The following is a 144,179-nucleotide window of genomic DNA, read 5'->3' as shown; positions in this document are numbered from 1 at the left end:
AAGCAATTTTGCCTATAAGGCATAATGGCCTTTATATAAAGCTATTCCTGAATTTTGTTTAGAGTGTTTTGTTTAGAAGTATCCAAACAATAACACTCATCTATCTCGTTATTAATTACTTTGCCAAATAGATAGATCTAAGGTTTGGTTCCTTTCTCTTCCCTTGTGATTTGTTGGAATTTTGCATTGATATAAATAAATAGCATTGCCTATAAGAACGATTGCCCTTCTTTCCCCTGAGAATTTTGAAGAGCCAGACTTTTCAACCATGTAGACCAATGGTAGTTCTATCATGTGTCATAGGATAGTTTGCAATTTCTCAAATGTAAGAGGAGAACAAATTGCTTGGCGTGGGGGGCTCCTCTTTACACATAAGCAGCCAGTTCTATCTTCACATTAAAGTGGAAGAGGTGCTAAGTCCTCATGTAACACGATGAGGCAAAGTGGATCACCTTTCTTCTTCACAGGCACAAGTAGCCCAGTGACCCAGAAAGGGATATGGCAGGCATCCCCAGTAGCAGAGCTCTGCATCCCAGCAACTATGTTATGAGCATAGGTGCAGAAAAAAGCCTGTTAGTGCTGCCTGGGCTAAAACCCAGAGGCTTTAACATTTCATGCTGCTACTTGAACTCAACCTTCCCTCTCTGGTCCAGAAACTTTCTAATTAATGCCTGGTCCTTCATGGCTCGTAACATTCTCTGGACAGTTCACATACCATGTAACCAGTATGCTGGCATCTTTTGTGGACTCTATGCTGAAACCTTTTTCCCTGACCCTTCTACTTTCAGATTTATTTCTGCTTTCCTGGCACCTGACCTAACTCATAACTTTTTTCTTGTCTTTGGCATCCCTTTTCCATCATAATTTATGCACACTCTGTTACTTATGTGCCTCTGACTGCTTAGGAAAACATTTCACCTTGCCCTGTTTGGCATCTAGCTCCTCTCAGGCTTCTGCAGGCAATACCTTGCAGCATACCCCGACCCCTTAAATGGGATCTAGACAAGTAAATAGGATAATTCAAGAGGAATATCCAGGAAATCATACAGTTAGTCACCTTCAGCATTGTGAGAAATGACACTGTCAACTTGTCACTGCTTGTGTCAGTGTTATATGTATTCTGTCCTCAAAAGTTAAATCTCATTTCAATTAATTGTAATAAACTGTCAACATTCTTTTGCAACACTAGATTTGTGTTGTGTTGAAACAAGACTGGGCTGTTTAAAATCTAAATTGCTTTTATAGAGTCAAATATTCAATACTTTAAAATTTTACTTGTAGGTTGATGTAATTATTTTATACATATACCACATAATAATTATAGTGATATCAGACAGTTGATTTTTTTAGCTGCCTTTCTTTTGCATGAGAACAGGGAGAAATTCCAGCATTTCAGTCAGAGATTTGGGCAGAACCTCCCATTGTGTAATCCCTTCTGTTATAGTAACCACAGGAGCCAAATATATCATCTCTTCATGCTTGTGGAAACTTTCATCCAGACATGTGATCAAGACTCTATTCAACTGAAATTATTCTTGAGAAATATAGGGACATCAAACAATCATTCATGGTGACGTAGTGGAGGGTTTATCATCAAAGAGGGAGGCCATTCTCCTCATGCTCTATCATCCTCTAAACTCATTTCTCCAGACTTGTAGAGAGAACCAAGTCTCGGGTGCTTTGGGGAAGATTATAAGGTCATACACAAAAGGAAAAGTCCAATGCAACAAAATATTTGCATGACTAGGAGGCATCTCAGATATCTCCTGTGTTGCATCGATATACCTCTTCATCCCTTTGTATAGCAGCAACTATGCTACCTTGGATAGACAGATTCAACTCTCCTAAGCATCACTATACCCAGGGACTCATTAGTCTATAGGGTGTTTTTAGGCAAATTAGGAAAAGATGCCCCTTTTTTCAAGATACTTTACTGATATCTGTCAGAAAATTATTATACTAATTTTATTAGAATAAGACATTTTACTGTCTTAAGCCAAATAAGGCATAACATATATGAAAATACAAGATTCCAGAATGTAAACAGCATACTTTATATAAGACTTGACTGTATTCCCTTCTTAGCCTGTTTTTCAATAGCACAAGGAATCAAATAGCTAGGTGGAGGTTGTTTCTTCTAATTCAATGGAACCATGTTTTTTTACATCTGGAGGAGGAAATCATTGAGTACCAAGAATTCTAAATCAGCAAAGTCTAAGAAAGGAAGGAACAAAGGATCATTAGTTTAATAGTAAGAGGCACCACTCTCTGTTTCACCCATTGGTTCTTGGACCCATATAGTATTGCTATATGCTATGGTTTGAGTATTTGTGTCCCTCCAAAATTCATATGTTGAAACCTAACCGCAAAGTAATGATATTAAGACATGGGGCCTTTGGGAGGTGATTAGATCATGAAAGTTCTGTCCTTATGAATGGGATTAGTACCCTTATAAAAGAGGTTAAAGACAGCTGCCTCGATCCCTTTTCTGCCATGTAAGAATACAGAAAGAAGGCACCATCTATGAAGCACAGTAAGCCCTTGCCAGACACTGAATCTGTTGGCACTTTAATCATGGACTTCCCAGTCTCCAGAACTGTGAGAAATAAATTTCTGTTGTTTTTAAATTACCCAGTGTGAAGTATTTTGTTATAGCAGCCCAAACTGACTAAGACATAATAGAAGAAAGAGAACCAAATATTTGTCTATGGTTCAGAGCACCTATTGCATCTACAGAATAGCACTCCAGATTGGTAAGATATTGTTTTCTAAACTACATAATTGAATGTTCAATAGGCTTTCTGCCATTCTATAAAGGTAAACTGCTTTCAAGTGATAGGGCATATAAAAACTATGATTCCATGAAGATCAGTGTATTGCCATATTTCACTGAAAGGGAAATGGATCAAAAGTAATATTTTGAAAGAGAGGTTGTTAATGAATAAAGTGTTCATTAAATTCATAGATGGTGGTACAGACGAATGGCAATCAGTTAAATTCAAGTCCACAGTAAATGTCTATTCCAATGATGATAAAAACTGTCCCTCCATGAAGAAATGTAATCAGCCTGATACCAAGTGCCTTTCTGGTTCCCTGGAATTGAGTACCACCTCAGAGACTTATCCTATTGGACACTCAGCAGTGGCAATAGCCAGGCCAGCCTTGATGAGGGCAAGTCCATATAGTTGAGCCCATGTATAGGTTAGGTTTTCTCAGGGTAACCACGTTTTTCAATGAGCTTATCAAGAAAGCAGAATAGTATCTCAGAGAATATCCATTTTTAATGCAAATCTCTGTAATTTAGCCTGTACCAGGACCCAATAGCAACCAAAAACTGTTTCTCAAAGGGGGAATTATTGTTTGGCAAAGTGGATGTGCTTATGCTCAAACACCCCAGGGGCATCTGCTGTGATGTTTTAATTGGAATTTCCACAGGGTTTAGAGAGCATTCCAATCAGTTACAAAAGCTTCGAGTCCTGTGTATTCAGAAGGTCACAAAAGCCAAGTAAAGCTGCCTGCAGTGAAGCTTGGACTACCTAGCCTTTTCTAGTCCCAGGTCCCAGCCCAACCTTGCAGCCATTTACGTCACCCTGTAAATTAACCAAAGAAGCACACCCATATTATCAGTTGCTTTCCAAATCCAATGAAACCTATAAAGCGTTATGTTTCCTTCTTCAATGGTATCAGGTGTGAGATGCAGTAACTTATTCTTCATATTGGAAAGGCTATTGCTACATGCTTCAGGCAGGTGAGAGCCCATGTAAATCACTGCAACATTTTATTTCTGGGTTTTATGAGCATGATACAATAACATAGTTTACTAGCATGATGCCCTATGATATGGTGCGACAATCAAGTACTCTGTGGACCTAATTGTAGCACAGAGCTCAAGAACTATAATCCCGAGAAAAGAAAAGTATACTATGGTTTCCCAAAAGTAAAAATAAACTCCTTTTGAGATTCTCTATTTTTTGAAATAGCATTTGTCAGATCAATAGATGCAAATGAAAAATTGTGTTAATTTGCTCCAGTAAAGAAACTATATCTAGATTGACCACTATGACTCAAGAAGCAGATTAAGTTCATGATAATCAACTGGGCAAGGGTTTTTGTGAAACATTTTCTGAGTCCCAGGTGAATTCTGCATAAGCTAAACAAGCTACTCCCTGCACCTTTTAAGTCTTCCAAGGTGGCATTTAGCTTTGCATCTCCTCCCCACCGCTCCCAACCTTCTCCCCAGAATATGGCTTTTGATTTACTCTTCTGATAGGGAGGGGGAATTCTAAGAATTTTCCTTGGTCTTTCCTACCAAAATGGCTAGCATGGCCATATACTTTCTCTTTAAAACCAGGATATTTTTCATAGTAAAAGGGAATACTAACTAATAATTATGCCAGAAAACAGATGCAAACTGCTAATTTGGGGTCAGAAATGCAGTGCGGGGATTTGGTCATCAGCTTAGATTATCTATACTGATACTAAACATTTAGGAATCAGGAATATAATCATTACATAGATTCAGAAGCCCACTGGGCCTCCATTGGTCACAACTCTATTCATTACCTGATCTCTTTAAGCCTGCATTCCAACCAGTGGACCACATTGATAATCTACCCCCCCTCTCCTGGAATTAGCGTTCGCTCAGAGCCAGTGTCCAATAATCCCTGAAAGGCCTGGGTGTTTCTCTTTCCTCAGCACACGGTTACTCTAGTAAACAACTACAATTTCCTTTGTGGATGTTTAGAAAGAAAACCATAGTACATACTTGTTATTACAGGGTCCTTGCTTAAGTGTATCCAGCCTCCTCTCAATACTCTGGAGATGTCTATATGTCAACTCAGGTTTGAGAATTAGATGTAGAACTGTGACTGTTGTGATAGCTCAAGGCAGGCTCTCCAAACTTCAAGACTGTGTCTGTTATATTAATGAAAGAGGTCCTCTAGGAACTCTAATTACAGGCCAGGAGACAATCAAGGTTGGTGGATTCAGGCACCTGGACTCAGATTTCCCTTGTTTGACAACAGTCCTCAGGTAAGGCCATTACAGGTTCTTCAAGAAATGCAGGAACAGCCTTATCCAAAAAGGGAGAAGAAGTTACCCTTTGAGTCATTCAATTCTTTCCCAAAAAATCACCATTCTAGTTCTTTTTTCTTTCTTCCTCTTTTTTTTTTTTTTTTTTTTTGAAGACAGAATCTTGCTCTGTTGCTTAGGCTGGAGTGCAGTGGTACAATCTCGACTCACTGCAACCTCCGCCTCCCGGGTTCAAGCGATTTTCCTGCCTCAGCCGCCTAAGTAGCTGGGACTACAGGCACCTGCCACCATGCCTGGCTAATTTTTTGTATTTTTAGTAGAGATGAGGTTTCACCATGTTGGCCAGGATGGTTTTGAACTCCTGACCTCAAGTGATCCGTACACCTCGGCCTCCCAAAGTGCTAGGATTACAGGTGTGAGCCACCACGCCCAGCCTATTCTAATTCTTACAGATCTGCTGTTTCTCAATAGCTGCTCTAATTTTTACACAAGAGACCTGGAGAAGCTATGGGTTTAATTGACATTATTCAACAGCCCACTGATCAAATTTTGAGTTTTATTTTTGGCCATTTTATCCTAGCAATTTGAAGACATAAAATATTTTCTGTGTTTATCTGCTTTCTTTTTTTTTTTAAGCACTGCCACAGAAGTCTGTTGCCATTCACCAAGTTCACCAACTTCAAGCTGTCTGACACCAACTGAAGCAGGTACTACATCCAATTTTCATTGATCTCCTCACCCTAGGATTTATCATCCACAACAAAAATAATGAGCATAAAATATCCAGGATAAACTGGATACAATCACTCTATTCATGTGTTTTATAGGGTCTATGGCATTGGCCATGAGATTGCCCAAAGAAATCTTATCTTTAATGGGTATTCATTCTGGTTGAACAGAGGTGATAATTCAATTAAATGTGAATGACTAGGCTGCCAAAGCAGCATACCTTAATACTAGCTTAATTTTATTGTATTTAAGCCTAAGCATACCAGACAACCAATCCCAGATTCCTTGCATTTTGATCAGGGTCTGTTCCTAGAAGTTTCCTATACTCAGTCAACAATTTCCAATCAGTTATAATTCTTATTGTCAAATGATACCTGACAAAAAGTATTGGACCACCTGGATCTCGCTATTTCCTGCATAGGATGGCATATGCTGCAGTGTCTGGAAAATCCAATGTGGGGCTATCTAGTTCAGTGGTGTCTGATACCAACAGCAGATCTACCAGGAAGACTGCACAACTCTCTTTAGTTATATTTTTGACATCTATTTACTATCATGTGTTCTAATGGGAAGTAGCCTATTCAAAAAAAATTACCCTAAACATTTGCTTTCTACATTGATGAGCACATGCCTATCATTTAAATGGGTGTTCTTTTCAAGGCAATGTATTTGTGTAATTTGCAGAGTTAATTGTGTCGTTTAGAGCTAAGCCTTTCTTTTAAAACTCAGAATAAATGAGCTATTCCAGTATATATGGAAAGAGAATACAGTACAGTGCCAATGAAATGGCAAACATGGCAAAAGCAATCATTTTTATGCTTTGGAGACGTGAACCAAAACCAATCCTCTAACTCTGGGACACAATTTTGTCTCATCAGTAAGAGAAGTGTTAGATTGGGTGAACTATAAGGTTATTTCTATTGTTTCTATGAAATGCCAGCATGGGAAAATACCTGAATAATGACATATTATTTAATGTTAGAAAAGGATAGTATTATAGCTAACTAAAATGTATACATGTACAAAGCTTAAGTGTTTGTTTTTGTTTTTCCTACTAGCAAGGGAAATGGGACAGAGGGGAAAAAAGCTATTGGGTTCATTCCATTCTTTGGCAAAAGGAAATTAGTGTAGTAACAGCTCAGGAAATCATTCTGTACCATTCTGGAAGATTCTGCAAAGAAGGGCTTAAACAAATATGCTGGGATACAGGGAGACTGTCTGTGTGGACACTGCAGATTTCAGTTTGGTTGTGGTGCCGTTGGCTCTCTCCTTTTATACGCGGACTATATCATTTACATGTCAAGTTCAATTTCAGGCCTCTCTTATTATGGAAGTCTACCATATGCAACAAGGTACAACTTTTCCTGTGATTATAGGGAGTTTTGTTTTGTGAAAATAAACATGACTCATATCCTGAATATTGCACTCCAAAAAATTAATAATCTTTTTATATTACAATTTTTTGTTTGTTTGTTTTTGCGACCGAGTCAGGGGGATGGGAAGAGCCTGTTGCTCAGGCTGGAGTGCAATGGCATGATCTCAGCTCACTGCAACCTCTGCCTCCCGGGTTCAAGCAATTCTCGTGCCTCAGCCTCCAGAATAGCTGGGATTACAGGCACGTGCCACCATGCCCAGCTAATTTTTTGTATTTTTGGTAGAGACGGGGTTTCACCATGTTGCCCAGGCTGGTCTCGAACTCCTGAACTCAGGCAATCTGCCTGCCTTGGCCTCCCAAAGTGTTAGGATTACAGATGTGAGCCGTAGCACCTGGCCTAATATCACTATTTTGAAAAGTCCTTTGAAAAATATTTAAATGACCATCTTCATACTTTTAATGTAGAATAATTGTGGCTTTACTTTGGACTTAACACTTCTCGGATAGTAAATGTTTCCCAGAAAATATGTTTTCAAGTAGATGCTGAAGGAAAGAAATATTTAAAAGCCAATGTCTTATAACCACTGTTGTGATTTAGAGGCAGACACAGTTCATCTACCATGTTTGCTTTTGTATGTATGTGACTCTTTGATTTGATTAATGACATTTTTACAAAGCATAGACTTGTTACTTTACGGACTTGCTCAAAGTAACTGAAATTACACTTATCAGATATGACACAATAATTGATGTTTCTTTATTGGGAATCTAGTTTTCACAGTTGAAATTTGGGCTTTGATCTTTTCCTGTGAATTACTCAACATAGTCCTCAATATGTTCAATTTTGTAAGAAATCATTGTGCTCCACTTCTGGAATGAATTTCCCCAGGGTTTCTGTAATGGTCTGTTTTAATGCATGATAGTTTTAAAATTTTCCAATTTGATCAATTCTTTTTAAATTTGAATGAGATTCTGCTTTTCCTCATGTACTCAGATAATGCTATTGACTCACAGTCAGTAGGGCATGCACTTTGAGTAGGTTTTGCAGTAATGGTGATGTGAATCCATCCAGATCCAGACTCTCTTGGCCACTTCTCCATGTGACTACAGATGCTCTTAGCTAGGATATCCATGTAGTCTTTAGCTGTGGAGCATAGTGAAACCAGGAATTTCACATAGGGCCTAATCTCAGCCTGGGTCACCATGGTACTACCTTCTGACTAGCTGAATTAACTACCAGCAGACAGTTACTTTCATTCCTGGAGTATATACAGGCTTTCAATGTCTTGTTTCTTCTTGCCATTTTCTTAGGTTTGAATTATTTCATTTGCTAGTATTTCCTAGCTTAGGCTGAGTTTCAAGCCAAGAACATTACTGCAAGAGTAGCAAGAAGAGAAAATCAATACCATATTGATTGCCAGTAAAAATGGCTATGAATAACTTCAGTTACCTTTGTAGTTTAAGGCTCATTGTTTTATCTTCACCATTTGTGGCTCTTTGAGTTTTTATAATGAAAATGTTGAGATTGAGTCAAAGACCTGGAAAAAATTTCATATCTATACAAGTTTGTAAATTCCTAAATGATGTGCTTTAAGAAAAAAGAAACAAACCTTTGGACATGGAGCTAAAAAGAATTATTTTCTGTTTAGTTTTTAATAAGAAAATGATCATTTTCTTGGTCACATTTCTAATAAAGTGGTTATGTTTAGCTTGATCTAATGTAGGTAAATATCTTTACCTGTCCACGATCTTTTCACTCAATTTCAGTACATCAAAAAATACATTGTTTGTATGACAATGTATTTGTTTTAGATCTGACATTTCTTTCCAACATTGAATATAAAGACAATATTTAACCAACCTATTAACACAGAAATGTTTTAAATTGTAGAGAAATCACAGAGAATTAGGTCACGCTGTAAGTATTTTGGAGCTTAGGAAAATGTTTTCATTAGCTGTCAGAATGTAGGGTGGGAGGAGGTTAGGATGGAAGAATCTGCCTGACTTGGCAGAGTTCTGGAAAAATATGATTCTGCAGATAGAGGGCAGCTCTTTGGGGCTCCCCAAATTGCGGACTTGGGGACATTGATTCTGACTCTACCTTTGGGAAGGCTGATTCTCAAAAGAACCAGAATCTTGCTATCATTTTTAACATTGATACTTTGGTTCTTATCAACAGAAATCACCTTAGCTAATTTAAAGAAAACAAATAATACGTTGGAGGGATATGGATAGTTCCAAAATCCAGGAAATAATGAAGACCCAGACTTCAGCAAGGACAGGAACTAGACAGCTTGGCAACTAGGTGTTCATTGAAGTCCAGAATTAGGAATAAAATAGCATCAATTATTTTCCATGCCATCCTTCCTTCCTCTGAGATTAACATTCTGGGAGGAAGAGAATTGATCTAGCTAGGGTCCCAGGCCTAAGGTGGGCAAGAATCTTTGACAACTGCTATGCCTTTATGGTAAACGAGGAGGATTCTCAAAAGCAAACTAGGAAATTATCTGTTACCAGAAAAAGGGCAGGAAAAAAAAAAAAAAAAAAACAACCCAACAGTTATCTCCTATAGGAAGTATTTTTTTACCCTAACATTTCAGGATTTGTGTAGTCATTGTCCCAATATCTTCTTCTCACCATAATCTTATAGTGCTCTTACAACCCTTTTCATTATAGACTTGCCCCTTAATTTTTTTTTAATGCTAGTCCAGCTTTGAGAGGACTGTGCATTGAGATGCTCTTGCTTTGGTGAGGCTATGCATTATGGTTTAGTTCTAGCATAGTTTCTGTATTGTTCTTGAGATTCAATTTCCTTGTTTCTGAGACTCCAGTTCTAGTGACCAGGGCCTTGTCTTATTTCCTGGATCTGAAGTTTGGAGTGAAACTCTGCTTTGCTTCTTGCTAGTCCCTCATCCCTACCAGAGGCTTGGGTGCTTTTCTGAACTTCCAATCTGTGATAGGTGTCCTGTTCTCCGCTGTTAAACAACCCTAGGGCTCTCTGCCTGACCTCTCCTGGATTTCCCAGCACTGTGATTCTATGAAAATACTTTAAACACTCCTGGTGGGATCTGGCCAATGCCAACTAATTGTCTGCCAAATTCTCGCTCTCTCTGTTTTAAATTCAGACACACCTGTTTATGCAGTCCTGGCTTATCCAATATCCCCATTTAATTTTATTTTAAAAATTGTTTTAGTAAATATTGAATAGATATAAAATCCCAATAACACATTTAATGTTTTAAGAAATATCAAATAATAATCTCCAGTGTACCCATCACCACCCAGTTTAAGAAACAGGATGCAATGTCATTCTTATTAAAGTGACTCTGCCTGACTGGTTAGCATGGACCCATTCCACCTTTAAAGTCAGGAAAACTATGTTACAATCTCAGCTCTAATACTACCTATGTGATCTTGAATAGGTCACTTTGCCTCTCTGAACTTCAATTTAAACCTTGTCACTTTAAGTTGGATAACATTATAGTTAGCACTTTATAGTTATAAATGTATCCTTCATCTAATGGCTCTCAGTGAATGTGTCCTGCACCCTCGTCCTCCTCTTACATCTGCTGTTCATGGCCATCTCCAACTTGTTCACTCTGGCACAAGACAGGATGCTCTATACTAGCTGAAACAGGGATCCTTTTAAATTGAATACAAGATTGGCCTTAGAGTCGAGCCCGGCAGGAACCCAGTGGTCCTGACTATGGGGAAGAAGGATACACAGAGAGCCACCAGTATGTGAGGATTCATCATCCACACCTCTAAGTTACAAGGTTACATAGAGAACTAAAGGTACAGAGCAGGACATTATTTATTCCTATCCTGACCTCTTAAACACTGGTTCCATTTAATCATTCCTCCTATCTCAACACCAGCCTATTAAGTCATCTTTGTTGGTCAGCCTTTCCTGGAGTACATGTTTCAATTATAGAATGTATTTGGCTAGATGTTTATTATTTGTTTAAATATCTCCCTTCACACTAGACAGAGCTCCATAAATGGAGGGCTCCTTCTTGCTCTTCCTATCTTGTTACCTCCCTATACTCAGTTCTGTGACTGGCACCTAGCAGGTGCTCCATAAATGTTTGCTTCATGAAAGGTGCAGAGGCAGAGTTCAGCCTGCCCAGCATTTCTTAACAAAATTTGATCTGAAAATGGCCTTTAAGTATTATAGGCACAAAGAAACTAGCTCTAAGATTGCTGCTTTGATACTTGAAAAGAACCAATAATGAAACTTGTACACATAATTCATGGAAAGATACAATAGCGTCAAACTGTCTTTTTGTATAAATTTTGAAACCCCTCCCCTATATTCCAAACTTCTGTTTAATAAGATATTCTATTGTTTTCTACTCCCCAGTTCTGACTCTGTTTCAGCCTGGCCTAGTCTGTTCTTGAGTGGGCAGAGAGAATACTTCATATTCAGCTAGAAACAGTAAGCAGGAGCTCTTAATGGGGACACTGCATCTGCCAATCCCCCCACAGCCGCCCCACACTCCCCACCTCCAGTGTGCTGTCACATTATGAATGTGGGGAATGCTCTATAAATGTTGGCAGACAGAATCAAACCCATAAGTTAGTTCATTTCAGCTTAAATGGATATGTCCAAATGAATTGCCACCCACATCTGAAATTCCCTGATTTGTATAGTACCGTTTTTTTTTTCTTAAAAGAAATCGCATTCTGCCAGCAATAAAAATTACTCAAAATTTCAACAATTGTGATACTGTCTTGTAAAGATCACAAAGAGTCTTTTAAAATCCAACTTAGAAATAAGTCTATAAATATGTACACTGCAATGTTGCTTTCAATTAGAAAAAAAAACAGAATTTAACATATCAGATTTTAAAGAGGACATAATAAGTATTTTAGCAGTTATTGTGTGGGGGTTGATTCTGTAGTGGCTGTACAGCTCAGAATATTGAAAGAGCAGTATTTTTGCGCGTGGGCGGTGGGCGGGAAGGAGTGTCTCACATGCAGGCAGCTAAGTAGCAAACATGTTTATAATTGCAACACAGCAGAAAACATTGGTAAAGCTTATGAGCATAAAACAATTACACACAGACTTTGTGTCAGCCTGCATACCTTAAAGCAAGGGTCAGTAACCTAGAGCCCACAGTCTAATTCTGGCTCACTTAAGAGTCCTAAACAACCCACAGTCCAGCTCTTTTCAGTCCAAACACGTTGGCAGTTTAAGGTATTGTAACTTTCCTTTTTTCATATGTCCTTGAGATCTAACCAATACTGTACCACTCAATTCCATCACAGTTTCCTGAATTTAGAATTCAAGTAGGGTTGGCTTTACATGATGACGAAGTAGCCAATTGACATTTTGATGAATAAATCTCAAATTTCATTGTTCTTAAAAAGATGAATTTTTAGACTCTTCAACATACTCTGCTTTTAGCTTTTCTTCTATTATTAGTTCTTGAGTGTTTAAAGAGGCCTTAAGACAATAAAACCTAGGTGTTTGTGGGGAGTGAGGGGATACAATCACATTCAAAAGCAATTTGAATTCTGGAAGTCATTTTAAGTGAGAATATTATTAAGTACAGTAGATAAAAGAACAATCTTAAAACAAAACAGCTATCACATAAGAAACATCAATCAAAAAACCTTGAAATATAAAAAGTAGCTTGAAAATGTATGGGAATGGGAAAAGAGAAGCATTAGCTAATGGAAATACTCTAGGAAAGACAACACTCTTGTAAAAAGACAATTTGGCAAGCCAAGGTACTCTTTTTATGGAAAAACTGGATGGGAGCAATCACTTTCAGAGTTTGATTTCAGAGGTTTGGGGAAGGTTTGTCTGCAACAAAATTTTCACCCACCTGTCACTGTCTCCTTCCCTTGAAATTCCTACAGGAGATATTCTTAGATATTCTTAGGGGCAAGGAGTGCCATGATCTAAGCTGCAGATATCCCTGGAGTGGTAGTGCATTATGTTATCATTAACGATGAATTGTTTAATCAAACACCTAAAGGATAGGAGTTCATTGAGAATTAAAAGGAGGAGATCATCTTGGATCATGGACCACTGTCCTGGGAGTATGAGAGCACTGGGCTAGGGTAGAAAAGATGGGAAGAATTCCAGTGGGTTAGGGAAAGTGGAAGTAAGGATAGTGGGAACAATGGTTATGGGGAAGGGGTGGGAAAGAGAAGATATTCTATTTAAATCACACTTTTTCCTTAGGATAGGAGTTTTAGTTTTAGTTTTCTGAAGTGAGAACAAGGATGATGTTTTATACTATCTGGTAGTTTCTCCAAACACTTGATACAATTTAAAGTGGAGAGAACACAAGCTTTAGAGTCAGGATCTAGATTTAAACCACTCTCAATCGTTAAACTCTTTGAGCCCAGCTGGAGCTAAGAATATGTGGACATATGCTGATTGCCTACACAGCACTCAGCTCTCTTGTCTTTTTTTCTAAGAGAATCCCAGAGTTCCCAGCTAGTGGCAGTTTGGGAAGGATTAAACCCAACCGAAGTCTAAGAGTTGGCTTTGATGGGTTCAAGCAAATCATTTCATTCCATTCGCCTGTAATCCAATCTCAATTAATGCTTAGAGAGACATTTCACAAGGGATCTGGGGTACATGCTGAATCTTCTAAGACATCTACTTTAAGAGGCACTCTCTATCCCTGGGTAGGATGAGATGTGCTGATGTGAGGCCTGAAATGACTGTAGCCATTTTGCTGCCATGAAGGAAGCCAGCTGGAATTGAATTAGACACATGAATGAGGGCAAAGCTGAGAGAACAGAAGAGAAATTCAGCCACAGCAGTGTTGAAATTGTATCTCAAGCCTCACATATTACTGGACTTATTAGTTATATGAGCCAATAAATTCCCTTTATTATTTGAGCTAGGTTTTTATTTAGGTTTTCTGTTGTTTGCAACCAAAACATTGCTAATCAATGCATTGAATCTCATTGGGCTTTTGTGAGGCTTATGGCCTATGGTGTTTGGCATATAAATATTAGGTGGAATTAACATTTATCTATTGGTTATTTTTAAAAAATTAATTTAACAACTGTCTAGGGAACCCTCATTGTGCCACTTTGTATAAACTATGGTGCTAAGTTCTAGGACTATGAAGATATGTAAGAGTGGATCCCTGCTCTTAAGGTGTTCACGAACTATGGACTAGCTTGTTTCTAATGATTTATTGGATATCATTGGAAAAGTTTAAGCAGAAGAGACTGGGTTCTTTTAACCAGAATGGAAAGTTAGGTTACCTAGAACTTTAAAAGTTAATTCTTGAATATATAAATATTGACTATAATGTTAGGTTACTTGAATATATTACTATGACTACAGTTAATAAGGCAGTCTAACCATTTCTTTAGAACCAACAAATAGTATGCAGTCAGTGTTAGATAGGTTTTCACTGTGCTTTTTACTTTTTCACCAAATTCCAACAACTGTTAGAGTTTCTCCTAATATCATTCAAAATTATAAACATTCTTCTATAATTAAAAAAATGCCTAGTAAGTATAGCACAATTTCTAATATGTCTTATTTAAGTAATTTTAATATAGCTCAAAAAAATCTGCAGATCTTTCATAACATGGAAGCTTTTTTCCAAGACTTTTAGTTGAACTTCTGTTGCTGCTAGTATTTTCTGAGTGGAAGAGTGCTATTTCTGGAGTTGAAATACAGTTGCTATTATAAGCTTTTTTTTTTTTTAAGGAGAGTAATACTCATCAGTAAATATTACTTCAAATGCAGTTGGCTTTTGTAATAGTTTAGATTTGCTCCTTAATAGTTTTGGGAACAATTCCTGGTATATTGTTATGATTCTATCTAAAGTTAGAAAGTTTAATATGCATATTTCTTACACTAGCATCACACTGAATTGGGTATTATTTTATAAGAATTATTTGCATAATATAAGTAGGCACAGTTGATTAAAGTAATTTCCCTCTACTATGGCATTCTTTGCAAAATATGAGCACAGAAGTAGGTGGCTCATCCTCAAAAGTTCCCTATTATTTCAATGCAATCTATCTCTGCCAAAGGATATACTGCTCTCTTTTAGAACCTCAAATGGACTGGGCATAATGACTCACACCTGTAATCCCAGCACTTTGGGAAGCCGAGGTGGGCGGATCACCTGATGTCAGGAGTTCAAGACCAGCCTGGCCAACATGGTGAAACCCCGTCTTTACTAAAACTACAAAAATTAGTCGGGCATGGTGGCATGCACCTGTAATCCCAGCTACTTGTGAGGCTGAGGCAGGAGGATCGTTTGAAGCAGGGAGGTGGAGGTTGCAGTGAGCTGAGACCACGTCATTGCACTTCAGCCTGGGCAACAAGAGCAAAATTCCATCTCAAAAAAAAAAAAAAACCTCAAATGATAAATATTGGCCTATTAAATGTAATTTCGATAAGCAGTTTCAAGAAATAGCATCTTTTTGACTTTTACAGGTAAAATTGATCAATGAGGTTATAAAACTGGAACAGTTTCTATTCAAGATAGAAAAATATATCCCTGTAATACTTCTTAAGGAACTAATATATCTTTTCTACAACTGATGATTAAAAAGGAAAGAGGGAAGATAAGGTAAAATAAGGAACAAACACATGTTACTGCTTATCTCCACCCTGATGTTTCATTTACTGTATGGCTGATGAATGATAAAATGTTTTGTGTTTGCTCAATAGTTTGAGCTAACTTCTCAAATAGTACAACTGCTCCCAAGTTTTACAAATTTTCCACAATCCACATATTAAAATACTGGATAAAAAACTTTGCTTTACATTAAAAACATGAAGCAGAGAGGTAAATATCAAGAAAATACAAGCTAGCCAGTGTCTATTACAAAGAAAAATATGTTGTTCCCGGTTTCATGTTGTTGGCTTGCTTTTTTCTCTTTGTGATTTGTGCCATACTAGATTGAATCACTTCCAATGATGTATGGCTGTATCTCTTCCCCTTGTTCATGTTCATATTAAGGCCTTGTTCATTTATGGAGAATTCAAGCAACTCGAGACCTTTTGGAACTGAGTGAGTACTTGGGCATCTATGATTGAAAGTAAAGGTCATTTCCAATTTGGAAAAGATGGTTTGGACCTGTTTTTTCTGCTTCTCTCCACTAAGCACAACTATAAGCCCTGGAAACAGTACAAAAAAATAACCAAAGGAGAACTCTAAAATGTAGTCAGCAGAAGACAAGGTGGTGTGGGACCCCAAGACTGTAGAAATAGCACAGTGACAGGGTATCTTATATACCGCTACCCAACAGTGAAAGGCCACCCAGACCTAGTTTGAAAGCCGACCTAGCAATAGGAGGCAACCTAGACAGGCTCAAACATTTCTCTGGACCACACTGGAGTCCCAGTGACAACATCAGGTGAGTCTGACAACACCAGCAAAGGGGATGGGTTGGAAAACTAAATGGAAATAAGCGACTGGAGGAGACACTCTCCTCTCCTGAGCCAGAGTCTCCCCTTTCCATTGAGAGATACCAAAGCAGACAGGGAGAACTAGCAGGAGAGACCCAGCAGCTGGATCTAGGAATCTTCTTTGTCTCCACAAGCCTGAGACTCTCCTCCCCAACCCAGAGACATCAGAGCAGCAGATGGAGGTGGGAATAGGGAGGAACCAGTAGTGGCATCTCTTCTTAAGAAGAATTAATGCTAATTTTACACAGTCTCTTCCTGAACATAGAAGCGACACGCACACTTTCAAACTTATTTTATAAGGCCAGTATTTCCCTAATAGCAAAACCAAGCAAAGGCAGCACCATAAAGCCAACAAAACCCAAAAAACAAAAAACTACAGATCAATATCTCTCATGAATACAGATACAAATATCCTCAACAAAATAGTAGTAAACTAGCTGGGTGTGGTGGCACATGCCTATAGTCCCAGCTACTTGAGAAGCTAAGGCAGGAAAATCCTTTGAGCCCAGGAGTTTGAGGTCAGCCTGAGCAATACAGCAAGATTCCCATCTCTTAAAAAAATAAAAAAATAAAAAAATAAGTAAATATATATATATAATATATAAATATATATTAGCAAGCCATAATGTATTAAAAATAATACACCATGACCAAGTGGGATTTTTTTTCCAGGTATGTAAAACTGGTTAAATATTTTAAAATCACATGATGTTCTCTATAATATCAATAAGCTAAAGAAGAAGAAAAACCACAGGGTCATATCAACTGATGCAGAAAAAGAGGCCAGGCGTGGTAGCTCACACCTGTAATTCCAGCACTTTGGGAGGCCAAGACGGGTAGATCACGAGGTCAAGAGATTGAGTCCATCCTGGCTAACATGGTGAAACCACGTCTCTACTAAAAGTACAAAAATTAGCTGGGCATGGTGGCGCACGCCTGTAGTCCCAGCTACTCATGAGGCTAAGGCAGGAGAATTGCTTGAATCGAGGAGGTGGTGGTTGCAGTGATCTGAGATCACACCACTGCACTCCAGCCTGGCATCAGAGCGAGACTCTGTCTCAAAATAAAATAAAATAAAACAAAATAAAATAAAGTAAAATAAAATAAGAAAAAAAGAGAAAAAGTATTTGACAAAATCCAACACCTGTTTATGATAAAACTCTTAGCAAATTAGTAATACAAGTGAATTACTACAACTTGATAATGACCATCTATAAAAAAAATCCTAAAATTAACATATACTTAACAGGAACAAGGCAAAGATGTCCACTCCCACAACTCTTAACATAGTACTGGAAGTTCTAATGACGGGAATAAGGTAAGAAAAATGAATAAAAGGCATACCATTTGTAAAGAAAAAATAAAGTTATCTCTACGGGCCAATTACATAATTGTCTATACATAAAATACCATGACATCTCCAAAGGGAAAACAAAAACACAAACCTCCCACAAACATCTAGAACTTGTACAGGAACTCAGGAAGATTACAGGGTACAAGATCAACACACAAATATCAATCATCTTATGTGTACCAACAATACACATGCTGAAACCAAATTGTAAAACATAATACCAGTTTACAGTTGCTCCAAAGAAAATTAAATGCTTAGATATACACTAAAGAAAACATGTACATAATCTGTTTGATGAAAATTAGAAAATGCTCATGAAGAATGTCAAGAAAGAAATAAATAAATGGAGACACAACCATATTTATAGATTGGGAGACTCCACTGAGTAAGGATGCCAATTCTCTCCAAATTTATCTATAGTTTTAATGAAATCTCTACCACAGCAAGAATTTGTGAAGACATAGACAAGTTTACTTTAGAATTTATATGGAAAGGCACAGGCTTTAGAATAGCTTTAAAAAAAATGACAAAAAATAGTAAAGTGGGAAAAGCTGCTCTACCTGATATCAAGATCTACTATGTAGGTACAATAATCAAAAATGTGACATTGGCATAGGGATAAACACATAGGTCAATGTATTAGAATAGATAACCCAGAAACACACACACACAGATATGCTCAACTAATTTTGACAAAGGGGCAATACCTATTCAAAGGAGGAATGATAGACTTTTCAACAAAGGGTGCTGGAGAATACCTGAAGAAAAATTAACTTTAAATGGATCATAGACTTAAATATAAGATGTAAAACTATGAAACTTTTGTTAATAGAAAAAAAGCATAGGAGGAATCTAGAGCCAGACAAAGGGTGGTTGGACTTGACACCAAAGCACAATCCATATAAGGAAAAATCGATAAATTGGATTTCATAAAAATAAATACCTTTTGCTCCAATAAAGACCTTGTTAAGAAAATGAGAAGACAAGGTAGAGACTGGGAGAAGATATTTGCAAACCACATATCTGACGAATGACTGGTATCAAGAATATATAAAGAACTCTCAAAACTCAATAGTAAAAAACTAAATAATTCAATTAGGATTATATAATTGGCAGTGGATATATGAATCTGCACAGGTAATACAATTGTATAGTGCTTACACACATGCATACACAAAAATGAGGTAAATTATAACTGGGGAAATCTGAATAAAATGGGCAGATTTTATTAATGTCAATATCCTGGTTATGATATACAATAATTTAGCAAAATGTTATCATTTGGGTAAACTGGGAATAGTGTACAAGGAATCTATAACTCTGTATTATTTCTTACAGTTGCATGTGAATCCAGAGTTATCTCAATCAAAGTTTCAACAGAGGCTGGGCGCGTGGCTCACGCCTGTAATTCAAGCACTTTGGGGGAGGCCAAGGGGGGCAGATCATGAGGTCAGGAGATTGAGACATTCTGGCTAACACGGTGAAACCCTATATCTATTAAAAATACAAAAATGCCAGGTGTGGTGGCATGCACGTATAGTCCCAGCTACTAGGGAGGCTGAGGCAGGAGAATCACTTGAACCCGGGAGGCAGAGGTTGCAGTGAACCGAGATAGCACCACTGCACTCCAGACTGGGTGACAGAGCAAGACTCTGTCTCAAAAAAAAAAAAAAAAAAAGTTTCAATTGAAAAGTCAGCTTGGTATTTGAAGTTGGTAAATTTAGGACAATTAAAAACAAGTTGGTTGCATACTTATAGACCTTATTGGTTTAATTTCAGAAGCTGAAAACACAGGCAGAATAAAATAATTTGAAATAATTGTATATAGATGATCCATCCACAAGGGATTCCTCCAGGTAGTTAAAAGATTAGGTGGTTGGGCGTGGTAACTCATGTCTGTAATCCCAGCACTTTGAGAGGCCGAGGTGGGTGGACCACCTGAGGTCAGGAGTTCAAGACCAGCTTAGCCAACATGATGAAACCCTGTCTCTATTAAAAATACAAAAATTAGCCAGGTGTGGTGGTGTGTGCCTGTAGTTCCAGCTACTCAGGAGGCTGAGTCAGGAGAATCACTTGAACCCGGAAGGTGAAGGTTCCAGTGAGTCAAGATTGCGCCACTATATTCCAGCAGCCTGGGTGGCAGAGTAGGACTCCATCTCAAAAAAAAAAAAAAGAAAAGAAAAAAAGTCTGTGTTCATTACTACACCTAAGCTTTAGAGGAATTCATGCTCTTCCAAAAATATTTCTTAGTGCTTCTGACAGAGATTTAATACAGTATTTGGAAACTGGCTATTTCCAACACCAATCACTGGCAATTTTTAATGGTGTTTTTGAAGGAAAAATTCATGTATAAGTTCAAGTTTACACAAATACTTTTAGTTTATAAGGAGGACTCTCATGATATTCAAATTTTGTGTTCTCAAGAAAATATAAATTTAAATAAAGACATAAATATAAGAACAGCATAGCCAAATGCAATGGCTATTTTCCATTTTTTTGTGCTGAAACAAGTCATGATGTAATCCATTGAGACATTAAGTCCCCAAATTGCCATCTTTTTGTTTTATTTTCTTTTTTTTTTTGAGACAAGGTCTCACTCTGTTGCTCAGGCTAGAGTGTGGTGGTGTGATCATGGCTCACTGCAGCCTTAAACTCCCAAGCTCAGGCAATCCTCCCACCTCAGCCTCCCGAGGAGCAGGGACTACAAACGCTAACCACCATATCTGGCTAATTTTTGTATTTTTTGTGGGGACTGATTTCACCATGTTGCCCAGGCTGGTCTTGAACTCCTGAACTCAAACGAATCTCCCACCTTGGCCTCCCAAAGTGCTGGGATTACAGGCATGAGCCACCATACCCAGTCCAACCTTTCTCCTTTTTAGATAATAATTAAGGTCATTGTAAGACATATAAATATAATTCTAAGGTATACTAAAAAGTCACCTGTCCAACGTTTCTTTCAGCACATTTTCAGCAGCAATTTTCAAATGTAAGTTTTTTGTATGATGCTTTACAAGATACCTTATTTTCTGTTGTCCTTAGCATGGATTGGAAGAAAGCTGAGAGAGGACAGAGTAAAATCTCAATTCGTGCTAACATTCTTTTTTTTCTCCAGAAGATGAATACATAGAGCTACTCAGACCACAGATACGATAAACTTATGTCCGAGAGTGTGCCAAATGGCTGGGTGTGTCAATATGGTTTTTTGCCATGATGTGGTAACAGGATTTCCATTTGGGCTTAGTTCTGAGGTTCTGATCTTGCTCATCCCTAGTCTATAGAAACTTATTTAAGGATTTTTTTTTTTTTTTTTGAGACACGGTCACGATCTGTCACACAGGCTGAACTGCAGTGGCAAGAACACAGCTCATTGCAGCCTTGAATTCCTGTGCTCAAGTGATCCTCTCACTTCAGCCTCCTGAGTAACTGGGATTACAGGCACATACCACCATGCCCAAATAATTAAAACAAATATTTTTTGTAGAGATGGAGTCTTGCTTTGTTGCCCAGGCTTGTCTTGCACTTCTATCCTGAAGTGATCCTTCCAACTCAGCCTTCCAAAGTGTTCATATTACAGCTGTGAGCCACCATACCCTGACTATTTAAGGATTTAATTCTAATCTGAGGTAGGTTTAGGGTGGCAGAAGGATCCTATCACAACAGCAGCAACAACATAATAATGTATAAAAATGCAGTGGAATTAATTCAAACCCACAGCAGGCCAAAAATTACACACCTAAAAACTCTTCAGTTGGAAATGGTCTGAGTCAGCTGGAAATCTCCCGGCACTCCTACCTCCAAGAATCACTGGAAACCAGACCAATTCTCAGAAGCACGCATGCAGTTGGCACACAGACGCATCGCCAATACAGTCTCTCCATGGTGATCATCTCGTTACATCAACCATAAGAGAACTGTCAGCCAATGCAATACAAAGCAAATGCAAAAGTATACTTCAGTATCCAAGATGGAGAGGCCTTAGTTAATATTTTAAAAATGCATGTTAGTATCAGATATTCTGTAGTTAGTACTATGTAAATTCTATTATTATTTTCACTTTGAGTAGTCATTATATTACGTGTTAATCTTTCCAAAATGTACTTTACAGCCTTTGAACTCTTGAGAGTTAATTAATTTAAAATTAAATCATATCCTTATCATCAGAGTGCAATTTTACTAATAAGGAAAATAAAAGAAGGGCTTCATTTTCGAGATTTTTACTGTGAAAAAGGACATTATTGTAGAAATAAGCATTCTATCAACCCTAACTGATAAGGAGTCAAGAAAAAAAGAAAGCTAACTTTTTTCAATCTGACAGTCTCCAGGTTGAAAGCTAATTTTTTTTTTTTTTTTTTTTTTTGAGATGCGGTCTCACTCTGTTTTCTAGGCTGGAGTTCAGTGGCATGATCTCAGCTCACTGCAACCTCCTTCTCATGGGTTCAAGTGATTCTCCTGCTTCAGACTCCCAAGTAGGTGGGATTACAGGCACATGTCACCAGGCCCAGCTAATTTTTTTATTTTTATTGGAGATGGGGTTTCACCATGTTGGCCAGGCTGGTCTCGAGCTCCTGATCTCAGGTGATCCACCCCACTCGGCCTCCCAAAGTGCTGGGATTACAGGAGTGAGCCACCGCACCCAGTTGAAAGCTGATCTTGAATAACGCCAATAACCAGAATTTTTTTTTCTAGAACCTATGTTAATACCAAGAACGAGTCTTATTATGGTAACAAGGCTGATTAAAACAGTGGTGTGCTAGACAGCCAATTGTTAAATAATGAGGAATTTTGTAAGATAGTTGATGTCCCATTGGTGGATTAAAATTGGGCAGGTAGAAATATTTACACCATGCAAATTAGCATATTGTACCAAGAGCTGGTTGTTAAACATTTACCAGCGTACCCCTGGGTACTCACATATTGGTAGAGTACGTGGCTTCTTAAATTTGTGATTTTGAGAAGATAAACTGAGAGAGGTCTCTTACTTTCTTTAAAATAACAAGTTTTTCATAATAATCATAGACTGCTGTTAGAGGAATTGTATCCAGAAAGTCTGTCTGATAATGAGCTATGACTTAGAAAAGTACAATAAATTGCACAGTCTTGTGTAGTTTACAAAGCTCTCAACATGGTTGATGTCGTTTGATATTTATGACAATCCTATAAAGCAAGTTTTATTGTTATTTTACAAGTTTGGTAACTGAGGCTCAAATGGATTTATTATCTTGTCCAAAGTCACACACCAATGGTGGAGCTGATAAATAAACTTAGGTCTTCTGTCTCTAACTTCTTTGTAATGTATCAGAGGGAATATATGTAATGTTTCTTCTGCTATGTAATGATTCAGAAGCGAAAATGCACTAAGTTTGGCATACAGGCTAAATTGGGGATATGGTTTGGATCTGTGTCCCCGCCCAAATGTCATGTAGAATTGTAATCCCCAGTGCTGGATGTGGGGCCTAGCGGGAGGTGACTGGATCATGAGGGCAGTTTCTCAACACAATTCCCCCTTGGTGCTGTCATCACCATAGTGAGTTCTCATGAGATCTGATTGTTTAGAAGTGTGTGGTACCTCCCCTCTCTCTCTGTTGCTCCTGCTCTGGCCACGTAAGACATGCCTGCTCCCACTGTGCCTTCCGCCATAATTGAAAGTTTCCTGAGGACTCCCCAGAAGCTGAGAAGAAGCTGCAATGACTCCTGTACAGCCTGTGGAACCGTGAGCCAATTAAACCCCCTTTCATTGTAAATTACCCAGTCTCAGGTATTTATTTATAGCAATGTAAGAATGGAGTAATGCAATTAGTTTGGATTGGGAAATTTAAGTTCAAGAAGAGTGTAGAACATGAGCTGCCACTCCAACAATGGGTTATATGGCTCTAATCAACCAGGGAACCAAACAACAGAACCGGGTGTGTAAGTAGCAAACTGCCCAGGAGGAGAAATCGTAATATCAAAGGAAAGACTAGGAATTGTGCCAAAGACAATGCTACCAATTAAGAAAAAAGAGAGAGAGAGAGTGAGCCAATTTTGTCTATCAGTTCAGCTCCAAGGAGTGGCATTCTTCTCAGGTGCTAGTTCAGATCTCTCTGGGCCAGTGCTCAATCAGGAAAATAGAAACACTTTAGGTATTTCAAACACAGGTGATTTAATGAAGGGATTTTTTAAAAAACAAAAACATTGTAAGATCTGAAAGATAAGATAGGGAGAGTGATGTTTAGAAGTTAGTAATTGTGGGAAGCTGCTTCTATTCCTTACCTTGAAGATATTTAGAAAGCTAAGTAACTCTGTCCAAGGGTCACCTTAGCAATACATTTCCTTCTAGAAAATTGGGTACTTTGGGGAGGAACAGTAAGAAAAGTGAGTAAAAAAGTCAGGGGGAGATTATTCTAGGGACTTGATTCCAGTGTAGGTCCTTCAGATCCCTGATGTAGATGAATTGAACCAAAGGGTAAGTTGGAATTAGCTCAGGTTCTGGAAGCAAAATTAAAGTGCAGTTCATTTCAGAACATTTAGATCTGACTATCTTCCAAAGGCAAAGGTACTTTTTGCTTCCTGCTCTTTATTTCCAGTAACTTTACCAAGGCAGTCATCATAATCCAATCTGAGGGCATGTGGGGCTCTTCAGGATGGGCTTCACAGTGATCTAGGAATCTACCGTTTGTAAAAGGACATGGAATTAAAGGTGAAAAAAATCTATGTATTTCCCCAGAGAGTGACAAAACCTCACTCTGAAAAGCATGTGGTCCAGGAGATTTTTGGAGGTTAAAGTAGTTGACTTTGCCCACATGAAGTAATATAGAATCAATGTCGCTAAAAGTGTGTGTGTGTGTGTGTGTGTGTGTGTGTGTGTGTGTGTGTGGTGTTGTGGGTGAAGCTGGTGGATGGATAATGTTTAAAACAAATATACCCACAGCACAGCTACCTATTTTCTAATATATACATATACATACATATATAAGGATATTATATATATATATTTATTATCTAAATGCATATTATATATACACACACATTTAAAATGTAGCTAGCTAAAAACTTACAGTGATATCCTTTATGACTGCCACATCCCATCTTGAATCTTGGTTCAGGCTAGCCCAATAGCATGGTAGCAGCCTCATGCCACATTAGAGAATTCAGAAAACATATAATCTACTCGCAGACAGTGGGAAGACATATGGGAAACCCATATTACTGAGACCACAATGAGGAGATCATAAAGGAGGAAAATATGTTTGAGACAAGAAAAAGAGGGCAAGAATTACAACTCTGGTGGGAGTGAAATGTCTATGTCATGCTAGGTCATTTCGAAATACCTTTTGTTTAGGGGGAGCATGGATTTAGTAATCTACAAAAAATTCATTTTAGTCACGTACCTTGGGGTTGAGACCTGGCAAGGATTCAAGCTGATTCTCACAGTTTTACCTCAGACTTTCCTGGCTGTTAGAAGCCCCACTGCTCTTATTTACATAAAAAAGCTCTGTATAAAGTGAGGGAAGGGTTATAGAAGGGAAAAGTCAAGAAATAACTAAGAAGTTTTGGGACTTTAATATATTTCCAAGTTTTTGACTTCCTAACATCTCTTCCCATAAGTTCCCTGACACAGGGGGTATGACGATCTGCTTAAAGGAGAAATGACATGGCACTCACCGAAAGGGAACAGAATAAGAAAGCTGGCAGTTTTTTCCTCTCTTTCCACAACAAAATCACACCCCTTTATTGGAAGGTGGTCTAGTTGGTAGCATCAAATCACCAGAAAAAAAAACGCCCTAGCTTCACCCTCAGCATGGAGCAGAATGACAGGAGAACTCCACTGACATTTGATAATCTTCACTTAGTTTATTGGCTTTGAGAAAAAATAGTGGTGTAGCACATACACACACACACCCCTACACTCACACATGTTAATTAAAATACATTCTGAGTCTAAAACCTCTCAGCAATTCCATTATCCCATTATCCCATTCTGGTCCTAGTCAGCATGTTGTGCAAGTAACAGCCTCCAAACTGGCTACCCTTATAGTCGAATCTCTTCATAGCAGCCAGAGTCTTCTTCAGATGTAAATCAGATTCTTTCAAGCTTCTACTTGAATCCTCTAGTGGCTTTCCTTTACATTTCTCATTTGTAAAACGGACTTACGAAAGTGCCAACTTACTGGAACTCTGAAAATCAAACGAGATAGAGCAGACGAAGTACTTCCACAGTGCCTGGTACACATCGTAGACACTCAATAAATGTTCAATGGTAGCATCGCTATTACTGTATTTTTTTCAACGTGTAATGCGTTGATAGTTATCTTACACTTGTAATTATTTTTCAATTACTAGTGACCATTCAGGGGATGTTGCTCAGGAGATTCATTAACTATGGTTAAATCCACAAGTTCCTGCTATTACAGGAATATTATGTATTTTGGAGCAAAATACATATAGGGAGTGTCCATGTAAAAAGCAGCTTCATGTGCCAGTACTTGCTGGTCCTTGCTTCTTTTGAGTTTAAGCTTATATTTGCTTGTTTTCTGTGACCCAAACACTTTAATTTAATAGTATATTTCTCCTGATTAGAAGTCATATTGACCTCCTTGCACCTCAGTTTTGGCCTCTCTAGAAACCGGATGTGTTTCTCCTTGAGGTGCCCTTCAATAACCCTTGGTGTGAAATTCAGGAGTGTCACATTTAGGCAAGACTAACCCAAAGATACTCTCCAAATCTGGGGGAAAAAAACCCCAATAATTTTCATGCAACATGCCTAAGTAGACAAAGATAAACTGACCTTCCCCATCATATTTTCCATACTGTGCTTTAAAGAAATCAAGACAGTTTATAAAAATACATATAGCACAATACAAAAATGAAAGGGAGTAGTATACAAGACAAGATTATACCACCAGAGTTGCTTAACTAAAATGCATGTTTTAAGATACATGGAATACCTTGAGATAGACTACAAAGTTGGCTCTGGGTTTGCTAGCAATCAGCACCATAAGGAAATAGAAATGTTAAATGATTTATGGCACCCGTAAGATTATAACAAACCAGCTGTATAAAAGACACATAATTCTTCCTGGTATTGTAACTTAAATAAACTTGTTCTTTGGGTTCTCATGTCGAAGACATGGTATGATGGAGTAAATATCACCCTTAAAAATATTCCTACAGTAATTGCTATAACGAGTCTCATAGGACAGTTTCTTACATTGCCCCACAATGTAATCAGTTAGTTATCCATAACAGGGCCGGGCACGGTGGATCACATCTGTAATCCCAGCACATTGGGAGGCCGAGGCGGGTGGATCACCTCAGGTCAGGACTTCAACACAAGCCTGACCAACGTGGCGAAACCCCACCTCTACTAAAAATACAAAAATTAGCCAGTCATGATGGCACATGCCTATAATCCCAGCTACTAGGGAGGCTGAGGCAGGAAAATCGCTTGAGCCCAGAAGGCAGAGGTTGCAGTGAGCCAAAATTGTGCCTTTGCACTCCAGCCTGAGCAACAAGTAAAAACTCTGTCTCAAAAAAAAAAAAAAAAAAAGTTGTCCATAACAGAAATCCACGTTTTGGTAAGCAAGTTCTATGCAAGATGTTTGTTGGGGCAGTGGAGCAGATACAAAATCATGTGGGCCAGATGTATCTAAATCAAAGCATAAATTTGAGATATCTATAGTAATAGAAAGGCTGCATAATTTTTAGAAAATTCCCCCAAAATATTTTTTTCAAATGTTTTCAGTATTATCTGACAAGCCAGTTTAAAGTTAGACTCTTAAACACCCCTCTTGTTAATTAATGGCAGACCCATTAATTAGACTCACAACCTTTTTATCAAAGCTAAGCCTAACCAGGACATGTTAGAACAGACACCGTCTAATTTCAAACAACGCAACTTCCTACTGAATCCTCAAGGATAAAGTAGTTGAGAAGAGAACCTGGAGTTGCAAGCAGCTAAAGGTCAGGGAATGTTTACTAAAAATAATTACTAACAATCATTTGTGTAGATATGTGGCTGAAAGGATCACTTATGTAAGTGAGCCAGTTGTACACAAGTAAATATTGATTTTTTAGCTTAAAGAATCGTCATTCTTTGGGACCTGACATTTTGCAATAAGAGTTGATTAAAGAGTATTCTGAGTACAGACCATAGTAATTCTCTGACTGGTGCTGTTTCCTGTGGATGCTACAATCCTTGAAGTTGTGTTTTGAAAAGGTTTTCCTTCAGCCTGTCTCTTTTTATTGCTCTCCCATATACATATTTGCAGTTGCTCTAATTCAATTTGGTATAAATCACTACTTTAGGATCTCTCTATCCTTTCTTTCCTCTTCCTTCTCTCTTTCCTTTATTCCTCTGCCTAAACACATTCAATCTGGAGACACTGTATTATAATAAGCAATCCCTAAGTCTGACAGTGTGTCCCAGGATCTCCTAACTCACCCCTTCTACCACATCATGAAAAGCAGGGTAAATACATGGACTTTGGAGTCAGACATACCTGTATAGAAATTGTAGCTCTGTCATTTACTAGCTGAATGACCTGAACACTTTGCTTTAACTCTGAGTCTTACTTTTCTCATTTACAAAGAAAAATGATACCTATCTATGGCGATTAAGAAATGTTTTCTAGAAAATGCCTGAAAGTCTTCAGTTAGGCACTCAGTAGTTGTTAGTTTTATTTCATCCAATTTGCCATTATATAAGGCTTGTGGGCAATACCGATAAAATTATTCTAAGAGCCAGATGTGGCATTTGTAGGTATTAAGTCTTATCTCAGCAACTGTGGTTAGACTCAACCCCTTTTTAAAACCTAAAGCCCTTCTATTTGACTTGGTGCTTGCGGTAGGCAAAATATGTCCCTTCCCCCAAAGATGTCCACATCCTAATCCCCAGAAACTATGAATATATTATCTCACATGGCAAAAGGGACTTTGCATTAAGATTAAATTAAGGATTCTGAGACAGGGAGATTATCCTGGATTATCCTCGTGGGCTCAATGTAGTAATAGGATTCCTTCCAAGTCAAGAAGGGAAGTAACAGTGACAGTCAGAGATGTGATGATGGAAGCAGAATTTGAAGTGGTACGATACTGGCTCTGAAGGTGCAAGTGGAATGTAGGAAGCCTCTAGAAGCTGGAAAACAGAAGCAAATGAATTATCTCCTAGAGCCTCCAGAAGGAACACAGCCCTGCTAATGCCTGGATTTTGGTTCAGTGAGAACCATTTTGGACTTCTGACCTCTAGACCTGTAAGATAATAATTTTTTATTGTTTTAAGCCATTAAATTTATGGTAATTTGTTACAGCAGCAATAGGAAAGGAATATAGTACCATATTCTACTTTTCTCTCTTCCAAAGGCTCTGCTATATGAAGTCTGAAGTGTAAGGGCTAATGATACTCATCGCAACAGAGTTTGGCTTGCTTCTGGGCCTTTTCAGTCAACTGAATTAGGAAATACCTGTATGAAATACTATGAGTTCATGATGATACTTCTAATTCAAATTTACAACTATAGTCAGTTTAGTTATTCTCTCTTTTAATGTATGTCAATGTCAAGAATAACAGAATTACAATATATTATAGTAACTCATTTTGCTTTATCCCACATTGCACATATCATAGTATCAGGAAAAACAGTATAAGTACCAACAATATGACTACCAAAAAAAACCAGTTTTTATAATTTTTTTGTCTTTATGATAAATCCCACTAGGGATATACAAGATACAACATTTTAAAGTCATTTGGAATCATGATCTTTTAAAAATTATTTTATATGTGCAGGATAAAATCAGTATTCTTTCCATTTACTGACCAGTCATAATCTTAATATCTGCTACATATTCTTTCTATTGCTTTGAACAATATTTTACTCTATTGAGTTTAATAATAATTAACATTTATTATCACTTAATCATTTACAATTGGGGTTTTTTGATATGTGGAAATGAATTCTAAAGTCAGCTTCTTTTTTGCAACCTTAACCATGACTCTCTAGAGTAGCCTGTTCAACGCCACTGACAGATTTCCAGTGAGATATTAATGTCTGATTTAAAGGCATGTAGGGGAAAGCTGAGGACTGCTGTTTTGGTTTGTAGCTCAAACACTTCACAACTGGATTCTCTTTAATATTTGAAAACCAGAACAGAGTTGATTAGGCAGCTTTTAAAATCAAGTGTTACCCCAGCACTGAGTACCCAAATTGCTGTAGTTACTTTATAACACACAATTCTTTTCATTATAGAGAGACCAAGTTGATTTATCTTGGTTGACATGAATCAACAATATCAGAAGAGCATAGACAGTATTGTAAAGGAAACGAGATAGAGGACTATTCTAGATTTTATTATTACGAATATAAATTGACAACTATACACTAATAGATACTAAAGTAACAGTTCTAGAAAGCAAGCATTGGCATTTGGTTGAAATTTGTTGTCAGTTAGATCAGGTCACCGAAGCTGGCAGAACACAAAGCATTAAGTCACAGTCCAAAGGGTTAGGTCTGCAATTGGCAGAGTTTCAGCAAGAAGCTGAGGTAGGGCTGCCTGGTGACAGAAGGCAGCTGCACTGAAATACAAAGCTTTGGTAGGGTGTGGCTAGCTTTGTCAATTAGGAGAACACAAACCTGAAGCTAGGGAGCCTCACAACAGTGAGACAGTCAGAGATTATGTTAGGGTGAAACCAAAGAAGTGAAATAGGGTCAAATTATAGCTTTGAATTTAAATGTTCATGTGGATGCAGAGCCAGATTATGAACAGAAAGAGTACTTTGTAGGAGAGAGGGAGAGAAAGAGAAAGAGTGAGGAAAACCAAAAGCTAACCAAAAGCTGAAAACCTGGTGATCAGGATAATTCAACTGCAAACAAAAGAAATATACTCTGGGTAATGTAATCAAACAGAATTTAGTGGAAGGCAATTAGGGGAGTCAGAGAATTGACAGAAGCTGGAAGGCTTGGTCTAGGCAGAATCCAAAATGCTCCAGAGGCTGGCAAGTAAGATCATAGCCACTATTCTATGTCAGAAACCGTGTGGTCAGGGTGCCACTCTTGGGATGGAGTCCCTCCCATTCCAACTGTTTTTAGTCTTCATGTTCCTCACCGCATAATTCAAATCTAGGTACACTCCAGCCTGGGTGACAGAATGAGACCCTGTCTCAATAATAATAATAATATTAATAATTCAAATCTAGGGAGAGAGAATCCAATTGATATTGTTTCAGCAACATGTCCCTCATTACTCCTCCCTTACTCCACACCTATAGGAAGGCACAGCCCCTGGTCACTGAATAGAGTGAGATAGAAAAAGATTCATCAAAGGGAAATCTGAGTGCTATTAGGAAAGGGTAAATAGATGCTGGACAGCCAATACACCATAAATGTCCGTAAGTACTTGGTAAATAAAATTTTGAAAGGGCCGGAAGCAAATTCAAATAATAATGTTTTGCTTCAGAACCACAATCTGGTTTCAAGTCTTAGACTCCTAAAGCTAGGAAACAGCTTGGGATCTGATATTTTCAACTTCTGATTACTGCTCATGTTGGATTGGAAAATGCAGGTTCTTAGGGGTCATACGGTATCTAACAACAACTATTTATTTATTGTTTACTATATGTCAGACACTGTGACAAGTACACTGCAGACATATCATTCATTTAATCTTCTTGATATCAATATGGTATATATATTATTGCCTCATTTTACAGATGAGCTGAGGTGCAGACTATTTAAAAAGCTTGCATAAGGAAGGAATATAGAAGAAAGCCAAAAAGTGGCATAATCCTAAGTACAGCAGAAGTAGAATGAGAACTAAACAGAAGTGAGAATTTAAACTAAAGTATCATCTCACATCAATTTTAATTTTTATTGACCCTGTGATCTTATTCAGACAGATATGGCACTGATACCACAATAGGCATAGGTAGGAGGATGAAGACATGTCAGGAATTCAGCAGTACTAGTTAGTGAAGAAAGGGATGACGTTAAGGCCAAGCATAACCAAGCATAACCGAGACTAAAGAAACAATCAGAGAGGCTGATGCCCACAAGGTAGGCCCTTGTTCACTGTCCACAGAGTACATGAAGTTCAGACATGGCATAGACAAGCTGTGGCACCAGTGCAGTCCTATTCAGCAGAAAGATATAGTAATCTAGTAAGCTTAGTCAGTGGGTGATGTTTGAAAAAGTTCAGTAGCTTGAGGGTAATGTATCATAAAAGTATCCTGTCCAATGAACATCTAGTCAGAACTGGGACTAGTGAAAAATTTTCCAAACCAAGCTTAAACTTTCACATTAGATGGGAGCTTAGGAATTCATATAGTTTCAATTATGAAAGAAAAGCAAAGGAGAAGTCCAGTGCTATAGACTGGGAAAATATCAGGGATATAGGGGAGTGGCACAGCTTGAAGTCTACCTGTAATCCAGCACTCTTACTTGGCATTCCACATCTTCAGAGGGCTGCAAGGTTCTTATGGGTGGGAGCTGTTGAGACATTTAGTCTTGCTCAGATTTGGTTCATGATCTGGGAAGGACTCTTGAGGTAGAAATATGAAGATACAACCATGGGGAGCAAAAGAAGACAAGAAGAGGGAAAATGGAACAGGGACTAATTATTATGACCATCTCCAAACTTTAGATTCATATATTACTCAGAATTCAAGCTGTTCTTGAAACCATTACAAGAAAATCACAGCTTTAGCTAACTCTTTTTCCATTTATCACAAAACAACATTCTTTGGATAGCCAAACTTACTTAAAAACTGCCAGAATTCAGGTCTGCTAATGGATAAAAACAAAAATTAAATTGCCTAGCTAGAGATTTAGTCACTTTTTGGCAAGACACTTTTACATTTTTATGCTGTTTTAGCTTTTCCCTATGGAGCATTTTCTTTATGGAAGTTCTCTCTTAAGAATGTACTGTCTTCTCCATGAGATTTTAACATGGTCTAAAAGTTGTCTTCTCTTATTAATATCCTGTCTGGCCTTTACCTTTAATTTATAGATGATATATTCTCTGCACGGAAAATACTCCTTTGAGGAGTGCTATGAACTGAATTTTGTCTCTCCAAAGTTCATATGTTGAATCCCTAACCCCGAATGTGATGGAATTTGGAGATGGGGCCTTTGGCAGGTAATTAGGTTTAGATGAGGTCATGAAGGCGGGGCCTTCTATAGGATTAAGATAAGGAAGGGAGAGAGATCACCGTGTTTCTCCATGCCCACACATCGAGGAAAGGCCATGTGAGGACGCAGGGAGAAGGTGCCAATCCGAAAGTCAGGAAGAAAGATTTCACCAGACTTTGACCATGCTGATATCCTGACCTCAGACTTTCAGCTTCCAGAACTGTGAGGAAATGAATTTGTATTGCTTAAGTTACTCAGTCTGCAATACTTTGTTATGGCAACCTGAGCTAAGACAAGGAATCCTAAAAAATGTGATTTTATCAAACATTTCTGAAGATCAATATTATAACATGCAATAAAGTCTCTCAGAAAAGTTTTGTGATTCTTGTACATTTATTTTGCCACCTACCAAATACTTCAAACCATCCTTCTAAGGATGGTATAAAACAATGTCTTGACTCTTTCAAGCTGTACTCATGTAACAATCTGAAATAAAGGTTGCTAAGCAATAGCTTCCCCAAAACCTGCTATAGCTGCTTTCTCCCAGAATCCTTCTTGTTCCTCCCCTTGACTGTAGGCTTGATGGGGGAAGAAATTATTCTCCTCGTCGCAGTAAAATATGTTGCTCTGCTCCCAGCCCCTGGCTATTGTTATAGTTCTCCATTTTGCATCCTTCCCTGTTTTACTTCATTGTTTACTTCTTAATTACATCTTTCTTCCAGGTACTTTTCCTTTAAAATAATGTTAAAAAACAAAGAATTAAGTATAATTTGGTGATGCCTCAGGCCTTATTCTGGCAACCAGTTAATCACCATGCCAGGTTTACCATTACAGTTAAGCAAAATATTTGAAAGAAGAAAATGAATGTTTTATCAGTTTTTATTTTGAAAAGTCTTAGTAAATATCTTAATCTCATAATTTCCTGCTTAAAACCATAATCAAACTGTTTCATTTCCATCTTTCTTCCACTTTAAATTTTACTGCTTACAAAGGAGAAAAAATGGCCAGCTTTACATTCCACAAACTACATACCATTCTCTCTCACCAAGCATCTGTAGGACATGTAGACAAACCTTTTGTCAAAAGAGAATTTGATAAACGCAAGTTTCCAATGTACTATAAAATTGTGACAACAGCATCACATGAATTTATGCTATAATCATAATGAAAAATATTAATAGAATATAAATACCTGAAGAGTGGCAATGCCAGGAAATGTGAGGTGACACAACAAATAAACTGTATTTGATTTGTAATATAGCAGAGTGAAAAGTATAATCTGGCTGCTTAGGTTGGAACATCATGCTATAAGATAAAGAGTTTTGCTTGCAATGCCTGTGGTTTGGCTTTTCCTTCATTAATATAAGCTGTTTTCATATTGCCAATTTTTCATATACATACAAAAAATTTTTTTTTTTTTTAGACTGAGTCTCACTCTGTTGCCCAGGCTAGAGTGCAGTGGCGCTATCTCCACTTGCAACCTCTGCCTCCCAGGTTCAAGTGGTTCTCCTGCCTCAAGTCTCCTGAGAGTAGCTGGGATTAGAGGTGCACGCTACCACACCTGGCTAATTTTTGTATTTTTAGTAGAGATGGGGTTTTGCCACATTGGCTAGGCTGGTCTCGAACTCCTGACTTCAGGTGATCCACCCACCTCGGCCTCCCAAAGCAATTTGTTTTATACGTTAATAGAATGACCTGAAAATTTCATTGCCTCCTACCTGGGTTACTTTTTTTTTTGGAGAAAAGGTCCTACTATGTGGCCCAGGCTGGCCTTAGACTCCTGGGATCGAGGGATCCTACTGCCTCAAGTCTCCCAAGTTGCTGGGACTATAGGCATTAACCGCTACACCAGGCTTTGCCAGTTTTAATCTATAGGAGCTTATGGGCCAAATTTTAACCAAATGCTTCACTGCAGTGTTAAAATTGTAAACACTTATTCCCATCCATTTCTAATATAATTTAATAAATACCAGTCAAGTGAAACAGCAGGAGGGGAGAAGGAACAAAGAAATCTGTAACTGGCTGTGATCGTTTTAAGTACCACTGTACTTAGACCAGCTCATTTTTAATTTAAAAATGTGATTTGATCATATATTTATATACTTGACTTTCTCAACCATTTATGAAAACTTAGAAGGGTGGGGTGTTCTTTATCAAAACTGAGTTTTTTGAGGTAGAGAGAATAAAATGGTTTGTTGGGAGTTGAGGACAATGTTTAGTTTCCTGTGTTGCAGACACTTCTACTGAGTGAGATGTTAACTTTGTTTCTTGTCTAGCAGGGGGTCCTGGGAGAGATCAGAAATTCTGGGATATGTCATCTGCTTAGGCAAGTCATTCACAATTCTGAGCATGCATACATCTTAGCTGCTTTTGAGTCTCCTACAGAATGACGGTGTGGTAAGTATGGAGCAGAGCTCTTAACACTACCCTTCTAAGACTGGTGATGCTAGTCACTTCTTAACTTCCAGTTTGGAGAAGAAAGTGAGAAGGGAGGTGGTTTTTTTTTTTTTTTTTTTTTTTTTTAAGGCACTGTTGGCCGGGCGCAGTGGCTCACGCCTGTAATCCCAGCACTTTGGGAGGCCGAGGCGGGCGGATAGCCTCGGGCGGATCACGAGGTCAGGAGAACGAGACCATCCTGGCTAACACGGTGAAATCCGGTCTCTACTAAAAATGTAAAAAATTAGCCAGGCCTGGCGGCGCGCGCCTGTAGTCCCAGCTACTTGGGAGGCTGAGGCAGGACAATGGTGTGAACCCGGGAGGAGAAGCTTGCAGTGAGCCGAGATCGCGCCCTGCACTCCTGGGCGACTGAGCGAGAGACTCCGTCTCAAAAAAAAAAAAAAAAAAAAAAAAAAAAGGTACTGTTGTATTACAAACCAAAATCAAAAACAGATTTCCATACTAACTACCCCTCCAAAGGTAACGCATTAGCTATACCATTAATCTGGCAAAGTAGGGAGGAAAATGAAGGAGTGCATTTGTTTCATTAGAGGCTTTTCGTTTTGAGAGGTGGACAGGAGAGCTATACACAAGACTCAAGTTTCTTGATACAGTAAGTATATCAAGAATATAAACGTGTTTGGTGAAACAAACATTTTAAAAACATGGCACCAGGCTATGATTCTTCTCCCTGCACACCTTCATGCCTAACTTTTGAAAGGACTTGAGACATATGAATCACAATTTTAAAAAATTATAGTTTCAATGCCTTCGTGGTGGATCCATTTCCATAGAAGTCTACCAAAATGACTTATCTTCATCCCAGGGAACCAACTGCAAGAGGGAAAATGAAAGGAATGCCATATTCTTTCTACGTAGGCAGAGTGGACTTGAGTGCGGGTCAGAAACACTCATTTCAGTTTGTGCACTACAACTTGATGACTTGGGTGATGTTTGGCTTCTCAGAACTTTGGAAGGTGAATTTGAAAAACAGATAATACCACACTATATAATTCAGAGGATTACCTCAGCTTACAAACAGCAAATGAGATGCAAATGTGAGACATAATTCATATTTCTAAGCAGTTGGAGCCCTGATATAGCACTGGGGTTATAGAGAAGTTGGGGAAAATGTCAACCCAGTGATGTCATACTCCTAGGCCGGGCCCTAAGATTTTTTGGAACCTGGCGGGCTGAGCACAATAGGGAAAGCCTCAGCACCCTGACTTGGCACAATGGCACCCTTAAGGCCCTTTTCTCACTCAATTCTTAGTAGCTCTCCTAAAGCACGGGGGTGTTTTCTTCCAGTTCTCTGCGTAGACTTTGCTATGCCTCTCCGCCCACTGCCTCATCCAGAGAAACGCTCGCATCCACAACTGCTCCTCACTTTCCCTCACGCACGGCTCTAAGAAGAAGAGAAGAGGGCGCGGCTTAGGCTTTATATACCTTGCCAGCCAATGACCGCGCCGTCTCCTTTCCGGTCGGTGATCCGACCAATCCAAGAAGGCTGGTGCAATCTTCGGCTCTACTCGGCTCTTTTCGCTGATGCGGGCAGCTTGGGGGCCGCCGCAGCTAGAGAGACGCTTTCCTTTTTAATTTTTTTTCCATGTGTTCACTTCCGGGTCCGGCGTCGATCCGGATGCCCGAGGCAGAAGGATGTTTGACCTCCGGATAAGCGAGGCGCCGCTGTGCATTCATTCCCAGCTGCATCGGTGGCGACAGCAGAGGCTCGGGCGGCGACTCTCTGGCCAGCGGCGGCGGTAGGAGGCACCAGCAGCAGTGCAAGGACCGAATCCGAGCAGCGCTGCGTTACCTCTCTCGTTCCTTCCCCCCTACCTCGCTCGCTCGCTCGCTCCCTGCGTGGCTTGCTTTCCTCCTCCGGCCGCCGGCGGGTGTGATGTGCCGCCGTCGCTGCCCCCGCCGGCGCTGACTGACTGACTGGGGGCGCCGCCCGCGCCCGGGACCGACCCCGCTGCTCGCGGCCGCGCCTCTGAGGTAAAGCCCCCTGCGCGTTGGTGCTCGGCCGTCAGCCCCGGCCCGGTGGCTGCCTCGGCGCGGCCGCGACGCCCTCCCTCCCGGATGGGGCTGGGGTCTCTGGCGGGGTGGGGTGGGGTGCGGCGGGGGCGGCGCCGCCGGCGCGGGTGTCGGGGGAGGGGTGGGCGAAGACCGGCGCGGGCGGCCAGGAGGCGTGGGCCGGAGGGGGCCGCAGTCAGAGGCTGAGGGCGCGGAGGGCTAGGGGGCAGCGGGGGCCGCGGGTGGCGGGCCGGGCTGGGTGCAAAAGTTGCCGGAGTGGTGCGGCGCGACTGGGGCGGCGAGGGAGGTGGGCCAGCTGGCCCGGCGGGGGCTTCCTTAGAAGAGATTGGGAGGTGGGGAGTGTCGCCCACGGTGCTCCTTGACTATGTCCGGACAATTACCTTTGGAGTAGGGGCTTTGGGCAGGAAGGAGGCATGCATCGGCTGGGAGGACGTGACGGGGGCCAGCGTTCAGTTCAGGGATAAACTTCCCGTTGGAGTGTGTAAGGGGTTGGGTGGGGGGACACAGGGATTTACCTGTTTGTTAGAGCTTTGACTCAACTCAAAACTTAACTAAGACATTGGTCAAAGGTTAACATAATTACTCTGATGGTTACTCTCATGGTGCCGGTTTGTTTGTTTATCCCACATGCAGGGGAAGTGACACTGAGAGGCGTCGGATCTCTTGGTCCATAGCCTCCACATTTCTTTTCAGCAGGATGAGGAGGGAGATGTGTGTCTATTCGTGGGGTGGGGGTAGTTAGGCCTGTGTCATGGTCATTCCCTTTCTCCCACCTCATGTTTTAGGGAGGAAAAGTTCAGATGGGGGAGAGAGAGAGTGTGCCTGTGTGTGTGGGAGACAGCTACTGTTGATACACTGTGTGAATTACTTTTAACTCTTTTGTGGTAATCACCCAGGCTGTTCAGTGGCCCCTTTTAAATCTTCTGCTAAAATATCTACTTTAAATTAGAGAATTATAAACCTACTTATTTTTAATGAATTAAGAAAGTAAGTCATTATTTTAACTTTTGTAATTCTTCCGATTCAAATGACATTTGCGCACAGGTATAAGAGATAGCAAACTATATCTAAGATGGGATATAAAATTAAAACTCTATGCTTTTTAAAGATGTTTCTTTTTAAAGATGTTTCTTCGAGGAATATTGGCTTTCCCCATACATTTAGAAGAAAAACATTACAGGAATTGTGAGAATAATGTGGAATTAGAAAGATGTGAAACTAGAAATCATTTTTCGTCAAAAAAATCAGATCTGGTGTGTGACATTCTTAATAGCTTTCTGTCTTTCTTTTCTTTTTTTTTTTGGAGATGTACTTAGTGTATTTTGTAATTATTTACAAACTTTGCTCCAGTTGTATCTTAAGATAAAATTATCTTATTTTGTATAGCTAATCTTTATAGTTGCACAGAAGATAAAATATAAAAATTACATTTATGGACATTGGAAGAAAGATGTTATCAAATACATTGTATGGCTTTGAGATATATTCTTAGCAGAATGTACAGACACTTCTGCTTTATGTGAACTTGCATTTCTGAATGTGTATTAAGTAGAAGTAATTATTAGAATGGGGGACAGAAAGGTTAATTTTAATGTTATGAATGACATTTTTTGGGGAATCTTGAGAAACGATTATCTTTACTGATGATTTATTGTAGTCATCCACCCCTTCTGCCATTCATCAGCTTAAACATTAGTGCATTACGTAATTATTGACATTTTCATCATTAGATTTTGCAAGCATTTACAATATATTAACAAAATCTTCTGTACGTGAAAGGCATTTATTACTTCCTTGAAAATAAAGAACTGGGATTAGTGGAATCAAGGAATTAATTCAACCAGGACCACCTTTACTGTGTGGCAAGGATGGAACAGTGGGTAGAATATGAAGATGAATGAGACTCAGTACTGCCTTCAAGGGAGAAGCAGACATACACAGAGGTAATTCACAGATTCCTGTGGGTTTTGTTGGAGGTGTATTGGATGCATGGGGTGTGTGTGAGACACTAATTTTTGACTGGGAAATTTTGAATGAATGTAGAGCTGGTAACACTCCATCTGGGCCTTAACATAGTTTAATAGGCAAAATGGGGGCGGAGGGAGTGATGGTGGGGGTAGTTTCCTGGGTGAAGGGAACAGCCTGAGCAAAGGCATGTGATTGTGTTATAGGGCTTGTTGAACTGGACATAAGGCTGTTTTGCCAGGAGGTCTTTGTGGGAGAAGCTATGAAAGTAGCTGGAGCTCAGGCCATGGAAGTCCAACTTGTATTTAAAGATGAGTCAGTTGGAGGCATGAAGGTCCAAATGTACGGAACCTATGCTACAGTAGGTAGGCAAATAAGGATAGTAAGTTTAAGGAAACAAGTTATAACAAAATAGTCAATTGTCTATCATTGGCACTACTGAAGGAAAGCAGAAAAGTATATAATCCAAAACAATCTATACATAGTTTCATTATATTTATTTATTTGCATTTTAATATGAGTGTGTCTGGTAATCTAGTAATTGGTTATACATGAAATCAATCCAGACTGTAAAAATGTGACCCAGGAAGAGAAGCTCTCCAGTTACTTCTCTGTGTCTCCTCTGATCCATCCTGTAATCCACTCCATGCTGGGAGTAGACTTATTCTGGTATAGTTTATTGGTTCAGATGTTTTTCAGAATGGAACAAGTGGTTGTTTTGTTCCAAAGGGCTTCCCAAAAGGATGTATCAAACTAAATTGAAGGAATGCTGAAGTATTAAATAACAAAATATAGGTCATTGAATAGTTACATTATTGTTAATAGTGAGATTTACTGTGGATGAAGTGAAATGTAAAGAGTGTATGTTTTCACAGAAAGTGGTTTTAATGAAGTAATAATAAAGGAATCTGTACGTGAAGAAAATTGACAGTAACAGAGGGATGATAATATGAGACACTTTCACAGTTCCGGATAAATGTGTGTGAAGTTTTTAAGTCATCTTAAATATTAGATGACCCTAAAATAATGTAACCCCACACTTAGTCATTATCAAAGGAGTGCTTAGAAAAAAAATCAGTTTATAAGTGCGTGTAAAATCATGTTACAGGGAAAATTGAAGGTTTTTTCCTCCTAATTATTTCCCTCTTAGCTTCCTTAATTATTCCCTTCTTAGTATTCAAAAAGGACTTATAACTGAATTTGTGTTCCCTTCAACCTCCCAGTAACAACAACAATACCTCCTATAATTTATTAAGTGCATACTTTGATAGAGGCCATAAATGATACTATTAAGACAACTCTATGAGTTAGGTGGTGTAACCTCATTTTTGAGAGCAGGAAACAGTCTTCTGGAGTTTAAATAATGTGTGGAAGATATATCTTGGAAGTAGCAGAGTGAATATTTGAATCAGTTTTTTTTTTCTGACTTTAAAGTCTTAATTCATCAATGATTTATTTTTTCTTATTTTCTGTCTTCATCCTTTTTCTGATCTTTTCTCAAGCAGTTGGCAATTAGTGGTATTAATTGATAGTATATGTCTGAGTGTTGATTCTTTATGATGTAATTTCTTCAGAAGTGGCAGTTTTGAGGTATCTGTCTTTAATTGTGGGATTCTGTAGGTGCAGACGGTATGGTTCTGGGAATTTAAGGTACCTCAGAGCATCACCTTTTGCTGATCTGCAGGACAGAACTATGCTTGGATTCTTAATGTATAGAAATCAAGTGTGCTTTATTAATGTGAAATGATTTTCAGGAGCATCTGAGCTGCTCAGGAAATATGGAAGGAGAGATGAATGTAGAAGTGTATAACTTTTAGCGACATAGTGGAGGCTGCTGTTAGACATTTTTTCTTTCTTTTTTTTAAGCTCTCTCTGAAAGCTGAGATTTAGCAACTATAAATGTTTGGGCTTCCCTTCTATTATGAAACCTAAGGAAAATATATATTGATTTGTTCTTAGACCATAGTGATTGGTTATACTCTCTCCTGCCACTTGATGCTTATCATCTTAGTTATAAGAAATCATTCTTAACAATGAATTGAAGTATTGGGGAGATAAGACATACTTTTTTGGTTGCTTTGTTTAGTAATGATATCTTACATAGTTATAATTTATTGAAAATTTATGAGTAAGTTATGTCGACGTGGCTAAATCATGCCCACATTTTTCATAACTTTTCAATGGAATGAGATAAGATCTGATGATATTCTTTTTCTTAAATGCAAAGTTTAATGTTTTTTTCTCTAGGGTAGTAATGTGAGGTTGAAGTTGTATTCAAATTTATTACGTTTATTTAGATCACTTTGTGTTACCTGGAAGTACTTTCTTTAGCTAATAGCTACATTTGGAAAAAAAGGGAAGAGAGTTACCGTTACTCCGCCGTTGTGTTCTTCATCAAAATGAAGGAAATTCATATAAAGTGCCAAGGACTATGTGATGCCTGCCACATAGTAGGCACTGTGTAAATCTTCTGTCCTTCATTTCAGAAGTTGCTGATAAGAATTTTAGAGGGTGGATTGGTGGGTAGACAAGCAAAGACTCTCGGGAACACCCCGTTACAGGAAAATCTCTCTTACCTGACCTCTGCTTAACCCACTCGCGAGATTAAGTGATAGTCTTCATTCTCTCTGTAGAATTTGCTGACTGATGCTCATGCTACATTGAGTGACAGTAGCCTATTCTTTAGTTTGATCTTGAACTTTTATTTCCCCCAGTTACTGTATACTTACCAAGAGACATGTGTGTTTATACCCAACACACTGTTATGGCACTTGATGTTGTAATCACATAGTTTAATGAATTATTATTGAGTGAACTCCGAAGATAAAAAGGTGTTTGTATGAGAACCAGTTGGCTGCTTTGAAATCAAGTGAGTAGCCAAAATCAATTATGGTTGAAATAGATGAGGGTGAAATAATTTTAAATGATCAGGGAAAAAAAACCTAATAATCTAAAAAAATCTGCAATAATATTAGTTTTCACATGTTTGTAAAATGTCTTTCTGTGTTTAAGAAACAGAAACTGGAAATCACAGGTGTTGTTTTATGGGGAGTGGTTTTTGCAAGAAAAATGAAATAGAACTTTCATCAATAGACCCACACTTGAAGAAAAGGCCATACCTCTGTATTATAAGATTGTCTTGTGAATGGACATTTTTGTTTTAGTTGTAATAAAAATATATAGAGTTTGTAGATGTTGAGAAATGATTTCCTTTTTAGGCTAACTTCAGAACCGTTGATTAATTGTAATATATTAAAGAAGTCTGCTTCTAAAACATCATCTTTCCTAGTTTATGCTACTGCTTAGAGATTTATTTAATAGCATCCTCTTTAAGGAAAAAAAAAGAAGAAGATTCTGGTATTCCCAGAGGTTCATTCCTTAGAATGAATTGTTTAATTGTCTAGTCAGGTGATCAATCTATGGTTCTCACATATTTCCCAATATGGTCCCTAATCTGATTTCATAAGCTACCTTTCAACTTTTATGTACTGTCAGGGTTGGAGGGGTAAGCCTTCTTATAGTTCCAACATCTCCTCCATCCAAGTAGGAATGCTGAGGTAGAGGAGATTGTTCTTTGGAAGAGGAAATGTGGCACCCTTGATATATACGGGAGCACTTGAGCCTCCTATCTCGCCTAGCTCAGTCCAAATGAAAAGGAGAACTTTCAGTTGAAGGAGCAGGAAGTTCAGGTTGGAGAAGGAGCGATATATGTGGTGTGCTATGTATTTTGGTGTAACCACATTGCTTGCTGAATTACAGTAGATGCTGAAATGGCACATTGAAGTATGAAGGTAGGGTGGGTGACTCCAAGCTAATACTTGAGGACTCTGGCCTGCCTCTCTGTGATTTTCTTGGCTCTGTGTCTTCTGTATGTTGGAGTCATCCTAAGGCCAGCAGCAAGATCACATCTAGACATGCATTGGCCCGAGGAAGGAATGGATCTCTCTCTCTCTCTTTCTGTCTCTGTCTCTGGAAAAGCAAATAAATCTTTTGCATAAGCCTACCAACATACTTTTCTCTTCATATCTTATTGACCAGAATTAGATCACATGTACATCCTAACTAGTTATCTCAAGGAAAGTAAGGTTATCATGGTTGGTTTCTACTAATCAGGAGATACCTTCTGCAATTGGTGTTGGGATTACATTTTTCTGTGTTAGATGGAAGAGGGAGGATATTTTTAAAAAATTATGGGAAGGAAGAATTTGGGGGATATGGATGTTAGAGAGATGATCAATAGTGACCGCTGTATCTACCTGTTTTGAAGCGATTCTTGTGCTTCAGTGTCCCAAGTAGCTGGGATTACAGGCACATGCCACCGCACCCAGCTAATTTTTGTATTTTTAGTATAGATGGGGTTTCTCCATGCTGGCCAGTCTGGTCTCCAACTCCTGGCCTCAAATGATCTGCCTGCCTTGGCCTCCCAATGTGCTGGGATTATAGGCGTGAGTCACCGTGGCTGGCCAGTTACTTTTTTTTGTTGTTGAGATGGAGTTTTACTCTTGTCTCCCAGGCTGGAATGCAATGGTGTGATCTCGGCTCATTGCAACCTCTGCCTCTTGGATTCAAGTGATTCTCCTGCCTTAGCCTCCTGAGTAGCTGAGATTGCAGGCACTCGCCACCTTTCCTGGCTAATTGTTGTATTTTTGGTAGAGATGGGGTTTCGCCATGTTGGCCAGGCTGGTCTTGAACTCCTGACCTCAGGTGATCCTCCTGCTTCCGTCTCCCAAAGTGCTGGATTACAGGCGTGACCCACTGCCCCTGTCTGGGTCTGAATATTTTAGGAGCTAAAAACCCTACTTTATTTTTTCATTGGCTAACTTTGAGTCAATAAAATAGGTGGTTAAGTTGAAAGATTATAATTTTTTTTCCATGAAACTCATGAAGCTATTTAATTTTAAATTAAAAATGTGTTCCTATAAACTCATTTAAAATTTTCTTCTGCATTGTTGCTTTCCTTCCTCACCATAAAGTTGCCCATACCTTTGATTTCATTGATTACTTTGCTTGTCATGTCTGGGGAGAACAAGTGAATTGAGGAAATGGGAGTTTCTTGGTCAGAAGGATTTATTTTGAATCCTGGAATACCAGTGAGATTGGAGGAAAGGATGGTTTTTACATATTTCGAGAGCAGCAAAGTTGGTGAGGGAATGGGGAGAAAGGGAAGAACCGTAGAATTTTAGAATTAAAGTGAATCATAGGAAGATTGAAATGCTCAAGTCACACTCCTGATTAGTAGAATTCTTATATCCTGATTACTAGTGTAATACTCTTTCTAAGTAAGAATTAGGAGGCCATAATAATCTTGCCTGCTTTGCAGTTTTGCTCAGGACTATGGGCTACCACTGTAAATCAGTCAGCTGATTGATTGTACCTTTAGTACACATGCCTGTGTTCTTAGGCTTTGGAAAAATTTAGCCAGAAGTTTTCTTTCTTTTTTTCCAGTAAAATAAGTAAACAGACAAAATTTTTCAGCTTGCCTCAAGCAGTCAACAACAATGACAACATCGCACAGAAAGATAGACACACACACACACACACACACACACACCGACACACACACAATAATCTTAAACCTAGCCTGCTTAAATGAAAATACAAAAGCAGACTGTTTGGGACAATTTATTATTTTATTTTCAAGAAAATGATCTTAAACATTTCTTTACTGTCAATATATGTAAATGAAAGGAATATATATGTGCATATATGCTATACATATATACATAGGTATGTATATGTATGGGTTGTAAGTATGTGGAGTATGAAAACCCATCCATCTTCTGGAATAATATTTGTGTTAATAACAGTTGCTTATAAAATTGTGAGATTTAGGATGATTTTTATTTTTATACTTCCTATACTTCTCTATGTTGTTTGGGTTTTCAGCTATCACTGTGCATTATTTCTACCATCAGAAAAAACAGTAATTTTTTTTTTTTTTTTTTGAGGAGAGTAGAATCTTGGGGTGGGATGTGTTTACTACCAGTTTAGATTTTAATATGTAACTTTGCTTTCCTTGTATATTACCATGAATAAAGTGTGCCTCAAGTGTATTGATGCTTTGCAGTTTTCTTTATGTTTAAAATTAGATTTATTAAAATTACTTATCTTAAAGTTTTAAGTTGAAATTGGCCATATAATATCTTTTGGTACAAATATATGTTATAAAATTAGTGGACTTCTGAATATTTTGAAATTATTGTGTTATCTGTTTTTTTAATATTTTTGGTTTGACTTCAGGTGGTATACTAGGCCGTGTATTAGACTGTGATTTATTAGAGTTAAAATTATATTCAGAATTTCCTTTAGTAAAAAGGGAAGTGAAAATTTTTTTTTTCTTTACAGCCAGTCTGTGTCATGTTTATTTTCTATTTCTGTAAAATACTTATTTTATATTCTAGCAATGAATACTTTCAAGTGGCAGGCAAATATATTAGGTAATCAGGACAGAAGAGAGAAAATTTCTGGTATTCTGTAAGTCTTAGTGTGTGCAAATTTATGACTATAGGACCTTTTAATAAGATTCTAATTTGGAGTACAAATTCTAATTTGGAGTACAACAATAGTCTAGTATTGTTTTGGAGATGAAACTAGTGGGCGTCAGTTGTAGATGACATTGAAAAAAAGTGTTTATAGATGCATATTTTTTACAAAACATTATTTTCTTTTCTACATTTATTTTAGGGAATCTGACAACAGTCCGACTCTCCCTACTTCAAAAATGTAAATCTTTAAGTCTTAAAGATGTGAAATCTTGTGATGCCAGTTTTTATTTTAAAAAAGGATCTTTACTGAGTACTTTTTCTGTCACATGAGTATCAGGATATGTTGTAGCTGATGTGTCTTTATATAATTGAGATTCTGCAAATGTTTGTAGTTAATAAAGTATTGAAATATAATCAACTCCTTAAGATAATTGTTTTGCATATTTTCTGATATCTGTTGAAAGTTGATAAGTAGAATAATGCATATTGTGTATTTGCTTATTATTGTATGCTTTGCTGTTTACCTTAATACCCTACTAATGAAGGTGGTTTTTTGAAGACTGAAAAGAAATCCTGAGCATTTGGGAATGAGAATATCCAATAAGCTAAAATTAATTTTACTATACACACTTGTTTACAAATTTCCATTTGAAAATTAGTAATTTTTCTTCTGTGACAGAGTAAATGAAAGAAGTAAAATGGAGAATTTTAAAGAGAGTTCCTGCAGTCCTTGCTATGGGGCTGGGAATGCTAACATTTAACTAAATAGATGAGAGGAGGGAAGGGTTTGTGGAGAAAGTTTTTATTGGTGGTTCTTGGCCCGACTTCATATTACAGTTTTCTTGGCAGCTTAAAAAAAAAGACAGATGTTGGGATCCTACCCATGCTAATTTATATTCCATAAATAATCAGTAGGGCCCGGAAAGGGCTAGGGCATTGATATATTTTAGGATTTCTACAGACGATTCCAGTGTGCTGCAGGGTTGAAAATAACTAATTTCTCCTTTGTTTTACACTCTCCTCTTAGCCCTTTAAAAAAATGACTTCCTTTTATTTTCCAACTGTCTTTTTAAAATTTGGAGTGGAGGTATGAAGATGACACAGAAGAAAATGCAAAGAAAATATTAGCAAGAGAATCAAGTTAAAGTAGTGGTTTCTGTTCATAGCTTCATACAGTTAGTTGTTCCTCAGTAATTGGTTCCAGGACCCCTCACGGCTACCAAAATCCAAGGATGAGCTGGGTGCTGTGGCTCACCCCAGCACTTTGGGAGGCAGAGGCAGGCGGATCACGAGGTCAGGATATTGAGACCATCTGGCTAACATGGTGAAACCCTTTCTCTACTAAAAGTACAGAAAATTAGCCGGGTGTGGTGGCACACGCCTGTAGTCCAGCTACTTGGGAGGCTGAGGCAGGAGAATCGCTTGAACCTGGGAGGTAGAGGTTGCAGTGAGCTGAGATCGCACCATTGTACTCCAGCCTAGGTGACAGAGCAAGACTCTGTCTCAAAAACAAAACAAAACAAAACAAAAAATTTCCAAGGATGTAGTCAAGTACCTATATTAAATGGCACAGTATTTGCCTGTAACCTTTGACACGTTCCCCTATACTTTAGGTTATTCCTAGATTACTTGTGATACCTAATACAATGTAAATGCTATGTAAATAGTTGTTATGAAGTATTGTTTAGGGAATAATGGTTAAAAAAAAAAAGTCTGTACTTTCAGTTTAGTACAGATGCTTTTTTCCCCTGAATATCTCAATCTGAGGTTGGTTGAATCCAAGGATGCATAGATTACAAGGGTCAATTGTACTTAGCATCCTTAGTGAGGCTTCTATATTCATTGCTCATTAGCAGTCTTTGATAAGTATAATGCCAAAGTTAAATAATTTCTAAAGCTTGGAAAGTTTGTTACGGGGAAATTTATCAAAAATAAATTAAGGCATCAGTTAAGTTGTTTCTGGAAATCTTAGGAGACCTAAGTAATATCTTTAAAGTTATTACAAATTATAAGAGTGTTACTAATAAAGTTATTCATTTTAGGTTATATTTACCATATTTACAATGTCATTGAGTTGTATTTTTTATGGAACATCAGGATAAAAGGGACTTCAAAGATTATTTAGTATAACTGCACTTCTACTGCTTTATTCTTTTTTATACCACTGTTGATGAGGAACGGTCTCTTGTTTTTTCCCGCTCAGTGAAAATATTTTACCTTAGTTATAGTATATTGTGTTTATTGCATATGGATTATATTGTTTATATTGCATATAGTTTGGAAATATATACACGTAAATACACTACGATAATAGGGTTTTATTGGGTTATTGCATCTCGATATCTAGGACAAAATTAGGGTCCTTTTAGTGACTCACTTGATGTTGCTTCCTGGGTTGGAACGCCCTCAGCAGTTACAGTGTTTTTTCTGTGACAAAATGAGAGCAAGCCATTTTAGTATGAGTTCAATATATTCAATTCAATGAACATTTTTTGTGTGGTGGCAAAATTGGATTTGGCAGTTCTATAAATTGCAAGGGTTAGATTTCTAAAAACTGCCCTGATAGGAGAATGTGGTACAGAAATTTAGCACTGGGTAGGGTTTAGAGGACATGTTGTGTGAACCAGCAGGAGACTTTTGGAATTATTCTGGATTCACCAAAATACCACAATAAAATTGGTACATGATAAAGAGTAATGAGTATCGTTCTATAGGACCGTAATTCCTTTTCAACAGTTCTAACATCCACAGCACTCTGAAAACCAAAACTTTTTCCGTGTGTTTGGCACAAATTGATTTTTTCACAAAATCTGTTCCGACTGTTCTCTTTATTTCATATATTTAAAGGTTTCATTGTGGAAATAGCAAATGTTTGATTATAGTGTGCTGTCCCAGGCTTTTCTGTACTATCCCAGCCTTCTCTAGAGGTGTTGTTAAATATATGGTGTATACCCACTGTATCACCTGTCAAAAATCTCCAGACATTCTGAATTCTAAGACATGTTTGACTGCCAGAATGTTGGAAAACGAGCTATGGACCTGCATCAGCCCCTTAATAGAAACTACTCCATATCTTACTTCTCTGAGGTGGAGTTTCAGTAAGATGCTAGTAAATTTCTTCTGCCTTTTTTCTTGTAAATATATAAATGCAAAATGGCATTTTGTTTGAATCTGTGTTAGTTTCTTTAACAGTTGTTGAAAGCTCTCCTGGGTTTTTGACACTAAGTTATTAACTCTGGTCACTGTAGTCCCAGAAGCGTTGTGTAATTAGGATGCTTGAGATGGAAAATGTTTTCGGTAACTTTGGCATAACTGAGTATTCATCAAACACTCTTTTTAGTCCTTGGGGTTACATAATTTTACCTTTGCACATGATAACTTCATGCCAAAGCGCCTACAGGCAGCCCTCTCTTTTACATATCTTGGCTTCCTTTTTTAATAATAGAAAGAAGCAGGGGTGTGGTTGCAATGCCTCTGTTTTAGTTTCCTTAAACTTCCTTAATTTGTTTTTAAGACTTCATTTCAAATATATTTATATCTGCTTTGGCTTATTCTTATTTTTTGCCTCCAGTTCCTATTCCCATACTTTCTGGTTCTTCTCAGTTCTTTTCCTCTTCCTCTTCCTCCGCCACTGTACGATAATATTCCTCAAGGAGAAAAACTTGTAGTTATGGTATTCTGTATCAGAAAAATTTTCTGCCTGCCAGAAAGGTGACAAATAAATCTACATATTTTAGTATTATAGTTCCCTAAAGAGGACTTTTGTTTTAAGGGAATGGTTATTGTACCTCTTATGCAGAGGTAGTGTTCTGTGTATGTGGTCTCTTTGCTTTCTTTCCATCCTTAAACACTGAAGGATAATGGGAGGGGGAGCACTAGTGTTGTATGCATTTTAAGCTATGTTTTCAAGTTCAACAAGATAACAGACACTCTCTAGATCCTAATAGGAGCATGTGAAACTTACAGGTAGCCATTCTTCTCCACCTCAAGAATAAGGTTTAAAATTTACACAGTTAGGTTATATGCACTGGCTTTGTGCTCGGAAAGCACTCGAATTCTATTGTCGTTCGTGTCATATTTTCTTTTGTTGCTTGCTTAAACTATGTGATGTCAGGCGGGTTGTCTTGTTTGCCATTTGTATTTCCTGTCTTTAGCACATAATAGGTCTTTAATGATCACTTATTTGTTGAATAGATTGTTTCTTTCTTTTCTTTTTTTTTTGTTTTTGAGGCGGAGTCTCGCTCTGTCGCCCAGGTTGGAGTGCAGTGGCCGGATCTCAGCTCACTGCAAGCTCCGCCTCCCGGGTTGACGCCATTCTCCTGCCTCAGCCTCCCGAGTAGCTGGGACTACAGGCGCCCGCCACCTCGCCCGGCTAGTTTTTTTGCATTTTTTAGTAGAGACGGGGTTTCACCGTGTTAGCCAGGATGGTCTCGATCTCCTGACCTCGTGATCCGCCCGTCTCGGCCTTCCAAAGTGCTGGGATTACAGGCTTGAGCCACCGCGCCCGGCCTTTTTTTTTTTTTTTTTTTTTTTTTTTAAATCAGGGAGAATGTTAACATGGGAGAACCTTGATTAAACGCCTTGCCAGGTACCAAGCTTATCCTACACCAGTTGTTTGCATTTTTTTTTTTTTTTTTTTTTTTTTTGAGATGGAGTCTCACTCTGTCATCCAGGTTGGAGTGCAATGGTGCGATCTCGGCTCACTATGGCCTCGTCTCTGGGTTCAAGCACTTCTCCTGCCTCAGCCTCCCAAGTATCTGGGATTATAGGCGTGTTCCACCATGCCCAGCTAGTTTTTGTATTTTCACCATATTGACCAGGTTTGGTCTCAACCTCATGACCTCAAGCGATCTGCCCACCTCAGCCTCCTAAAGTGTTGGGATTACAGGCATGAGCCACCACGCCTGGCAGTTTGCATTGTTACAGTTGTATGAGACAATCTCAAACACATAAAGTGTTTCCAATTTAAATAAAATAATAAACACAAGCATCTGACTTAGCTGCTCAGGCTTAAAAGTTGAAATACTGGCCGGGCGTGGTGGCTCACTCCTGTAATCCCAGCACTTTGGGAGGCTGAGGCAGGTGGATCACGAGGTCAGGAGATCGAGACCTCCTGGCTAACATGGTGAAACCCAGTCTCTACTAATAATACAAAAAAAAAATTAGCCGGGCGTGGTGGCGGGCACCTGTAGTCCCAGCTACTCGGGAGGCTGAGGCAGGAGAATGGTGTGAACCCGGGAGTCGGAGCTTGCAGTGATCCAAGGTCGTGCAACTGCACTCCAGCCTGGGCAACAGAGCAAGACTCTGTCTCAAAAAAAAAAAAAAAAAAATGTGGAAATACTTTACAGAAATATTTTTAACTTTATTTTTAGAGATAGGGTCTCATTCCGTTGCCAAGGCTGGAGTGCAGTAGTATAATCATGGCTCACTGCAGCCTCAGACTCCTGGGCTCAGGTGATACTCCCACCTCAGCCCCCAAAGTTGCCAGGACTACAAGCATACGCCACCATGCCTGACAATATTTTATTTATTTATCTTTTTGTAGACACAGGGTCTTGGTATATTGCCCAGGCTGGTCTTGAACTGGCCTCAAGTGATGCTCCCACTCTGGCCTCCCAAGGTGTTGGGATGACAGGCATGAGCCATCCGGCCTAGAAATACATTTTTTTTTTTTTTAAATGGCAGAAGTTAAAATTAAATGTATTATTGGGTGGCCAGAACGTTTGGTTAGAGGAAATATTCTTTCTTCTTCTTTTTTTTTTTTTTTTTTTTTAGCATTTCAATTACTTACGATTTTAAGATATTTTTATATTAGTTTTTCTCTCTAAAATTCACTCTGCCAATAATCAAAACACAGAACAGTTCTATCACCCCTTAAAATTCCCCTTGTAGTCAACTTCTCCCACTCCTAGCAGCCACTGATTTGTTTTCTCTTTCTATAATTTTGCTTTTTCTAGAATATCATATAAATTGAATCATGTGTTATATAACCTTTTGATTCTGGCTTCTTTCACTTTGCAGAATGCATTTGAGAATCATCTATATTGTAGCGAGTGTCAGTGGTTTCTTTTTACTGCTGAGCAATATTCTGTTATATGGATGTACCTCACCACGTTTATCTATTTGCCCATTAAGAAATGTTTCATTCATGTACAGGGTTTGTGTGTGTGTGTGTGTGTCTATGAGCATAATTTTTTTTTTCCTTGAGTAAGATGCTAAAGTTAGGATTGTTGGGTCATATGGCAAGTGTGTGTTTAACTTTATAAGAAACTGCCAAACTATTTTTCAAAGTGGCAGTACCCTTTTTATTCCCACTGGCGATATAGAAGAGTTCTAGTAGTAAGCAGTTCTAAAATTTAAGTTGGCTGTATTGAATCACTTTGGTTTGTTAGCTTGATTGCACACCAGCAATACTGGTATAGTAATATCCTGAATGTGATATTTTTATTGCTGTAGATCTGTCATTTAGAAATACTGATTTACGGGAGCCTCATTTTTGAATGAATGCAATCTTCATTGTGTTCTAAACTATTGTTTCTTGTTCAAGTAATGTAGTCCTGATCTCTATAAGAAAAACTAGGCTTTTAAAACCTTGTGTTGACATTGGGGTTTAAGGTACCTTTGGGTCAATTCTCTGTCTCTCTCTTAAGGCTTTCATAGTTTGGGGGAAGAAGTCTCTTGATTTAGCTGGGCAGAAGGAAACCCTATCTCCAGAGAAGTAGTAGTACTTTCAGCTTGTTTCTATCATCTGTTGGACGTTTCATTCTAGAATTTTGAAGTTGTTAACTTATTTATAATTTACAATCAGTTATATTAAATCTGTTCTGTGAGGAGAGTTGACACATACTTACCCAAACATCATTACCCTTAAATGAGCCTTTTAAATTTGTGGCCTTTGCATATACTAGGCTGTGTATTAGTAGTTATATATTTTTATACTTTAGAAAATTATCACTGTAGTTGAGAATAATAATATAACTTTGTTATGAGAACCACGTGTGATACAACCACTGACTTTTCTGGATGTACTTTCTCATTTAGTTAGCATTATAGGGAATGATCTGGTAGATAAATAGCATAGCCTTTTACCAAAATACATTTTATTTTATTTTATTTTTTTCTTTTAATGACAAACTTTATAAAGTAGTACTGTTTTCTCCGTCTTTTCTGAACATATTCGAATCTTGTTAGTTTAGGGCTCTCATTCTGAACCTCAGCTATAAAGTGCTGTTTTGAAGAGATGTCTATAAACCTATTGATGAGGATAAAGTTGTTTGTCTTCCTTGTACTCAGTCATAATTTTACTAGTTACTTCAGTTTTCTGTTTTAATTTGTATTCTATTATAAACTTATTAGAGTTATTTAAAAATGAAAGTATCTGACTCAAGTGGAATTTAGAGGCTCTTATTGTTTAATGAAGAGAATATACATTTGTGACCTCCTTTAGTGAATTTCTTTTTCTTCTGGCTCATAGCTTTGTTTTGAAGAGTTGAAATCCCCATGTAAATGACCTTTGATTTGTGGAGTGTTATTTCACCTGTAATATCTCTTAGAGCTATAAATTGCCTGTCTGCCCATGACTTTCTCTTTACTCCTTTATTTGAAAAAGTGATGATCGTATAAATTAACATTCTTAAATTTCTAAGAGGTTGTTCAGTCATTTATTCATTTATTCACTTATTTATTTAAGAAACTTTTAATCAGTGTTGACTGGTATGTGTTATAATAGATATTAGGGAGACAGAATTGAATAAAATGACTCTTTTCCTTAAGGACATCAGATTAACAAATGGAGTATCTTAATGTTAAAGAGTGAAAACGTCCCATATCTTTCCTCTAAATTGGTAGTGAGATGCAGAGGTTTGATCAGATTCGGTTTCAATTGTTTTTTCTTCCATTGGGAAGATCAAAGGTTGTCTTTCTTTTTGGAACGTTAGCAGTCATTGATGATTCTTGCCTAGTCCATTAATTTACTAAGAGTTGTGTAATGGTTATAAAATAATTTAGTTGTCATTTCTTATTCATTTATTAGCTACTTTTAAAGAGAAAATCCCCCCCACCAATTAGAATTTATTCTCATTATTCAGATATTCCATATTTGTAAATTTACTTGCTTTAACCCTAAACTCAGTAGTCCCAGTCATTCACAGACATGTGCATACCCAGAGTGGCAAAAATTTTAAGTCACCCAATGTGCATGTTCCCAGTTGAGGTTGAATAAGGTGGTTCTCTGCTTTCTGACGAAAAGCTTGCTTTTTGCAAGCTATTTATTACCTTTTTCCTGGTGATTTCACTATTTAAAATGGCCCCCAAGCGTAGGGCTGATGTGCTGCTGCCTAGTGGTCCTAAGTGCAAGAGAGGTGTGATAAGCTTTATGGAAAAAATTCATGTGTTAAATAAGCTGAGTTCAGGCATGAGTATAATGCTGTTGGCTGTTAGTGCAATGTTAATGAATCAGAGATGTATATTAAATAAGGTGTCTTGAAAGAGAAACATACAAAAAACTAAACTATGTATCGATTGGTTGATGAAAGTCTTGTGACCAGAGGCTGGCAGACCATAACTGTATTTGTCTTGGAAGCAGTGGTTCACTATTTGAAGTGACTTTATAAAACATAACTGCTGATAAATCAGCTGTTTTGTGGTTTTCCTGAGATTGAAAAAAACATTCTTTTAAATCAGTATTAAAACTGTACTATAGAAAGTTGTGGGTAATGGAATTAGATAGATCATTAAGAGTCCTGATGGGATCTTTTTGAGGGCAAGTTCATCACTGTATTTCTAGCACCTAGACCTGTACCTATGTCTAGTACATGGTAAATACTCGGTAAATATTTGTTGAATGAAAATAAGCATCCCAAAATTTCCTTTATGGCTTGCAGTTTAAATTTTATAGCATTGTTAGGATTAGGGTTTGCAGTGGAATTTCTGATTGTAGATAGTGAGACGACCTGCTCACAGAGGTTGGTGTGGTGAATATTTCGGTAATATAAATTTAGCATGACCTTGGCTTGATTTTTGATTCCTGTCATTCTTAAAGATGAAGGTGCTCTTTGCTTTTCTGGGCTTATGTATAATAAATACTTAGGAGACTGTGTATTTTCAAATTAGATATTTCTGCTGGGTGTGGTAGCTCATACTTGTATGAGCACATTGGGAGACGAAGGCAGGCAGATTGCATGAGCTCAGAAGTTTGAAACCAGCCTGGGCAACATGGCAAAACTCTGTCTCTACAAAAAATACAAAAATTAGCCTGGTGTAGTGGCATGCACCTGTAGTCCCAGCTATTTTGAGATGTGTTCGAGCCACTGCACTCCAGCCTGGGTGACAAAGTGAGACCCTGTCTCAAAAAAAGAATAAATATAATTATAAATAATAATTATAAATAAATAAAAATTAAATATTTCTTCCCCTTCCAACTATTGAGACATATGGACTATGATAAAGGATATTACAAATGGGAGTGTAAATTCACTTGTGAAATTGAGAATAGATGGCATAAAAGACATTTTGAGGATCTATGAAATGGTCATATTATAGTTACTGGAGAACAGTGAGATCTGAATAATTAGACTATTAATTAGACTTCCAGTAATATTTATACCTAGGAAATTTAAATTTTAATAAGGTTTCTCATTTAATAATTGACTTAATTGTAACTGATTATAGTATAGTATGTTTTGATGATACTCCTGTGCCATAATACAGTAGCTTTTAAACTGTAGAAATTACTTTTTGATTACTGACCCAATGATACATGCACATTCATTTAAAGCCTACAAATCTTGTTAAACATGACTTATCCTTATTACATATGTGCACTCCATTTTCTTTCCTCTTTGGTACTATTTTATTAAAAAAAACTGTTGTCTGAGACTCATTATATTGATTAAATGGCCCACTAATGGGCCCTGATCCACAGTTTGGAGAACATTGTTCAAACAAAACTGGGTGATAATTTTTGAAAGCTAGAAATTCCTGGGTCTTAATAGGAATGTACAAAGACATCACTGAAATCAAGTTTCAAAAATATAAAGTGTTGTAGATGATAGTTACTAAATCTTTCTGGGATAAAAAAAGTCTCTGTAGTATGTAATTATAGAAATTGATCTCCATTTTTGACATTACAGTTAATGATTTAGTTTTCAAAAATAAGTGTTTTTTCTTTTCTTAGACAACCACTGTTGAGCTAATGCCAGAAACCAGTAACTGGGACACTTGCTGCTAATAGAAGCATGTGATGTAACGGCTAGCCATCACATCACAAATATCTTTACTGATTTAAATTTTGGAGAAGGCTGAAGACATGTATTGTAATGTAATTTTTATAGAGACTGAATAAAGCATTTGAAACACTGAGTCATTTCATATACTAAATTTGGAGTTTTTCATTTGAGATAACAAAGCAGTGGGAGATCAATGCTATGACAAGTAACATTTGACTATAAAATTTGATTTTTAAATTTCCATTTGTTGTAAATTTATACTTGTAAACAATATTGAATAACATGCTAAACATGAAAAGATACCTATGGGAACTTTCAATGCTTAATATCGATATGTTCTCAGACTACTTTCTGTGTTTTATCTAGTTTGGAGTCTTAAGGAGGTCATTTGGCTTTGTCAAGTCCTAAATTATTGGGCCATGCGGATAAGAGAATCTGATTTTCTGTTCTATGTTTTGTAGATTCGTCAGTGGTCATCAAATTAGAAGTATTCCAGTGACCTATATTTCTATTCATATAATCAGATTATGTCTAATGTTTTCTGTATTTAGCAGCTCATTTTTATCTTTGTTAGTAGATATTACTATATCAAAATTGTAATTGTTTGTGAAAGCAAATAAATTATTTATATTCATTTATGCTCAAAAATAATTTTTAAAAGCATTATTTTGACGAATTCCTGTCTTTTTAATGTAGATATTTAAATAAGTTAGTAAACTGAGAATAATTACAGACTTGAATAGAAGTCATAAATATTTTATTACCATTTATTCACACATGTGGCTTTATGCTACATTAAATCTATGTCTGTTATTTTTAGTAGTAGATGGATTAAGGTTTCAGTTAAAGAGGCAAAATCTCTTGTAAAAATTAAAATATAAAGCAGTATAAGTAACTATGTTACAAAAAATTGTAAGCTGGATATTTCTGTGACTCTTCTCTCAGTAGTTTATATTTTAATGGGTGCCTAATTTTTAAGTTTTCAAGATGCATTTTTCCGTTCTCTTCCTTGTAATTTTTGAATCTAAAGCTTCTGTGAGGGAAATTTTCAGTTTTTGCCATTGACTGCATCTGCAGGTATAATACAATACTAAGATTATTCGTAGATCTTTTTAGCAGCTGGTATAATTTTAATGTACGCTCTGAATTTTGTAACTAATTCTATTTCTAATCATATTTTTGTTTTTGCCCGACTACTAGAAAGTGCAAAAAATACATTTGCTTTGAATGGGTAATGAAACTCATGGTATATTGTTAGTATTATGTAGTTTTATTTCTAAGATTTTACTTCTCTGCTGATTTCTTTATGTAAATCTTTTCTTCATCCTTTTTGTAGTGCATGTATTACAAACTGCCCTAAATAAATTTTTATAACAAAGTTGGCTTTTAAATAAAGTGCTGATATTACTTAAGTTTTTAGGATAGATTGCTTCTAAGAATATATTTATAAAGCCATTCAGTGGGAAAATAACAGTATTCTCTTCAGTGGTTCTTAACTTTTTTTTAAAGATCATATAATCTTTTGATATCAAACCTGTTGAAAACTATGGATTTTCTCTTTAGAAAATTCTCAGGAAGTCTATGGATTTCAGGTTAAGAACTCCACAGCTGTCTCCACTATTATTGATGGAGTCTGTTTTCATTAAAAGTAAGCAAGCAAAAGCAAAAACTGATTTGTAGAGGCACTTAATACTTTGTACTGTTAATTTTTTGAAATATTCTTTTCAAATTTGACAGTGCTTTTTAGCTATCTTTAGGATGCAAGTTACTCATTTGTTGATAGTAGAATTAATAGATTAAATTAATGCCCGTATATGGAAAATATAAGCAGTAGTCTCTTGCCTCTTATTTCTAGTCTTTGAATTTTTCGGTAGATAGAACCACTTTTAGTTATTTCAGTTTTAAATGCTTCAGGTGGTTACTTTTATGAATTTTAAATAATAAGCATACACTTTTCTCTTTCATACTATGACAAATTTTTGTATTTTAATTCTCCACTAAGAATGAAATTTTAGCTCACATACTCCCACTTTCTCTTCTGTCTTTAAATGTTTGGGTAGTTATTAAGTTTACTTCATCTGTTACTTACCGCTGACACTTGAAATAATGTTCTTACATCTCTATTTCTTGTTCTAGTAAATTTTTTGGTTATCTCTTAACTCCGTACTTTGCAGGATGCGAATATTCTTGCCCCATCCTTCCTTTTACCTTACCTATTCCCCTCAGTTTCAATTGTAGTATTATTTTAACACTGTCAAGGTTGGTTAAATTTATATTTTTACATGACTTTTATCTTGCATTTTTTCTTTTTGCTAAGGTTGAATTTAAAAGTTGAAACTCAGTTGTCTATCTTACAGTATTATGGCAAGCTTTTTTTTTTTTTTTTTGAGAGGGAGTCTCGCTCTGCCACCCAGGCTGGAGTGCAGTGGCCAGATCTCAGCTCACTGCAAGCTCCGTATGGCAAGCTTTTGAATCAAGTAGTATGATAGAGTTGCTTTGCTTTCCTTTTTAATATTCTGCGGCTGCTTTTGGCCCCAGCTTAGGAAAATTTTCTTTTATGATTTCTTTTTTTAAATTTTCTCTGTTCTCCTTGTTAATTTTTATTATAAGTTGGAAGTTGGAGATATTGGATTATTTCCATCTTTTTTCTTTATTTTTTTAATGTCTTTATATTTTTGTTTTAAATATTAGGATTATTCCCCCACTTTGTTCTTGTTTATTCCATTTAATGCAGCATTATTTTGTTATTATATTTGTAAGTTAATTGTACTTCTCAAAAGCCCTTAGGGGCTAATTGTTTCAATTTTTGCTGCTGTTTTTAAAGTTCTCTTCTATTCTTCAAATGATCTGCTTCTCCAAGAGGTATTTTTTTTAATTTTTTTTTTTTTTTTGAAAGAGAGTGTTTTTCATATTGTTAGCTTTCCTGATGTATCTAGTGGTACTTGATTGTCAGTTTATATTTGTGATTGAGGGACTAGGCTAGTATTTCTGGGTAAATGGTTTAGGTTTCTTTTGCTGTTCTCTTTGCTCTGCTGTTTTTTTTTCTTCATAAATTTCTTGGGATCCTGTACATGGATGGGGCTTATTGACTAGAAATGTTTAGAGATAGAAAGAACTCATTTATTCATTTACAGTATGAATTAACTGTCCTAGGTGCCAGGCAGTGTGCTAGGTTCAGGGATCATGAAGTTACATATACTAGAGCCCTTGTCATCAAATAACAACAGGCAATTATAAAACTGCATATAATATAAGAATATCCTTAGAAATTTCCAAGTCTAATCCTTCTCTTTTATAATTATTAAAATGAGCTTAGACAGATTTAAGTGTCTTGCTCAATGCTATACAACTAAATAGGAGCTAAATGGGATTCCAGGACTACTTTTGTTTAATTCTGTGCTCTTTATTATAGTACTTAGTCTAGCAAGCAGCATTAAAGAGGTCTGGAAGCAGCTATCAAGGATCCCAAGACTTGGGAGAATTGGTGTGTTGCAGCAGGATACAAAGCTTGGGACTTAGGTATAAGAGAAGGTTATGCTACCTTATATAATACTCAATCTTAGGAAATCAGAGCTAGAGATTTTTCTTGAGGGCTTGAAGAAATAAGCAGCCATTTTGGAGAAGCCCACATGGCAAACTATAGGCAGCTTCTAGAAACTGTAGGCAACCTCTAGAAACTGACGGTGGCCTCCATCTGACAGCCAGCAAAAAGCTGGGGGCTCTCAGTTATACACTGCAAGCATATGAATTCTGCCCACAGTCTGAAGGAGCTTGGAAGAGGATTTTTTCCCCACTTGAACCTCCAGATGAGAAAGTGTCCTAGCCAATACCTTGAATACAGCCTGAGCAGATCACTTAGCTAAGCTGTGCTCAGGCTTTGATCCACAGAGACTGCAAGATAATAAGTTTGTGTTGTTTTAAACCTCTAAGTTTTTAATAAGTTGTAACACAGTAATAGAAAACTAATATACTTGGTCATGTCCACGTGTGTTGTGTTGTTCAGCATAGTGCCACTGTGTAATAAACACAATGCTTTCTCATCTAATTTGAGAACAAATAACACTCCATTGTGCATTAAAAGCACGACCGTGAAAGTCCACTTTCTCTATTGGTTTTGACATGATCTATATGCATTGGTAATAAAAAAAATAAGTACGATGTAGTGGTAGGTTATGTGTGTGGCACTACTGTCAAGTTATAACTATGCCACTGCTATCATTCTCTGAGCAGCAGTGTGAAGTGATAAGAGCACCACATATGGTCTCTGTCACAACTATTCAACTCTGTTCTTGTAGCACAAAAGCATCCATAACAACGTGTAACCAAATTAGCATGGATTCCTATGCCATTTTATTTATGAAGTCTAAACTTGGATTTCTTATCATTGTTGCATGTTATAAAATATTATTCTTCTTATAATCCCCCCCACAACTATGTAAAAATGTAAAGACTATTCTTAGGTCCAAGGTTCTATAAAAATAGGCAAATAGCTTGCAGGCTGTAGTTCCATGACTCCTGGTATAGACAAACATGGAGACAATTCTAATACTGCTTGGTAGGTGCTATCATAGGGAAAATATTATAACATACTAAGACTCTTACTAAGAAAATATTTTAATTAAAATTCAAATTTGTTAAAAGTATATTTGAAAAGTAAAAAAATACATTATTACAAGTTTATGAACACTTACCTGAATGTACTAAACTAGATGGAATAAAATAGGAAATGGCTTAGTTTCTCCCTAAGCACTATTGTCATCTGTATATTTTGATTATTTTCACTTCCCGACTCATGAATGATACCATAGTTCATTTTCACTGATTTCTTGTTATGTATCTTTATAAGAATAGTTCTGTTTTCTCAAGGGATTACTTTTCAGATATCAAAATGACCTGTTCAAATTTTGATGTTCAATTTTAAGCTAACTCATCACTCTTTCTGCCTCTCCCTCCCTCCTAGTTTCAGACGTGGCACTTGACTCTGGATCCTCTATCGAGGAAGGGAAGTAGGTGTTATTTCTTCATTCTTCTTTCTTCCATTCTCCCATTCATTAGCTGCCCCTTGCTCCTCTAGGGTTCATGTGGGGTGAAGGAATAGGAAAGGGAAAAGGCAAAAGTCCTTTATGTGCTTTTAAATGCTTCTATTGTGGAACAGTTTTGGTTCCCCAGAGTCTTTATATGGACCTCTTATGTAAAATGAACCAACCCACCTACACATATTTCTTTATATAAGTATTTATATGCATGCACAAGCATTAAAAACTTTGGAGCATACACATTGAATGAAAACTAATGATTCTCTCTGACAAGGGCAGGTGGGATGGAGGACAAGGGGTATGGTTATCCCAAGGGATATTTTTACTTCATTGTAATATTGGAATTCTTATTACATGTAGCATGCGTTTTTTTGGTATTTGATTAATTGAACATAAATGAAAAGCTTTATATTGAAAATAACATGAACATTTGCCAAAAGAAAATTACTTCCTTCTAAATTGAAAAAGTACAGAAGGGATTGTTTTAAAAAAAGCTTCTTAAAGCTAGATAGGAGGAATTAGTTCTAGTTTTCTGTACCACTGTAGGGTGACTATAGTTAACAGTAATGTGTAGTTTCAAATAGTTAGAAGGAGTATATTGAATGTTCCCAACACAAAGAAATCATAAATGTTTGAGATGATGCCTATGCTAATTACTCTGATGTGATCACTTTATAGTATGTGTATTGAAACGTCACCATGTATCCCATAAATATGTACCATTATATGTCAAATAAAACTTCTAAAATAAAATATTAGGTTCATTATCTATTAAAAAAGTGGCATTAAAAAAAGAAATAATGGGCAAAGGACATGAATAGACATTTTTCAAAAGAAAATATCCACATGGCCAATGGCATACGAAAAAATATTCAGCATCACAAATCATCAGGGAAATGCAAATTAAAACCACAATGAGATATCATCTTACTTCAATCATAATGACTGTTACTAAAAAGACAAAAAAATCACAGATGTTGGTGAGGATGCAGAGAAAAGGGAATTCCTATACACTGTTGGTGGGAATGTAAATTAGTGCAACCTATGTGGAAAACAGTATGGAGACTTCTCAAATAACTGAAAATAGAACTACCACTGGATCCAGCAATGTCACTACTAGGTATCTACCCAAAGGAAGAGAAATCAACATATCAAAAAGATACTTGCACTCCTACGTTTACGGCAACACTGTTCACAATAGCGAAGATACAGAATGAACCTAAGTGCCCATCAAAGGATGAATGTGTAAAGAAAATGTAGTGTATATATATAATAGAATACTATTCAGCCATAAAAAAGAATGAATCATGTCTTTTGCAGCAACATGGTTAGAACTGGAGGTCATTATCTTAAACAAGCTAGGAACAGAAAGTCAAATATCACGTGTTCTCACTTATAAGTGGGTACTAAAAATGTTTATCCGTGGACTTAGAGAGTGGAATGACACACAGTGGAGACTTGGAAGGGTGAGGGGGTGGGAGGGAGTGGGATGATGAGAAACTAATTAGTGGGTACAATGTACATGTTTTGTATGATGGTAAAAGCCCTGAGGTTGACCATATGCAATCTGTATTTGCAACAAAATTGTACATGTACCCCATAGATTTGTATAAAAACAAAAGCAGTATTTTAATGTAAGTTTTACAATAATGGTATACTGGGGAAAACATACATGTCGAGATGAAACACGCAATTTTTTGTGTGTGTATGGGAGCAGTTGTTTTTAAAAATCATGTTTTGAGATGCAATTACATACAATGCATAGATTTTAAATATAGTTTGATGAGTTTTGGCAAATGTATATATCCATGTAATTTCCTTCCAATTAAGATATAGAACATTTCTTTCCTCCAGAAAGTTTCCTCATGACATTGTACAGTCAAATTTCCCACCACCCTACTTAACCGCTGATAGGATTTCTATCACCGCAGCTTAGTTTTGCTGATTCTAGAGCTAAATATAACTAGAATCGTGTAATAGGTAATTGTTTATGCCTGACTTCTTTTACTCAGTCTAATATCTGAGAAATTCACCATATTGTTGCATGTATCAGCAGTTTGTTCCTTTTTAATGCTGAGTAGTCATCTATTATATGACTGTACCAATTTGTTGATTCTTCTGTTAATGCACATTTGGATTGTTTCCAATTTTTGACTATTACTATAAGTGAGGCTGCTGTAAACATTAGTGTACAAGTCTTTTTCTAAACATGCATTTTTATTTCCGTGGGTAAACATCTAAGAGTGGTATTGCTAGGTCATAGGATAGGTGTATATTTTACTTTGTAAGAACCTATCAACCTTTTTTCCAAAGTCATACTATTTTTTACTCCCACCAGCACTTTTTTTTTTTTTTTTTTTTTGAGACGGAGTCTCGCTCTGTCGCCCAGGCTAGAGTGCAGTGGCGCGATCTCGGCTCACTGCAAGCTCTGCCTCCCGGGTTCACGCCATTCTCCTGCCTCAGCCTCCCGAGCAGCTGGGACTACAGGCGCCCGCCGCCGCGCCCGGCTAATTTTTTGTATTTTTAGTAGGGACGGGGTTTCACTGTGGTCTCGATCTCCTGACCTTGTGATCCGCCCGCCTTGGCCTCCCAAAGTGCTGGGATTACAGGCGTGAGCCACCGCGCCCGGCCCCACCAGCACTTTTTTGAGAGTTCTAGTTCTTCATTCTTACCAACACTTGATATTGTCAGTCTTTTAAATGTTACCTATTGTAATGGCTGTGAAATGATATTTCATTATGATTTTAATTTATATTTGCATGACAAGTAATGATTTGAGCACTGCTTCATATGCTTTGTGGCAATTTGTATATATTGTTTGTGAAAAGAGTCTGCTCAAATGATTTCTATATTTTAAAAAATGGAGTTGTTCAATGAGAACACATGGACACAGGGAGGGGAATATCACACACTGGGGCCTGTCAGGGAGTGGGGAGCTAGGAGAGGAATAGCATTAGGAGAAATACCTCATGTAGATGACGGTTTGATGGGTGCTGCAAACCACCATGGCACATGTACCTATGTAACAAACCTGCATGTTCTGCACATGTATGTATCCTAGAACTTAAAGTTTAATAATTAAAAAAAAGTTGTTTTTCTTCATGTTCAGTTGCAATGTATTTATACACACTCATATAAAATAATTTAGCCCATTGTGAAGTGTTTGTATTTGTTTTTTTAAAGCTGTCGTTTGATGAGAAATGATTGATTTTGATGACTCTATAAGATTTTTAATGATTAGTGATTTTAGCATCTTCTAAGAAATTTTTACTTACCTTAAGATAGCAGAGATACCTCTCTGTGGTTCTGGTATTTGTATTTAGGTCTATGATCCATTTCAAATTATTATTTTTTAAAAATACATTTTTGTAGAGACAGGCTTTTGCTTTGTTTCTCAGCCTGGCCTGGCCTCAAGCAATCCTGCAGCCTTGGCCTTCCAAAATGCAGGAGTTATAGGCATGAGCCACCACACCTGGTTGTGGGTTGAACTTTGTCAAACATAATCTCTTGTCTGTAGAAATTATCCCATTGGGCTGTGATGCCAGCACTTTGAGAGGCTGAGGCGGGTATATTGCTTGAGCCTAAGGGTTTGAGACCAGCCTGGGCAACATGGCAAAACCTTGTCTGTACAAAATACAGAAGTAATTAGCTGAGTGTGGTGGTGTGCGCCTGTGGTCTCAACTACTTGGGAAGCTGGGGTGGGAATATCACCAGAGCCTGAGCAAGTCAAAGCTGCAGTGAGCTGTGATTGTGTCACTGCACTCCAGCACTCCAGCCTGGGTGACAGAGCAGGTAAAAAAAAAAAAAAAAAGAAAAAAGTCCCTGTGGGTTTTCTTTTATCTGTTAGTTTGATGGTGCATTGATTTTAAATGTTAAATCAGTCCTGCATTTCTAATATTAAACCCTGTTTGCTTATTATTTGTTAAACTTTCTACATATTTGCTTATGCTGTGAAGAATTTTTGTATCTATGCTCATGAGAAATGCAGGTTTAATTTTCTTTGCTTGAATTGTTTTTATCAGACTTTTGTATTAGGAATGTGCTGATCTCACAAAGTACATTGATTATTCTTGTGTCCTGAAAGAGCTTTAGAATAGTATTATTTTTTCCTAATATTTGATAAAATTCACCAGTGAAATCATCTTTATGAGAATACTTTTTTTTAATAGATTAAGTTTTAAAAATAGATATGGAACTTTTGATACTTTGTTTCACCTTGTATCCCTATATTACATTTTTCAAGGAATTTGTCCATTTCATCTGTACTAAATTTATTGACCTAAAGTTACTCATAGTCCTTTGTCCTTCAGTATTTATAGGATCATTTTGATATCCTTTCTTTCATTGTTCTTATTGGTAATTTATATATTCTCTTTTGTTCTTGATCATTTCTGCTAAGAGTTAGAAATTTTGTTGACCTTTTTCAAAGAATCAGTTTTTGTCTTTACTTTTTCTATTGTGGTCTATTTTCTGTTTTGTTGATTTTCCTATCTGGATAATTTCTTTGGAAATTATTGACACTTTCTTCTGCTTTATCCAGTTTGCCATTGAGTGTATCTAGTGAAGTTTTTCATTTTAGATATGACAGTTTTTATTCGAGGGTCTCTTTTTTTTTTTTCTCTTTGTTTTGGTATTTTTCCGTTTATCAGCTGAGAATTCCTGTTTTTGCTCATTAAGACTATATTTTCCTATAAGTCTGTGTTAGTAATAACTCTACTGAAGTACTTCCTCAACTCTTGTCTGATTTGCTCTTTTCTTTAGCTGTTTTAAGAAGGAAGTCCAGATAACCAGTTAAAAACTTCTTTTCTAATATAGGCATTTAAAGTTTCTAGTTTTCTGCTAAGCATTAGAATTGCAAATTAGATTTTTTTCTAATTTCTGTTGTGATTTTTTATCAACTCATGAATTTAAATGTGCGTTTAATTTTCAAATTTTGGGACTTTTGTAGATGCTATACAGCTATTGATTTCTAATTTAATTATTTTTTATTTTTTTGACATAGTGGCTCGCTCTGTTGCCCAGGCTGGAGTGCAGTGACATGATCTTTGCTCACTGCAACCTCCACCTCCCAGGTTCAAGTGATTTTCCTGCCTCAGCCTCCCGAGCAGCTGGGACTGCAGGCATGCGCCACTATGTCTGGCTAATTTTTGTATTTTTTGTAGAGATGGGGTTTAACCATGTTGGCCAGACTGGTCTTGAGCTCTTGACCTCAAGTGATATACTCACCTTGGCCTCCCAAAGTGCTGGGATTACAGGCATGAGCCACCAAGTCTGGCGATTTCTAATTTAATTCTATTTTGACCAAATATACTCTGTAATATTTTAGTTACTTGAGATTTAAATTATATCACAGCATATGATTTTTCTTGGTGAGCATTGAAAGGAAATTTTATTTTGCGGTATTTTATAAATGTCAGCTCAAGGTGGTTGATGATATTATCTAGATCTACCATATACATACTGATATTTTGTCTTATACCTTGTTGATTATTGAAAGCATACTCTTAAAAATTTTTTACAATGATTGCCTTTTTTCTTTTTAGTTTTGTTTTGCCTCGTTTTGCTCATACATATTTATGGTTTTTATGTCTTTCTGTTGAATTGATATTTTTATCATTGTGAAATGCACCTCTGTAAATTTGGAGATAATCCTTTGTTTTGATGTCCAGTTTGTATGATAATATCATAGCCTCACAAGCTTCGTATATGTGCTATTTACACAGTATATCTTTTTCTATTAACTTTCAGTCTATCTTATATTTGTATTTGTTTATTTATTTATTTTGAGACAGGGTCTCACCCTGCTGCCGAGGCTGGAGTGCAGTGGCTCAATCTCAGCTCTCTACAACCTCTGCCTCCCAGGTTCAAGCCATTCTCCCACGTCAGCCCCCCAAGTAGCTGGGACTACAGGTGTGCACCACCACTCCCGGCTTTTTATTTTTGTATTTTTAGTAGAGACGGGCTCTCACCATGTTGCCCAGGCTGGTCTTGAACTCCTGAGCTCAAGAGAATCACCTACTTCGGCCTCCCGAAGTGCTGGGATTACAGTTGTGAGCCACTGCTTGTCTTTGTATTTAAAATAGTTTCTTGTAAACAGTTTGTAATTGAGTCTTGCTTTTTTATATAGTCTGACAATTTTTGCCTTTTTGGGGGAAAATCTGGTCTATTTCATTTTATGTATGCTTTAAAGTCCACTGTCTTGCTGTTTGTTTTATTTTATCTCGTATGTCTTTTGTTTCTCTTCTGTTGTTTCAACCAAGTAAAGTTTAATCTTCCAGTTTATTTCTTGTCCTGGTGTTTTAGCTATTCCTATTGTAACTAATTTTTTATTGTTTGAACTAGGTATTAAAATGTGCGTTTTAACTTATCATTGGCTACGTGGAATTAATATGGAACCACATAATTCTTCACAAATATAATATTTTCCCCATCTGTTTTATTTTTAATTTATATATTTAACAAATAAAAGTTATATATGTTTATTGTGTAGAACATATTTTGAAATAGGTATACATTGTGGAATAGCTAAATAGAGCTAATTAACATATGCATTACCTCACATTTTTTTGCGTGTGGTGAGAAGACTTAAAATCTTCTCTCAATAATTTTCAAGAAGGAATCTTAAAACAGTGTAATTCCATTTACAACTCCCCCTCATTGCCATTTATGTTGTCATATATTTTACTTTTACCTGTTGTATATGATACTAAGAAATTGTTTATGCTTTAAATAGTAATTTATCTTTAAAGGAAATGAATAACTGTGCATTTCCTACTTTCAGTGCTCTTGAGTTCTTCTTAAAGTTTCAAATTTCTGTCTGGTATGATGTGATTTACTTTAGCTTAAAGGACTATTTTAAAAGCATTTCTGTTGTGCAGGTCTGCTGGCAACTAATTCTCAGCTTCCCTTCATCTAAAAATGGCTTTTTTTCCTCCTTGTTTTAAAGAATAATATTACTGGATGTAGAATTCTGAACTGATCAACACCTGTGGCAAAAAGAGGGGAAAAAATAATTCTAGGTTGAAAGTTTTTATTCCCCCTTTCATTGCTTTGAAAATATCCTTCCATTTTCTTCTGGGCCTCCGTTGTTTTTCATAAGAAGTTAGTTCCCCTGTATGTCATGTGTATTTTTTTCTCTCTCTGCTTTCAAGATTTTTAAAATTTTTGAATTTTAGCAGCTTGACTGTGGTATGCCTAGATTTAGTGTTTTTGTTTGTTTGTTTGTTTTACCAAATTTGGGGAGTTTTTAGTTGTTTATTTGATTTCTTCTTTTTCTCCAGTTAAATAGGATTCTAACAGCTATTTATTAGTGTTAAAGTCGTGTCTTCTAATTCAGACATCAGGGTCATCTTGGGGTCTGTCTCCTTTGACAACTTTGTTTCTTGGCCATGGGTTACATTTGATGCCGCTTTACATGTTTGGTAATTTTTAGTTGTGTCATGGACATTGGAAATTCAGTATTGTTGAGAGTCTGGCTTTTTGTCTTTTTGAGACTTGAGTTTTGTTCTGGAATGCAGTTAGTGTGCTCAACTACTCTGAATCCTATCTAGGTTTATTTTTAGACTTTAGTTGGGACAGTCTAGAGTAGGCCTTATGTTGGGTATGGTCCTTACTTTTAAGAGTTTTTATGGCATCTGAGCTGAATGCCTCAGTTCAGCTGGGATATTAGTGAGTTTCTTCTACTATGACTGAATAGGAACTTTAAGGTCTCTCAGTTCTGTGCAGCTTCCAGTGTCTCCATTCTTCATTTAACACTGTAGTAGCTATTTTCTGCTACGTTTTTTAAGACTATTCCCTTGCACACATGTAGCATAGCCTTCTGCCCTGCCGCCACCTTACCTCACCACTCCACTGCAAAACTCCTTCATTTTTGATACTGTGTACTGCAAATTCCTTTTACTTCAACAGCTGCAAATTCTGATCTGTGATCATTGGTGTGTTGCCTGATCCTCACCTCCGTGTGCTGTGGTCAGGAAATTGCTCCTAGCCAGAGAGCTTGGATGAAGGTGAGACCCACCTTTTGTGTTTTTTTCTCAGGGATCACAGTCTGTACTGCCTATTATTTGATGCTTAAAAACAGGAGCTACTCCGGAGGCTGAGGCAGGAGAATGGCGTGAACCCGGGAGGCGGAGCTTGCAGTGAGCTGAGATCCGGCCACTGCACTCCAGTCCCGGCGACAGAGTGAGACTCCGTCTCAAAAAAAAAAAAAAACAAAAAAAAACCAGGTGCTTCATATGTTTTGTCCAGCTTTCTACTTGTTTACAACAGGCAGAGATATTCAGTATAGTTACTCTGTCGTGGCTGGAAGCAGAGTAAACAGGAGCTCACAGTTTCATCTGCAAATAAGAGTATGGCAAATAAAACAAGAAACTTCATAAATAGACTGGGTGTTAGGACTGATTGTGGAATCCTAATCCTAGGAAAGGAGTCAGGCTGGTGGGAGCAGGGGAGTGTAAAAAGAAAAAGCAGATAAGCTGTAAGTCTGTCTTTCTTCATAGTCCAGGACACATAGCCCTCCTGCGCAAAAAGCTCAGTCTTCCTGTGCCCAACTTAACACCAGACCTTCTGCTGATAGAAAAATGCAGGTTAGCTCACTGCATCCTTGGCATTATCAGTACTGCACATAGCCCTCTCCAGCACAAGAACGATCCTATAAAATCCCCACCAAGCCTTGGTGTCTTTTCAGTCAGCTCCTCTCTTGCTGATCTGCCCATTGCTTTCTTGCAAAGTGTTTTCCTACTTTTTCCAATAAGTCTGCCTTTCTTTACCAACGGTCTTGGTAAATTCCCTTATTGCCTACACCACAGGCCCCAGTTAGTCACTACTTGTAACAGTAATTGCATATTTGGGGAGTTGCTGAAAATTACTCAGAAAATACTATTTGTTTCAACACTTGTGGTTGCATTATATAATTAGAAAACTTCCGTAATAGGAATAAGTATTTGATATCAATCCTTGTTTCTTCATTAGTGACTGTATTTTGAAGTTATAGCTTCTTTAATAGCAAAGAATGAGAGCCCACTCAAATTGTTCAAACAAAGGTAGGGAAATCCTGTAAGGGTGCAGAATTACCACAGAATTGAGGTACATTTGATCACTGCAATTCCCAGAGAATATGAATGGGGCAGACTCTTCCAAAAGCCTTGAAAAATATTTTGAGCTTTAATGTTGTTATCTGTATGTTAGAAATTTAATACCTAATTTCTGCATCTGATAAGGGTGATGCCTGTCAACATTTCATAGTCTTGCAAAATTACATTTATGTTTTTAAGGCCCAGGTTAAATGTTATATAAGAATTAATTGTTTTCCTTGAGGGGTAGGAAGAATGTTCTTGATATTGTCAGTTCTGTGCTCCAATCCCGTGTGTAATTATAGGGTAATATTTGAATAAATGAAAATCATGAGAATATATATGTAAAAAAGACTGAAAATTATTAAGTAGATGAACATGGGGAATATATATTTTTATTAAGGTACTTTATTTTTATAATTCATTCTCTTTCTGCTTCTAAATTGAAAATCTTATATTGACTTACTGGAATTTTTTGAGTACTTTTTGTCTAATTGAGGTAATTTTAAGTTGGGAGGTTTATATTAGTGAAAGTATGTTGATTTATGAAACAGTATAATTTTGTTCTTTTTTTTAATTTTTAAGAAGTAATTGAATCCCTGATATTTTTGTTTCATATCTTTGGTATTAAGGTATATAAATAAAAAAGTGTACGGTGGTTTGATTTCAGTGGGCATTAATACATAGCAGTGATTCTTGCCTAAACTTTTGTTATGTTATCTAATTTCCCAGACATGTATTTTAAAATTCTTAGTTGACTAATTTCATTTTCTTAATATTCTAGCTCTCTATCAATATCAGCTCACATCATTGAAAAGATAATTTTGAAGACATGTTTTGCTGAAAAGACAACTGAGAAAAATTTTACGAATGGGATGAGCATGCTGCAGTTAATTGACTACCTACTGCAATTTGAATGTTAACATTACCCATCTGGTACAGTTACCTAGTGATGTACCTATTTTCACAATACCCTCTTTCAGTGTGCTTGTCTTGATTAAAGAATTCAAAGTGGAGTACCGCAAACTTGATATGGAAAATAAAAAGAAAGACAAGGACAAATCAGATGATAGAATGGCACGACCTAGTGGTCGATCGGGACACAACACTCGAGGAACTGGGTCTTCATCGTCTGGAGTTTTAATGGTTGGACCTAACTTTAGAGTTGGAAAAAAAATTGGATGTGGCAATTTTGGAGAATTACGATTAGGTAAGACTATTTTGTTTATTCCATTATGTTAGAAACATTTTAAAAATTGGAAGATACTTTCTGATGAAAATGATTTAGTTATTTAATTGTTTAGTTGTTTAATGGTTGTGGTAATTTTAAAGAATACATATGTTGGAAATTTCTTTTATACTTGTATTTTCATGTGTAAGAAATTTCCTAGTACAGGAATGTCTACTTTAATCATCCGGAGATTGACCATCCAGATTATGAGAAAACAATTAAATTAAAATAGCCCAGTAGGCTGAAATAGCTGCCAGTAAAGCCTTTGCAGTGTTCTTTAGGAATGATTTTTAGGCTACTCTTTCAGATTCAAAAATGATTAGTAACTGATAACTTTTGGGGCATAGGGATGGCTTAAAGTCAAGTTAATATACTGAAACTGCATAGAATTAATGAAATTTACATCACTGTAATTTAATTTTTTTCTTTCTACCCTTCCTTCTGCCCCAAGTATGTCTGGGGTGGAGCTATATATGTCATATACTGAAAAAGAAGTAAAACACCCCTTTCTTTTGTAGTCTGTGAATAGGCAGGAATAGGAGTATGATGGCTTTTTATTACATCTATCTATCTGTTCTATCTATCTGATTTATGTATGGGTCTTTGATATGTGTGTGTGTGTATATATATATCTGTATATTTATGTAAATTTATTTAAATGTATTATCTCTATATCTCTGTTTTATGTGTACTTATAATATATATGTGTAGAGCTAGTTTAATCATTTATTCTTCCTTTTTTTTTTTTTTTTTTTTTTTTTTTTGAGACGGAGTCTCGCTCTGTCGCCCAGGCTGGAGTACAGTGGCGCGATCTCGGCTCACTGCAAGCTCCGCCTCCCGGGTTCATGCCATTCTCCTGCCTCAGCCTCCCTAGTAGCTGGGACTACAAGCGCCCGCCACCTCGCCCGGCTAGTTTTTTGTATTTTTTTAGTAGAGACGGGGTTTCACCGTGTTAGCCAGGATGGTCTCGATCTCCTGACCTCGTGATCCGCCCGTCTCGGCCTCCCAAAGTGCTGGGATTACAGGCTTGAGCCACCGCGCCCGGCCAATTCTTCCTTTTTCATAGACTTCTAAAAGGGTATTTTACTGTTTTTTCAAAAAGCCTCAGATGGTTTCTTTGTTAAGAAAATGTTATTACGAGCATTGGTCTTTCTATACCTGGATAAACACTAATGTTAAAAGCTGATTTATATTCTTAAAGTACTTTCTTTAAAACGTCATTAATAGATACATCTTTAACATTTGATTACTGGTACTGACATTTTATATGGTTAGTATTGGGTAAGAAAGACCATAAGGTATACATGTTATAGGTAAGTGATTTTCAAAAAAGTGCTATTGGTATTTGGGCCTGGGCAGTTCTTTTTAGGGGTAGAAGACTGTCCCAGACATTGCAGGGCTTTTAAAAGTTGAGACCTGTGGTGTTTGGCATGGTGGCTCACATCTGTCAACCCAGAACTTTGGGAGACCAAGGCAGGAGGGTGACTTGAGGCCAGGAGTTCAAGACCAGCCTCTGCAACATAGCAAGAGTCTATCTCTACAGAAAATAAAAAAATTAGCCAGGTGTGATGGTGTATGCCTGTAGTCCTAGCTATTTAGGAGCCTGAGGCAGAAGGATCACTTGAGCTGAGGAGTTTAAGGTTGCAGTGAGCTATGATTGTGCCGCTGCATTCTAGCCTGTGTGACAGAGTGAGACTCTGTCTCAAAAAAAAAAAAAAAAAAAAAAAAAAAAAAGGCCATGAGATTAAAAAGAATAAGTAAACATTTAAAATAATAATTTTAAATTACATTTATTTGCTTTTAAATTTAAATATGTGTTTATCATTTTTATCTGGATTCTGTTTTTATTTTAAAATGAACAGTCAGGTGTGGTGGGGCAATTACTGGAGTGGAGTAGCTGAGGTAGGAGGATCACTTGATTCTAGGAGGTTGAGTCTAGCATGGACAATATAGTGAGATCCTGTCTCTAAAAAGAAATAAAAATAAAATAAATAAGGATGGTGATTTGGTGTGCAAATGCTACTTAAGATGGGTTTACATCCTGATAAACCCATCTTAAGTTGAAATATCATAAGTTGAAAATGGGCATTTTATAGACATAATGACATTGGAAACCCCAAAACACAATATTCAGAAAATGCTGGCCACGCAGTACGCTGTAGAATATTGGTTGTTTACCCTCATGGTTGTGTGGCTGACTGAGAGCGGCAGCTCACTGCCTCTGCCCAGCATAGTGAGATAGTATCATACTTCATATTGCTAGTTCAGGAAAAGATCAAAATTCAAAGTATGGTTTCTATTGAATGCATGTTGTTTTTACATCATTGTATAAAGTTGAAATATCTCAAATTGAACCATCGTAGTTGAGAACCATCTGTGTTTGTAATTGTCTTTTATGTGTTGGTAGTAAGGTTTGCATTCTGCATTGGTAGATGTATTTCTAGTTCAGGCAGTCAAACTCCTAGGAATGTTTTTGACAGGCACTGAATAAGACCAAACATAGCTAGCTAAAATATAGGGTCATATTATATATGTATTTTTATTTTTCTATATATTATGATGTTTTGACGTCTTAAAAAACCTTTCTGGCTGGGAAGAGATTGCCCCTCCAGAGGTTAGCCAATTCTTAGAAGTAGCCAAAAACTGAGCTGGGAGCATGCCTATGATATGCACACTAACCAATCCCCACCCCTTTTCTATCTGGCCTATACACCCAGGAGGCAATATTCCTCTACCTTATCATCCCCAGGGCCAGGTACCTGGAAGCTAGAGACCCATTCTTATAGCCCAGAAGTCACTAGAATTATTCAAACTAAGTAATCCTTAATCATTTACCCTGCCCTGCCTTGCCTTTCCCTGGGAAACCCCAGTAAATGCTTTGGCCTAGGCATTCCCCTTGCTCTTGTTTTCCTGCCACCTAACCAAAACCTAGCATTTCCCCTGTGATCCTGTGTGGCATGTGATGTGACTTCCTGTCCAGAATTTGTAAGTATAATAACCTTTGTTTTCATGAGGGACTTTCCTTTGTACTCTGTGGCCACATCTGTCTATATCATATAAAAGAGCACAGAAGAGAATATTATGTATTGCTTTATGAATAACCATGTCTGAAATAAGACATTGTAACTTTTGACATAATGAAGTATGCCACAGGAGCTTCCATAACATCTCTTATTTTTGTTTTTTCTTTTCTTATTCCTACATAGCTAGTAACTCCTTATTTTATTGTTTATATTTGATAATTGCTTTGTTGAAAATTCTGCAGGCCTTACAATATATTATCAAATGAATATATAGATTTGAATGGGTTCATCATTTTCATGTTTATTGATTTTTCTGCTGTTTCTAACCGAAGCTACCATAAAACTTACCTGAAAAATGTAATAACTAAGGAACAGACTGTAAGACGGTAACAAAAAAATCCAATATATAGTGGTTTCAAGCAAATGGTTTATTTTCATTTCACACCACACAGACCAGAGGGAGAAACCCGAAGGCTGTCAGGGTACCTCTGCATCCTTAATATGTGACTTCAGTCTCTGTGCACAAGTTGCTTTAGCTGTTTCCATCTCCCAGCCAGCAAGAATACAGAAAAAAAGGGGCAGGAGCATATACATTCCTTTCTGGAAGTGAGGAGGAACATACTTAATGTCCACTGATATTTAGAACTTAAGTCACGTGGCCACACTAAGCTGAAAGAGAGGTGGGCAGTGTAGTCTTTAGCTGGGCAGCCATTTTCAAGCTTGGGCATTCTGTAGGGGGAGAATGGCTATTGGTGGGTAAATAGTTGTTTCTGCTGTAAACATATATAGTTTTTGAAGAAAATAGTTTTTGATAATTACCACCCCAAAGCCACAAAATTGGTGAAACTATATTTTCAAGTTTAATATGGCACAATGCTTTCCTGGAAATGTCTTTTAAAATTGGATTAAAACATCACTTAACTGGCACCAGTTTACTTGGATTTTTCTTTTAATGGGATTCTCACTACATGCACATTCCTTCCCTTTTACTCACACCTTACTCACACTATACATAAACACATACTTTGCATCATTTGTTTGTTTATGTGTATAACAAATCTGGTTAAAAGTGAGGCTGTGGCTATGCTAGGTGACAAAAATGCACTTGTGTTTTTGTTTAATCTTTGTTCATCATTGTGACTTCAAGTTTCAGCAAAATCTCTAGTATTCAAAAAAAGATGATCCTTTTAGGATTTAGCTTTCTGCTGTGACCTCAAAGGTAGACATTGGAGTACAAAAATAGTACTTTTAGAGGCATTTGGTATATTTTGATTCTTTGAGATCTGTAGTTAACCTAACTTCTTGTCATGTGAAGTTTTTTCCTTGTGTACTTATGAATAAACATCATATACAAAATAGTTATGAAAAGATGATGATATGTTTGGGAAATACAAATTCTGTCTTGGAACTCAAAACCAGAATTGTCTTTTGTTAATGTTCTTTGACATTAAGTTCTTCATTGTGAATATCATTAAATTATTTACTGCCAAGTTGAATAGAGGAAACCTAACTTTTCATACATAATGCATTTTTAAAAATATATATGAAAGTATATCTAAATGTTGAACTAATTGACTAAAAATATGAAATATTCTGTAATTTTTGAAAATATGTATATAAGTTCAATGAGTATATGAAAAGAGCTTAAAGTTGACCACTTTTGGAACTTCTGTTGAGTTCCATCCTTTTTGCCAACTGTATTGAGTTTATGACACCTATGTTACTTAGTGTTAATATGAATACTTCTTTTTGTCCTTTATTTTCACTCAATTTTGTACAATAAGGACAAAATTCAGCAAAGTATTATAATATTTGTATAAATAAACACTACTGTACAAAGGTAGCAACACAACTAAAGCTGAAATTTTGCCTAGAAGTTTTACTACTGTTCATCAGCTGCTGTATGGAAGGAGGTTCAGGCTATTATGTTGGAAAATCACATGTGTCAAAGTTGTTGATTCCTGCTTCTGTGTTCAGTAGCCAGTGTGACCAGGGCCAGTTGCTCTCACTGTTAAAAAAAAAAAAAAAAAACCAAAAAACTGTCATTGTTCTGTTTTCCTCACTATGAAAGTAATATATGCTAATGGAAAAAATACTGGAAATTCAGAAATCATGTACTGTTTTTTCATTCTTTTTAATGTACTTACACATTAATCAAATTATCTTCATATACTTAGTGCTTCCAAAATTCTCTTTAGTACTCTACTTTGAATACAGATGCTGACCAGTTGGAATTTTCTAGGTTATTTTTGATTTGCCAGTGCTAAAGATTACTATAATTCATTTGAATTCTTTACATGTTAGTGATATTAAATCTCTAATGATATTCAATATTTTAAATATTTTATGTAATCAAATTTGTATAAAACATTATGATCCTAATTTTTATTTTTTTATTTTTTTGATGGAGTCTCGCCCTGTTGCCCAGGCTGGAGTGCAGTGGTGCGATCTTGGCTCACTGTAACCTCTGCCTCCTGGGTTCAAGCAATTCTCCTGCCTTAGCCTCCTGAGTATCTGGGATTACAGGTGTGCGCCACCATGCCTGGCTAATTTTTGTATTTTTAGTAGAGACAGGATTTCACCATGTTGGTCAGTCTGGTCTTGAACTCCTGACTTCATGATCCGCCTGCCTCGGCCTCCCAGCGTGTTGGGATTACAGACGTGAGCCACTGCACCAGCCATGATCTTATGCTCAGAAAATCCTTAATGTATGGATGTGATAAATATTCTTGTTTTTAGCTTGTATTTAACTCTTAAGATATTTGGAATTAATTTCGTTGTAAGGTGAGGCACCAGTAACTATTTTTCTCCTCAAAGTGGTTAATTAGTTTATCACAGCCAATTATCGAATGTTTTAAAATTTTATTTCAGATATTTTAAGTTTATTTAATATATTTACTGGATTAAATATGAGTCCTAGTAAGATTGCATCTCATAATAACGATGGATTTAAAATGAAATGGTGGTTGGGAGAGGAATTTGGTATTCTTATATAGGAGTTCTGGTTTTGAAATTTTTTCAGCATGCATTTGACTACTGATTACTTTTAAATTGTATACAATATTCCAACAAAGTCAGAATTTTTCCATTTTTATAAGTGGGCTATTAGTATCTGTAGTGTTTGTATCACTTTCTACTCTGAATCTAGGTGAAATACTAAATACATCATTGAGTTGATAATAAGTTTAAATATTTCCTTGTTAAATTTTTTTGCCAAGTAGAAGCAAAAACCTATGCTTTAATTACATGTGTTATGTGCTTTTTTTCAGAGTTTTATATAATGTATCTTTAAAATCAGTTACTTGCAGAATCTGATTTTTTTTTTTCTTTTTCAAGGGAAAAATTTATACACAAATGAATATGTGGCAATTAAGTTGGTAAGTTCCTGTTTCTTAATTTTTCTTAATTATTTTTGTTACTTTTTAAGTGATTAACTTACATATTTTCATTATTTTTTGTTTGCATGTCATTTGTAATTTGGATGTTTGTTTGACAGTTATATGCATAGCTAGTCTTTTGTTGTTAAGCTCCTAACATCATCCTGCTCTTAAAGTATATGGTAATGTGTAGGACATTTTTGTTGGTCTGTGCCACGAAAACTCAATCCTTTTACTTTGGCAGCATTATAGAACTGAATTTCTGGATCATGGCCCTATTTTTAATTTAGGGAAGGCTTTTTAATTAGATAAAAATTAACGAGATTTTGCCTTCTGATGCAAACATTTTGATAAAACAAAAGTGTTCTTAGTATTCAGGATTATATTCTTTGACAACATACTTCCAGGTAGCTTCTGAAGTTTCTTTTTAAATTGTTACTTCATATATATGGCAAAGCTGGGTATTGCTTGACTTTCAGGGATCCAGAAATGCTTGATGTGGTAGGTGATAGATAACAGGGAAAGCAAACTCCCGTGAAGTTATTCTAAAGTCTTCAATATGCCCAGTATGACAGCTGCAAAGCGGAGAGAGATCTCTTTTGGAAAAATTGGGATCTAGGAATTATTTTATACGACATACTTTTTCTGGTACAACTTTTCTGTCTGGTTTGCCAGCCAGGTTTCCCTGAAGTTTAGCATGGCTTGGTTTTCTCTGCCTTTCTCAACCTTGTCTGTCAGTATAACCTCTGTTCTTAGGGTAATGTGAAATGAATATATAAAAGAGAGACTATTAGGAGAAGAGGCAAATGAGAGGAAGTAGAAAAACTCTACTATTTAATATTAAGTATCTTTTGAGTATAGATCAAGTTTTAGTGTAACAAATGTTTATTTTCACTCAAAATAAAGATGTACAGTAGGGTTGCAGTGCCATGAAGAGAGACTGGTTGGCTGACATGTGGCTTTAAACTGGGTTTTAGCTAGATGAGTCCATCTTGGTATTAAGATCTGGTCCTTGGCTTATGAAACAAAACCTGGTAAGGTTATCTCACCAGTTGTCAGCGTTTCTTAGAGGTGGATTCACAGTAATCAATTCACACTATCAAGCTCTCAGATTCAGGAAAGAGTGAATTTCTAACTAATAATGAGGTATTTTACAGGTCTAGAAAGCCCAAATTTCTTTCTATAGGCCGATGTACATAGAAAGCCAAGTTAAAATTACAAGGTCCCCTCATGAGCATGAAATCAGAACAAGAGGTTGGTGAATATTAATCACAGTGGGGAGGCCTACTGTGGGATCCGCCTGCCTCGGCCTCCCAAAGTGCTGGGATTACAGGCTTGAGCCACTGCACCCAGCCTGGACATTGTTTGAACAGGCATTGCTGACTTTCATTTCTTTGAAATCCTTCCTTTTCTCATGTTGTAGGCCAGTGGTCCTGAACCTACAATTCTTGTGGTGTGGAAAGATAAAAGTGTGGCAGTGTTTACAGTCTGTGCTATTGATGCAACAGCCTGTAGAGAGCAACTCTACTCATGGGAGCGTGTTTTGTATGTGAATGATATTTATCTGATATGTTAAGGCAGATAAACCATGGTGTCAAAGCAGAAACCCCTGCTCTAGACTGACCTTTCCTTGTCTGTTACATTCATTAAGTGGTGATCCTTAGGTCCTATTATTTATAGATTTGGAACTTGTTCAGACCACTGATGCCTTATTAAACATTTATTATGTCTTCTTTCAGCCTTCTTGTATACATACCCATATATCACTTTTTAAAGTTTATTTTTGTGCTGTATCTCTGTCCTCTTAATTACTTTTCTCCCCTTTTTTGGGGAGAAAAAGCAAAATGATCAGCTTTAAATGATCGTTTAAAGCACAATGATCAGCATTACATGTAATAATTATGGTTATTCATTGTTCTTTGGGGGAACTAGGAATAGTTTTGGATCTATGTTTCTAGTATTTTGATATTGTAGAGTGGTATCTAGTCATGTTCACCTCAAATTCATCCAAAATATTGGAAGGACAGAAAACTTTTCACATATACCGTTGAATGATAGTTTGTTACTTAGTTCATTATTTCCTTATATGTTTTTTCATTTGTATCTGTTATATCTATTTGTGCCAGATAAAGTGATTTTGTTTAGACCTGCCATAAAAGTAATCACTTGAAAATTTTATGTCTGTATACCTCAGTGCTATCTGGCTTTTATACTTTGCTTGGTACAAATAAAGGCATAATTTGATAACCTGAGTTTGGAGAGCAGATTTCTGTGACTGCTTTCAGCTTCGTCATCTCTTATGAAGATTTTTTTCATTTGTCTGGTATTACCCTAGTTCAGATCAATAGTTTGTTTCAAGATAATTTGTTAATATTACCTGAGCTACCATCCTTATATCTTGTTGTACATGAATAATGAAAATGTCATCCTGGGGAAGGTGACTTTTATTATATAGTGTTAAAACTTTGCTGCTTAAGTACTGGAATCTAGTTGAAATGACTCAACTAAGTCAGATTTGGGTCTCTATTTTTATCTAAGGGGTATTAGTGATTGAATAAGTTACATATTTAATTTTATTTGTGATTGTTTACATGGACATCTTATTGCATCTTAAGGTTATGTACTTCTAGGTAGTTAACTGAATAATTATAGGTAATATAGTGCTATATGTATAGAAGGCACTGTTTTAAGTACTTTATAGAAAGGTTAAGTTTTAACCCAGTTTTACAGATGAGGGAACTGGAAAGTACAGAAAAGTTAAATAATTTGCTGAAAGTTACACAGTTAGAAGTAGAGGATTTAGGATTCAAACCTAGTACAATTTAGTTTCAGTGTCTGTGCTCTTAACTACTGTACTATCCTGCCTCTCAAGAACTAAGCTGATTGTTTTCTCCTGTAATAAAATTTATAAATTTTGTAGTGGGATATTAATGCTGTTTATGTGAATTCTTTTGTTGTTGCTCATAGTTTCATTATGATGTGTTGGTATAAAATTCTTTTTAGTTACCCTGTTTGGGATTCACATTCCTCTTGAATTGGTGGTTTGTTATCCTCATCAATTCTTGAAGATTCATAGCAATGATTTATCCAATTATTGCCTCTGCTGACTTCTGTCTCCTTTCCTCCTGGTACTCTTATCAAGTCCATACTAAACCTCACTGGATTGTCCAGGTCTCTAATCTTTTCTTCCGTTTTCCAATTTTTCTTCCTTCATGATGCATTCTGTATAGTTTTTCTGTCTGCCTTACAGTTTCCAAATTCTCTCTTCTGTTATGCTAATCTGATGGCAAAATGAGTTTTAAATTTAGTTATTGTATTCTCTTATTTTTCAAAGTTCTATTGATTCTTTTTGAAATTTTCTCTTACCTTGTTATACTTTTCTGTTGGTTCTTTTTTAAATTTCCTGTTACCCTGTTACAGTTTTCTACTTCTTGTATTTTCATATTTAATATTATTTCTAATGTCTAAAACCTATGTTTCCTCTGTACATGTTGTGTGTGTGTGTGTGTGTGTGTGGTGTGTGTGTGTATGAATCTCAAAAACATTTTATGTCGAATGATAAAAGCTGGACACAACAGAAAGCATACACTGTATATCATTTAGGTGAAATCCAGCAATAGGCAAAACTAATCCAAAGGTGGTAGAAGTAAAAAAGGGATGATGGAAATGCTCTATAGATTGGTGTGGTGGTTATAGGGATATATGGAGTTGATACGGATTTAACGCTTATGAACCATGTGTTTTATTGCATATGAGTTATACCTTAGGGAAAAAAATTTAAGACATTGTTGCTACTATCAACATTTTCATATTACCATTTTTGTTCTTTCTTACTATCCTATGGCTTAACTTTAATCTAGAACCTTTATGTAAGAAATACACAGTTCAGAGGTGAATTTGGGGAACCGGAGAAATAGTAAAAGGGCCATCATTTCTCTAGTGATGAATGTTCAGAACATATTTTTCTCAGGGTCAGAGTCAAACTTAAGGGATTTTTCTGCTGCCTGATCTAATGGCTACTTAGTGTATGTACATTTGTAGCATCATTTTATTTTACATTGAACAGAAAGTTAATTTTTATATGAATCTAATCTTAGACAAAGATGCCTAGTAGATTATTACATAATGTAGGCATTGACACCAAAATTTGTAACATTTGTGTTGGGGCCTAGTGCCCTTTTAATAACTTAAATGTCTTTTTTTGTTTGTTTTTTCAATTAGGAGCCCATGAAATCAAGAGCACCACAGCTACATTTGGAATACAGATTCTATAAGCAGTTAGGATCTGGAGGTAAAGTCTTGTATTAATTTTTAAATTTGAAATAAAGTGGATTGTCATGACTTTTTAGTTTCAAGGAATTTTTTTTAAGTTTGGTTAAGAAAATCACTTCATACGGCTATGTTTATTATACATTTTCTTACTATTAGGATCCCTTTTTAATTTTATGACAAATTTGGAGCTTTTTATGTTTCTGCTGATATAAGTAGAGAACATTGTGAAAAAATTTAATTTGAGAATATAAAATGCATACTTCTTCCATATTCTTAGTCTTTTTGGCACTATTATAGCTGTTGAAGTGGCTTATAATATAGTGGTAGGCTGTAAAATGGCCACATAGAAGATATCCGTATCATAATCCCTAGAACCTCTACATGTTACTGTATGAGAAAGACTTTGCAGGTATAATAAATTAAGGATTTTGAGATGGAGAGATTATTCTGGATTATCTAGTGGGCATTAAATGCAATTACAAGTATCTTTGTAAGAGAGGCAGAGGGACATTTATACACACAGAAAAGGAGTGGGCATTGTGACTGGAGCAGAGCAGCCATAAGAACCTGGGAGAGGCTTCTAGTACTTTCGCCTAGAGTCTCTAGAGGGAGTGTGGCCTTGCAAACACCTTGATTTGGCCCAGCGAAACTGATTTCAGACTCTCACCTCCATAACTGTGAAAAAATAAATTTCTGTTGTTTTAAGCCACCAAATTTGTAGTAATTTGTTACAGCAACCCTTGGCAACAAATGTGGGTATGTTTTTAGATAAACTCGAAATTTAAGTGAGATTATTTCATGCCACTACAGATAATTCATGGAAAAACTTTCTATTGTATGTTACATTTTCTTTATGTTAAAAGGTTCTCACAGCACTTTTCTGTATACTTCTATTCAATAAAGGATTTTACTTGTATAGCTTCTTGTATGATACAGGTAGAGGAATTTTGTTTCTCCAGATTTAATGAAATGGAATTTCTTCATGTATCTTTTTGTAAGCATGTTTACATTCTATGGATAGAGCTGTCCATTTAATACTGATATCAATTTTACATTCTGTTTTTCTAAGAGCACACTTTGCAAATGAATAGTCATTGCAGGGACAATAAGTTTTAAATTTTGTAGTAATGTGTTCATCACTATAGACTTCTTATAATACGTATTTAAGTCTGATACAGACAGGCCTCAGGGAGTTATCAGAATTATCACTGACAACTGGGATTTAAAGGCTATTGGGATAAAACTAATTATGTGTGAAACTATACATATTAGTTAAGACTAGCAAATAAGAAGTTAAGTGGGAATAAAATGAATTTATTGACTCATGTACTTGGAAATTCAAGAAAATGACTTGATATATAAGACATTGTTCTATCCAGTGCTTCAAATACTGTCATCAACATCTCAAGTCTCTATGATATGCCTTTTGAGTATGTGTAGGCTTCACTCTCTGGTTGGCCCTTCTTAAGAGATGCTGGAGGTGGCCACCAATAACCTAGGCTTAGCAATTATGAAAGCATCTCTTTCCTAAAACTTTCAGCAAAAGTTGTAGGACTAAATCTTACTGCCTTATGTCATGCTTATCCCTGATTTAATTACTGTGAATTTGATTGCCTCAAGTTAGATCAAATGCTTATCCGAACTTTAGGGAAATCGAGGTGTTATATAAGGGGGATTGGATGCCAGGGTGATAAAAAAACACACATCTATCTAGTACAGTAGTAACACTGTCATTTGGAAGAATAGGATTGAGTGGTTTAATTAGAAATGAGTAAGTCAGTTTAGAGTTTAGCAAGTCATTGAATTGAATAACAAATGTGTACTTTTATTATTTTTACTTTTTTCTGTTTTATATTTAAAAACTATGTCAGAGATAGTAAGACTAAAAATGAAACATCTTTTAGGACTTGAATGCCATCAGACTGCAGTGTTGCACAACTGCAGTGACCACCATTTACAGGGGAGTCTCTATTTACTAAGGGTGCTATGCTCCTCTGTGCTCTATGGGGGTCATTTACATAGATTGAAATACAAATGGTCCTTCTGAAGGTGTGCATCATGTGGCTCCGAGCTCTGACACGTGTGGGTATTTTAGAGTATTTTGTACGAGTCGTGAATTTGGGCATGTTTTTTGTGTTTTTTTTCGGTCATTTGTGAATTTTATGAAAGCATTTTTAAGTACCTTTGTGAGCTTTGTAGAAAATCAAGAGTGCTTAATTGTTTTGAAAGAACTGATGACTTTTAAACAGTTTGATTTTGGAATTCATATCTGAAAAGATTATATTTTCAGACTGCTCTTAATTATAAACGGGCTATTTAGAGTAACTCAGCCTGTAATTTTCCTATGGTTTGCTGAATTTCATTTATATAGCAATTTGTTTGTTAATATTCTCTTTAAAAATAGATATATTTAAGTATCATCCAGCATATATAAAGAACTTCTAAAACTCACCAACAAAAATAGACAAATAAAGGACAAATAAATTCCACTTACATGAGGCACCTGGAATAGTCAAATTCATAGAGGCAGAAAGTAGAATGGTGTTTTCTGGTGGCTTGGGGAGAGGGCAGAAATGGGGAATTATTGTTCACTGGGTAAGAGTTTCAATATGGGATGATGAACACATCTTGGAGATGGATGGATAGTGGTGATGGTTGTACAGTAATGTAAATGTACTTAATACCACTGAACTGTACACTTAAATATGGTTTAAATGATAAGTTCTATGTGTATTTTACCACAAAGAAATTGAAAATTGATTTATTTAGAATTATTTAGTGAGGTATCTGTGAAAAAATACACAACTTGGTTTTGCCTCTTTGGGTTTTGATCCTTCTGTAAATCCATGCTTCTTTCTTTCTGTTTATGTGGCTCCTCTGACAATATCCCTCTTTACATTATTTAGCTTTGCATAGGATTAGAATATTGTTTTATACCATTATCACTCTGTGATAGCAAACATTTAATGTATTGAATAGTCTTGTTTTGTCACATCTACTCAGTATTCATTGAGTCAAATGAAGACCTCGATTTGGAAGTCATCAGCACATAGATGGTTTTTAAAGCTAAAGAAATGGATGAGATCTCCCTGAGGAGAGTATAGAGGTTGACAAGAAAAGAATAGCAAGAACAAAGTTGTGTGGACCACTCCATTGGTTATAAATAGATTTGACTCTTAATAACAAAAATTGTGGCCGCCGTAGCTTGAACAAGTAAAGGTATGTAATGTGAGACAAATGAGTTCAGAGGTGGGCAATTGTAGGGTTGGTACTGCTGCTCAAAAGTAAGGAACCAGGCTCCTAACCTTAGTGTGTGGCTTCATCCTGCAATCTTGGATTTTTTGTAACAGGAGGGAAGGAGGAAGAAATGAAATTACTATTTGTGTAAAGATAACTTCCAGTTCTTTATCTCCTGCTTCCATTCTTTAAGTCTAGCTGCATATGAATATCCCTACTGAAATCAGAAATTCATATAGCTGGAATGAGTTCCCTACCTTCTTTTGCCCTTGTTTTCTCAACAATTTGTCTCTCTCTTAAAAGACCTTCCTGCTTGGTCTTTTGGATTACGTGGTTCCATTAGTTCCACATCTGTTCAAGCTGAAATGTTAGCCTCCTCTGATTTTGGCCTATTGGTGTAGTAAAGTTCTGTCAATTTTGTCTCTTAAAATCTCTCTTGACTTCATTCTCTTCCAGTCCCCATTGTCACTTTTCTTCAAATTGGGCTTTCTTTTGAATATCTCAACGCCGTTTTTACCTCTGCCTGCACATAGGGGCACATCATTTGGTATAAAGTCCAAATTTCTTTCTTTCTACTGACCTACTTTTCACTTGCACTACACTTACTATTCCTTGAGTAGATCTTACTATTTTCACATGTCTGTATTCTTTCTGGAATATCTTTCTTTTCTAATGAATTCCTTTTTTCTTTAAGCCTTAGCTAAATGTCACCTGCTTAGCAATGCATTTTCTGACATCTTTTCCTCTCCAGAAAAGCCTCTTATTTGATCTGATATTATTTTGAATATGGAAACCTTTGAAACCTTTATTTTTCTTTTATCATATGGTAATTATTATTTGTCTATGTCTTCTCCACTGAATTTTGAACTCTTTGAGGGCGATGATAATGATATGTTCATCTTTTTCTTTTTGGTAGCAGAATGATTGGCAGTTGTAGGTTCTTGGTAAATGGTTGAAAGAATAAATTTTTAAATAATAATAGACTATTTTCTTTCATTAGATATGAAATTGGGATATATAATCTTCAAATTTCCTATAGTTTTCTAACTTCTGTGATCCTGTGATTAAAGTTTGATATTTTAATGTTACACAAAATCATTATATTATTAATTTTGAGTTTATTCTATTTCTGGACAAATAATACAATTTCAAATTTTTAAAATTAATTTCATTTCTGTTATGCTATGATTAGGTAAATTTATTTTCTCATTTTAGACAACTAGAGATCAAAGGAAAAAATTATTGATGAGAATTGTCTAATTAATGGAAGTGGTAACTAAGGAGATATGCAGAAAGTTTCATATTAAAACTTACTATGTAATCCCAGCACTTTGGGAGGCCGAGACGGGCGGATCATGAGGTCAGGAGATCGAGACCATCCTGGCTAATACGGTGAAACCCCGTCTCTACTAAAAAATACAAAAAACTAGCCGGGCGACGAGGCGGGCGCCTGTAGTCCCAGCTACTCGGGAGGCTGAGACAGGAGAATGGCGTGAACCCGGGAGGCGGAGCTTGCAGTGAGCTGAGAGCCGGCCACTGCACTCCAGCCTGGGCGGCAGAGCGAGACTCCGTCTCAAAAAAAAAAAAAATAAAAAAAAAAAAATAAAACTTACTGAACTGTACAACTCAGCCATCTAAAATTAATCACTTTCTTGAGAAGGGTGGGCTTTAATTTATTAGAATTAACTCAGTTTCTTCATTTACTTGAAAATACGTATATTTGAATTATTGATATTTCATGAAAATGCATAGAACATATTTGAAATTTATGGGAAAATTGTTTTTGAAGATCTGCGATTCTGAGTAACACTTCTTAATTTTTTTTGACATTAAATAGGCTATATTAGGAGAAACTGCAATTAATGTATTCCTTGGAACATCTTTATTAGCTGATATTTTTAATCATAGGAAATAAAACCTTTTTTCTGTCATAAATTACTACTTATCAGAGGAAGTTAATGATCTTTTTCTCAGTCATAAATTACTATTCTTGGCAAATCTCTAACTATAGAAATGATATTAAAAATACTGTTTGACACCACGCATATGTTAAATCATCATTTCTCAAGTGGCTTGACTTGTTGAGATTCCTTGGACTATGTAGTTCTAAGCAATAATTTGATGGTAGCCACAGGTGCTGTTACTAAAATTATAACTCCTTATAAAAATGTTGCCTTTTGAAAGGTGTTTGAAAAGCCCCCTTGTTCTTCCTTATGCTGATCCTTCTGGCCTTCTTGATTTGTGCCTTGTTATAAAGTCTGGATTTATGTACTCTCTACATTTTTTACTCTGGTTTATAGATGCCTACATTTTCACTTTCTTTTCAAGACAATTTAGTTCCATCTGCTGGTTAAATGAACGTTGGTGATTTTGTAATGCACGGAAATTTTATTGTACTATTCACTTTTGAGAAGTATTATGGGTAATAGTATAAACTTTGTTAAAAGTTGTGGGTGTAAACCATTCGGTAGTATCTAAAACTGATTTAATTCACAGTTACCAGATCGAGTTTCTCAGACCATGTTTTAGGTAAGACATTCAAAAAATTCTGCTGTATGTATATTATAAGCTGTTGTTTGATACAATTGAAAGGAAGTACTGTAAAAAGCATGAAAGTTCAGTGAATAAATACTTAGAATATTACTATATTTTGATATTAACAAAAATAATGAAAATATAATATGAGTGAGTTTGTCAGTAGTGTAAACTTAATCTCAGCCCAGATAACCAACAGTTTATGTAGCATATTCTTAGAATTCCTTTTTCTGTCATAGCTAAATTGCTTTTAGAAGAAGTCTTAAAAAATATGTAATACTTCTGATTCTTTAATGAAGTCTCTCTGTATGGAAATTTCTACAAGTTTTGCATTGCTAAACATTTATTTATATGTGAATATATACTTACATTGGTACTACTATCATAGTAGATGGAAATATACATTTTTTTTCTGTTAAAGTTGTAGTTTATGGAGAATGGGTACGTTTAAAGAACGTTACGCATTATAAGAAAGAAAGAGGTGTTACCTGATAGTGGTTTTAGTTTGGTTTATATGGTGCAGGTGTTAGTGTGGTTGTGTGTGGTGTGAATATTATAGTATTTTCAGTGATTAAGCACATAGGAATCTTAAAAAAAAAGCAAACCATACTTTTGAATAGGATATTACTAAATATACATAAATTTTGTAATTCCTCCTGCAATAGTAAAAAGGTAAAAAGTATAAAACCATCAAAAACTACGAAAATTTCATATTTAGTTTTACGTTAAGTGTTATGTAACGCGCTGTAAGGATAAAAGATTTGTAAGCTTGTAGCTTAGGGACTGGGGGGGAAGAATCATAGAGTCCATTTTTTCCTTAAATTTTATAGGCCCAAATTGGATAACAACTTAAATTCTTTTCAGTTTTTGCAACAGATAAATTTTTGTTTGTCAGCGATGTTATTTTTTTTTAATGTTGTTTGAATGTTAGAATATTTTCTAAATGTGTAAATTAAATCATCACAGAAAGAACTGTTGCTCTTTTTTACAGTAGACTAACTTGATTCCTTTTATTTGGGGTTAACTGATAGAATTTTACTACTACAGGCAGATATTGTGGTCTTTTAATGGAAGGACTGTTACCAAGTCTATAACTCAGTACACCTGTTGGTTCATAGCAGCGCTTACTATTCAGCTAGGACAGCACTTCTTAAACTTCTGGGTCTCGGGATTCTTTTATGCTCTTACCCTTTTTGAGTATGTCAGAGCACTTTTGTTGTAGGTCTTAGCTATTGATATTTACCATGTTAGAAATTAACACGGAAATACAAAAATGTTGCTATATTTGTTTAAAATAAAAATAATAATTGAGACATTTTAAAATCAAGGCAATTTTGTTGATATACTTTCCAAAACAAAAACAGTGAGAAAAGTAACATCGTTTTACAGATTTTGCAAATCTCTTTTAATGTCTGTCTTAATAGTAAACAGCTAGATTCCCATATCTTCTGCATTTAGTATATTGTGATAACACAAGTCCCATAGTCTCTGGAATGAGAGTGAAAAAAATAATTTGTGTTATTACAAAATAATTCTGATATTACTGACTTCCTGCAAGGGTCTCACAGACCACCCCTGTCCTCAGGAGCTTCAGGTCACATGTTGAAAACTGTTGACCTAGGAGTATAAGCATTTGTGCTAAAGGTTAAGAATGCCTTAATGCAAAATTACCCTAAAAAAAGATAGGGTAATACTGTGTGATAATTCTGTACTTAGCATTTCTAGCCACGATTTAGGTTTTCTTAATCAGAGCTGTTTAAATTAAATCAGGAAGTTTAAATTTCCTAATAAGTTTGTTAGTACTTTTGTTCTAATTCTTTCTGTTTTTGTTAGGCTGTTCTTGTGTTGCTATAAAGAAATGCTGGAGTCTGGGTAATTTATAAGAAAAGAGGTTTAATTGGCTCATGCTTCTGTAGGCTGTATAGGAAGCATGGTGCCAGGCATCTGTTCAGCTTCTGGTAAGGCCTCAGGAAGCTTACAGTCATGGCAGAAGGCAAAGGGGAAGCCAGCTTACCACATGGAGAGAGTGGGAGCAAGAGAGAGAGAGAGAAAGTGAGGGGGAGGTACCACAGACTTTTAAACCAAATCTCGTAAGAACTCACAATCGGCCGGGCGCGGTGGCTCAAGCCTGTAATCCCAGCACTTTGGGAGGCCGAGACGGGCGGATCACAAGGTCAGGAGATCGAGACCATCCCGGCTAACCTGGTGAAACCCCGTCTCTACTAAAAAAATACAAAAAACTAGCCGGGCGAGGTGGCGGGTGCCTGTAGTCCCGGCTACTCGGGAGGCTGAGCCAGGAGAATGGCGTAAACCTGGGAGGCGGAGCTTGCAGTGAGCTGAGATCCGGCCACTGCACTCCAGCCTGGGTGACAGAGCGAGACTCCGTCTCAAAAAAAAAAAAAAAAAAAAAAAAAAGAACTCACAATCATGAGAACAGCACAAACTCATGAGGGATCTGCCCTAGTAACCCAGTTAACTCCCATCAGGCCCCACCTTTAACTCTGAGGGTTATAACTCAACATAAGATTTAGAGGGTACAACATCCAAACTATATCAGTATTTTACATTTTACATGAAGAATTCTAGACCTGAAAATGGATCATGATACTACTGTGAAATGGATCATGATATTATTTCCTTAATGGTCTACTTAACTAATACTTACCTGTTAGGAGCTAAAGTATTTAAAAACTTGACACAAAGTACCAAGCAGTCTTTAATAGTTCCTATGTATTACTGATGTGTGACTTAATTTTGTTTTATCACTTAAAAGGAACACTAACATATTAAATGAGATATTTAATGAAGTGAATTTTTGGGGAGTGAGGGTGAGATTATATTTTCAGATATGTGAATTTTGTATTCATACTCCTTGAGCTTTTGGGAAAAATAAACTCTTGAAAAGTAAAGATATTGGAAATTATCAGACCTAACTTTCATGAATTCACAGCGGATAGCTTTTTATATTAGTCTCAAATAAAAATAATTTTAGAACCACTGGAATGGGTGGAGTAAGATTTTATAATTGAAAATTCGCTAGGTATAAGAACAAACCTTCTTTCTGAGCCTCTCGTGCCCTCTTTTTCCTTACCTCTCTCATTTCTAAAAAATCTCTACCTTGTGATATAACCTACCATTTACGTTGCTGTGGTGGTTTTGGTTTGTTTTTGCTTAGGGTGTACCCTGCCTCAACCTCTGTTTGTTAGTTGCAGTTCTTCTTAACTCTTAAAAATTTAAGTTGTTTGCTCAGTGATTTAAAAAAAAAAAAAAAAAAACTGTCCAGACTTGTTCTGGGAAATAAAATTATAGTTTGATGTAAATGTCATTTTAAGTTTTTCTTTGTGGTCCTAGAAAAAAAAAGCATTTTTTTTCCTGATTGCAAAAATAGCATACATTCATAATAAAAATTAGGAAAAGTTTTTTTTAAAAAAAGTGAAAGTAGAAATCACCAGTGCTTCCAGTAATCTGTTAGCTTTCTGCTTTTTTCTTGTATTATCTTTTCTATTCATATGTATGTTTAATGACTGTATTAGTCCGTTTTCTTGCTGCTGATAAAGATATACCCAAGATGGGGCAATTTATAAAAGAAAGAGGTTTATTAGACTTACAGCTCCATGTGGCTGGGGGGGCCTCACAATCATGGCGGAAGGTGAAAGGCACATCTCACTGGCAGACAAGAGCTTGTGCAGGCAAACTCCCGTTTTTAAAGCCTTCAGATCTTGTGAGACTCATTCACTATTACGAGACCGGTACAGGAAAGACCCAATCCCATAATTCAGTCACCTCCCACTGGGTTCCCACAACATGTGGAATTGTGGGAATTACGATTCAAGATGAGACTTGGGTGGGGTCACAGCCAATCCATATCAGTGACTCATTAGAAATATTTTAAGGCCAGGCGTGGTGACTCAAGCCTGTAATCCCAGGACTTTGGGAGGCCGAGCTGGGTGGATCACTTGAGGTTTGGAGTTTGAGACCATCCTGGCCAACATAGGGAAATCCTGTCTCTACTAAAAATACAGTAAAAATATTAGCTGGGCATGGTGGCAGGTGCTTATAATCCCAGCTATTTTGGGAGGCTGAGGCAGGAGAATCACTTGAACCGGGAAGCGGAGGTTGTGGTGAGCTGAGATCGCGTCACTGTATTCCAGTCTGGGCAATACAGTGAGACTCCATTTAAAAAAAAATTTTTTTTTAAAGTAATACATGGTTTAAAACAACAAAAATTTTAATCAGTATTATAAGAAGTAATAAAAGTTTGTCTTTTACAGTTATCTCCAAAGATAATTGAAGGCTGTATTATATTCCATAGAATGGATATGACATAATAGGTTGGTGCAAACATAATTGCAGTTTCAGGCTGAGAATTTTAAGTCATTATGACTGGTCTCAGGCACATCTTTATTAATCAAAATAGGAACCATTACAGTCAACACATTTTTTGCCAACAAGAAATAAGTTTGTTTGTTCATGTAGCGTAAAAATTGGTGCTTCGGGATTTGATGAACTCTTAGAAAGCATTTTTACTGCATCTTGCTGGTTGTGGAAACGTTTTCCCTGCAAAAAGTTGTCAAGATGCTTGAAGAAGTAGTAGTTGGTTGGCAAGAGGTCTGGTGAATATGGCAGTTGAGGCAAAACTTCATAGCCCATTGAAGCATTTGTTGTGCAATGTGTGGTTGGTGTTTTGATGGAGAAGAATTGCGTCCTTTCTGTTGTCTAATGCCAGCTGCAGGCATTGCAGTTTTTGGTGCATCTCATTGATTTGCTGAGCATACTTCTCAGATGTAATGGTTTCGCTGGGATTCAGAAAGCTCTAGTGGATCAGACCAGCAGCCGACCATCAAACGTGACTATGACCTCTTTTCGGTGCAAGTTTGGCTCTGGGAAGTGCTTTGGAGCTTCTTCTCGGTCCATCCACTGGGCTGGTTGTCACCGGTTGTCATATAAAATCCATTCTTTGACTCACATCACAATACGATTGAGAAATGGTTCATTGTTGTGTGAGGTAAGAGAAGATGACACTTCAAAATGTTTTCAAAAAAAATTTTTGCTCAGCTCATGAGGCACCCACTAATTGAGCTTTTTCACCTTTCCAACTTGCTTCAAATGCTGAACGACCATAGAAAGGTCGACGTTGAGTTCTTTGGCAACTTCTTGTATAGTTGTAAGAGGATCAGCTTTGATGATTGCCCTCAGTTGGTCATTGTCAGCTTCTGATGGCCAACCACTATGCTCCTCATCTTCAAGGCTCTTGTCTCCTTTGTAAAACTTCTTGAACCATCACTACACTGTATGTTTGTTAGCAGTTCCTGGGGCAAATGCATTGTTGATGTTGCATCTTGTTTCCACTGCTTTACGACCCATTTTTGAACTCAAATAAGAAAATCACTCAAATTTGCTTTTTGTCTAACGTTTCCATAGTCTAAAATAAATTTTAAGTAAACAACAAGTAATAAGTCATTAGCAAAAATAATAAAATGAGAAACACGCATTAAAATGATGTATAACATGACCACATTTAATAATGTATTTCAATATCAAACAGCAAATTCCAACAATGTAAAAACTGCAATTACATTTGCACCAAGCTAATACTTTGTTTAATTAGCATAAAATTGGTGGATTTTTAGGTAGCTGCCAATTCTTTTTGTAACTGTAGCAAACAGTGAAGCTTGAACATCATTATATGCATACTTATGCTTACTTTGAAAAGGATAGGGTAATTTTCCGCCAAAAGCAAAAGGATAGGGTAATTTTCCTCCAAAAATGTACTACTTTCTCTTCTCATCAATGTTTTAACCCACAGCTGTCAGTCTTGACTAATTAATTTTTAAATTATGAATATGCCTTTGAAACTACACCAAAATTTGACAAGTAGTCATTTCTTAAAGGTCAGTTATAATGTAGAGTATAGAAATCATACCAAAAACCCTTTTCTGCTCTCGTTCATTAAAATCCATTGTAGTTTGAATGAACCATTTACCCATGTGTGATTTTGTAACTACATGCATTATCTTTTGGAGGACACTGGTTCATTGAGTTATGCATGTATTTCAAATACTAACACATTTCACTATCCAACATTAAATCATAATAGCTAATATCACCATAGTTTCATCAGAACAAGTTTGTAAGTATTGGAAAACTGTCGAGGTCATCATAGCATATAAAAATTTTTACAAAATTAGAATTGCTTGAAAGCTTTAATTTTATTATTGGTAATAAATGTCAGGTTTTCTTGAAGTAAGAGTCCATTCATTCTTGAGAATGCTTTTTATTTATTTATTTTGCTTCATTGTACTCTTGAATAGCAAAGTTAAAAGTGAATGTTCTTGTTTTGCTCTCAGTCGTTAATGGAAAGCATTCCATCTTTCACCTTAAATGTGATGTTAGCTGGTAGTTTTTCCTGTATTCCCTTTATCAGATTTAGAAACCTTCTATCCCTAATTTTTGAGTGTTATATCAAATGCTTTCTTAGCACCCATTAAGATGATCTTATGGTTTTTGCCATTTCTTCTGTTATTATGGTGAATTATATTGGTGGATTTTTTAATATTAACCCAACTTTGTATTCCTGGATTAAAGCATTCTTAGCATGGTCTCTCATTCACTTATATATCCGTAATGCCCAACCCAGTCCCATAAAGTTATAGTATATGTTCAGTAAGTATTTGTTCAATTAATTAAGACAGTGAAATTCCTTAAATGGTTTTCCTGTTTTGGAAACTGTTGAAAACTTTTGAAAAAAACAGTCATTTTATAAACCAAAATACACTGCTGTCTGTCTTACTCAGAAGTCATTTCTCAACAACGTTAACTATTGGGAATATAGATGGTGGTTCAGAAGGAAGTAGAAAACCTTTTGACAGTCCTTTTTTTTTTCTTTTTGAGATGGAGTCTTGCTGTGTCAGCCAGGCTGGAGTGCAGTGGAGCAATCTTGACTCACTGCAACCTCCACCTCCTGCATTCAGGCAGTTCTCCTGCCTCAGCCTCCCAAGTAGCTGACATTACAGACACGCGCCACCGTGCCCGGCCGTTTTGTATTTTTAGTAGAGACGGGGTTTCACCACGTGGGCCAGGCTGGTTTCGAACTCCTGACCTCAAATGATCTACCCACCTCAGCCTCCCAAAGTGCTGGGATTACAGGCATGAGCCACCGCACCCAGCCGATAGTCCTCTTATTGAAGAAGTTCAAAACCTTTTTATTTTTACATTTTGTATATAGTTCTAACAAGTTTTGGTCTAGTTTCCATGCACCCTGCATATCAGAAGTAACAAACTGGAGTGGAATAAGTTATTAGAGATTGTTAAATTGAGAGGATGTAAATTAACAACTTTCAGTGGCAGAGAGGGGGAAAAAGCATTGTGGAAAGAATTTTAAAAGCTTAGAGCTGAGAGCTGTTTGTAAATCTTAATTGCATCTCCAGCTTCTTAATGTATATAACATTGTAAAAGCAGGATTTTAGAGTTGGAATAAACTTAACAAGCCTCTCATTTCCTGTTTCTGAACCTTTTCTCTGCCTTTACACATGTGAGGGGTAGATATGACAAATACATATAAGAGTGGCTGTGGTAGGAGTGGCTTTGATTCCCAGTCGCAGGAGGAGATGGGACAGGCATGTGTGATGTGTGTGTGTTTGCAGGGGGTCCTGATATATACATATTGGGGTGTATCAGAATCTCCGTTTCTGGGGAGGGCACCGTGTATGCAGTTTGAATTTGTATCCATTCCTGCTATGATTACACTATCTCTCTCTCTCTCTTTTTTTTTTTTTTTTTTTTTTTTTTGAGAAAGATTCTTGCTCTGTCACCCAGGCTGGAGTGCAGTGACGTGATCTTGGCTCACTGCAACCTCCACCTCCTGGGTTCAAATGATCCTCCTGCCTCAGCCTCCCGAGAAGCTGGGACTACAGTGATTACACCAGCTTACATTCCCACCTGTAGATGTTCTGCTGCCTCACTCATATTCATATCCAAGAAATACTTGTCTTATCCAAATCACTAATATTATTATAGATAAGTAAACTGAGGCCCACTTGAGAGGTTGAATGACAAGCTAGCCACACAGCTGATGAATATTAGGTTAGACTAAGAATGTAGTTGTCTTGATTTTTAGTTCATTGTTTTCTGTTCTGTCCTGCAATAATTTATATTCAAAATAATAGGGTAAATAATAAGAATGTTATATTTAAAAAAACTTTTTATTAAAAAGAATGAGAAGTTTTCATTAGATTTGTTTTCTCTTTCAATATATTGAAAAAAATCACTTGGAAGTAAAACTGAGACATTTATGGTGGAAGAAGTTCATTTTTTCATGCTAATAGATAAATGCAGTGTTAAGTTTCAAACTAAATAATAGAGAGGGAGACTGTCTAAAAGAAAATGATAGTTATTTAGGAGTGGGCATTACAGTGGGAATATACGTGAATATATTCAGGGAGGTAAAGGAAGACAAAAATTTTTAAAGGAAAAATGAGGAGGGTCACATTAAGTTGTTTTGAGAGATTATCCTTGGCTACAAGGATCATTAACAAGAATGGCATCAGTCCATGGTTGGACAGGCAGTTCCTGGGCAGGTGTCCTGGCAGAGTAATGTTTTGTAAGGTTGTGGTGGCTTTTGTTCCAGGTTGTGGTTTTTGCAGTCTTTTGTGATAGTTCTTGTTATCAGGCATATGTATGTGTGAGAACCCTCCCTTCATCTCCTCTAGCTCTGTTTGTCAGGGTTTTAATACAAGTGACTCCGTTTTGATTCTGACAACTTCCATATAAAGTAAATTGATCACTTATATTTCAGTTTATTGGGAATCTATTCTGAAAATAAAATACAGATGACTTCTGGGCATTCAGACTTCAAATTTGGAGTTTGTATTATTCTATGTAGCTTCGTAATGAATTATTACTAGCTCTTACTGGCTTAAAATGAAAGACTTCATTATCTCACAATTTCTGTGGGTCAGGAATACGTGCATGGCTTAGCTCGGTCTTCTGTTTAGAGTCTTACCATGTGGAAATTAAGGTGTAAGCCTGGACTACATTCTTACATGAGCCTCAGTACTCTCTTCCAAGTTCACTGGTTCATTTCAGAATTCAATTCCTCATGGCAATAGAACTGTGGCCCTTACTTCCTTGAGGATTCCTATCTGGCATGTGGCTTGCTCCACAGCATTGGTGGTTTGCTACTTTAAGGCCAGCAGAGAGTTTCTCTGCTGTTTCCAATCTCTGACTTCTAGATTGTCTTTTTAAAGGCTCACCTGAATAGGTCAGGTCCACCAGGATTCTCTTCCTTTTGATCAACTTACAGTCAACTGATAGGAGCCTTGATTACATCTGCCATGTAAGTTAGCCTGGTCACAATAGTGAGATCCTAGGAATCCTGCCCACTTTCAAGGGGAGGCATTTATACAAGGTGTATAAACCAGAGGATGGGAATCTTGACAGTGGTGATCTTAGCAGTATGCCTACCACAGGGTTATTAAAGCCAGTAGCGACTCTCTTGTTCAATAGAACTGGAATCTTTTAACTGTGTGCTAAGCATTTCTCCAGGCTATGGAAATATAAAGCTAAAAAGCCCAGCTTTTGTCCAGTAGTAAGGTGGTAGAGAGAAAGAATGAAATACTGTTTATGATGTAATTCAGTCATGCAGCTGCAATAGAGGTGTATCCAGGCTACAGTGTGAACATCAAAGAGAAGGTATTGGGAGGTGGGGAGGTTTGGTCAGGAAAAGTTATGTTTCTGGATAAAGTGATAGTACTGCTTTAGTTCTTGAAACTAAATTTTAAAACCAGTTTTTAAGAGGAAAACCTTAGTATTTAAGATGATGAAATTATTAAATGAGTATTTCTTTTCCCCCAGATGGTATACCTCAAGTTTACTATTTCGGCCCTTGTGGTAAATACAATGCTATGGTGCTGGAACTGCTGGGACCTAGTTTGGAAGACTTGTTTGACTTGTGTGACAGAACATTTTCTCTTAAAACAGTTCTCATGATAGCTATACAACTGGTAAGTAAAATAGGGTATTTGAAGTTGTTTGAACAATTACATGGTTGTTGGTCACAAATTCATATTAAAAGTTTAAAGTTCTGTGATATTGTCTTACAGAGCATTTGACCTAATACAAATGTTTCTACTTTTCATACTGTCTTTCTGGGATCCATGTAACTTAAAATAACTGAGTCAAGTATATTTTATTTGTATGAAAACTAATATAATAATTGCTTTAAGATCAAAATGCTCAGTTTGATAATTAAGTTGTCACTAGCCATTTCTTCATATAAAAGATGAATACTTCAAAAGAGAACCTCAGAAACATAGTTCTTTTTTTTTTTTTTTTTTTTTTTGAGATAGAGTCTTGCTTTGTTGCCCAGGCTGGGGAGCAGTGGTGAGATCTCGGCTTACTGCAACCTCTGCCTCCCAGGTTCAAGCTAGTCTCCTGCCTCAGCCTCCCGAGTAGCTGGGACTACAGGTGCGTGCCACCACACCCAGCCAATTTTTTTGTATTTTTTGTAGAGACGGGGTTTCATCATGTTAGTCAGGATGGTCTCGATCTCCTGACCTTGTAATCCACCTGCCTTGGCCTTCCAAAGTGCTGGGATTACAGGCGTGAGCCACCGCGCCCGGCCAGAAACATGGATTCTTAATTTTGGTAATAGACTTTATGACCTGGAAAAACAAGAGGCAAACTAATAATTAGAGAGTCTTGATAAACTACTTAGACTTCAGGGAATCCATTGGATAACAGTTAGAGAATGTTTTAAGGCAGTTTTGAAGTAAATGCCAATAGAAGTGTGCTGCAGAAGTCTTAAAATTGTTTTTATTCATTGACTCATGAATTCTTCTTCACAAATTTGTGCTGCGGATGTTTTCACAGGTGCTCAAAGCTTTATATGAAAGGATGTTTATAATAAAAAAATGAGAAGCAACCCAAATGTGCAGAAATAACAGGGTTAGTTGAATAAATTAATAGCCAGAGGAAAATATGCAGCTATTAAAAAGTGCACGTTAAAGATTGTTTCCTAGGCTAGGTGTGGTGGCTTGTGCCTGTAATTCCAGTGCTTTGGGAGGCTGAGGCTAGAGGATCACTTGAGTCCAGGAGTTCGAGATCAATCTGGGCAACTTAGTGTGACTCCATCTCTACAAAAAATTAAAAAAAAAAAAAAAAAAAAAAAAAGAAAGGCCGGGTGTGGTGGTGTGCTTGTGTAGTCCCAGCTGCTGAGGAGGTTGAGGCAGGAGGATTGCTTGAACCCAGAGGTTGAAGGTTGAAGCTGCAGTGAGCTATGCATTCCAGCTTGGGTGGCAGAGTGTGGGATCCTGTCCGCTCCCCCCGCCGCCCCGCCCACCACACACCAAACACCAAAAAACCAAACAGCTCCCCCAAATAAAACAAAGAATATTTCATGCCCTTGCAAATGCTCATATCATTAAGAATCTATAGACATAGAATATTGTATATTATATGCTGCAAAGTTTGTTAAGCAAACGAGAATGACCTGCGTAACCGTATGTTTACATTGCATTGTTGACCATGATTATCACTAAGTGAAGCAGTTTTATTTTTTTATGTGTAATACTCTATTTTATGACAGTTTGTACAATGAACATTGAGAATTTGTAAAATAATTAATAAAAATGAGCTATATTATTAATATTAGAGTTGGATTCCAGACTTTTCTAGCTTTAAGATCTTTCTAACTTGAAGATTAATCATTTTTAAATGTTTAATACCTAGGAAAAAGTAAGGGAAACATGTTATGAAAAAGAAAAAGATACTGAATAGTGCTGTTGTTTTTATACTTGTAAAAGTTGCTTGGTTATTGAACTGATAAGGAAGACTATATTGCAATGTTTTGCATATGTCTGCTTATACTTTTGAGTTCAAGGTCTTGTATCAATATGGCTTTTTGATTTTATGAAGTAGCATCCTCTGAAAGTGTTGATTGAATCAGACTTACTGATATGAAAGGAATTCATAAAATTCAAATACTCTTGTTTAGCAGTGACCGTAATAGTAAAGGCAACTATTTAAATTGTAATTTGCTATATGTATTTGAAGAACGATGGGCTGACATCATTTTACTTTTAAAGGGTTGAAACAATTTCTGACTTATTTCTTTTGTATGTTTTCATTCTGTCTTGCCTTTATCATACTTGCTTAGGCTAGTCAAAGCCCAAAATAAAACTTCTCTTCTTTTTTTCTTAAACTAAGATTTCTCGCATGGAATATGTCCATTCAAAGAACTTGATATACAGAGATGTAAAACCTGAGAACTTCTTAATAGGACGACCAGGAAACAAAACCCAGCAAGTTATTCACATTATAGATTTTGGTTTGGCAAAGGAATATATTGATCCAGAGACAAAGAAACACATACCATACAGAGAACACAAGAGCCTTACAGGAACAGCTAGATATATGAGCATAAACACACATTTAGGAAAAGGTATGTGTACCTTTCGTAAGTATGGAAGTTTGAATTCAGCAGCTATGCTAACACTGTGCGTTTTTATTTGTTATGGTTCAGTTTTTGTAGATTACAATAGCTTTTATTATAATTTTCATTTATCAGATCTACCTAGAGTTTACTTTCACTTGTATTTTTAATAAAACTCTTTGAAAGTAAGTTACTATAGAGTAAATGAGTGACAGCTATCTTTACATTCACTGTATTTTTTGTATTTATATAACTTGAAGTGTGCATCTTTGATACAGTTATGGGGATTCTTTTAATTATTTCTCTTACAAAATATGAGCGAATACCAAATTTTAACTGAATTTAATGCATGTGGAAATATTGGATTGAGACTATAGCTCTCCAGTATGGCTAGCCACAGAAATAGCAACCAGCCTAATAAGTACATGACCTTAGAGGTGGGCAGAGCTGGCTTACCTGTATGCTAACTGTGACTTCGGACAAGTTTAATCTTTTTAAGGGGTTTCTTATTGGTAAAAAGAGTAAAACAATATCAACTTCACAGGATTTTTTTACAGCATTCCTCCTTCACCCAGGTTCGTATTTATCATATCCCTTCAATCATTTTCATCTGGAACAGTTCCTCAGTCGTTCTTTATGGCTCATGACCTTAATATTTTTTAGGAGCTGAGGCTATTTTATAGGATATCTCCAATTTGGGTCTGTTATTTCTTTTTGACTAGATTTGGGTAGGCATTTTGAGCACAAATATCACAGAAGTGATGTGTTCTTAGTGCATCAGGTTGGGATCGCTTGCTTGGGTGATATCTGCCAAATTTCTCTACTGAAAAGTTTCTTGTAGTTAGATTTTGGGATTATGTAAACTTAGTTCCTCATCAGATTTTTACCCTCTAGATTTAGCATCCATTGATGATTTTCTAACTCCATTATTTCTAATATTTATATTTCTTTATTTGTCAGTTGATATTCTAATGCAAGCAGACACTTTCCCTTGTCCCCCATTTATTGACTTATGTCTATATGAACTTATTAATTCTTACCTTATTTAATGTAATGTATTGAATGCATTATTATTTATTTTGATAGCCAAAGGGTTCCAGATGTGGCCACTGGTTGCCCCTTCAAGCTGGCTTCTCTGTCCTTTTGACATGTTTTCATGAATCTTTGAGTTCTTTCTTTCTGGTGCAGCAAGTTCTTATAAATAAACTCATCTTGCAGTTTCTTTTCTGCAGCCCCATAATCAGTCCTTTTCTCCAAGAAGTTCTGAATCCTTTTATTGGATAATAGTATTTAGAAACCAAGATTTGGCCACTGGATATGCTCATTACTGTGGTATGTTGTTACTGCCAGGCCCTTTCTGCAGCAGAACTAGGAAATGTTTGTGCGTGTATGTATATACATACACACATAGAAATATGCCTATATATGTGTGTGTGTGACACACATACATTAATATCTGTTAAAAATTTTGAGTTTACAGTGATACACTTTTAATTTCAGTCTGTCAGTAGAAAATAGTATTTCCTTTTTCTATATTTGTAATTCCCATCCCTTTTCCATATTTGTATCTTTTTTTTTTAACCAACTGTGAGAAATCTGGCTATCACTACTCATAATATATTTACTTGTTTTTAAAAGCTGAGGATACTCAGAAAGTACTTTCAGATTGCCAAGTGATGCCACTTTATATAGCAAGTCCAATAGAATTATAGCATTTGTAATTCTTATTTTATTGAAGAGTTTTTTTTTTATTTGAAGTAAAATTTACATTGGGTAAAGTATACAACATTTGATTATATAAATTTGTGAGTATTAATGAATGTGCACACTATGTAATCCACAGCACTATCGAGATTTAGAACACTTTCATTATCCTATAGACTTCCATTTTACCCATCTTAGTCATTCCCCTCCTTTTCTAGAAGCAATCACCGATCTGATTTGTATCACAACAGTTGAGTTTTGCTGATTCTATTACTTCATATAAATAGAATCATCCAACTTATTTTGGTTGGTATAATGTCTTTAAGATTCATCTATGTTTTTGCAAATATCAATAGTTTATTCTTTTTAAATGCTAAGTAATATTCCATTGCATAGACATAGCACAGACTGCTTATCCATTTGAATGTTGATGGGTATTTGGGTTAAGTTTTTGACTTATGAATAAAACTTGTGGGGCCGGGCGCGGTGGCTCAAGCCTGTAATCCCAGCACTTTGGGAGGCCGAGACGGGCGGATCACGAGGTCAGGAGATCGAGACCATCCTGGCTAATATGGTGAAACCCTGTCTCTACTTAAAAATACAAAAAACTAGCCGGGCGACGAGGCGGGCGCCTGTAGTCCCAGCTACTCGGGAGGCTGAGGCAGGAGAATGGCGTCAACCCGGGAGGCGGAGCTTGCAGTGAGCTGAGATCCGGCCACTGCACTCCAGCCTGGGTGGCAGAGCAAGACTCCGTCTCAAAAACAAAACAAAACAAACAAAAAAAACTTGTATAATATTTTTACAAATCTTTTTGTGGGGATATTTTTCAGTTTGGTCCTATGGCAGGTGTTATTTAACTTCATAAGAAACTGCCTGTCTGTTCTGGGGAGTGTTCATACCTTTTTTTATTTCCACCAATAATGAATGAGAATTTTGTTTGTTTCATATTCTTGACAACATTTAGAGTTGTCAGTCTTTTTCATTGTAGCTATTCTAGTGGCCAAGGGGTGGTCTTTTAATTCCTTGTGATTATTGTTTCTGAGATCTGTTTCATGTATTTATTGGCTATTTGTATATCTTCTTTTGAGAAGTGTGTGTCATTTCATTGTTAATTTATAGAGTTCTTTATATATTCTGGGTATGATTATTTTGTCATATATATGCATTGTGAATAATTTCTTCCAGTCTTGGCTTGCTCCTATTCATTTTCTTAATGGTATCTTTTGATGAGCAGAACTGTTAAGTATTTATGAAGTCTAGTTTATCCATTTTTTGTTTATGGTTATTGCCTTTTGAATTCTAACAAATCTTTACCTTCATGTGATAAGGTAAACAAATCTTTACCTTCATTACATTTTATGCTTTCTTCTAGAAGCTTTATAGTTTTAGCTTTTTATATCTGTGATCCATCAGAATTGATTTTTTATATCATGTGAGATAGGGGTTGAGGTTCTTTCTATGATATATTCTTTCCTATTGAATTACTTTTGTTTCTTAAAAAGTCACTTCTAGATTATACTTGCCACATTCAGTATTCATATCAGAGAAAGTACAAACTTAATTATCTGCTTTTAGGTATTATTCTGCTTTCAGTTACTGTTAGACATCTCACAACAGATAGACAGAAATGTGAACCAATCAATATATATCCATTACTGCTGTTCAAAAGTACCTTCAGATATGCTATCACAGATTTGGACAGGATCTTGGAAGTCATCTAATCCAACTTTCAGATCCTGATCTTAGCTTTTTCTCTAACCATTCTCCTCAGCCTTAGCTATTCTATAGAGCATGTCCCTGCTCTGTCTCTCAATCATAACTCAGTAGGTTGTGGCATCTTTCCTGACAGCTGACCTGACTGTAGGCTTATGGTATTTTTTGTTTTCAGACATCTGAAATGCCTGAGAAATGTAAATTTACTGTTTTTTTTTTTTTTAAGAAAAGTAAGTTTCAAATATTTAAAATTAAAAAACACGAGTTTTATTCAGTTAATATGTTCAGGAAGTAGCTTTCAATAGCTGACTTTCCTGATAGATTTAAAAATATGATTGGGTAGCTATACAACTTTTGGGATTGTGACTTCTATTAAAACCAGGCACACTTTATTTACATGTGCAGTGACTGTGAGAAATTTTCATTTTACGGGAGTTGTTAGCAGACTGTTTTATAACAACTAACAAAGGTTCACCACTATTTTATTGTGAGACATGAAGTCACAACTTCCTTAGGGCCTAATGTTCCTTATCTGAACAATGGTAAATGTAACAGCATTCTATTTGTAGAAATGGCAAAGTGAGTGTGATATGTTTGTCATTGTTAGGAAAAGTCATCAGTACCTGGGAAATGAGATTTAACTATTATAATACTCTCTCTTTACTCTTTCAGGAATAAAAGAAAAATTTATTTATTTGGCAGGTATAGCAAACAACGAATGTTTAATGTTTACTTTTCCCCATTTATAAACACCCTCAGTTTTCATGTAAAACTCAGGAGTAGGTGGGTAATACTAACAGCTAAAAAATTTTGTGTCTAAAATTACGTGAATTCCTATTTACAAATTAAGAGTAAGCTAAGGTAATATGAATTTGGATGCTGAGGAACTAAAACATTTGGTAAATTGTGATGCCTTTGGACATGGAATACATAGTGGTGTTTTAAGTTTAGAGTGCTTGGTTTTGTGAGGAGTCAGGAAGAGATAAAGAAGGAAAAGGAGCAGATAAAACATGACTTTTTAGTGTGATTGTAATTTGTGCATATCTTATTTCTGCCCTCCCTACTTTGCCTGGATCTTGGTGATGACTTTTAAAGCCTTATTCATTCACCCATCTTTCCATCCATTCATTCATTCTTAGGCACTCAAGGACTTCTTGCTCACATGAACTTTTCAAAATAGAGAGTTTGGTCAAAGGAACATTATATGGGTTTGTAAGTATTTTTCCTTTTTGGAGACTGACACTATCTTAGACTTAAAAAGGAAAAAGATGTTCCTAATATAATAATATAGAAGAGTAGTGTAAAATCACATAATAGGAATTAACATTTTATTCTTGTAGTATCTGTTGATCTTAACTAGGTGATGTATGTTCAGAAGGCAGATGTTGCAGTTCACATTTATACCTTTCTTATATCTGCTGAAGTCTCTGCCCAAGATGCAATCTTGATAATGCTTTGTGTTACAGATGTGGATTTCCATGGTGTCCTTGCATGAAAACTTTCTTTAGTGTTGTCATATTGAATTATTTTTGTGTTACATCTGATCATGTGTCTACTTTTTAATATCTTTTTAAAGACTTTTGTCAGCTTCCTTGAACCTCATAATCTTCCTTTGGATGACTGTTTTTCCCTTTTATGTCTTCTCGTTGAAGTCATTTGATATTAAGTAAATAATGTCTATTTCTCTTCGATGAGTAGTCTTGAAATAAAAATCAAGTCTTTTATTTAAAAATTTTTATTATTCAAGAATAAAAAAAACTAGCATTTGAGGGATAAGTTGGGAGTTGCTTCGTAAGTGTTAGTAAAAACCTGTGTTCATAGAAGAATGATGTTTCAAGCTTCTAAGTGGTAAGTTCTCTGAATAGGAGAGAAGGAACCACATAATGATGGTGTTCCAAAAATGCCTTCTTTCTGTGCTATCATTCTGTGGTGTGATTCATATGATTTAATTTCTGGGTTAATTGTCTCAATTTCTGAGGCCTGTTCTTTAAGCTGCTTGCACAGCTTTTCTGCGGTTCAAAAACATGTATTTACATTTTGTAATTTTAACAGTTTAAAATGTAGTGTATAATTTCTTGTTAGAGTATAATAAAAATAATTGATATTTTCTTGATGTTTCAGGGTATAGTTTTTTAATATGATTGCTATTATATAGCAATATTCTCAAGATTAGTTGGAGAAGGTTAGGATGGATATCTGTATTTAAATAAATTTGGAGACAATTTTATTTATACTTTTTTTTTTTTTTCTTGAGATGGAGTCTTGCTCTGTCGCCCAGGCTGGAGTGCAGTGGCGCGATCTCTGCTCACTGCAAGTTGCGCCACCTCCCAGGGTAACGCCATTCTCCTGCCTCAGCCTCCCAAGCAGCTGGGACTACAGGCGCCCACCACCACGCCCTGCTAATTTTTTTGTATTTTTAGTAGAGACGGGGTTTCACCGTGTTCGCCAGGATGGTCTCGATCTCCTGACCTCGTGATCCGCCCGCCTCGGCCTCCCAAAGTGCTGGGATTACAGGCGTGAGCCACCACTCCCGGCCTATTTATACTTTTTAATAGATCCTCTCATCCTCTCTCTCTCTCTCTGTTTGTTTTTTTTTTTTTTTTTGACTTTCACCTGTGTTATCCCTTACTTTCTGATATTGTATGTAGTATAGCTACTGCTGGCAATACTTTGCTTTTCTCTACCTTTGGTTTACTTCTTTTGACCTTGTCACCAAACTTACTAGAATTACGTCTAAATTAAGAGAACTAGATTTCAGAAGAACTTTAGGAAGTAAGTGAATGTATGTACTGGGTTCAGTTGCACAGAAAACTTTGATTTCTAAGTTTTCTTTATATTACTAGATTCGGTGTTTAGTGAACTGTTGCTGTGTATTGTCTTGCATAATTGTGTTTTGTTCTTTTCCTTTTTAGGTTTGTGTTCTCCCTCTTTTTTTTTTTTTTTTTTTTTTTCAAAATCCTTGTTATATGATTTTGAAAACTGAGCTCAATGAATCTTGAGGAAGATGTATTTTTGTTTTTTTTTAGGGTAGTGCCAACTAAAGTAACTTTTAATATTTAAGAAGGAAATATGAAGTGAACCTTTTACTTCCTTGTAGTAGATAATGTGTATCTTTTTTTTTTTTACGTATAAGAAATGATTTAAACTTTCTTCAGGGAGAATTTTTGTTGTTTGAGCTGTCTTCTTTGTCTTCTCATGTCCTTACTTAGGTTAGCCAACATGTCTTTTGGCCTCATTGTTTTTCATTATGTTAGAAAATGCAGTAGTAAGTTTATTTTTGCAAATATATGCATGTATCATAGAAAATTTTCTGTTTCTATGTGAGGCGTTGATAAATTTGAGTTAACGAAAAAGGGAATATTTTTCTGTTGAAAATTGAATTGAAATTTCAATTGAAATGGAAACAGTGCTAGGCAAGTGAGTAATGAAATCAGATTAAAAAAAGAAAAATAAATAATGTTGAGATATAAGGGTAGAATTTTTAAATAGAAAAGCATTGCAGAAGGTTTCCAGTCAACATTTGATTAAGTGACGAAATGCTTTCCAAAATGAAAGAAATGTAGACAAGTGGGCTGAAATCTTGCCCTTCACTTATTAGGTACCTAGTTTTGAAGTAGTCACTTAATCTTTCTGAGCTTTACTTTCCTTATTTGGGATTACAAATAACTGTTTTCAGTGTAGCTGTAATTTTGAAAGATAGTGTATATAAAGCATGGACACAGACGCTTAATACGTGTTGATTATTTTGTATGGTACATATATTCCTGAAGAGGAAAATTTTAATTGACTGTGTACCTTTTTAAATTGGTTTCAAGACCTTTTTAAAAGAATCTTTAATGATACCTATTGTAAAGAAAAATAATGACTTTCTGGTTTCTTTAGGTGCTCATAGCAAGAGTTCTTATAATGATTCTTGGCCTTGTGGAAAAACATTCGTTTTCAAACAGGCCTTTGTAGTTAAGTGCTTTAAAAAATGTGAACAGGGTTTAATAAGGGCCAGATTACTGTTGGGAGATTTTTTTCATGTAAAAGAACTACTAAAGACCCTAGTGGGTGTTCTTTAGTTACTGTGTTTCAAAAAGAAAGCCTTCCTGTGATTTCTATAACTTGCTACATGGTAAAATGTATTTCCAGATATGTCGTTTGGTGAAAGAACACAAAGAAAGGAATTATGAGGGTCAAGAGCATTTCAGACTGAGTTTTAGTAGTAGATTTATTTTACTAGCTAATATTTATGGCTTGAATTTTGAAATGCTTTGTGGGTTATGAGACTAATACTGTTCTCTGATAGAACCATGTAGGCGAGATCACCTTATGACCGTGGCTTATTAGCACTATGTGACTAAAGCTCCTCTTGGATAGAATTCAAAGAGGAATTGCCTTTTATATTGAGTTTCTCTCCTTAACAAAGAGTCTTACTGTAGGGCTCAGCATACTTTTACTACTGTATTTTAAGTTTCTTAAACTATATGCATATATGTCTTGCATATACACTGATAAATGTGTCCCTACTGTACTGTATTTTAAGTTCTTTAAACTACACGCATATATAGTATATATAATATGCATATATGTCTTGCATATACATTGATAAATGTATCCCTACATATTTCGTGTTTTTTTGATGCTGTTGTAAAGGTATTGGTTTTAAAATCCAATTTTCACTTACTCGTTGTGAGTATAGAAATCCAGTTGATTTTTATTTTTATTTTGTAGAGACAGGGTCTTGCTCTGTTGCCCAGGCTGGAATGCAGTGGTGCAACCATGGCTCCCTGCAACCTCATCTTCCTAGGCTCAAGGAATCCTCCCACCTCAGCCTCCCTAGTAGCTGGGACTATAGGTGCATGCCAACACACCCAGTCACCAGCTAATTAAAAAAAATTTTTTTTTCCGTAAAGTTGGGGTTTCTCTCTGTTGCCCAAGCTAGTGTTGAACTCCTGGTCTCAGGCTATCCTCCTGCCTTGACCTCCCCAAAGTGCTGAGATTACAGGTGTGAGCCACCGAGCCTGGCCCCAGTTGATTTTTATATATTAACCTTATATCCTGTAACCTTGCTAAAACTCACCTACTAGTTGTAATAGACCTTTTGTAGATTATTTAGATTTTTCTACATATACAATCCTGTTGTCTGCAAAGAGCAGTAGTTTTATTTCTTCATTTCCAATCTAAATATCTGTTAATTTTGTTTTCTTTGCTTCTTTGTACTGGCAAGAACTTCCAGTACAATACTGAATAGAAAGGGTAAGAGTGGACATCTTTGTTCGTTCCCGATCTTAGGAGTGTCTTTTATCATTTAAGAATTATGTTAGTTGACATTTTTCATAGTTGTTGTCAGGATGAAGTTGCCCTGTAGTTCCTAGTTTGCTGAGAGTTTTTTAAAATCATTAATACATGTTGAATTTTGTCAAGTGCTTTTTCTGTATCTGAGATGAAGACATGATTTATATTTTATTCTATTAATTTGGTGAATTACATTGATTGATTTTTAAAAGTTAAACCAAACCTACATTCCTAGGATGAGCCTTACTTAGTCATGAGGTATTATCTTTTTAAGGATTTCGTGTCTGTGTTTATGAGGAATGTTTCTTGTAGTTTCCTTTAATTGTAATGTCTTTATCTGTTGTTGGTAACAGGGTAATGCAGTGAGTTGGGAACTCTTCTAATCCTGAGTTTGTGTAGAATTGGTATTATTCTTTAACTGTTTAATAGGATTCAGTAGCGATGCTATCTGGATTGTATTTTGGGAAGTTTTTAAATAATTTAATTTCTTTAATTGATGCAGAGCTATTTACATTTTCTTCTTGAGGCAGTTTTAGTTATTAGTAGCTTTCAAGATATTTGTCCATTTCATATAAGTTGTTTAATTTATTGGATTGTTTCGTAGTATTCTTTTATCATTCTTTTAATATCTGTGGGATCTGTTCTGATGCCTCCTCTGTTTCTTCTGTTGTTGGTAATTTGTGTTTCTTTCTTTTAGCCTGCTAAGAAGATTAACGATTTTATTGAACTTTCCAGTCCAGCTTTTGTTTTCATTGGTTTTCATTACTGATTGTCCATTGGTCATTGTCTCGTCATTGATTTCCTCATTTGTCATTATTTTGTCCTTCTGTTTATTTTGGGTGGTATTGATATGAAGGCAGATAAAGATAAGTTGGTCAGAATACAGAGTCTGAAATAGACTTATACATAGATGGTTGATTGAATTTTGAGAATGGTGCAAAAGCAACTTGAGGGGAAAGGATAGTTTTGCCGAGAAACTACACGAGAGTAGCTAGGTATCAGTTTGAAAAAAATAAATCTAAATCCTTACTCCACACCAAAAGCAAAAAAAAAAAAATTACTTCAAAATGAATAATAGGTTTAAATGTAGGAACCATAACTATAAAATTTCTAGAAGACAAAACAGGAGAAGATCTTCGTGGTCCTGTGAGTAGAGATTTCCTAGATTGGACATCAAAAAGTATAAAAAATAAGAGGAAAAAAACCCTGATAAATTGGACTTCATCAAAATGTAAAATTTCTTTTAAACCTACTCTTAAGGAAACAAAAAAATAGCAAACTGTTTTCTTTTCTTTTCTTTTCTTTTCTTTTCTTTTCTTTTCTTTTTTTTTTTTTTTTTTTTGAGACGGAGTCTTGCTCTGTCGCCGGGGCTGGAGTGCAGTGGCCGGATCTCAGCTCACTGCAAGCTCCGCCTCCCGGGTTCACGCCATTCTCCTGCCTCAGCCTCCTGAGTAGCTGGGACTACAGGCGCCCGCCACCTCGCCCGGCTAGTTTTTTGTATTTTTTAGTAGAGACGGGGTTTCACAGTGTTAGCCAGGATGGTCTCGATCTCCTGACCTCGTGATCCGCCCGTCTCGGCCTCCCAAAGTGCTGGGATTACAGGCTTGAGCCACCGCGCCCGGCCGCAAACTGTTTTCTTGAAGGGAAAAGGTATTGGCAAAACGTATCTGAAAATAACTTGTATCCAGAATATGCAAGGAACTATTACAGCTGTTTAATAAGACAACCCAATTTATTAAATGGGCAAACGCATGAAATAAAGTTCAACGTTAGTCACCAGTGAAATGCAAGTTAAGTCAGTTAATCCATACTTTGAAGTTTGCTTTTCTGAAAGGATTTATTACTGCTTATACTTCAGAGCCACTAGCATGGCTAAAATTTAGAAGACCATACTAAAGGTTGGACAGGTTATGAAACAACTGAAACTCCCATACATTGCTGGTAGAAATGTGAAATGACCCAATCCCTTTGGAAAAACGGTATAGAAGGTTTTTATAAAGTTAAATCTATACTTACAACATCATATTGCAATCCCCTTTCTAGATATTAACCCAACATAAATGAAAACCTATGTCAACATAGACTAGTACAAGAAGAATGTTCATAACAGCTTTATTCACAATAGCCCCGAACTGGAACCTGCTCAAATGTCTGTCAACAGATGAATAAACACATTTTAATGTACTACTCAGCATTAAAAAGTAATGAGGTATGATTGTACATAACAACATGGATAAATCCTGAACACTTAGTAAGTGAAAGAATTTGGACACGAATCTATACTGTATGATTCCATTCATGTGCACCTGTCTAATCTGTAGTGATGAAGGCAGATAAGTGGTTGCCTGAGGCTGATGGTATTGTAGGAGTTGGAGGAGAGTAATAGGCAGGAGACATTAGGAAACCTTTTGGAGCATTAGAAATGCCTCTTGATTGTGGTAGTAGTTATGCAGGTGTGTGTGTTGTTAAAACTTATCAAACTATACCCTTAAGACTACCAGAATCTAATGAAGTAAAGTTTTTGTTTTAAAAGTTATAACATTTTTTTTCATATTCTCATCCCCACTTTCATTAGTGGATGTGGGGACTTTAAGGCCACTACTTATTTTGGAAAATTTGCTATTTTTAATAGCGTATACTTATATTTTATAACAAAAAGTACAAGAAATAAAAAAAAAAAAACAACTCTCCATTATATCACATTTTTAGCTTGTGAAATGGTAAGTTGAAATCTCTTCTCTAGTCTTCCAGTCTCGTAGCCTTAATGACTACCAATTTTGATGTATACTTCTTCAACTTGCAGTCTGGTGGAAGTATATATATGGATTAAATAAAAGCAAACATAGTATCTTTAAATCATAACAAGGGTTATTAAAAACAAGTGTATTCATCTGTTTTCATGCTGCTGCTGCTGATAAAGATATACCTGAGACTGGGCAGTTTACAAAAGAAAGAGGTTTAATGGACTTACAGTTCCACATGGCTGGGGAGGCCTCACAGTCATGGCGGAAGGCAAGGAGGAGCAAGTCACATCTCATGTGGCTGGCGGCAGGCAAAGAGAGAGCTTGTGCAGGGAAACTCCTTATAAAACCATCAGGTCTCATAAGACTTATTCACTATCACGAGAACAGCGTGGGAAAAACCTGCCCCCATGATTCAGTTACCTCCCACTGCGTCCCTCTCACAACACATGGGAATTCAAGATGAGATTTGGGTGTAAACACAGCCAAACTATATCAACAAGTATAGAATGTTTACACAGTAAAAATCAGAACCTTTTCTGACCCTTCATCCTAGTTCAGATCCATACTTTCAAAAGTTTGCTTTTCTGAAAGCATTAAGTACTGCCTAGATAGTATGGTTGTTCATGTGGATAAAACATTTTGCACATAAACAAACATCCTCTTATTAAAGTATTTTCTCATTGATAGTTAGCATTTTGGTATTATTTTGAAATATCAAGAAATCTTAAGTATTTAACATCAGTGACAGAAAAATTGAAATATCATTCAGTCAGCAAATATTTATAAGCATCTCCCTGAGCCTTTGTCTGTGATCTTTATTCACGTATGTGCTAAATGACATTTTGTTACAACAACTTGAAAACGACAGTTTGGTCAAGCAGTATTTTTGGTGATAGTGAAGGGGTTATTAAGGTTGGTATGTGTCAAACACAAGTTTTTCTTAAAATACATTAAACACAATACCCCATAATCATGTTTAATTTAATGGAGAATATTTATCATGGAAGTTTTGTGCTCATATAACTTTAGGAAATGAAGGGTTGAAAGAGTTAAACATTTTAAACTCTAGATTTCTCAGAAGTTTTAATATGTTACCTTCTGAATCTTTAAGACAGAGCTATAGTATATAGTGACTCTGATTGACCATGGAACTCTTTTCCCCTTGGCCTTTACTTCCATGAATAGATATCTAAGCAGAAAAATAAATCTCTAACAGCATCTAAAAATTATAAAGGAATATTTTAAAGATGCACAATAATCTTAATGTAAAAACATTATATAGATATAATTTATCACTTATAGGTACTATATCTGTATTTTGTATTTATATGTTGAACTTTTGGAAATTAATTTATACATAATGAAAGAACAAACTCTCCATTCTTCCATCCTTAACTGTTAGAGAAAAGTGAAATTTATATTTCTTTTATATTTCAGAACAAAGTAGAAGAGATGATTTAGAAGCTTTAGGTCATATGTTCATGTATTTTCTGAGAGGCAGTCTTCCTTGGCAAGGCTTAAAGGTAATTGTTTTTGTGTTTCTTTATTGAATTTCATGAAATGTGAAGATATTAAGGTTCTCTCTTCCAAGTAAACAATTTTCATATTTTAACATTTTATTTTGTAAGTAGGCATCAGGGCTTACTGTGTTGCCCAGGCTGGTCTCAAACTCCTGGGCTCAAGCATTCCTTCTGCCTTGGCCTTCCAAAGCTCTGGGATTACAGGCTACCGTGTGCAGCCCCAGCTAAATAATTTTTAAATTACCACATTCTCAAGATGTTTTTTTTCTGTTTTAGGCTGACACATTAAAAGAGAGGTATCAGAAAATTGGAGATACAAAACGGGCTACACCAATAGAAGTGTTATGTGAAAATTTTCCAGGTAATGAATAATGTGAGGTTGATACATTATATACAGAAAACTAGAAATGCTAATTTTTATTGCTTAAGTTTATAAATTTGTTTCTATGCTTTAAAAAAAAAAAAAGAGCTAAAAATATGATTTAAAGGATGTCAGCATTTGATGCCGAACCCACAGGAACACTTTGTACCTTTGCTTTGCAAATGGTATTAATGGAAGAAAATCCTATCTGTTAATAGTGTTGATCAGTACCAGCTGAAGTAATATTTTCTTTAGTGATATACTTTTAATAAGTTAAAATTTTTGCTGAGAAATGCCAGTTACAAAGTTTTGGTATACAGTGTTAGTCATTTGGGTCTCAATGTCAAGCTCAAAGGAGGTATATGAAGTATGATTTGGTTTAGTTTTCACATTAAACTCATTTAAATTAAGTAAGGCCAGTACAATCTTACTGACCTCACTAGTTTTGGGCTAATTTTATATTGGGGAGCTGTATGGATTTATGAAAAAATTTTGCTTTCAAGTAGATTTATGGCAACTCAAATTAAGCCAACAAAAATTTACTTAAGGTTTCTAAATCAATTAAGGAATAAGAATAACTTGTTAGGATATTAAAATAACGACTGTGATTTATTTGTGCAGCCACATTAAGTGAAAAGAGAACTAAATTTGAAGATAAAATACTGAATTCCTATCTCACTTTAGTATCCCCTGGTTCTCCTGTATAATGCTGGCATTATTAATGTAATAATGATATTATCATCAACATAACGAAAGTAGCTCTTTCTCAAGCTTGTTTATATTATTCATTGACAGCAAACATTGTATATTTTCCTTTCTTGCTATAATATCTAGAAGTAGATTTTTTTAAATGTCGGTTAATAGTACTAGCAGTTTAGGTGTAGGCAGGTAGGATAGTTGTCATTAAGGAAGCCTATATAAAGGTGGGAAAATGGGGTTGGCAAATTAAATTGGCCAGGTATTTAGCTAGAAAGTGAAATAGTGGGAGAGTCACCACATAAAGAAGGCCACTGCGTACCACTTTTATTGCCTCATTGTACTGGGTGTGATCTTTTTCCTACTGGCTGGGGCTGCCTGTGAATGCTAGGTGTAACTTACCATCTCTTACTGTAGTGATTTTCTGTGCCCTGTAGTGATGGTGAAATGCCCTGCTTTACTAATTGCTCACCATTTTGCCTATTGTTTTTTTTTATATTTTTTTTTGTTTTTTTCTTCTGAAAAGTATTACCCTTAAAAATACTTACATCTAATACAGTTGAGAATTACAATAGCATGCAGAGATTTGTATGTTGCCAAATAATTGTTAAATATCTGACTAGAAATTAAGAGAAGACTTACACTGTGCTCTTGTGTTATGTTTTTGAGATTTGTTTTAGCTTTCCTTTGTTAGCTTAATTGGTTAGAATACTGCTCAAAACCAAGCTTAGGAATTTGAATTCTCTATTAGTTGGTATATGTCACTGATTTTAAAGGAAATCCAGCAGGCCAATACAGATGCTTTCATATAAATCAGTTCTCACCGGTATTTTAAATAAAATTTTAAATTTGTAAACTGAATATGATGCTTTGTGATTAATCATACATTATTAAACTGCTTATTCAACTTCTCATACTGCCAAATATTAAAAATAATCTTATAAAAATAAAAATTTTAGCTTTTCCTAATGAAATGAAGCAAAAATAGTGGTTGTTAAACTAAACCTCTCATTTTTCTTGTGTCTATAATCTCTTCCTTCTTTTCCTCTTTTTTATTTTGTTGTAATTTAACTTAGAAAAATTTAAATTGCAATATAATTTTGTTACTTTTCAAGTGCTTTTATATAATACAATGTGCTTTTAGATACTTAATTTTATTATTGAGTATTAAAGAAAAGTATAGTCCAAATAATTTTTATATTATTTCTAGAAGAAATGGCAACATATCTTCGTTATGTAAGAAGGCTAGATTTTTTTGAAAAACCAGACTATGACTACTTGAGAAAGCTTTTTACTGACTTGTTTGATCGAAAAGGATATATGTTTGATTATGAATATGACTGGATTGGTAAACAGTTGGTGAGTATTCTACATAATAAAATATTATTTATAGTATCGGTTGTCTTTTTAATAGTACAGTATCTTCAGTTGAAAAGAGTGGAGAACAAATAGTTGTTTTAAAGGATTCATTTTATTGTTTTTTAAAGGACGTTTCTGCAGGTAGCACCGTACTAGTATTCTTTGAGTTTTTCAAAAGCCCTACATCTGGATTCTTTGCCTTTTAGCATGAAGAGTTACTTTTAACTTTCCATCCTGATTTAGTTCTTAATGTCAAATATACTCTTTTTGTGTAATATTCTCATGATTAATTTAATACTTTAATACCTTGATGAAAATTAAAATTTGTATAATTCTCTTCAAGTCAAAATATTGGAAATAAGCAATTTTAATAGTTTTTTAAAATTCTTTTAATTTTCTTAAAAGTTTATTCTATTTATACATTTGCTTTGGAAATGAGAGGCATAAACATACACATTTTTATCATTTTGATATGAAAATGTAACCTAAAAGTGATGGCAGCATTAGAAGATCTTTTGTAGATGTAAAAATAAGTACTTTATAAAGAATTTAAATATTTTAAAAACACTTTAAAAACTAGGTATATTCTCTTTGCTTTACCTTCTTAGCTTTAACAACCTATTTTGAGAATGATGCCTTTACTTAAAGCCTTAGTTTATTTAACAGTCTTTTGTTTTTTCCTTAATTCTTTTAAGCAGATAAATAAATGATTTTAAATAAGATTTCTGAAATAGAATGTATTGATACCAATTGTTATTGTATTGTAGCCTACTCCAGTGGGTGCAGTTCAGCAAGATCCTGCTCTGTCATCAAACAGAGAAGCACATCAACACAGAGATAAGATGCAACAATCCAAAAACCAGGTTTGCTGCCCTTTAGATATGAAATATCTTCCTTTCATGATTGAAACACACTTTTTTCTTCAATAGATAAAACATACTGAAGGATTGAAAATACATATTTTTAATAGATAAACTATTTTCTCTTAATTTTCACTGTTTATTAGTTTAATAATAGCATTAAAATGTTTAAGCATAAATCCCTAATTAATGGTACAAATTAGTGTAAACTGAGGAATATTTCATATTCTGTTAGAATGGGAGTATTTGGATACCCTATTGGAATGAATTGTAATAGCACTTGATCTTTCTAACTGTAGTTTAGTTCAGTAAATTATTGAATTTCTGCTATTGTAAAGCTACTATTCTACACATTATAGAAATTAAGAAGTAAAAAAGAAAGTGTAACCTTTAAGAATGATTTTGTCACCAGTGACTAAAAGCAGTGTTGTAGCTAAGAGCTCACTCAATTCTCTAGAATCAGGCATACATGGATATGGCTTGACCCTGGGCAAATAAGTTAATCTCTCAAAGCCTCAGTTTCCTCATCTATAAAATGGAAATAATGCATGTTAATTTGTAGCATAAATAAGCTTTCATTCAATCAAAACTCTTGTGTCTGCTGTTACTGTTATCATTATTATTACAATAAATACAGAAATAACTATATTTAAAAAGAGAATAAGTTATATTACATGAAACACTAATAAAGTGCCATGGAGGAGATCATATGTGGGGCTCTATGAAGATTTTATGGAAGAGGTAGCTTTTGACACAAACCCAGAGAATGAATGGAATTTTTAAAGGGAAATGAAGAAATAAGGGCATTTTGGGGAGAGTGAATAATATAAAATATGAAGCAGACGTTTAAAAGTAGAGAATTTGAGGAATAGCAAGCGGTTCAATTTGTTTGGAGCAGAGAGTAGGTAGAGATGGATTAGAGAGGGAGTAGAGAGTCAGTCTGAGATAAGGCATAGAAGTTGATCAAGTAGAGAGTTCATGTTTCCTGGCCAGGTAAAGGAATGGAAAGCTGTTGAAATTTTGGGCAATGTTTTAATTTCTCTCTCTCTCTCTGTTTTTTTTTTTTGGTAAGAAAGTTTTATTGAAGGTATCTTTGACTTAAAAATTTTGCTATCATGCTGAGTTAAGGAGTGTCTAGAAATTTTCTGTTAGAACCCTTTCTGGAGAAAGATAGCGTGCCATCCTTTTTTACTTTCATATTGTTTATCCCATCAAAGTTTAAGTGAAGATTAAAGATAAAAACAGGATGAAAATCAAAAGAAAGAACACCACTTGTTAAAAATCATAGCAAAATAAAATGCTACATTTTAGGGAGTGTTTAACAATATTATGCTGTAAATCATGGCCAATTTTAAAAGATTAATATTACATTTTTGACTTAGAAAAATTGGTACTATAAAGCATCTCATACATAAATTTACTTCATATATAAATTAAAATTAGTTGACAGCTGGAGTGCTGTGAAAAGATTCTGTATAAAGAAAGAAATGGCTCAGAAGTTGAGACTTAGTTTGTGTTTTATAAACCAGAGTTAATTCCTTGAATGTACTTGGAAGAAGATTAATATGGTATTCCTTGAAATTCTCCACTTGAGCTGTTAGGTATTATAATAAGTGAAATTCCTCTATTGTTGAATTAAATTATAAATCTAATGTTTTAGACTTTTAGTTTTCTACATGTTTCAGACATGTCTTGCTAAGTAGATTGTAAGCTCACTGAGAGTGGGAACCATGTTTCATTTGTCCAGTCCTTGTTGCACTAAATGTAGGGTGTATATATATGTGTGTGTGTGTGTATATATATGTATGTGTGTATATATGTATATGTATGTATATATATAATTTGTAGGCAGTTCTTTAGGATAGCCTTATATATTGAATTTGGGATGTGAATATACAGATTTTCATCATGATAGAAAAGTTGTATATCTAAAAAAACTCTTCTTAAATATCTCTAGACCACTAAGCAGCTTAAGTTCTATGAGAAACCCACAGTTCACAATCCCAGAGGAAGAAAGATGATTTCAAATGACTTAAACCTTTGTAATTCCCGTAGATAAATGATAAATTTAAGTTGAGGGGATCCTGAAATTGTGGGGTACCTGTAATTATTTATTTTCAGGAGAGAACGTGTAGCTCTTACTATATTCTTAGAGAGTTCCACGACTCCAAAATACTGCTGATTGCCCTAGATATTTGTCTCAATTTTAGCATAATTTTTATTCTTTAATCTTTTCTAGACTTGACTTCATCTGATTGATTTCAACTTAAGCTACAAATCTGCTTAATTCTGGTTATGAATTTGGAGGGTTTAACGAAAAGACATTATAGAACTATCATTGTTTTGATGACATACTTTATGCCACAGAGTATGTAATTTTGCGTTGTACAATTTAGGAAGCTTAGTGCCAGAACATTTATTCATGTGTCTACTTGAATTTTACATCTCTCCCCTTAAGGTTGCTCTGGCCAACAATATGCTGGAGGGTCCGTATACTCCAATATGCTTGGCACTTTGTGGCAAGATTTTCATGACTTTGTTTGAAAAAGAAAGAAAGAAAGAAAAGAGTACTGAAGGCTTTAGAATATATTTAATTTTGGTAAGGAGCTGGCTAGTATTACTGGAAGAGCGTTAGGCTCTGAGTTGGAATTCCTCTTGTACTCCTTGCAGGTCTGTGACTGTAGGGAAGTCTCACTGTCTTCATCAGTAAAAGGGGATGATAATATCTACCTCAAAATATGATAAAATATAAAGCAGCTAATTCAGAACCACACATGTAATAAAGCTTAAATAGTATATTCTTCTCCCTACTTTTTATTAGTGTTGCCCACATTTTCCTGAAACAGAAGTTGACCCCTATTAAGAAACTACTATTAATTTTACTGGTAGATTATGAATTTTACTGGCTTGTTATTGCCATGCAGATTTGCCAAGGGATCTAAAAACATCAAGAGTTTTCAGATTATTTCATAGACATGGGTTCCTTAATTTGAAACAGATAAAAGGAAATCAAGGAAGCAAAGAGATTCATATGTATAGGATTATCACTTAGAAAAAAAAATGTTTGTTTTGTCATATTCTGATAGTATTCTGTATAGTGCTTCTCCCTTTTCAAAGAACTTTTCTGTTTTCTCATATTATTCTCACAATCAGAAATGGGGGACTAAGCAAGAGAGAAAGTATTTTTAGAATCTCAGGTACAGTTATTTAAGGGCTATCATTTGTACCTTGCTAGGAATAGCTCCTCATCAGAAAACCAGTGATGACCTCTACTGTGTAAAAATATAGTGGGTGGGCTTCTAGTGTGCCCATGGTTTATTCGGAGTTCTGTCTTGGTCATGGCATTTTTACCTTTCTGGTTCTTTGTTAGTTCATTTATAAAGCTAGAGGGTAGAGTCTGTGATTTCTAAGGTATTTTTACTTCTAAAATTTTATGGTTCTATTTTATTTTTATTGTTGATCATTACACAATTTGACAACTTAGCTAAAATCACCCCACATTCTGTACACAAAGATAACTGCACCATGATTCAGAATAGTAAGGGTATTTTAAATTTCCTTTTATACATTTGTTTTATATATTATGAGGATAAGATGTTTAACATATTGGGTTTTTCTTCTTCCATGCATGCCATATGCATTTAATAAATGGCAGTCGGCAGACCACAGGGCAGCTTGGGACTCCCAGCAGGCAAATCCCCACCATTTGAGAGCTCACCTTGCAGCAGACAGACATGGTGGCTCGGTACAGGTATTTTCTGATTTTTGCATGAGTGATTATTACCCAGGTTTATACAACTAACCCTTTTTTTTGGAACTCATGGCATGATTTCATATCTTAATGGAAAATTTGTTGCTGAACTTCTCTAGCCATAATTCTATTCCTTTGTTATTTAACCAGAAAAGCCAAAATTAACGTGGTCTAGAAAGACCATCAGGAATACCAAGATTTTTCCTTTGTTCATTTTTGCAACTATATGCAACAATATTTAAGGCATACAGGAGATTAGAAAAACAAACAGTATTATGCTTGAAATAGGTATTAAACTTGACTTTCCAATAATAAGATCAGTCTTTTTAACGCTTTAATAGAACATTTTTATATTTTTTCCCATTCATTGACTTTGCCTCCTTTAAACTTAATCAGTTAAATATCTTTTTTTCATCCTAAGTACTCAGAATATACTTTCTGATTAATTGTTCAAATAAACATGACCCTAATTTTTATAATAGCATGTTTTGTTTGTACTTATAAAATATATGAGATGGAAATTTTGATGACAAATGTTTAATACTCCCCTCAATAAATTGTGTGTCTTTTTAGATAAATTTAAAGCACTCCCTTATTTATGATTTCTTTTCACCTTTTTTATACACTTAGAGACAGCTACTTATATGTACTCAGCCCTCCATTGCCCCGTAAATTTTAATCATTTATGTATATTGTAGAAATAGGGAAAGATTGCTGCGTCTCGTATTGTCTTTTAAAACGTTAGTTTAAGGTAATGTAAAAGCTTAAAGTAAGTGAGATAACAAATGTTATCTCAGTACATTTCAATTTAGAATTTTTTTTACATTTTCATTTTTTTCTTTACATATTTTCACCTGAATAATTTGCAATTTTATCAAATTTGCATTTTTCTTAATGTATATATTTAATCAACTGATTCTGTACTCTGGATTCTATTCTTTCTTGATTTGAATTCTAAAAATTAAATCTTATGAGCTCTCATGTCTTTCTCACCATTAAATTTTAGAGGTAATTTAAATTATATAATCAAGTACTTTTGTAGACTTTTGTAGTTTATGGAATTTTCAGTAGTGTGTGGTAGACTTATTTGAGTAGATCTATAAAAGTCTAGGGTGAAGGACTTAGAGGCAAGGGTATCTAAATTGTAAAAGTTTTTATGACCTCAATTCATATAGTTAGAAAAGCTAGCCAAGTAAATTATATTATATTTGCATAACACAAACTATATTTTGTACATATCTATATATATGTTCATATGGTTTTAAGTTTGTGTGTATGTGTGCAAGTGTTTTGCTCAGTGCAACAATTAAGGCACTATTAGAAAATTTTCCTACCATTTCTGTACCATTACCAGATTTATTTTCTTAGCCTCTTCTTACTCGTATGTGATTCCCTGAGGTGGCTCAAAGGGTGAATGCATTTCATTATTCACTCATTATTTCACTACTTCATGTTTATTTTTTCACATGTTTTCACAGAGATGTTTGAACATTGCTCATTTCTCATTATTTCTAAGAGTTTTCAGCCTACTGAGACTACATCGGACTTCATCCTAATATTCAATAAGTGATCAACTTAATAGATTTCTAGTAATACATAAGTCCATAAATACATAGGTAAAACAAAGAATAGTATTTTCATTGACTTCGTGTATTTTATAATATTAACTGACACATGATATGATGGCCTAATATGATAGCCTAAGTAGGATCATGCCTGAATCCTTCCCACTCCAAAATAAAGACTGAATTCATTTATAATTTATGTCCTGTACACTTTCAAAATTATTTGAAAATTTATGATATGACCCTTGTGTAACTGGACTAATGAAATTATAAATTAAAACATAATAAGACCAAAGAAAAGTACCTGAAATTTGAACTAATATTATTATAATTGAATACTATATTTGATTCTAAATGAAGGCATAAAGGGAAACAATATGTTCTATTAATATTACTCTCATTGTCTGATGGAGGAGAAATAGAGAAAAAAAATTTTTAGTAATACAAAAGTATGAGAAGAATTTGCCTTGGGCTTCTTTGTGCAATGATCATTAAATCACCTGTTGAACAAACTTTCAAGTGTTGGCTTTGCAGGAGAGGCAAAGACTTTATATGGCAATTAAATTATTCATAACCAACATACTAAGAGTATATCATCGAATAGATATTTTAGGAAAGACATTTCCATAATTAATAGGTAGCTATCTGGTGTTGAAATGTGTTACAGATTTAGGATATCCAGAAACAGAATCAACAGTTACTTAAAATGAGCCTTGGTAAAACTATGGCTTTCACTCCTCATCAGTGCAGTCTTTTCCTTGGAACTGATCTTGGCTGTTAGTGCAGCACTGAAAATCATTCCAAGCTGTTTAGAGTTGACATATAAGATGAAACCTCTTGCCATTTTTGACCTATAGAAAGATCCTCAGATATTTATTTCACATGTACTTTTAGTGGAAATTGCCAGCAGAGCCTAAATTTGAACTCCCTGCCTTTCCAGAATTACTGTATAGCAGACCAGACATATAGTTACCAAGTTGATGATGTTGCAGTTAAGAGCCCAAGCTCTGCAGTCATATTTGAGTTCAAATTCTGTGCCAAGTTTATTTATTAGTAAATGAGGATTTTAACAGTTCCTCTACCTTATGGTTTTGTTATGAAAATTTTAAAAAGTAATTAGCATAGAGCTTGAGGCTTAGGAAGTGTTAGATAACTGTAGAATCTATTGTTTTTGCAAATTAAGAAACTTGAGTAGTAGTTTTATTTTATTGATCTCTGGGAAGTGAAATGTTAGAGGTATAGTCAAAAGAAAGCATTGATGAATGGGATTTTTCTAATTTTATCTCTTTAGTTCAATCATATTAAGTCAGTAGCTAAAAAGATACAGCTGTACATTCGATAAACTTTTTCCATTCTCGAGAATAAGAACAATATTCAGATATCTAAAAACTTCATTTTGTATCAGCCTGTGTTCTGGAAAACCCCTAGGGGAATCAGGTGTGCCCCCTCTTGGTTCCCTCTTAGAATCATTGGTAATAATAAATATGGCTGAGAAACTCAGACTTAACCACATTCAGTTTCTTGGCCATTCATTACTCAGCAAATAGCTAAGTGTTCGTTATATGCTAGGCTCTTCTAGGTTTTTTTGAATGAAAAGAAATGTATAAAGACATGGTGCCTGTGTCCATAAAGAAGTCAGTGGAGAAGGCTGATGAACACGCAGGGTGATACGTGGAGGTAGCACAGGGTACTAGGAGAATTGATAGGAAAAGCACCTAACCTGGATGAGTCAAGACTTTCTGGGGAAAGTGACATCTAAACTGAGACATAAAGAATCAGTGGGAGTTAATCAACTGAAGAAGATAGAAGGGATCAAGAGAGGAGTATACCAGGCAGTGAAGACAATATGAATAAGGTTGTGGCAAGAGAGACACATTGAGGAAGCTGATTTAGTCAAGCTGGTGTGTGTTGAGAAATGAGACTGAGAAGGTGTGCTGGAGGTAAATCATGAAGGATCTACCGGCTCTTGTTACTAAATTTGGCTTTATTCTGAGGATAATGGGTAGCCATAAGGGGACTGGGAGACCAAATTTGATTAGTGTTTTCTAAAGATTGCTTTTGCTGTAGACTAGATTGAAAGGAGATAAGTCTAAATAAGGGATACAGCTGTCAAAAGTCTGTAGTTGAGGAAAAATATTGAGTAGTAGGGATAACAAGAAATGAAAGACTTTGAAAATAATTAGAAGGTTGAATTTAGTTGGGTATGGGCCTGAGGAAAAGTTCCGTTATTACCCCTTTTTGATATGTTTCTACATGGCAAATCAATATCCCCAAAATTAGGTTTTAAAATATACCACTGACAACAGATAGTAGTAATCTCTAATTCCATTTTAGCTGTGCTTTTCACTGTAGCACAAATCCACTGAGCTCAGTGCCAACTGAAAATCTGATCCTGTATAGAGGCAACTGTAAGCAAAAGTAAAAAGACAAATATTAAGGACACTGCTGAAAAATTGTTTACATGCTTGTACTATGTACATGTACTATGAATACCTCCTGATTGTTTGGAAATCTCTTATAGTTGTACAGTCTTTGGTTTGAATCTAACGAATAGTGTGACTCTGAGCACTTGGGAGGAAAAGGGGCAGAATTACAAATGGTGCACATATGTTGTGCAACCAGGCATTGTTGAGGAAAACGAAAGAATAACATTCATTGTTGTAATAAGCAGTCTGATCTTTCAGCTGATGAAGCATCAGAACAAATAAAAATACAGCTGGTGATAACCAAAAAGGATTAGGCAAATGTATCTTGAGATGATAATAAAACATACGTGATTAAAAGTCAAGAGGAATAGTAGATACCATTATCTCAATTACATTAATTGTGAATACTGACCTTTCTAAAACATTTCTAACACTAGTTTCAGTCTATAAAATATTTGAAAATGCAGTTATTAACACGGAACAAAATCTAGTGACTATTACAATCATATCTTTCTATTCGTAGTTTTCTGGGGTACTGAAATCTGCAAAAGAGAGGTTGTGGAAGGAGTATAGTTATATGCCTTTATTACATAAATTGTAGTTCATCTCCTTTGATCTAGTTTAAGAAATTCCTTATCTATTATCATTGTGGTAAATCAGTATTATGAATTTATTTTTTTTTTTTTGCATTAACATTTACAGTAACATCTCTGAAGACTGGGATGATCAAGGAAAATAATTATCCTAAGTGGAAGTTAATTGAAAATCCATTTTGGCTTATCTTTGTTGAAAGTTTGTGAGCATGTCACTGTGCTTTAGGGTCATCTTTTGCAATACCAAGAATACCAATTATGCCTTTAGTCTTTAGGATATGTAAAGAAGTTGGTTTCATATAGTATATGTATACTGTAACACAGGTTCAGAAAATTATTTGAAGTCACTCTTTTAACTATTATTATATCTCGTTAGTGTGCTTTCTTATAGATGCCTTTTAAAAAAGCTGAATACATAAGTATATGTTTTAGAATTTCTAACAGATGATTGGATAGATGAGAATTTGGCTAATTAATATATTTGGTGAATTCATACATTGTATCAAGGCTCTATGTGGTAATCTTGCTCACAGGATATCAAATAGAAATTAGGAAGACAGGCAGGGCATGGTGGCTCATGCCTGTAATCCCAGCACTTTGGGAGGCTGAGGCAGGTGATCACTTGAGGTCAGGAGTTCAAGACCAGCCTGGCCAACATGATGAAATCCCATCTCTACTAAAAATACAAAAATTAGCCGGGCATGGTGGTGCACACCTGTAATCCCAGCTACTTGGGAGGCTGAGGTAGGCAAATTGCTTGAACCCGGGAGGCGGAAGTTGCAAATGAGCCAAGATTGTGCCACTGCACTTCAGCCTGGGTGACAGAATGATACGCCATCTCAAAAAAAAAAAAAAAAGCAATTAGGAAGACAGTAGTATAACTAATGTGTATGAATTAATTATATTTGGAAAGTACATTAATTTGCTTTTAAAAATCATTGACAATAAAGATACTATGTGTTATGTCTGTACTGTAAAGTCTATAAGAATAACATCTTTTGGAATTGGATTTGTCAGGCATCTGTTAAGTTAAAGAGCTCTTTCTCCAATATCCCTCTTAAATTCTGACAGTAAAACTGGAGTCTAGTTGCCTTTTTTTTTAATCTTCTTAAAATAAGAACCATATTAAGTTTCTTGTCAAATTGGGAATGTCAGAGGAAATTTCTTTTCAAGAACAACAACAATCCTGTATAATGCCTGAATTGTTTTTTGAAATGTCAAACCTCAGAATATCTGCCATTTTTATATACTTTTAAGAAATCAGCCTGATGTACACTAGTATTTCAGAGACTCATCTTCTAGTTCAAGTTATAATTCTAGAAATGTCACTGAAATAGAATTGTTCTTTAGAATTTGGCTTATAAAAAAATTTGTACATATTTGATTGTTTTAGCCTTCCAGGAATATAATGATATATTATTTACCATATTATATCTTCATTTCTTCTTTGTAAAACCCTTTTGCAAAAAGGCACAAATTTTAAGTGAAAATACTTTTAATGCCATGATACAGTTTCAAGTCACCGGTGTTAAATAGGCCAGTTTTATGAAGGTCAACAACAATATCCTATCTTAACTCTGTTACCACAGTGATTCTATTCTGAGCTTGGGATACTAGCCTCTACTCAGAGGATTGGGGAATCTGGGAAACCCTGGAATATTTACATTAAAGGAAGATGTTGCTTCTTTCTGGTCTGGTTCTGGTCAACCAGGTAAAATGGGATTTGAAACATTTCAATAAAATAAAGTTTACCACAGTCAGGTATAAAAAGTCTTCCTCTGTGAACTAAAGTAAATCAGATTATATAATTGCAGTGTATATATAGTCACTGTTGCTAGAAAATATGTAATTAATGTTGCCAGAATTTAGACTACCTGGGTTTTTAAATTTTCAGTTATATTGCTTAAAATAGGGGAAGACGTGTCAGAGGAGCTGCCTGTAAGTTGAGGTGGCATCCCTCTACCTTTCTAGGGCCATTGAACAAAAGGGAGACTAAGAAACCTGTTGAATAGTATGTTGAGAAAAGAGCAGTGGAAATTGTTCAGTGAACTGTTTGATTATGTACCGGATACATGCACTCTGTTCAAGGTAGTGAATATGTGAGATAAGAATACTGCTTTCTATCTCCTTTCCAATTTAGTGCAGAGGCTCTGACATTTTCAAAATTAAGAATAAAGAACCAAATTATGTTCAATAATTAGAACAAATAATTACTTTTAAATGTTTTCAGAGAGAGAGAAATAAAGAGAAAAAATTTACAACTCAGTAGAATGACAGAAAGGAGGCAGCAAGTACCCCAGAAAAGGAGAGGCATGTGAGAGTATTAGATGTAAGAGTATTCTTTTCTTTAGATTGCCTTTGAAGATTATCAAGGCAGTTTTGTGTGTTTTCAGCTGTAGGCACAAACGCAGTGTTCATTTCTCAGTACTTACTCCATATAGGATATAGGAAACTGAATTTCCACTATTCTTAAGTTAACTCAAATATGTTGGTTGATTTGTAGTTATTAATACTTTCCTTGGAAATGGAGAGGGTCCTGTTTCTCTACACTAAAGTGTCAGGTCTACAAGGACAGGGATGTTTATCTTGCTTACTTTGGTATTCCAAATACCTAGAACAGTGCCTAGCATGTTGTAGATTAAAGTAAGAACTTAATTAAGTTTTAAAAATATAATGTACTATAAATACTGCTTTTAAGTCTAATAGTCAGTTGTCAACTCTGTAGCCCATGCCAGGGTTGCTAACCTTTTATTTCATTTAAAGAGATTAGGTAGTGAGTAGGAGGGGCATCAAAGAGAATTCTTAGATTTTTGAGTCTGGAAGTCTAGAAGATGGGAGGGCTTTAACTGAAATGGGAGCCATGGGAAGAGCAATACATTTCAGAGGGAGTAGGATAAATTTTCCTTCAGAAATGCAGAGTTTGAGATGCCAAACTTGGCTTAGCAAACTGAGGATATGGGTGAGTAGTTAGGCCTAGGGAGTCCTTTACCTAGAGGTGATAGTTGAAGCCATGATTATAGATGAAACATAGTAATAATGGTGGCCACCATTTATTGAGCTCTTCCCATATTCCTGGCACTGTGCTTTATATGTTGACATTTATGTATTGATCTCATCTCACCCTCATATCAGCTTTGTTAATTAGATGCTACTGTTCACCATTTCATACTTGAGAACACTGAGGTTTAGCAAGGTAAGGTATCTTTCCCAGAGTCTTATAGCTGGTAAGTGGTAGAGCTAGGCTTTGAGTCTAGACCCATCTTACTCCAGAATTTTCAGCTATTGCCAAGTGATTTGATGTACAAGAAAATGAGGCACCGAGGAGAGTGTCCTGAATACATTTTCTAGGCATTTTTGGTAACCTTTAAAATAACTCTTACTAGGGTTCTTATGTAGGGTTGGAGAACTGATTGCAAGGAGTAAAGGAATAAACACATGGAAAATTTTATAAAAATGGAAGTGGTGAGTTATATACTTTTTTTCCAAAAAGTTTAGTGATGAGGGAAAAGGAAGAAATAGGACAATAAGGTGAATTTGCAGAAACAAGAGAATTTGGGAGAATTTGGGAATTTCCTCATGATTTTTATCTTGTTTCAGGATTTCATTCATGCGTACATGCATTCATTTATTTCAACAAATATTTATTGAGTGCCTATTCTGTGCCAGGCATAGCAGGAAACAATACAAGGTCTCTGTTGCCCTGGAGCTTAATTTTAATGGAGGTAGGGACGGATGTCAAGAAATACAACAAATAAATGAGCAAGCGAATAAGAAAAACCCAAACACTGATAAATACTGTACAAAGAATTTAAAATAGGGTGTAACATAAAAGACTGTGTCAGCATAGACCTTTTTAGCTGTGTGATAGAAAAGGCCTGTCTCAGAGATGCTCTTTGAGAATCTGAAAGATGAGAAGTCAGCTAATAAGTAGGAAGAGAATTCCAGGCAGTGACAATAGATAATGCCAAGGCCTGTAAGTGGGAAGAATCTTGACATACTGGATGGAGGCTAGTGAGCTTCAGAGAAGGTGATGTGAGATCAGAGAGGTAGGCAGGCATCACATCATGTGGGACTTTGTCAATTTGTGTAAGGAGTATAGATTTTTTATTCTAAGTGAAACGGGAAGCCAACAGTTGGAGAGTTTTAAGCAGGGAGCTATATGTGATGTGATTTGCATGTTAAAAGGAGCACCCTGATTGCTGTGTGGACAATACTTTTGAGTGGGGGACAAAGCAGAAGACTAGATAATAGGTTTTTGCTCTTAATCACGTCAGATATCATAGTGGCTTGGACTGGAGTCCTTGTATTAATAGAGATGGTGAGAACTGATTAGATATGGGATATGTTTGGAGAAGGATTTAACAGGATCTGCCATTGATGGATTAGATGTGGTTTTTAAAGAGGAATCACAGTGACCCCTACATTTGAACAACTGGGTGAATGATGGTGTTGTCTCTATTTAAACGGGCAGTTTGAAATGGAGACTTGAGCATAATTGCAGATTGAAGTGAAGGGTCCATTAGAAGGCGTAATATTGAAGTTTTTCAATATTCAAGGAAAGTAATTAATGATATAGCAAGGTGCCAAAGGACATAAGCACACAAGAGGAAACTGATTGAGACATACATGTAGGAGTTAGCCTTAAAAACCAGAGGGAAGAAGACAGAAGACAGAGATTTCGAAAAGGAAAGGAAGTAAGTTGAAAAGCACATACTAGATGACCTTGATCTTTAATAAAATGCTAGACCTATTACTGTATTTAGTTTTGAAAATGTTGCTACCTATTGTTTTGTTCCTCACATTAACTTTCTAATTGAAATACTTTAACCTTAATTATGTTTATCCTTGTATAACCTATTTAGTATGTATGTATATTTATGGGTGTGTGTGTACATATATATATATAAAAAATTTTTTTAAACAGGTTGTAAGTTCTACAAATGGAGAGTTAAACACAGATGACCCCACCGCAGGACGTTCAAATGCACCCATCACAGCCCCTACTGAAGTAGAAGTGATGGATGAAACCAAGTATGTGTTTATTTTACTTGTTTTAGTAACTCTCTGTTTTTAAATTATGCATGTTTGAGATTTATAGTTACATACAATTATTTCAGGAAATTTTTTTTAGGGAATAGGTACATGCAAAACAAGTGGTATGCTTAATTATTTTAATCACTAGAATAAGTTTAAAACAGTTCTATTCCAGTAAATATTTTAATAATACAAAATATTTAAGAACTGTGTTCAAATTCTTATTTAGAATTAACAGCGTTATTTTTAGCTTTTGAGTTTTAGGAGTGTTGATGCATGAAAGTTATTGATGTACTATCAGTCTTTTTTCTGTAAGCATAAGAATAAATATTAACTTTATAAAATGCATGTTTTAATATTTTGAATTAGTTTTTCAAAACATAAATTATAACAACATTGCTTGGAAAAAATTAAGTATGAAAAACAATGTGATAATTTCAATGTGGGCTGTTTCTGATTCTCTCTCTGTCTCTCTTTTTTTTCCTTGTATTTTTTTTGTGTGTGTATAGCTGCCAGAAAGTGTTGAACATGTGGTGAGTCTCAAGTGTAGGCAGGCAGAAATAGCTCCGTTGACTGTAATTTCAAATATTTAGCATCATTTTGTGTATTTTGAAAACAAAACTCTCAACACAGCAATTATAATTGGTAAAAGTTATTCAAAAGTATTTGATATCATTAAGATAGCTCAGAAAAAACAAGAAATAATTGTTTGAGGAGCTCTTTTGCCTGCTGCAACTTTTTTACTTTAAGTGACATAGATTTGGGGCCACTTTTTAATTGCATAGATGATACACCAACCCTGCTTGTGCTTGTGCATTTGTTTTTAGTTTTTATTTGCTCTTTAAATAGATAGATTTTTGCATTAAGCTTTCTTTTTTCTGTTTGCAATTGTTAAATACATGTAACAGATCTCATCCCCCACAGTAGTATCACTAAAACAGTATTTCATTTACTAACCAATTATCATTGCCCTTGAATACAATATTGATAAATTTCATGATAACCTTGTAGTGAGAAAGCCATTTTAAAAATCCTCGTCTAAATAGTTACTAATAATTGCAGATATTATGGAAAGTAATATTAGTAGAAATAATTGGGGATTTAAATTATTTTCTGACATTTGCCTTTAGTTGTAATACTGTGCTTAAAATGCTTCTGTCAGTTTCAGGACAAATTTTGAGTCAGACTGGGAGTGAATAAAGGAAGTTGCTTAGTTTAGTAAATTTTGAAATATTTTACTTATATCTAAAGGCACCTTATATAATTTTCAAAATAATGCTCATTTGCTGGCTGAAAATTAGGAATCTTTCGTGGATTTTTTTCTTAAAGAGCAGTGATTAAGAATCCATTTTAATCACTTTTGACTATGGAATGTATTGACAGTATGACTAAGACTAGTGTATTTCAAGATATAATTAGCTGTATAGTTTCATATTTTTGTGAACCGCAGAAATAAATCCCTGAAAGTATAGTCTTACTTGTGTGTTTTTAAATCAGAGATAAAAACAACAGCTTATCTTTGTGAATTTTAGGTACAATCCTAAGACAGGAAAGTAGGGTGGTGGTGTGACAGATTGGACTGCACATGTCCTTTGCAGTTAAACATAACTTTTAGAATCCTGTTTCTGCCACTGATTTGTTACCTTCAAGAAAGCTTGTTTCTTTTTCTGTAAAATGAAGTTAATAATACCTACTTCATAGGTTGAGAAAATTAAATGTGATAAAGCCCTGGTGTTTTGTCTGGCACACGGCAGGTACTCAATAGCTATTATTGCCCCTGTTTATTTCTTCTCTTCCAGCTGCCAGTGACATTTCTCATCTCTGTTTTTGGGCCTGTGCCTCTTTTATCTGTGTCCTATATTTTTACTTCCATACCCACACTTTTCACTGAAACTAGCAGTTCTGTGTTTACATCCTCCTGGAGACTTGCTTTTAATCAAATTTATTAAATTTATCCATTTATTCATTCAGCAGTTACACTGCTGAGGTTTCCGAAATACCTAATACTGTCCTTGTTCTTAAGTACAAGCCAGCAGGAAGATTGCAGTTGTACTAGTATATGTCGGTATATGATTAATACGATGAAAAAGGTATTTTAAAAAATGGTTAGAGTTTGTAAAGATAAAGATTACTTGCTGACATGGATGATCAGAGAATACTTGATGGAAGGTGGCTCTGAAGAATGGCATAGTAATTTATGTAGTTGGGATGAGTGTGGGTGTGTGTTTGGGTCCCTATCTGTAGACACTGGAGGATGTGAAAGAAGGAAGTGGTGGGAAGGCTGTTCCTATAGGAAGTGTTCTCCATTGCCTGCCATATCATGTCCAAATTTCTTGGCATGGCGTGAAGGCCTCTCATACCTGTCATAGTCTGGCCCCTGCCTATCTTTGCAACTCCGTTTTCCATTCTGAACTTTATATAGCATTGGGTCCTTACATCTGCCTTTGCTATGTTATCCTCTTTATGTACTTTCCACTTCTTGAAACTTACTGAATTTCTTGAAAACAAGGATTTTTTCCATCCTTAGATTCCTAGTGGCTGTGTGTCCTAATAAATAATTACTAAATAATTAACAGTGTGGTATACCCATACAATGGACTGCCATTTGACAATATAAAGAAATGAAATTGAAAACATTGTGCTAAATGAAAGAAGCCAAATACAAAAGGCCACATGTTATGTGATTCCATTTAAATGAAATGTCCAGAATAGGCAAATATATAGGCACCAAAAGATTGGTGATTGCCCAGGGCAGGGAAAAGGAGGATGGGATTTCTTTATAGAGTGATGGAAATGTTCTGAAATTAGATAGTGGTGATAGCTGCTCAATTGTGAATACTAAAACACACTGAATTATATACTTTGAAAGGATAAATTTTATAACGTGAAAAATATCTTAATAAAATGGTTGTTTTAAAAAAAGTATAGCAACTCATGATTCAGTGAAGCCTTACGTCAGGTGGGTTAGGTAGGTTACAGAAATCCTCAGAACTTTCCTACCTCTTTGCTGGTTAAACATTCTATTTAAACAAGATTTTTTTCTTTACGTTTATTCTAACATTTCTACAAGTTTATTATTGTGTTCCTCATATCCTCTTAATCTGTGACTAAGAAATTTGGGCATGTTTTTTTCTTTTTTAAGAGAGAGGAATCTTGCTATATTGCCAAGGCTGGCCTTGGACTACTGGGCTCAAGCGATTTTCCTGCCTCAGACTCCCCAGTAGGTGGGACTATAGGTGCACACCACCATACCCAGCTCCTTTTCTAAACTGCATCTTACACTTCTCTCTGCCACCATTTGACACATAACTAGGGACGTGCTTAGAATTCTCTTTCAGAATTTCTTTTTCATCTTTCATCTTACCTATAATTAGCAGAGATCCTTCTCACCCCACCCCATTAAGTAGAATGTATTCTATAATGCACATTTTAGCATCCTCATGTTTCCTGAGAATAGTACCTCATTGGGGTAAATATTTGATTTCCAAATGATGGAAAATACTCATTCTCCCATATGGAAAATGATAGAAAAGCTAATTAGCTTCATTAGCAATGAGGTTTTGTCTTTCTTGTTTACTGTAGTTGAGAATTTTAAGACAGGTGATACAAAGGATAGCACCTTCATCATTCATTCCAGGTATTTAGGAGAACAAAATAATTTAGTTTAAGTATTTACTTTTTAAGTAGTATGAAACCGTCTTTTATTCTTTTTCTTTCTTTCCCTCTTCCAACATTTACTGAACAGATTATCGTGTGTTTGATAATATGATGATTATTAAGGTATGTCAAAGTTTGTATACCATTAGGTTGGATGGAACGTATACCAACAACTTTTATACAATGGTTCTCAACCTTGATTTCACATTATAGTCACCTAGGGAGTTTTTAAAATGTACTAATATTTGGGCTGTATTTTCAAGGTTTCTGATTTTACTAGTTGGTCTATGGTGGGGCTTGGTTATCAGTATTTTTAAAAAACTTCTCAGGTGACTCTAAGAAGCAGCCAGGGTTAAGGATCACTGGTCTAATACAAAGTATTACACGATTGCTAATCATGTAGGAGAGGGATAATTGTTACTGGAGTTCAGAAAATGGAGTATGTCCTCCTAGTTGGGAAGATCAGAGAAGTCCTCATGGGTAAGGATGCATTTACACTAGTTCTGAAAGATGAGAATGATTTGGCAAGGGAAAGGGAAATGGGTGGAAGGAGTCAGAGAGAAGAGGTTGGAGCAAGGAAAGAATTGAACCAGTCCGAGGAGTAACTCATGCAGGCAGAGAATATATGAACACGTTAATGAAAACTGAGATAGGCTAATTTCCCAAGTCTCAAAGGGCCTTGGTAGCCAGTAAACAAATTTGGACATTATCTTTCTCAGCACAAGAAAGGAAGCCAAGAAATGGCATGTGGTTTTAAGCCAAGAACCTATGATGAGGTTGATCCTTAGGAAAATTAATTTGGCTGCAGTTATGAGGCTTATGTCACTTCCTGGGGTTCAACAGATTGCAGAAAATGGTTTAAGAATATAAATTAAGTTTTCCTATGAAACTAGATGGAGAATTTATATTTTGGGTTAGTAGTCTCTAGTAAACAAACTGTTCCTTAAAAAATGTTTTAAGATTACAGTATGGGACCATTTGTTTAGTTTCTATAATACTGAGTGTTCAGGAGTTTGATAGTCTCTAGAACTGTAAGGATAAGTAAAGAATAATATATTTCCTCAAGAGATCAGTTCAGTGAGGAAGAGAGAGGTATAAAAATTGTAATACAAAGTGACAGAGACTGTAACTCTTTTGGGAGAGAGCAAATGGATTTTAAGTGGAAAGAAGAGCGTGTGCAAAGATACAGAGGTAAGAAATCCCACTTGGCGTATTCTGGGAATGGCAAGGAGATTTTTTGCTTCTTACTTTTCCCTTCCTTCCATCCATAGTATAGGCCACCTGGGAAGGAAGCCTAATGGAGGATGATACTAAGAGGAGGGTGGAAATAGGTTGAGAACCAAATTCCGAAGAGCTGTGTGAACCTAATGCTTTAGTCAATGTAGAATCATTGATGAGATTTAAGAGGAAAAGGGCATGGCCTTATTTATGATGGGGGCAATTTGGATGACAGATTGGAGAGAGGAGAGACTTAGACTGGGAAGTCCTTTAAAAGGCACTTAGCAGTGGTGGAGGCAAGTTGAAAAGTTCTGAACTAAGCCAACATGAGAAGATGGGAAAATTTTGAAAGTCATTTCAGACTTAAGGGACTAATTGCAAGTGGACAGGGAGGAAGAAGTTGGAGATGAAAATGGGCCTGCAGGCTTTTGGCTGGAGTAATTTTGTAGATGATCTTGTTCTCTGATCTAAACTCTTCTTGCTTAGCTAAATGGTTCCTTGTTTTTTCTTTAAATCAAGAGATCCACAGATACGAAATTACGCTTCAGGTTTAAACCTTAAGGGGAAATATTCTTTGTGAAAGAATTAAAGATTAGATGCCATAAAAGATACTTTCTGTACACTCATCAACCCAGGTCAGGAGAAGGTAGGTTCTGGAGTCCTACGTGGGTAGGTCTAGGAGGTACCAACAGTCTCCCAACCAAAGGGTGAGCAATAAGTCATCTTAGAAGGGATAAATAAGAACATCATATCCAGATAGGGAAACATGCTTCAGTTTCTGGGTGGATTTGAGAGAAGAAAGTACATGACATATATCCAGGAAGACAAGGCAAATAGATGAAGAAAAAGGCAATGAACAAAGGAGAAATGGTGGTGCGATGTCAATACCAAAAGCCTTTGTGTGTTTTCGGACTTTGATCCGTTTTGATTGCCTGTTTGTTGCCTAATTGTATTTAAAGAAACTAAAGTTGTTTCTAAAGTTCATCTTAAGTAGGACTTAGCATTTATTCCCAAATAATTTTAGAGTAGAGATGTAGCTTCACATTTTGAGAGGCTGATGTGGAAGGATTACTTGAGCTCAGGAATTTGTTACCAGCCTGGGCAACATAGTGAGATCTTGTCTCCACTAAAAATAATTTTTAAAAAATTGCCAGCTGGGTGCCTGTAGTCCCAGCTACTCAGGAGGCTGAAGTGAGAGGACCACCATTAAATAAGTACTAACTTTGTGCCAGTTTGTTGGGCTATAACTGAGCAGTCCTTTATGAAGCTTAAATTCTAGTGCAAAGGCAGATAATAAGCAAAATAATTTCAAAGTAAGAGTAAGTTATTACAGAAAAATAAAACAATAGTGTGATCAAGTGGCTACATGGGAGCAGCACTGTTTCAGATTAAGTGCTGGGGAAGAGGAAGCAATTGAGATGAGACCTGATTTCTTAGTCACTAAGACTATAAATTAGCTATTTCAGTAATTGCTTTTATCTTAAGATATAAGCCATAAGCTTGAAACATCAATTGACTTCCTAACTTCTGTAAATATATCCTATTTTTAGAACCTCTCTCGTCTGTTTGGATGCATTTGTATCACATAAGGCAATGCTGTCCTCTGGTGGTAGTAACTTTAATAGCATGCCAGCTATACTTTGCAAATCTGTTATAAGGACGTGTTCTTTATTTAGTGGGATTTATTTAAAATAGATGTCCTTTTTAGATTGTGTTTGAATTTAAGGGCCATTAGAATTTATTTGAAACTCTTGTTTAGTTTCAAATAAATGCTTGGCATAGTTCAGTAAAACACTGTTGAAGGAAAGATTACTTAAGTGTAAAGATCTCAACTCTCAGAACTCTCAGTACTGGAAATACAAACTAAGCAAAGTAAATTGCTGATACAAGTGTAGAAAATCTAGGACTTGGTCTTGTTCATCAAAATGTGTATTACATTAAATTACCCATTTCAAAGGGCTAATACAACTTTAGAAAATTTTGAAAGAATCTACTTTGGGATTTGAAAGGACAGTGTTTAAGAATAGTGAGCATTATTAAAGGAATTTTATATCAAACAATAAATTTCAATTGAAATATGGCTATATTATTAAATTTAATATTCTAAGTATTTGGTCTGTCACTTCTAAATACCTATTTTTATGTCTTGCTTTCTGCCATTTGGATATTTTTCTTCTCTTTTCTAAGTCTTAAATTTAAAGGTTCATTTGGAGTAAAGGATTTTATTTTTTAGAAAGTAATTGAGATTTGAGAAATATTAGGTAGCTGACAGTTAAAAATAAATTTGACTTATTTTTTTAAATCCAGAACAAATCTCTTACATCTGTAGTCTTGTATTGTGGCAGCTCTTCTCTAGGCTCTTGACTGGGTAATCCATTTCCGTTCTTTCTGCTAGTCACCTCCATGAGAGTAAAGTTGATAAACATTCATCATTACATATATTTCTAGTTGAATCTTTATTATTTACATTCTATGGTCTAGTCGATGTATACTGTTTGGTTTACTTTAAAAATGCAGTTGTGTAATTTGGTTTTCAGTACCCTCATAGTGGTTTCATAATTATGGCAGAAATCACAATAAATAATTTAAAATTATTTTTGACTAAAGATAATGTGGGTAGAGAGATTATGTAATTTAACTGGACAATGTAGATTTCTGTTTACATTTATTTCACGGAAGTGTATAAAACATATCTAGAAGTTATGTTATATTCTGTAATCTTTTGCCGGATGGGACACCTGAAGCTGTTTTTTTTTTTTTTTTTTTTTTTTTTTTTTTTTTTGGAGACAAGAGTCTCACTCTGTTGCCCAGGGTGGAGTGCGATGGTGCAATCTTGGCTCACTGCCACTTCCACCTCCTGGGTTCAAGCAATTCTTCTGCCTCAGCCTCCTGAGTAGCTGGGATTACAGGTGCCCACCACCACGCCCAGCTAATTTGTGTATTTTTAGTAGAAACAGGGTTTCACCATGTTGGTCAGGCTGGTCTTCAACTCCTGACCTTGTGATCGACCCACCTTGACCTCCCAAAGTGCTGGGATTACAGGCATGAGCCGTTGCGCCGGGCCAAAGCTATTCTTTTATGAATATAGATTGGTAAGAATTATAGAAACATCTTTATAAGGTCATATTATATACAGTCTGAATTGGGAGCTCTCGGTAATGAAATCACCATGTGTATAAATATACTTTGCTTTTATTACAAAATGTGATTTATAAACATGCCCACACACCCACAGAGGGTTTCAGTGGACATCAGGGATACCCAACCATGCTTGTCTGTGCCAAAAGTAAACTCAATGTTAGCAAGGGGTTGACTGTTTAAAGGTTAAAAGAAAAGGTGCCTAACTATATGTAGTGTTGTCATGTTGTATATTCTAATAGACTGACTCAGACTGTGAGGCTTTTAAGATAGGTGTGTATTTAATTTTTTTTCTTTTTTTTTTTGGCGGGAGCAGATCAGTGATTCTCATTTTTCATTTCATACCAGACCACAGCATTTTCCCACAGCAGCCTTGATGTGTTGCATCTCCTCATGACTAGAAGAATTTACTGTGAGAGAAACTAGTTCTCTCAAGGATCACATCTAGATTTTTTTTTTTTTTTTAAACTTTTTCTTTTAGAGGCAGGGTCTTGTTCTGTTACACAGACTGGGGTTCAGTGGCACAATCATAGTTCAAACATTCCTCCCGCCTCCACCTCTCAAGGAGCTGGGACAACAGGCGGATGCCACCATGTCCAGCATGTGTGGGTGGGTGTGTGTGTGTGTGTGTGTATAATATATGTATGTACATTTATATGTGTGTGTGTGTATATATATTTAGAGATATTTGTGTATGTGTATATATAGTTAAAGAGAGAGAGAAATTTAGAGATGGGGTCTTGCTGTATTGCCCAGGCTAGTCTTGAATTCTTAAACTCCTGAGCTCAAGCAATCCTCCTGCCTTGGCCTCCCAAAGTGCTGGGATTACAGGCATGAGCCACTGTGCCCAGCCAAGATTTTTTTTCACCTAGAAATAAATGTCAGGATTATATTGTTTTGCATATACAGTTTTGACTTGTACAATGGAATCACCTCAGTTGTGCTACTTTAAATATTAAGCATAGTTTTTACTTTAACTAAACTTTCAATAAACTTAACCTTCTTTAACTCTTAAAGAATTTAAAATTGCCAGTCTTGACATTCTATAAAATGTGTTTTCTGTTTTTCACTTTTTTAATATGATGGAAAATGTTGACTAGTGTATATTGGAGTATCTTTTTATTTTTGGAGTCTAAACTGATTATTGGTGAGAATAAGCTCTCCAATGTTAGGATCATTATTGTCTTCCTAATGGCTTCAACAATCATATATAAATATCCGGGAGAAAGGGTGAGAATGCATAGAATGAAATTCTCAGTTAGTCTTAGTGAAAAACCTTTTGAATTTAATGGCTCCTTTTTATGTTGCATAGAATGTCTTGCTATTCTTAAAAGGCATGTGGATGAAACATAATAGTAATAACTCTGCCATATTTTCACTAATACATATGCTTCATTGGTGTAATCACTGTTTATCTTGCACTAGACTGTTGCTTTTTATGATCATTTAAGTTAATATGATACAGTCAACTTTGTGACATTTTAGTGCTTTTAAAATAAAAAGAGTGTTTCCCTCATCTGCAGGTGCTGCTGTTTTTTCAAACGAAGGAAAAGGAAAACCATACAGCGCCACAAATGACTCTGGACACAGACAGATCCTGGGGAGTTACTTACATATTCATCTGCTGTCTTGTGATTAAAATCATCTCTGTAGTGAACACATATATTTTTAAGGACTCACTCTTAGAAACAAAAATGTCATACTTTCATACTTCATTTTGTGGTTGTCTTACATTCTTTTTTTTTTCTAATTGAACTTTTATGGAAGCTTTAAAGTTTTGTCAAAACATGAGTGCTTTGCCCATCAGTGAATGGAATGGACCAATGAGGTGGTATTGATTAATATAGTTCTATAGAACATTTTTTCAGAAGTTCTTCTGTTGCAGGAAGCACACAGTATCTTAAGTGTCAACCAGTTGTATACCTAATCTGGTTTTTTATAACTTCTGTAAGAACATAATCAAACAGGAATTTCCTTTCTCAGTGGATAATACAACAGAGAAAACAGAGTTGCCCAAATATTTAAAAGAAGTTATTCCTTGAGAAGTTCATATTTTGTGACATCTGCATTGATTTCAGTGTTACTGATGGTACTGTTATTCATAAGTCATATTAACATTCTCTCTGTGAAATCATGGTACAGTCACTGCCCAGAGGTACTGAGGAAAAAGCAATATGGGTTCCGCAGATGGTAGTGGTAAAATGAATCTTAAGTATAGTGTGGTAAATAATGTGCTCTGCTTTTGTTGCACCACCATGTGAAGTACTATGTTGCAGAAGTGGCAAAAGCGCTTATTTTTTAAAATGCAAAATATTTGTACAATGTAACTTTATGCTTCCAAATAATAATGTATGTTAGACAGCAAGAAATGAATACTTTAAAAAGTGATACATGTTGGAGTTACAAAGAAATACACTAAGGAGAGGTAGTAAATGTGACCCTTGTTGCAATGTACAAGGTGGAAGCCTAAAGAAATCTCACTGAAACTTACTGCTGAATGATTACATTCTCCCTTAAGCAGAAAACTTTGGATGTGCCATGCAATGGTGTCTGTGTAATTATTTTGCTCTTTGATAAAAAAAAGACCCCCAGCAATAAAAAGTGGGTCACTCTATTCCCTCTGTGCACATTAGTCTCTTGTATTCAACTTTGCTGATTCTCTGGAATTTTCCTACTCTTTAGCATAATTTTGTTGATTGAAAAATATTTTGGAAAGGATGGGTCAGGTGCTTTGCCTCCATAGTCTTTTGAAGTGCCTGCATATGAACAACAACAACAAAAAAAACACTAATTCTGTAAAAAAGGAAGCCCATTCCACCTTTCAAGTATGCTTTGTTTTAAGCCATAAAGACACACATGTAGTTTTGTCACATTCTGCTAGCCAGAATCTTCAAGAAGGGTTAAAACAAAGACTGGCTAGAAGGATAATTATTTTGAACAAATCTCATATTCATCTTTCATTTATAAAATTGTTACTTACTCCTTTCCATGCAGTCTCTTCGTTGTCTTTAAGTGTGTGCCTTCAGGCATGCTTATTTATTTTTATTGTCTCAAGGTAACATTTAAGATGTATATTAAAGTAAATCTACATTTTTTTACTTCATTATTGCATTTACAGGGATTTAATTGTACTTTGTAATTTATTTTTCTTATTAGCCAAAAGTTTAATGCATTTTTTTGATGAATTAGGCACCCACATGAACACCACAAATCAGGACATTGTTTTTCATTGTTGCTATGAATCCTGTGAATGATCTCTTTTTATTTTAAAGACCTACACTTAACCTAGAAAGCATTTGCTGTATAATTTGGTCAACAGTTTCCATTCTATCTATCTGTATACTGTCATGATATATGTCTTAAACTGCAGGAGTTACATACTGAGTTTATATTTTTATTTGCTTTAAGCAAGGTAGATGGATGTTTTGGCCATTATAATGTGAAATCACTTCTTTCTTTACAGTATTTGACCAAATTTGTGTGTCTATGATATTTGTAAATACATGCGAATATCTGTATTTCTTATCATAAGCCTATTTAGTTTTATTCTCAGTAGGGTTTTTTGGATTGTACAGTGTTTATATGATCTGAACTCCTTATACATAAGAAGGTGTGTATATTAATCCAATTATGGACTTAAAATATTTTAAAAGTATAAATACCCTTATTTGCTGCAAAGACCAGTGTGTAGACATTTGCTTTTTAGCAATATTTTTAAGTGCTCCATTTTAATGCCAAGGAATAAGTCTTTTGGCAACACAGGCTGGTCAATAATAGGTAATGCAGGTATGTTCAGGTTAAGCCAACAATGTTTTGCATTTTTATGCTTATTTTCTGTCAACACTAATGAAGTCAACATTGCCTGAATGTCTGAATAATGAAACACATCCCTGTTTAAAAGTATGTAACTGAAAAAGAAATAAAAAAAAAATAAAAGTAGTTTTTTTAAACTTGCTCTTTCCCATTTCCTCTAATGATGGGTAAAATAATGTCACTCCCTAATTTAAGATAGGAATTTTAAAATTTTGCTTTATTTAGTCGGTTATATATGAGAAGCAGAGCTAAAGGAATGTGCTTTTGTTATTTTGTTTATGTTTTGTTTTGCTTTCTTGAAATCCAGTGGTAAAGAGCACACACTAGGAAGGATCTAAGCTTTAATATTGAAAAAAAAATTATACTTCTCTGAACTGTTTAATAGAGCAATAGTTAAATACATCTTCTGATAAATTAAGGGAAATAGAATCATTTTTCCTTTTTGAGAATGGAATCATACTATTATGTTCACAGAAATTAAGCATTATTCCAGTTTTAAGTGAATGACTTTAAAATCATTGCAGATGGGGAGCCCATATTTCTAACAGTATCTCATAGTTCATCATTGTGCTAGGTGCTTTACGGGATTTTACAAAATGTCATTACTGGTATGCTACTTACGGAGGGATGCTACAGGTAAGATAAGGCAAAGCAGCCCTCTCTTAGCCTGTGAATATTGTGTCCATTAAGCAGCAGAGACCTTCAGAAGCAGGAGAAAGATCTGGAGATGACACATAACTGTAAAGGTTCTATTTAGAAAAATTTGACTTAAGATGGGGATTTCAATCTGAACGAATGTATAGTTGCATTAGTCAGAACTCTTTGAATTGAAAGTGACAGAAATTTAACCTGGCTTGAGCAATAAGAGTGTGCATTATCTCATTTAACTGAAAAGTCAAGTGGTAGGACTGCCTTCAGACATGCTTAATCCTGGAGTTAAGACAGGAATCTTCTCCATATCTTTTGGTTTTGCTTTCCTACCCTGCTGTTTTCACTATCAGGAAGACTTTCTATGTGTCATAGTAAAGTGGCCATCCACCATCTTAGTATTCACAGCAAAACAAAAAACAAAGGGCCATTTTTCTTAATAGCTCCAACAGAAGCCTAAGACTGACATTCCCTTATTGGTTGATGTGCCCACCCCTGAGCCAATTACTATGGACAAGGGAATATTGTTCTCCCAGTGGCTGAGCCTGAGTCATGGTTTGACCTTGAGGAGACACATTGGTGATGGAACTGGTTGAGAAGAGTTAAGAACATTTTTTTCTACTAGAGTGCAAATACAATTAAAAAGATTTGCTGATATTCAGGATACCTGATTTCTTCTCTGCCTAGCTCTAATACAGACCCACATAAATTATTTTCTTAGGACATTTACTTGTTCATAAGACTACATGGATCATAACCAAAGAAAGGACTATATATAGAAGAATGATCAGGAAATATTACTGGGATATAAAACTGGTTTTGTTAGACCAGTTGTTTATTGGGATATTTATACTTTGATTTCACTTAAATGGACAGACACTCTGGCACTTCTCCAGACTAGGGGGTTGGAAACTTTTTTGGTAAAGTTTAGGCTTGGTGAGCCAAAAGGCAAAATTGAGGCTTTTATATATTTAAGTAATGAGGAAGAAAACTTTTCACATATATTTTATTGATAAAATTCAAAATATATTAATACTTGAATATGTTTTTTTTTGTGATACAGGGCTACTAATGATAAGAATCAAGTGATTTTGAGGGGATATCTTACTAAATTGGGGTTCAAAATTAATTGCAAGTATTCATTTGTTAATGCTGGCCTATAATGTGATTTTTTGTATTTCATCTTTGAAAACGTCTTCTCAAATAGATACATCCATGTACTGTTATCAGTTGTGATTGAGTGTGTAATTTTAATTGATCATATTCATCATTTGGAAGGTATTTATAGAATTCTGTTAGATTCTGCTATTGTTATTTGCCTTTTAGCTGTCATTACATTGCATATTAATCATTTCCTGTTGAAGGTTAGGTGGATGCTCAATTGTATATTTAAATGAATATTGAAATAGAAAAATTTCCTTTGCACTTGCATTCAGGTCCAGTAGTGCAGCTTGAACTATAGTGGAACTTGGAAAATATGTTCACTACAGGTTTGTGTGGGAATGGAGATCTTGCTTCTTGTCTTGATAGCATGGGAAATATATAAAGCCAGCTTGATAATACTTGTGATTTAAACAACATTAGTTGCCATCAAAATTACCTTGTACAGTATGTTTCACATGTAAGTGCCATTTTGCCTTGTAATTGTAGGTTGAATTTATTAAAAAGCATTATTAAGTTTGCAGCAAAAGTAATTTCCAAAGCTATTCACTGTTTGAAAATCGTTTGAGGGTGGTTCT

The 144,179-nt window shown here is 35.8% G+C and overlaps 1 protein-coding gene across 7 annotated transcripts; it reads left to right on the top strand.

Moving 5' to 3' along the window:
- The first annotated feature begins 36,965 nt into the window (after positions 1–36,965).
- Positions 36,966–142,206, top strand: CSNK1G3 (casein kinase 1 gamma 3). 7 transcript variants are annotated; one of them, XM_030927472.1, is made up of 14 exons: positions 36,989–37,433; positions 61,109–61,154; positions 71,040–71,465; positions 77,846–77,886; positions 82,108–82,177; positions 97,783–97,931; positions 100,135–100,369; positions 113,239–113,324; positions 113,598–113,682; positions 115,589–115,737; positions 116,505–116,600; positions 129,857–129,963; positions 130,476–130,499; positions 139,503–142,206. In XM_030927472.1, the coding sequence occupies exons 3-14, from the start codon at positions 71,288–71,290 to the stop codon at positions 139,555–139,557; spliced, it is 1,275 nt and encodes a 424-aa protein (XP_030783332.1). In that variant the 5' UTR covers positions 36,989–37,433; positions 61,109–61,154; positions 71,040–71,287; the 3' UTR covers positions 139,558–142,206. The 7 variants fall into 7 exon arrangements, with proteins under 7 accessions (XP_030783329.1, XP_030783333.1, XP_030783335.1 ...); XM_030927470.1 differs by lacking the exon at positions 61,109–61,154 and adding an exon at positions 39,252–39,415; XM_030927471.1 differs by lacking the exons at positions 36,989–37,433; positions 61,109–61,154 and adding exons at positions 38,602–38,725; positions 39,252–39,415.
- Positions 142,207–144,179: the final 1,973 nt, after the last annotated feature.

The sequence above is a fragment of the Rhinopithecus roxellana genome, chromosome 3 (genome assembly GCF_007565055.1).
Source record: "Rhinopithecus roxellana isolate Shanxi Qingling chromosome 3, ASM756505v1, whole genome shotgun sequence".
NCBI lineage: Eukaryota > Metazoa > Chordata > Mammalia > Primates > Cercopithecidae > Rhinopithecus > Rhinopithecus roxellana.
Note: the sequence above shows the minus strand (reverse complement) of the source record. Positions and strands in the feature narration are given on the sequence as shown.

What these genes read in the sequence shown, in the direction of transcription:
- CSNK1G3 (XM_030927469.1), top strand. Translation starts at nt 71,288, where the DNA reads ATGGAAAATAAAAAGAAAGACAAGGACAAATCAGATGATAGAATGGCA. An exon ending in TGCAACAATCCAAAAACCAG is followed by an intron (nt 116,601 to 129,856) that starts GTTTGCTGCCCT and finishes TTTTTTAAACAG; the next exon opens with GTTGTAAGTTCTACAAATGG. An exon ending in GAAGTGATGGATGAAACCAA is followed by an intron (nt 129,964 to 130,475) that starts GTATGTGTTTAT and finishes GTGTGTGTATAG; the next exon opens with CTGCCAGAAAGTGTTGAACA.